The 125,604-nt window shown below is 32.4% G+C and overlaps 1 protein-coding gene across 4 annotated transcripts; it reads left to right on the forward strand.

The window, feature by feature from the left end:
• Nucleotides 1-6,350: 6,350 nt before the first annotated feature.
• Nucleotides 6,351-89,406, forward strand: LOC129218574 (fragile X messenger ribonucleoprotein 1 homolog). Of its 4 annotated transcripts, none has more exons than XM_054853206.1 (13): nt 6,351-6,604; nt 21,089-21,141; nt 28,236-28,338; nt 31,189-31,343; nt 36,458-36,523; nt 36,739-36,832; nt 43,883-44,017; nt 45,671-45,844; nt 47,641-47,719; nt 55,160-55,263; nt 71,255-71,398; nt 79,386-79,466; nt 87,574-89,406. In XM_054853206.1, exons 1-13 carry the CDS (start codon nt 6,554-6,556, stop codon nt 87,952-87,954), a joined length of 1,620 nt encoding a protein of 539 aa, XP_054709181.1. In that variant the 5' UTR covers nt 6,351-6,553; the 3' UTR covers nt 87,955-89,406. The 4 variants fall into 4 exon arrangements, with proteins under 4 accessions (XP_054709181.1, XP_054709845.1, XP_054710520.1 ...); XM_054853870.1 differs by having other exon boundaries at nt 43,901-44,017; XM_054854545.1 differs by lacking the exon at nt 71,255-71,398.
• Nucleotides 89,407-125,604: the final 36,198 nt, after the last annotated feature.

Consider the following 125,604-nt stretch of genomic DNA (forward strand, 5'->3'; position numbering starts at 1 on the left):
CACACCCCTACTAGCAAAATTTCTTGCATCAACCTTGACAGGTCTTGATATTATACTGACGGCGTCAATATTGACGTGTTCCATACTGCATAAATCTTGCATAAAGATTAAAAAGCAATATTACAATAACAACACGTATGCAACATTGCATTCATCTTAAAATATCAATATTGATATTACCTTACAATAACAACATTGCATACATGTTTTCGCCGTCAAGATGATATTGATTTCATGCTGTCGCCGTCAAGGTAATTAGTACACAATAGAACAGGTGGACTCTCGTTGATACTTGCGCATGCTCACAGTTCTTTCTACCCAGCGTCCCTCGCATTGCTGTCACATTCTTCCTGCTTCGACTTCAGTCGGTTCAGAGGTGCTGCACGTGGCGTTGCATTCTTTTAAGCTTCGTTAAGTTGGTTGCTTAGTTATTAGTGTGGAATAGTATTGTTTTAGAAAAAACTTATGAATGACTGATAACTGCATTTGTTTATTAATATAGTACTCAACAAGTCATATCACAGACGATGTGCGATCATGTTAGAAATGGCCGAAAATAACTTTTTTCGTCCCTAGACTTTGAAACAAAGGACATGAAGCCCAGAATTTCGTATTATCACTTCAATCTCACGTAAGATTAATTTTATTCAATAGTATTTATGTTATTCTTTAAGATAAATTCATATGTTTTGTTCATGGGATATTTTCACTGCTGACATCCATTTGAAAATGTACTTTATTGTATTTATTTATTTATTTATTATTTTGCTACCTTTACTCTTAAATGTGCTATAAAAACTTCCGCAATTATTCCTAACTAGGCATTTTATGTCTTTATAATGCAATTAGAAGCATGAATTTAAAAAAGAAGTCAAGTATTACGCAAAACGAAGAAACTTTAATTTTTTAAATTAAATTGCGAGTACTATTTATATCTTTATATGAATTTCCGATCAGATGTCAGCTTTAAGAAAATATTCTCAGGCTAGAAAACTATCTTGAAGAATAACAGAAATAATTAAAGAATGAAATTTAATTCTAGAGTTTGAAGTGAAAATAATACAAATAAATAAATGGATAAAACACCTTTCAAACGTGCTGATTTCATACTGTCATGTCAATGTATCCTGACATTTTCCTGTCATATCAATACGTATGCAATATTACAAAAGCATGATCATCTTGCCTAGACCTTGATTTCATGCTGTCATGACAACATCTTGATATTATCTTCATATCAATACGTATTCAATGTTACAAAAGCAGCCTACCTTGATATTTTCCTGATATTATGCTGCATGCACCTTGTCAGTCAATATTGTGGCAGCCTGCTGACAGCATAAAAGGAGTAACATAACAATATTGAGGCAGTATTAATGCAAGATGAATTTTCTTGCATGTCAACCTTTATGCAACACTGAGGCAAGATATTTTGCTTACTGGGACAGTGCTTGCATCTGCCAACATGTTCTCCAAGGCACACAGATGCATCCCTGGTCACCATACTCTCCTGACCTGTCACCAATCGAACATGCGTGGGATGTGATTGGACGCCGTTTGCAGACTCTGTCCCTCTGCCTCGTTCGGAAGACGAACTGTGGCAAATGGTTGAAACGGAATGGACAATGGAGAGCCATCCTCTGGACACCATCTGCACCCATATTGACTCTATGCCTAGACGTGTTTCTTTGTGTATCGCTGTCCGCGGTGGTCCTACATTCTACTAAGCCGACGCCGTTCTCACTCTGTATTCCGAAATGGGAAGATTGGGCGCCGGGAACTTTGGGCGCCGAGCATTTTGGGCGCCGGGAACTTTGGGCGCCGAGCATATTGTGCCCAGTATTCCCGGGGCCTAAAATGCTCGGCGCCCAATGTTTCCGGCGTCCAAAATGCTCGGCGCCCAATGTTCCCGGCGGCGAATTTTGAAACGCTCTCAATGGACCTTATTCACGGTTTGGCAACGGTCCCATCAGCTGACCGTCTGCGGGTATTTTGACCAGCTATGCAGTGTTAGTAGTGCTAAAAATCCTCGTTTTATTTAATGATTACTGGACTTCTTACGCATCATGAACATTCTTAGGGCTTAAACAGACTTATGAATGCATGAAAAATGCCGAGAAAAGTGAAAAGTTAAACGAGAATTCGAGTTTACACCATGTTTCTGATGAGGAACCAAAGAGGCTAAAATCCATGAAAGCACGATAATAAAAAGAATATTTCGTATTAAATGAATGATTAATCATTCTTTTACAACGTTTCTTAGTTAAAAGCTTAAAAAACTTCTCATTTTTTAAATAGAAAGAAGAATTTATAGGCCGCATAAATGCTGGTGTTATTATACGCTGTTGCACCGGATTGTCGTCTGCTACAGCTCCCACAATGCACTGCAGTGCCGGTTTTTACCCGCAGTGACGTCACATGAATACTGTCCATACTTACGTTACGGTAGCTACCGGTTAGTTAACCACCTGACAGCTAATGATCACGTGCTCCAATTAACTGCTTAGAACGGTAACCGTTTGATCATAGAACGCTGCGGTTAGTAACCGGTCGACCGGTGAGGTTCGTCGAACGCAAGGAATGCTTGCGTTCGCCGAGCTCAACTGGTAGCTACCGGTTAATCGATCACGTGACATCTAATGATCACGCAGCGGTTAGCAACTGGTTACTCAGTTGTCGACCGGTTAGGATCGCCGAGCAAAACCAATTACAGTACATTTGCGAAATGAGAAATAAAAACGAGCGCGTTCTATTAAACAGCATGGTGACCTGGATACATTAAAGCAACCCCGAGTAAAATGTAAACAGAGCCCCTTTAAATTGTGAGGTAGAAATTGCAATGCGAAATATTGCTGTTTAAAGTTTTAGTTCGTTTTAATTTCACGATTTACTGTTTTTTGTGTTGTGAAATATTTCCGTTTTCGTAGGGTTTCTTCAAAATCTTAATTTACGTCTGTATTGTTGTTATGTTTGGAACCCTTTCCCCCAACTAACAATCACTTCTGAAGTGCTCCAAATTCAGAGTTAATTACAATACAATATGAATAGCACACCCCTTCTGCAAGTTTTCCGAATTTTTCGCATGCAATGAATGTAAGGGAAAAAAACGGAAACAAACAAGTTCAAAGGGTGCAAGAATGCACTAGCACTACTAAGGCCACTTTTGCTCCCCTCCCCCCTCTAACTTAACTATCACAGGTGCTATGAATTCAAAGTCAATTATATAATATTTGCTGCAAACTTCTTTGATAGGGAACATTTTAATATAATTAAGATTTTGGTGCAATCTGCAAATTGTTATCAATTATCAGTTCATTCAGGCAAAATTAACAAGGCCAAAAAAAAAAAAAAAATTTTTTTAGAGCTCTGAATATATTATTATCATTAGCATACAAATGAACTCACACCTATTAGACTATAATGATTTAGTACAGTTAAGGAGTGACATAAGCTCGGAGCATAAAACAATCGAAATGGAAAAGCTTACAGTTCCTGGGGCCAATGACTACTGATTGCGAGAGTAGTTGGTGGTAGCCAAACGTGTCATTTTAATTTTTTCTAGGAAATGGGGGGGGGGGGAGTGTGCAAAGGCTGACACTGGTCGCTCAAATTCTCACGAGCCCCGCAGAGCATAGGAGCAGTGACTCAACATCTTCCCACCCATCCTTTCCTCTTTTTATTTTTTTTATAAAACTAAAAACTGAGACAGATGAAGGTGAAATTAAATTAAATGAAAAGGATTATGTTCTTTCCTGAGACAAAATGTATTTCTTAGATCATTAAATGGTAGTATTTTTTACAGATTTTCTCATGACATTTTTATTGTTAAAAAACTTTATGAAATAACCAAAACATTCAACATATTGTTCAGAGAAAACCAATAAATTAAAACATCAACAACATAAGAGAAGCGCACTCAGATTGTATTTCAGTTACTATTCTCAAGAATATAAAAAAAAATCAACAGTCAAAGAAACTCATTTTGAAACAGCATGTATTATCTACCATGTTAAAATCTGTTCTGCGTCTCTTTCAATGTGAGTTTATTGCGAATGTTTACCGCAAGCAGAATTTTCCAAACATAACAACAATACAGACGTAAATTAAGATTCAGAAGAAACCCTACGAAAACGGAAATATTTCACAACACAAAAAACAGTAAATCGTGAAATTAAAACGAGCTAAAACTTTAAACAGCAATATTTCGCATTGCAATTTCTACCTCACATTTTAAAGGGGCGGCTCTGTTTACATTTTACTCGGGGTTGCTTTAATGTATCCAGGTCACCATGCTGTTTAATAGAACGCGCTCGGTTTTATTTCTCATTTCGCCAATGTACTGTAATTGGTTTTGCTCGGCGATCCTAACCGGTCGACCACTGAGTAACCGGTTGCTAACCGCTGCGTGATCATTAGATGTCACGTGATCGATTAACCGGTAGCTACCAGTTGAGCTCGGCGAACGCAAGCATTCCTTGCGTTCGACGAACCTCACCGGTCGACCGGTTACTAACCCCAGCGTTCTATGATCAACCGGTTACCATTCTAAGCAGTTGATTGGAGCACGTGATCATTAGCTGTCACGTGGTTAACTAACCGGTAACTACCGTAACGTAAGCATTGAGAGCGTTTCAAAATTCGCCGCCGGGAACATTGGGCGCCGAGCATTTTAGGACCCGGGAATACTGGGCACAATTCTTGGTGCTCAAAGTGCTCGGCGTCCAAAGTTCCCAGCGCCCAAAGTGCTCGGCGCCCAAAGTTCCCGGCGCCCAAAATGCTCGGCGCCCAAAGTTCCCGGCGCCCAAAATGCTCGGCGCCTAAAGTTCCCGGCACCCAATCTTCCTAGACCGCTGTATTCTGCCTATCATTTTGAAATTATTATTCCTTGCTGTCTTTTTCCAAATTTCATCACTTTCTGACCATTCCTTGGTGTTGCATATTTTCAATGTGTTAGATATAGAAGAAAGTAAAAAATGAAGATTCACAGGTTTAAAGGGGCACATGCTCGAGGGCGCAGAGGAGGGAGGTCGATCAGGCCAAATAGCGGCGGGCCAGTCCATGCACCGGCCTGCGGGCCAATATGGCGAGCAGGGCCAGTCCGCCACTGATCGTGGTGGTTGGTTCGTACGTGATTGCAATTTGTTCTTTGCTTAACATGAATTGATTTTTTTTTTATTTTCTTAAAACATTATTTTAAATTTATTTTAAATGTATTGAAAAGTTTCAAACAAAAAATTATTAAAGTAAAATCCCTCGCCCTTCCCAAAACCAGGGGGAGCAAAAAGCCACACCCTTAAACCTCGAAATGTGAAGATTGGGCGACGGAAATTGGGCACCGGGAACATTTGGCGCCGAGCATTTTTTGTCGACGTGCACTTTGGGCGCCGAGCATTATGGGCGCCGGGAACTTTGGGCGCAGGGAATATTGGGCACAATGTGCTCGGCGCCTAATGTTCCCGGCGCCCAATCTGCGACGCCCAGTCTTCCTAGACCCGGGTGCCCTATAGTAGTGTGCGAAGTTGAAGTTGAAGGTAAATAAGAAATCGGTGGTAACTCCGGGTTGAGGACCGGTTTCGCGCTTAACCGCGAGTTTAGGTGGCCCCAGGTTAATGTTGAATCAGGCGGTTAGAAGGGGCTGGGGGAGGAGGCGGGGGAGCTATGGGGAAGAGAGGTCGAAAGCACCTTGCTTTTACAGCTGTTTGCGCACGGCTTGGAGAAGGGTCGCCAAGAGCCAATGGGAGTCCCTTGTCAGTTAGGGGTTTGGCACCCCTCTTCCCACATAAAGTGCCAAATAGTGGCTTGATTGGCTTGGGGCTCGTGAAGTATACACCATTTCAAAAGTCTCGCCTTCCCTGTAATTTTCTTCTCTTTATGATAAGGGTTTTTCCTGTATTGCTTTCAGTCTTTTGACATTTGTGAAGCTTTTTAGCATCTTTCATAAAAATGGAATAAATATCGAACGCAATTTTTTCATCAAAATTGCTAATTATTTTATTTCCCTACTAGGGAGGGGGGGGAGATGAAGAAAATCCAGCACTCTCTTTCGTTCCTGCAATGATCGTGAACGAATCCTTTAAATATCAAAGTTATTTAAAAAATCAAGTTCTTTGTCCTTCTCCGGTTTAGAAAAGCCGCAATTAACATTTGTAAATACTGAATTAAAACTTCTGGAAGTGAAATTTTTGACGTTGTAAATGATATTTTTCAGAGAATAGGTCCTAAAAAAACATAAACACCACCTTAACTTTTCCTCAATAAAATTAAAAATTATAAAATAAAATATTTATGATGAGAATATTTCTCGCGGTTATGAAAGTAACTTGCAGTTTAACCATCACATCAGTTTTTAAACGCATAGTTCTTTTGCATTGTAAAGTACAGATAATTTTACTCATTATTTCTTTAGTTTTGTGCTAATTAGATCTCAAAATAAAATGTCTCGTATTATTATTTTTTAAATATAGTCTTATGATTCATTTTGTAATGCCGGCAAAAGACCGGAAACTTTAAGGTTTCTCATAGACAGCCCCCCTTAATTGTGTTCTGCTGCAAAATGGAGGACCTCGCTGTGGAAGTGTGCGGCGAGAATGGCGCTTACTATAAGGTTTGTAATTTAAGTGTCTTGTTACCAATTAAGTTTAAAATATTCAAATCTGTTGTTGATGATCATGAATGAAGAGTGTCTTTTTCTATTTATTAGATTTTGTCACATGACTTCTTTTGTTTTTATGTGAAAATACTGCCGTTATCCATGTATCATTCAACAGTGACAGTTATATATTTTCTTGGTCATACTTAATTAATAATGTTTTAATGCATGTTTTATTTGACTTCAATTAATATTTGAATATTTGCACGATATTTAGTCCTTTTTGTATCGATTCATTGTTGCCTTTTCTAATATCGGCGTTTTAAAATCACGAGCACGATTTTCTGTTAAGCAAAGAAAGTTAGTTTTCGTTTTAATTCGGCTCTCATATTTGTGTCTAATGTTGTAAAAAGCGTTGCACAATTTTGTTTCGGAAAATGCTGCCTAGTTATTCTTAGTTCAAAATTAAAGGAATAAGTATTGCGATTTTTATTCGAGATGGATTTCCTGATTTGCTCTACACTCTGCGTTAAATAAAAGTTACTGCAACTGCTCTACAATGGTATAAACTGTAATTCCGTCTTCTTTTTAGTTATTATATTCTGTTCTTATTTCAAACAAAATCATTAAAATACTAGGATTTAAATCAAGTTTCACCGAGGGCAAAATGACTCTTCTGGAATCTCACCCTAATTTAAAAAATTAGTATTTTGAATATTAAACGTGATTTTTTAAAAATATGTTTGTAAATGTCACCAGTTAAATATACGAAAATAATCAAATGTAGTGATTTTAAAAGGAGGCTTTTGTATTTTTTTTAAATGTGAAAAAACCAAAGTTTTCAGCTACTTTTTTTGCTGTCTTCCACAATTAGAAGATTCAAACTTTGCTATTATTGTAATGGCTCTCTTTGTAGTAGTATATACAGTGTTATTCTTTTGTTTTAACTTAAATAAGTTCAAAAGTTCATATGCTGATCCAGATACAAATTTGTTTGCTTTGTTTTTGACTCCCATCAGAAAATTCTTTATTGTTCGATGAAGAATTTCAAAGTGATCCCTCCATGAAATTCTATGTCATGAATGATATTTTTCACAAAATTTTGTTTTTTGTAGAGATGCACTGAATATTTGTTTGGTATTGGGTAGGATACTGCATAGCAGACAAACTGAATATATTCTGTTCCTCCAAATAATTGAACATTCGGTGCTGGCTGAATACTTTATTGCTCTGCGACCAAATATTAAACAACTTTCAATACTAGAGACGTAAAGAGTACTTGGTAACTACTCAGTACTCTGCTTACTAGGCCAGTTTACCGAGAACTTGGCCCTCGGCCAGATTTTGATTAGATACTCGGCCAAATAGATGTGAAAAATTGAATATCGTTCAAGACAGATTTTACAATTGATAAAATGTGCAAGCATATAATACTTTACTGTCATTTGCAATTACTATATTCATAAAATAAGACTATTCTATGTATAAGTTGAAAAAAAAAAAACACTTATAAAATCTAATCAGAGTAAAATTTAATTATGGATGTGTATTTGAGTGCAACTACTTTTTCTCTATCGCATATTAGTGTAGGACAACTACCTTTGATCAGAAACATTGTAAGGGATCCTTTCCTATTCATGGACTCTTAACAAAAAAACCCTTTCAATCGTATTGCAATGTATTCCTAATCACTTGGAAACCTGACTGAATTTTTAAAACCTTGCTTTTGCAGATTCAAATTTTAGCATAATTATAACACTGAAGAGAAGTAAAATTAAGTTGTTTTTAAGAGTAAGAAAAAGGTTGTGGCTTTGGGTAAAGAAATACTTAGAGGAAAAAATTCTATTAAAATATTTTAACAATTGAAAGTGTTGCACAAAATGTGAGATTAAGGATTTAAAGACATTCGACAAAAGTCAGATTTTTTTGTCCGATGTCTTTACATTCATGAGCTCACATTTTATGCACTAAAAAAGACGTTCCTTGTAACGCAGAAACATGCAACTGCAGTGTTCCTGCATATTTAGGCTTTTAACGTTTTTTTATTTGCTTTAAAGATTATTTACGTTTATCGAACTAGAACTATAATAGATTGATACAGTTTGTTTTAATTCCAACTTGATTAATCATACCTTTTATTTAATTGTTTATTAAAGTTTTTGACACAAACTAACTTTCTTAAATAGTGTGTAGTTAAATTTCACCTGAAATTTTGTTTTAAAATCTGTATGACTATGGAGGTCTATATTACTACTCCAATAAGTTCAAAATTCATCATGTGTGTGTCCTTAGTTCTTAAAACATAATTGGTACTCGACCGAAAAGTGAAAGGCCAAGTACTCAGTCTTGGCTACTCAGCCAAAGTGCTACTTGGTACGTCTCTATTCAATACAGTGGACTCGCTTTATTCTAAACACTCAAGGGACTGAACAAAACTGTTCAGATTATGAAGGTGTTTATTATAGAGGGAGACTGGATAATGCATATATGGGCAGTTATCAAAAGGTGGGAGCAAACACAGACCTCAACTTTGAAGCTTCAACACCAAATAACTTTCATTTTAATTGACTAAAAAATTTTTGAGTTAAATAATAATACCATATAGAGACAAGAATTGACATAAATTATGGAAAAAATGCTCTTCAAATACCCTTAAAAAATATTTTTTTTTGCTAAAAGGCACAATTTTGGACATACCAAAACGTTAACTGAGCAAATGTACCATTAAAAAAAAATTCCTTTTTAATTATTTCCATACGTTTCAGAAAAAAAAAAAAAAAAAAAATTAAAGGTATGAATCGAACACTGAATAATTTTTTGTTAATATTTTACACAAATAACAAAAGTTAAAGACAGATTATTTACTTTGTAAACAATTTTAGAAAAAAGTAAGTTTGAAATTTGATGCATGTCCAAAAGTTACGATCTTTACAATGCTATTATTTGAGAATTAAGTATATGATGTTTTCGTTTTAAAGGTATTTATCGATCCTTAGAATCAATTTTTAATTGTTTTAAAGTGTTTTCATAAGCTTTTATGCAGTATCTTAGAAGAAAAATAAGTTTTCTTAAACATACATGTGAGATGTCCAAATGGCGTTACGATCTTGACGCCGATAATTCTGTCCGTTTATTCATAATTTTTGATGATCCACTGTCTTCTAACCTCAATAAAAAGGTTATTATAATGTTATCTTCTTTAATCTATTGGTATTTTGCAAAATTAATACGTTGCACATTGAGCAGTACATAAATTGCAGTAGAAGCATGGCTGGTTATGATCGCAATAAAAGCCATTTTGCGCTAAAATCGCCAAGCAAACCTCTGGCGACAACACAGTATACGATAAGCTAAAGGTTACCAGAGGGGAATTCCAGTTTGACAAATGTAGTTTATCGTCAGCTGCATTAGTTTTGGCGAATTTATCGCCTCCGCTAGCAATTTTTTTTCCCCGCTTTTGTTATTGTAGAATTTTTTTTTCTGGGCAGTTCTCAAAAGGTGGGAACAAAAAAGTTAACTTTGAGCAATTTCAAAAATTTTCGAATTTGACATCAATTTTGATTTTATTCTATAGTATGCATACCTAGAACACAATATATGAACATGAAAAGACAGCAGGTATTTGTAAAAATTGTTAATTAGCAAATTAAATCAGCAATCTGTAGGTAACAGATTTTGGACATTGCTTTCCTGTAGGTAACGGATTTTGGACATCATCATAACGTAAGTTTCATCATTTTTGACAATTGTTAATCTGATTTTTAACTTTTCCAATGAAAATTTTATTTATTACTTTTTAAATTTTGCAATTTAATAATAAAGAGGATATTAATGAAATACTTGAATGGCTATACATGCTGCTCCTTACATTTAATAAAGTTTTGGAATGATTTTGAAGAAATTGATGCAAAGTTAAAAAAAAGCTTCAAATTAAAAATAATACAATTGTAAAAAGTGACATCAGTTTTAATAATGAATATTTTTTCTAATGTCATAAGAATTAAAATGATGTCTAAAAAAATTATTGAAGAAAGAAATTCGTATTTCTATTTGGAGATCGTTAAATTATGTTTCCAAAAGAAAGAAGAGAAAAAGAATTCTAAAATAATAAAAGCGGAAAAAAAAAATTGCTAGCGCAGGTGATAAAGTTGCCAAAAGTGGTACAGCTGACGATAAACTACATTTGTCAGACTGGAATTCCCCTCTGGTAACCTTTAGCGTATCGTATACTGTGTTGTCGCCAATGTCGCCAGCGGAAGTTTGCTTTGCGATGTTAGCGCAAAATGGCTTTTGTTCGATCATAGAAAGCCATGTTACTACTGTAATTTATGCATTGTTCAATGTGTAACGTATTAATTATGCAAAATACCAATGGATTAAAAAAGATAACATTATAATAACCTTTTTTATTGAGGTTAGAAGACAGTGGATCATCAAAAATTATGAATAAACGGACAGAATTATCGACATCAAGATCGTAACGCCATTTGGACATCTCACATGTATGTTTAAGAAAAATCATTTTTCTTCTAAGATACTGCATAAAAGCTTATGAAAACACTTTTAAACAATTAAAAATTGATTCTGAGGATCGATAAATACCTTTAAAACAAAAACATCATATACTTAGTTCTCAAATAATAGCATTTTAAAGATCGCAACTTTTGGACATACATCAAATTTCAAAGTTACGTTTTTTTTAAATCGTTTACAAAGTAAATAATCTATCTTTATTTTTGTTATCTGTGTAAAATATTAACAAAAAGTTATTCAGTGTAAGAGTCATACCTTTAATTTTTTTTTGAAACGTATGGAAATAATTAAAAAAAAATTTTTTTTAATGGTACATTTGCTCAGTTAACGTTTTGGTATGTCCAAAATTGTGCCTTTTAGCAAAGAAAATATTTTTTTAAGGGCATTTGAAGAGCATTTTTTCCATAATTTATGTCAATTCTTGTCTCTATACAGTATTATAGTTTAACTCAAAAATTTTTGAGTTAATTAAAATGAAAGTTATTCGGTGTTGAAGCTTCAAAGTTGAGGTCTGTGTTTGTTCCCACCTTTTGAGAACTGCCCTTCTCTTCATTTGGAAACATAATTTTTCAATCTCCAAACAGAAATACGAATTTCTTTTTTCAATAATTTTTTTTAAGACATCGTTTTAATTCTTATGACATTAGAAAAATTATTCATTATTAAAACTGATGTCACTTTTTACGTTTTGTATTTTTAATTTGAAACTTTTTTATAACCTTTTATCAACTTCTTCAAAATCATTCCAAAACTTTATTATATGTAAAGAGCAGTATGTATAGCCATTCAAGTACTTCATTAATATCCTCTTTATTATTAAATTGCAAAATTCAAAAAGTAGTAAATAAACTTTTCATTGGAAAAGTTAAAAATCAGATTAACAATTGTCAAAAATGCTGAAACTTACATTATGATGATGTCCAAAATCTGTTTCCTACAGGACAACAATGTCCAACGTCTGTTACCTACAGACTGCTGATTTAATTTGCTAATTAACAATTTTTACGAATACCTGCTGTCTTTTCATGTTCATATATTATGTTGTAGGTATGCATACTATAGAATAAAAGCAAAATTGTTGTCAAATTTGAAAATTTTTGAAATTGCTCAAAGTTAACTTTTTTGTTCCCACCTTTTGAGAACTGCCCATATGTATTTGCCGTGACCATCAAAATGTGTTTAGAACATTGGGATGTTCACATTAGAGAGTGTTCAGATAGAGGGAGTTCACTGTATTTAATAATTGGTGAATAGTTTATTTTTTTATACATCAAGTAAAAGTTATAATATACTACCACAAAAATAATTCAAATTGTTACTTCTTAATTTTATAACATTCAAAGTAATTTTGATGTGAGAAAACACTCAGAGCCGAATACCAAAATATGAACACAGTTGACTCCCGCTACAACCCAATTCGACTTTTACGCGAAATGGCTATAATGGGAGCTTTTCATGAGTAACCAATTTTAAAGCTAAAGGGAATTTCTTCCTCACAAAATATTTGTAAAGAAATTGTGGTGCTAAATGTCTATTTTGTATTGACTTCATGACTACACTTTCATCCTTTTAGCATCACTGACTGCACAAGTTCCCAAACACCGCACTAGTCGAAGCATCGCTTTGTTACTGTATAAATAATCATTTGACATTTTTCATTTATTTACTCTAAGTACACTGTTGGCAAGTTTCTGCCGAGGCGATTAAAACCACCGGTTAAAACCGGCATGGCAAAAACCACTTTCTTCCACATTTGTGGCAGAAACTGGCAAAAACTCACAAAGTGCCAAAAAATTAATTTTTGACATACAATAGAAAATGCATGTAAAATATAATTGTTAACCAAAGCACAATTTAATTACAATATTATGTGTAATTCAAAACCCCGCTGTTGCCTCTTAGAAAAGGTGGTTTTAAAAATCTAAAGTTTCTCAATTTATTACGCACAAATGAGAAACTTTAGAATATTCTCGCAACAGAAAAGCTAGCAGGCAATGCGTCAAGGAACAAGCAATGTTTGTGAAACTTTCATCTGTTGCATATTTTTTTAAACTGGTCCATCATGTAGTAACTGGTGTAGTGGTAAAAATTTGATTAAGAAATGTAAGTTTCAAGAAATGGGGCCAATTTGTTTTGCAAAGCTGTGACATTAGGTACAAAACTAGGTTAATATTGGCAAGTAAAGTTCTTCCACTTTCTTCTTGAAGCACAGAAATTACAATCAGTATTGCCTGTTTAATTCTGTGTGTCACTTCTCTTTCCAATATATGGTTTTCCGTCTTTTGTTAGATTAATCCAAATATTACGAGCGTCTGCAATTGAAAAGTTCCCTTTCTGTACTAAATCAAAGTTACTAGCATAAGATTTTATTTTTTACAATGATGAAATGAAATTTAACTTTTTTAGTTTACTTAAACAAATATATTTAGTAACTTAGTTTTCATTTAGCAACTAGTTACTTGAGTTATTAAAGATGCTTTTAAGTTTTTGTCACTTTCTGCCAGTTTTTACCGGTTATAACCAGTTTCTGCCACTGGCATGGCAAAAATTAGTTTTTGCCGGCAGAAAGCCAGCCCTGTCTAAATATGAAAGGTGGTGAAATATTGTAGCACCTAGGCAAGCTGTTTCATCTAAAGTTTGTGAAGATGGAAACAAAAAGCGAAAGTTTGCTACAAATTAAGAAAAAGTAAAGATTTTTGATACGCTTGAACAACCAAAAAGTTGATCAAAAGTAGCAAGACAATTAGATATGAGTGAATCTTTGATATGTGCACTTTAAAGTCAAGAAAAAGGCCATCCATAAAAGTTCAGAAATTTAGTTTTACTATAAAGCTCGCAGAGTAGTGTCTGAGCGAAGTGTAAACAGTATGAAATTGGAAGCTGCACATTCGACGAGGAGCCTTGGAACGCATTCCTTGCGTAAGTCCGGGTCTGACTGTATTCGTTTTATTCGTAGTTATTATTAATGGTCTTATGCTTTAATTTAAAGTAATCTTTAATACAAGATAATGTTGAGCTAAAAGCTTGGCTTAACAGTTTGCTATACAGTAGACCATCGTTTTACGTGTGGGTTACGTTCCACGGAAATGCCACGTAGGAGCAGTTCTCAAAAGGTGGAAACAAAAAAGTTAATTCTATTCTGAGCAATTTTTAAAACTTTGAAATTTGACATCAATTTTGTTTTTATTGCATAGTATATACACCTAGAACATCATATACAAATATAAAAAGACAGCAGGTATTTTTTAAAATTAATAAATTGCAAATTTAATGATTGTTCTATAGGTAACAGATTTTGGACATCAAAATCTGACGTAATGTAAGTTTCAGTTTTTGAACTTTTCCAATGAAAATTTTTTCTATTTTTAAATTCTGCAATGAAAAATTGAGGATTTAAAGTACTTGAATGACTCTATATGCTGTTCTTTAAACAATAAAATTTTGTTACGGTTTCATAGAATCCGAAAAATCCCCCCATCCATTTTGCCAGTGCAGGTGATGAAGTTGCTAACACTGATGCTGTTGGCGAAGACCGGAATTCTCCGCTGGTAAACCTTTGCTTATCGTACGCTGTGAGTTGTCGACAATCAGGGTTTGTTTAGTGATTTTTGTGCAAAGAGAGAAATATCTTAATATTAGAACATTGAAGAATTATTTATTAAATAATTGCTGTTTAGATATCCATTTGATGTCGTAATTTGAAGACATTTTATCCAAAATATCGGCAAAGTAACAAATAATCATCTTTGAAATGTTGCAGAGTTATGAGCTGCCGCTGTTTTGTTTACTTAAATGCGTTTGTTGCGATCAAAACTTGTATTTCTACTGTTTATGTAAAACTGTAAACTTGGGATACTGTAAAACTGAGGTAAGATAAGACTTTGCATGATCATCTTGCAGATTTACACTATGCAGATGACATTGTACAATTGTCATCAAACCTTGATACTATGCAGTCAAAAACAAGTAAGCTGGAAAAAAATGCAAGAAAAGTCGGATTGAAAATAAATGAAGCCAAGACAAAGATGATGAAAATCAAAAGTAACAAAAATGAAAAAATTTGCATTAATGGAAAGGAAATAGATGAAGTTGACAATTTTATTTATCTTGGGGCATATGTTTCATCTGAGGGAGATATAAATAATGATATATTAATATGAATTAAAAAAGCTCAATGCACCTTTAAATCTTTATATAAAATATGGAGATCTAACAACATACACGTAAAACTCAAAATACAAATTTTCAATTCAAAAGTTACAGCAGTCCATTACTCTGTGGCAGCAATACATAAAAGCTAACTAGATAGCAAGAAAAAGAGCTTGATGCCTTTCAAACTGAAAGCCTGAGAACAATATTAAACATATACTAATAAAATATCGAATTCAGACCTGTACAAACGTACAAATTGCAAGCCGATAACCACACTGATAAAAAGGCACAGATGGTCATGGATAGGACATATTCTCAGAATGCAGGCAATAGACCTTACAAGAACTGCTCTCACATGGACCCCTGATGGCAAGAGGAAGCGCGAGCGTCCAAAACTAACCTGGCATCAGATGGTCATACAAAAAAGAAATGCCTTTGTTTGGCCAAGCTGGAAGAGGACCAGGGAGGCAGCATTAAACCGGTTGGGATGGAATGCCACACTAGCGGCCTGATGCGCCACTAGGCGTTAAGAGAATCAAGTCAAGTCAATTTATGTAATGTAATGTTCAATGCATAACGTATTAGTTGTGCAAAATATCAATGGATTATAGAAATTAACATTATATTAGCATTTTTTATTAAGCTTACAAGACAGAAAATTATTTAAAACTAGCTTTTGCCCGCGGCTTCGCTAACGTTGATGTAGTTTTTTTTTTCAATTGATTCAAGTTAATGGTCATTACAGGCAGAGGTCAAATAGTTACCAAAACATTGTTTGTCTCTAGTTTCGCGACATTTCAAATTGCCTGCCCCCTTAAATGTATCAAAAGGTATGATTAAAACTGAAAATTAGGGGGAAAGGGAGTAAATGAAATGTTGGCAAAACTGAGAAGAAACCCAAAAATCACAAAAAATAAATCACAAAAACATTCAGGAGTTGTAAAGAAGTCAGTTTGGGTAGTTCCCAAAAAATCCAATTCGAGTGAGGTCAACTATTCTTAAATAAAGTGAAACAGTTCCCTTATAATCCCGATCTCCGTCAAATACATAATATCCAGCGCTACACAGGCAATCTAAATTATTGTATAATGTGTAACTTCTTACCGTAGAAATCGTCTCAAAATAGGGTCAACAATGATGCTACCCGAAATATTTCCAATAAACAGTAAAAATTTGGCAATCGTTTGAAATTGTGTGCAATGACAAAGTAATGGAAGTTTTTGTGCTGTTTATGAATTTACGAATTAGTTGGCGAATTAGTTTACGTGTTAACAAATTTAAAGAAAGAAATATTAAAGAAATGGCAATATTTGGTTACATGGTGAAAACCGAGAAACAGTATTGCGTAGTCTTTAGCTTCAAAAACAGCGACAGTTGAAAAAAATGTTAAATGCCTTAGCTATTGAAATGATTCCACAAAAAAAGTTTGGCTGGATTCCAGCTGATCGATTAAATACCCAGTCAATACAAATAAATAAAAAAACCATGAATTGCCTCAAAGTTGCATTAAAATGGAAAAAAAATCAGCCAAATCCATGTATTATTGCCAATCTTGTGCAAAAATCTTGCTTTGTGCAAGATTTGACTTGAGAAAAGCCTTGAACGGTCACGAAAAGCAAATATAGTCAACAATACAACAATAGTCGTTATCGACAGGGAGTTGAGATGATACACTAAATATTGTATTGAGTTAAGGAAAGTCTTTGAACATGGAACTAAAAAGCTCATAACTCGTTTTTTATTCTACTTAGAAATTTCGAACAGATGCCATCTTCAGCAGAAAAATCAGAGCTTTCAATGGACATATAATGTTAATATGTGCAAGTATTTTTTCATCCTCATATTAGAGAATTTATACGAAAATTGTGTTTTATTGCCTCCCTAAGGGGGTTTTGCCCCCCATAATGGGACGAAAACTACCCTATGTGTTATTCTGATGCATAAGCTATATTATTGCAAAGTTTCATCAAAATCCATTCAGTAGTTTTTGCGTGAAAGAGTAACAAACATCCATACAGACAATCTTTCGCATATATAATAGTAGTAAGATAATGAGTAAATGGACAGAATTATTGGCAGTAGATCGTAACGTAATTTGGACACCTCACATATATGTTTAAGAAAAATAATTTTGTTTTAAAGATACTGCATAAAAACATTTGAAAACACTTTAAAATAATTAACAATTAATTTTAGGATCAAAAACTACCTTTAAAACATATAAATCATCTATTTAGTTCTCAAATAATAACATTGTCTAGATCGTAACTTTTGGACATACATCAAACTTCTAACTTCCTTTTTTTCTAAATTCGTTTACAAAATAAATATTATATCTTTATTTTTTTAATTTGTGGAAAGTATTATGAAAAAAATATTTAGTTTGAGATTAATGTACCCTTAATCTTTTTTGAGGCTTATGGAAATAATAAAATTTTTTTTTTTTTCGATGGTGCATTTGCTCAGTTAGCATTTTGAATGTCCAAAAAATTGTGCCTTTTAACAAAGAAAATATTTTTTAAAGGTGTTTGAAGAGCATTTTTTCCACAATTAATGTCAATTCTTGTCTCTATACAGTATTATAATTTATCTCAAAAAATTTTGGAGTTAATTAAAATGAAAGTTGTTTGATGTTGAAGCTTCAAAGTTGAGATCTGTTTGCTCCCACCTTTTGAGAACTGCCCACAAAACAAAACCACGTAAATAGAGACCTAATACGTTAAAGTAGCAGTTTGGTTCCGTAGATAACAAAATACTTCATTCTAGTGATGACTAATTGCTAGAGACGTACCGAGTAGCACTTTGGCCGAGTACCGAGTACTCGGCCTTTCACTACTCGGCCGAGTACCGAGTTACCGAGTACTCGGCATTTCACTACTCGGCCGAGTTAACAAGTACCAATTATGTTTTAAGAAGAACCACTGACACACACGTGATCAATTTTGAACTTATTGGAATAGTAGTATAGACCTCTTTGTCCATATAAAAGTTTTTAAAACTAAATTCCTGCTGAAATTTAATTTTGCATTATTTAAAAAATTTTGTTTACGTCAAAAATTTTACAAAAAATTATTTTTAAAATTAAAAATAAATAAATAAAAGGTATGATTGATCAAGTTGGAATTAAGACAAACTATACCAATCTATTTTAGTTCTAGTCCGCCAAACATAAATAATTTTTAAAAGCAAATGTGCAGGAACACTGCACACATGTGTTTCTGCGTTAGAAGGAACGTCTTTATTGGTGCATAAAATGTGAGGTAACAAATGTTAAGACATTCGACAAAAAAATCCGACTTTTGTAGGATGCCTTTAAATCTACAAGCTCACATTTTGTGCATTGAAAAAAGGAATTCCATGTAACGCCAAAACATGTATCTGCAATGTTCCTGCACTATGCTTTTAATGTTGTTTTATTTCCCTTTTTTTTAAGCAAAGGAATTTTTATATTTCTTATAACTAATTTTTGTTTGTAGCAAAAATCTATTTTTTATGTAAAAATTTCATATTTTCTATACTTACCTTTTTTGCACAATTTTTAATAAATAAGTTTTATTAACTTTGGGGACATTAAAATAAAGATTTATTTCATTAAAGCATTAAAAACTTCATTATTCTCAAAATTTAAAATTGACTTGTAAAATGATTGCAGAATATTTAATATGCTTGCGCTTTTTTATAAATTTTAATGTCTGTCTTGGACAATATTCAATTTTTTGCAACTACTCGGTATTGGCCGAGTATCTGATCAAAATTTGGCCGAGTATGCCGAGTACCGAGTAGTTACCGAGTACTCGGTACGTCTCTACTAATTGCATTAAGATGTTTAATATGTTCTTATCTCGACTTTTATACACAACATGCATAAAGGAAACAAATTAATTTCGTGTTCTGTTTATAAAGAGGAGCTGACAATGATAGTCTTTTGGCAGTCACTAAGAATTTTTCTCTGTAATTCTTTGTAGAGCATTAACGCATCCATGATCACTTGCATCATTTCCATAATAGAATCTTCCTTCACTAACAAATCAGAAAAATCATTTCTATTATCTAGGATTGGCTCAAAATTTTCAATGTTAACGTTTTTCGTTGTGCGTCACCGACGTCAGTATCCTCGCTGGTTTTGACCTCCTTTGTCACTCCTAAAAGCTCTTCCAGTGAGTTCTGAACTGTGAGTTTAATAACTTTACTTCTGGGAAGAGTTCTGGAATCGCATAAAATGTCTCCAGTGGCCCAAGCTCAATAATTAGCATGCCAAAATGCAGTTGATTAAGCTTAATCTGCCATCTTTAGGAGTTTGGATTTTGAAAGAGGGGAAAATTTTATGTGTTTGCATTGCCGCATCTGTGTAAAACCGAAACTCATCCGCGTAAAATAAAGGTGTCAAATCTGAAACCGTGTACAGTCAAAACCACGTAAAATAAGCCCGTGCAAAACGAGGGTCTATTGTATGTCTGTTAATAAGAATTTTTCAAGTATCAAAAAGTCAACTAGGGATTGTTCTAGTTTTTTTTTTTTTTTTGCTTGTGGTCATTTTTGTGACTTTTATAGAAAACTAATTAAATTTTTGAAAGAAGTTACAATATTTTTTACAATAAGAATGAGATTTTTTTAATAACTGTAATTATTTACAATAAAAGAGATAATTTTAGTTCAGTGGTGTTGTGATCGGTAAATTTTGGGTAACCATTTCCAAAAATTTTGGAAAAACAAAACACATTGTAAAACTGAAAAATTATTTCGCTCAGTCTTCAAAAAATTTTCGTTAAATCCACTATCGCCCCTGTTCAGGGCTTCCACTCCCGTCGCATTTTTCGCAAAATGCAAAAGCACTCTAATTTAGAAAATGAAGCAAGGTACTTTCGCTTTTATGCTCGAAAAAGAAAAGATTCACAATCCGAAAGTGCAAACAAGCATGGCGATATTGAACTTAATCTTTTTATAAATCTTAGCTGGCCTGTTTCAACTGCCACTAGGCACAACAATATTTTGTCCTAACAGGCATAAAGTTTCTCCCCAATAATTGCATTATTAGCACTTTAAAAATCAAACTTGTGTTGAGAACGCAAGTGCTAAGTACGATTCGAAATTTTTTATTTCGAATTGTAAAGAAATGTTAGCTATTTTGTTTTTAACTAGAAATGAAACACATAGAGCAGTGAAAAAAATATGTAAACATATTCATTAACTTTTGTCATTTTTGTATTTTGCTAAAAAGTTATTCTTCCAACTTTAGCTTTATTGCTAAAGAATGTTTGAATTCCTTTAAATCCCTGCCCCTGTTATGAAACAGTTAATGCGTTTGGTGGATAGAAAGTTGAAATGTGTTACATGGAATATTTTTAATGGTGAACATCGCTAGATGATGTTTTTCTCCTTTCATAAATGGAGGACATACTTTATTGTTTTGTAATTTTCAAATCATGAAAAGTAATAAGTTTACTATTTATAATTCAATGTTTTTTGAGTACTTACATATTAACACCACCGTAGCTACTGTTTTGGCAGTTTTTATAATATTTGACAGTTTTGGCTGCTTTCCTTTGTATCCAAAATGGGGAATCCAAAAGGTAACTTTGTTCCCCTGCAAACAACCAATGCCTTTATTCGTCATTAACGCACTTTCTACTGTGGTAGCGTTAATACATTCATACTGTTTTTTGAACTTGTAGTTTTCATGGTTTGTTTGAAATTCAGGTTCACCTGAAATGATAATTTAGTAAGATTTTTAGCAGAGGACACATTTTATGTATGTTTACTTAGTTGTTAGGCTAAAATAGTTAAGAATAATATGAATTTTGAACTTACTTTTAGGCTTTTATTACTGATGTTCATGAAGATGAAGTTACTGTAGCATTTGAAAATGAGTAAGTAGTTTTATACCTTTATTATTTCGACTTATATTCATGTTGTGCAAAATGACTCATATTCTGTTCTTGAAATTGTGGTCAATATCAGTTGTTTGGTCAGTCATACCTTCATATAGACCGAAAAAATCTTGTAATACAAATAGGATCATTATATAGTTTGGGAAAGAAATCATCTCTTCAATTTACAAGAATTAACTGTATTATAGCAATTGAAATATTTCATAATTAAATCATATGCTACAATTCAGTTAGGTGTCAAATTTCTTAGATCTTTTCCTTAAAAATGTCTTGGGTACCAGGCTTTCGTCCAATCAAAATAAGTGATTTAAAAGAATTCAGATAAAATTTTGGAGCAGAAAAAGACATCAAACACTACCTTTTAAAATGTGGGATTACCACAAAATGCTGCAAATTATCAAATAGCATTCCTAATTTCTCCTTTCCCAAAAAGTTTCAATACCCCTCCATGATACTTCTTTTCATGATTTAAATGCATAAATCATGGAAAGAAGTCTTCCTCCTCTCAAAATTTTAAATTTAGTTCCTGCAAACCATCTTTTAATTAACTAACGCTGAAAATATATTTCAGATATATAACTATGGAGGTAAAAAAATGACTGTACTATTTTTTATTGAAAATAAACATGTAAAAAAACAATATTCGTAATGCATAAATATAGATATTAATGAGTATTTGATGATATTTTTCACAAATGTTTATTTAAAGAATATTTTCGAAAAATTGTCCACTAAACAAAAACTCCATTACATAAAAACTTCCTTATGTAGTAGTTCGTAGAATTATGAAAGGAAATTTACAACACTAACAAGACAACTAATTTCAGTTCCATTTATAACTCAAATAAATGTCATTAAATGTGCAATGCTTAGGTGCAAAAAAAAAAAAGCTTAATTTTTTTTTAATGGTTTGTGCAAATAAGTTTTATGTGATGTTTTAACGAAAATTATTTATTTTAAATTATAGATTAAAGAACAAGAAATTGATGATTAAACATTTACATTAAAAAAAACTTGTGCTATCCTTTTTTTTAGTTCAAATTTATAATATAATACGTTCTATAATTACAAAACTTTGTAATTGATTGCATTTAAGTCAATTATTGCACTATATTTTGAACACTTTCTTTTGCACACATGCACAAGTGTCGAAAAATGCGGTTTATTGAAATTTTTAATGAAGAATTTAATTTCTACGTAAAAGATTAAAACAGGGGTGAGAGTGTTTCGGTATTTTACAAAATTTCCGGTATTTTGGGACGTATTTCCGGTATTTTTATGTCCGAAAATACCGGAATTATGTTTTTTTTAAAATTGTTATGCTTTTATCTCCCTACCTCCGCAATTTTTTAAAATTATATAATACTCATCAACTATACCTGCAAGAGCCTTAAGATGGACACCTATCCCTTAAGATGGATAAATGTCAAGGTAATTTGTATAATAATTTGTATAACACCAGCTCAAAAGTAACTTTGTAACCAATTAAAAATTTAATCAAATGTACACACAATATTTTGACTCAGAACTATTTAACCCATTAAGCGCCGCTATATGAACCACATTGAAATTACTTAAGTTTTCATGTGTTTTGATATTCAATACACATCTCTAATCATATGTAGCTGAAATTTCGCAAAAATATTTATTAGGTTAGGAGATATGGTATGGTCCCAAAATGGGAGACTTGGCGTTTAATGGGGACAACATACATATCCCTGCCAATATGTTGATACTTGAATAATTTCTGGCTAAATCCAATTAGAAAGCCCTAAAATCGTTTTTATGTAATTAATATAGCTAGGTATTGGTACTTTATGTACATATTTTACATATTCAAGCTTTAAAATGTAAAACTTTTAAGTTTTCATGACATCCAAAGCTATACATTTTGGGCCCCCTTGCAACAAAAGCCGTGGAGGCCAGCAGTAGAGGCTAGCAGTGTATATTTGCGACATTAATAAGTATTAGTATGCTAGTTATTTTCAATTTCTTGAGCCGTTGGGGCCCTTAAGAACGTCTCTTCCCCCCCCTTCCTATGCCCTTACATCACTCCGCGTCTGGTTTTCATTCGTGTTGAATTCCTTTTTCTTATACATTTTTGTACAAAATGGAACTTTTCCCACACATTTTACTACCTTTTAGCAAAAAGCCTTAAGATTTTCATACACTAAAAGGGAAGAGGTAGCTTTTTTCTATTAATCATGTAGGGGGATCTAGCAATGGTAAATGACAAGGACATGGAGCACTATATAAAATGTATCTTATAAAATGAAACTAAGATATTTTTTGGGCTCCCTGATGGTGTAATTGTGTTATTATAGGCAAGGGTTTTTTTTGCAGTTAACATTTCGGTTGCTTCACAACATGTTTGATGACATGATTTATTCATTATCATAATGTTTTTAGAGATAAATGTCTAGCATGCTTCGCATTGAGGAATTATCAAAGGTCATAGTTTCTCCGATTTCATCCAACAAATTACGATAAATGGTAAAAATATAAAGTGAGACAGTTATCGCATTACATCTGATCTAAACGATTTCGATTAAAGTTTTTTTTCTCAACTATCTGAAAAGAATTTGCCGATTCACAAACAAGTGATCCTGCACTCATCTTCTTGTTTTAAGCTAAAAAATATTATTTTAATAGTGTTTGAAGCTCGTAGCAAATAAAAAAATTCTTACTACATTTTTTATTTCAAAAAAAAAAAAAAAATGAAGAAATTTCTCTATTGAAATTCAACCTCCCTAATTGAAGGGGGAGCGCCCTCAAGGGGGAGGGGAGCATGGAGCTGACTGAGCTATAAAATTATTTTATGGTGGGGGGAGGAATAGTTTTAAAGGGAATTTGAACTTCTTTTACGGAAATTTCTTTCGTGATCTGTAGAAATTCAGAGAGATGCGTCATCCTCCTTAGGGAGTATTGGCACCCCTGTTTCTCCAGAACTTTCTTCTAAACGAATGAAATGTTACTTCTTTTGATAAAAGCACCTGCTCTTGACCTTGAACAATAAAAGAGTGTTTACAATGAGAAACTACAAAGGGGGCTGTGGCTTCAACAGGAAAAAAAGGGAGAGTTCATTCATGCAAAATGGGTGAAGACGATTTCTACTGGGCATGACTTGCTCTGCTAATCAGAACACGCCAAGTCTCCCATTTTGGGACTTCAGTAAATAAAGTCCTCTAAAACTACTTTAAATTATTTTTCTTGGGCCCTGTTTGTTGTGATTTGAAAAAAGGTCTATTGAACTTCATATTCCATGTTCCTAATTTCCTGCATTTGCATTTATTACTTTTAGGGAATTTTTTCCCCGTGTAATGCAAAAACAAGAATTTTTTGCAAAATTTAAAAAATTTTCAAAAAGGAATTTACATTCCAAACCTTTTTGAAAAAATTACCAGTGAAGTTTGGTTCTCTATCATTCATTTTAAAAAATTTCAAAATGATATCTTAATTACTTGATGAAGAAAAAAATCTTAATTGAAGGTTCCCAAAATGGGAGACTTGGCGCTTAATGGGTTAATACTATGGCAAAGGTGCGCTTAAGTAATAGGAGCCAAAGATTACCCCCCCCCCCCCGTTCTCGCTTTGAAACTTTCAGGTATTTTTTGATGAACTCACAATCACCCCTGTTAAAATCAGCTGTATAAATAAGCTACAGATATATTTATACCTGAATGTTCTATTGAATAAATATATTAAGTAGTCAAAAAATGTATAATTTTGACACATTTTGTTCTGAAGAATTCCACTTCTATGTAACTAGATTAAAATCAGCTGCATATTTAAGCCGAATGTTCACACTGAATCACGTGTTCAATGTAAAACATTACTTCGATACATTTTATTCTGTTTTTGATGTTTTTCTCACAAAATACAATTTTTCTAAAAATATAGTTTTGGACACTTTCGAACAGTTTGGACAGGATGGTAAAAACCAGGGATTTTTACCGCAGTGTTCAAAACCTTGCCAACCCTGCTTTTTATATCTGAAATTTGACTATTAACATTGTTTAGGCATATCCAACACATTTAATGTGAATATCATATTAGATTCCTAAGTTTCACACAATACTTCTTTAAACAGGGTTCGTACACTCCTTCAAAACTCCTCCAATACTCCTTCATTTAGGAAATTTTTTTGAAGGGCCCTTCAAACTCCTTCATTTGGGTTTTAACTCCTTCAAAACTCCTTCTTTTTTTGTTCAACACTACATAATCTTTCTCCATGACAGTAACTTAAAATACTTCGATCGACAACTTAACTTCGTCACAAAGGCGAAGGTATAAGAGCGATTTTAATGTAGTAATATCGTACATTTATTTTTTTTCATCAAGATGTGATTAACAAATTGGTCATAGAAGTCCTAAAAGTTGAAGGTGAGAATATTATTAGATGGCTAAGACATTTCATAAGTGAAGTAAAACCTGCTTAAATGGTCCTTGGTTATTTTTTCAAGTTTTATGATTATTGCTTTTCTCTCCACCACACTCTCAGCAACAAAAGTCAGTTTGTCTAATTATTATTTAAATATTTAAAAATACATAAGCAGAGTACTATATTAAGTGATTCTATTAAAAAAACAATTGTTTAGCAAATCGCTGTTATGATATTGTAAAATGTGTCGTCCACAAGTGATGTCATGCCTTGAGGGGTAGACGGGTTCATGAAATTGTGACAAGGTGAAGAGACAAAAAGTGACATCAGACAGTTACTATAACAAAATGTTTATAAAAAATATTACATGTGACAAGAGGAAGAAAAAGATGAAGTGTGGCGCTTTGTGACGAAGGCAGAAGGGGGTCAAAGTCAAACATGCTGAAAAAAAAGTGCAACATCATTTAAGGACAGCCTATTAGTACTCCTTCAAAATCTCCTTTTGCTCCTTCAAAACTCCTTCATTTTATTTCTGAAATTAAGTACAAACCCTGTTAAATATGTGATCAAAATATACAATTTTTGGGCAAAAACTTATTGTTTTGTATATATATGGTTGGTTATACAAGGTGTATTCCGAAAGTAATGCAATGGTTTTTTCCAGGCCGCTTTTATTAGTCGGAGTATAATTGAACTATTTGGTTTAGGTGAGGAGGACCCTCAGGTAGTAAAAACCAGTTTCCGATTCTCCGAGCTGTGGAAGTGGCCGGATGTAAGTTAATGTTAACTGCACATTGACCGTGTCACAGAAAAAATGGTACTCGATTAAGTTTTGTTGCTTAACCAACAAAAGTCCTGGCCTCGCGCCCGGGAGGCTTCTTTTGTTCCCTCGGATTAAGGCAGGCCTGAAAATGAGCCCATTTTTTATCCGTAGAAGAGATCCAGTCAGCCGTGACGAAGACCTTAGGGAAGATCCCCAAAAACGCCTTTCATAGCACTTGCCAGTCATGGCAGAGACGATGGAAGAAATGTGCTGAAGCCCAAGAACATTACTTTGAAGAATTTTAAGTGTTTGTGCAAATCTGTTCAATAAATTACTTTTGAAATAGGCCCTGTATATATACATAGTGGAATACACACAGAAAAGTATTTTAGATGAGTATAAATTTTTGAAATAAATACCCAGGTAAGTACCCATTTTGGATATTTACCCGGTAAATACTCTTTTTGGGTATGTACCCCTAAAATAAATATCCGCATATTTTACATCACTAACCCAAAACTAAGTTTTTAATAAAATTGTATTTTGTCCGATATCAAATACAGAACAAAATTTTTTATATTAAGATTTCATTGAATGTGAACATTCAAATATATATATTTAAAAACATAAAAATATTTTTTATATAGCTGGTTCTAATCTAGTCGCATAGAAGTTTCAATTAAAGATTAAAAATTTCAAAATAGTAAGCAAATTTTCCTACATATTTATATATGTATGCAAATGGGGGTATTCAAAACACTATTAATAGTGCATTAATATTACATTTTGCCAATCTTCCTTCATTGTTGGTGACAGTGTTAATGTTTTACTGTATTAATGTATTTACTTCTCCAAAAACATTTTCAGCATTTGTGTAAGATTCCCTCACCTTGTTAAGGATACCTTCATTAATCAAAATTATATATCTCGGAGATTTTTTGTTGAACTGATTGAAAGAAAGGTTGACATAATTGGAAGAATTTACACTTTTTGAAAATTCTTGGCTTCATGATTTGTATCATTGCATTTTAAACCATCCTGTGATGAAAAAAAAATGAAGAAATGAGCTCCAAAAAGTTGATTATTAATGTTCAACTTCTCTTATAAATATTTTTCATTTTCCTATATTTTGAAGGTTAGGACAGTTTTCATGAATATTTTAAACTCTCTGGAATGAGTTTTGATATTTTTAAACTTAAAAGTACCCCCCCCCCCTTTTTTTTAAACATACCAGTATTGGGCACATGCACAGCAGAGTCCAAAATTCTGTGCCATGCCTGAGATTTCAATTCTTTTGCATCCTGCTAATATTTCACTTATTCTTAAAGTTACAAGCTATTTTATCTTATTGTACCTGAAAACTGCTTTGCTTATTTTCTGTTTTCTTTTTTTCTTTTTCTCCTCTGTTTTAGTTATTAAACTAATGGTAGTTTTTAATTTATCTTATTTTAAAATGTTTTTAAATGCATTTAATTAAGTTTGGATCCCAAGTTTCATGATATTCCACTATTTATACTTACAATTTGTACAGCAATGGCAGTTTCTCTTGTTTTGGTAAGAGCTTTTTTTTGTTTTCTAAGAACAGATTAGGAAAAACAATGAGTTATATATTTGTGTGGCAGCAATGTTATTTTACCTGTGAAATTTTTAGGATTAATAGTAAGAATCTTAACTCTGATCACCTTTCTTTTGCCTCTGAATAAATTTGAAAAAATAGAAAAAATTCAGTTTGTAAATTGGAAGAGTTTTGTAAGTTGTATTATTAGCACTCACATCATAGTTTATCTCCAAAAATATACTCTTGCATGATTGCTTTTCATTCAAATAAATTTTATTGGCTTGAAAGCAAGTTTTATAAAATTACAATCGCGATGATTCCCATCCAATACCAGCTTTTTATGATGTGAATTTATGAAATGGATTTTGCAGTTGGCAGCCTGAAAGCAAGTTTCCTTTTCAAAGGGTTAGGTTACCTCCTGCACCACCTAAAGATGACAAGCCTATTAGTATGACGGAAGGTCAAGAAGTTGAGGTTTGTATCTTTTAAAAATATTTTTTGCATTGTGCATTCAGTTCTTTAGAGCAGTTAAAACATTAAATTTGATTTGAGATCCTAAAAATGTCTTATAAGAAGAAATTATATTAAGAAATAATATTTTACTTTTTGTCAATGAACTGATTTTATCTATTGCATTATAATTTTCGGGGCTTAGGGTCACAAAAATGTAACTACTTTTTCTTTTTCTGTTACTTTTGGGTGTAGGCATATCAAACTTGGAGGTGGACACGTATGCCCACCTGCCTCAAGTTCTGATTTGTGCATGCGTATTTGCGTATAATGTTTATCTTGTGTATTGAAACATAATCGTAACAGCTGATACGTCTTTGTGTCATTGAAAATTTATGGTGACCTGTTTGTGTGACTCCAAGCCCCTGAATTACAAGTATAGCTACAGTTTAAAATAAAATGTTAGCCTTTCTTAATATTTTTGAAATTTACGTGTGTTTGATTCTTCAGACTTTTTTTTATTTATTGAAAATGTGTTACTTCAAATCATTTGATATTTTTATCTTCTTTATAAATGTAAAATGCATCATCTTTGTGAACATTGTACTCTAGAACTCTCCAATGTTTAAAAAAAATTCATTTAAAAAAGAATCCTTAGTGAAAATGCCTTCTTTAACGGGGGTGGAGACAAAAATAAAGAGATCAGGGAAATGTTGTGGAATTTTGTAAAAATAATTAAAAGGTTCATGGGTAATTTATTAAACGAGAAAAAAAATCGCATTAAAAATTGAGTAATTCCCTCTTAAAGGACATCGTTTTGGCTAATATTATATATATATATATATATATATATATATATATATATATATATATATATATATATATATATATATATATATATATATAAATGCAGTGCCCTTATGTTTGCAATCGTAATACTCGAAGTAGTCTATGGATTTTCTTGGAATTTTTGCATACTGTTTCTTTTGTGTAGAAGAATTACTGTGAAAGCTTTTTATCCCAAAATTCTGTACGTTTTGCAAAGATTAATTAAACTTGTTGGCATTAGGCCGAAAGAACTTAATCACTCATCTAATATCTAAAAGTGCAGCTTCCGATTATATTTCCTTGAGGCTTAAATGGAAATAGCTATGTTTGACTAGTGAATTTTGCATTTTAGTTAGTGACTTTAGTAGATTAATGAATTTTGCAGTATTGTTAAGTGAGAACTAAAATGAATATTAAGCTTGTTGACCAAGGACAATAACAAATTCGATTCTTTTAATCATTTATTTTAAAATACGTCAAATATTTATCATTTTAACAGCAAGAATAATTACAAAAGTGTTAAAATTTTTGATAATAAAAGAAAAATAGTCCAACCAGCAGCTCTTTTCAATATTTTGCTTTCTGTTTTCAAAACGTTTTTCAAATTTTTCTTACTATGATGTAACACACATATCATATAAGCATATTTATAGAAATAACAGCAACAAATGCATTTACAATGTAATGTGTATTTTTCCATCGTTTCAGTTTCATTTACCATATTATTTGGCAATATGATGATTTAAAATTTTTAATGCAATGTTTTCATTATATTTCAAATGCAGCTTACTTAGTTTTGATTTTTTTTTTCACATCGCCTTCCTTAGTATGAGTCACTCACTAATAATCATCTGTAATGCCTCCCTTGATTCCAAATAAATGAAGGCGTGAAACTTTGGACAACGTTTTACTTCCCACTTCTCGCTTTGACTTTCACGGTATCACTTTATGGCAATTTGTTTTTTCAAGTACATGTTTTTAGTCTTTTCTAATGGGTCCTCATATTGTTCTTTCAAGTTTGGCATCCCTGCATATTTTGCTATTTCTTTGTATGTCAGTATTGAGTTCATTCAAAAGTCACATTTGCTAGAATTCAAACTTTTATAAAAAGTTTTATTTTTTAAATTTGCCAAAATAAAATAATTATCCAACTTTTTCTAGATTTTTCAATCAAATTCATTCTTTTACAGTCGGACCTCCATATATCAAAGTAGCATCTTGCAGAGAAAAACTTCGATATATAAAAATTTTGATGCATAGAAGTGATCTTAATTTTATCATAATTACTTGGAAAACATTAAAGTTACATTTAATTGTTTAAACTCCATTTCTAATATGTATTATAATTAATAAGAAACATTTATTGGTCATAGCTTTTGGATTAACAGTAATCCAGACATAGGTTGCAATCATCACATAAAAATATTTTTAAAAAGAAAAAAAAAACTATGAAAGCCTTGATGACTAGCCAGTTTTACGAAAAGTTCACTAGAAAATGACTGCATTTATTGAACCTACCAAAAATTTCCTTAGAAAATTTTTTTGCCAAATCCAGGATGTAATATTTGAATCACCTCTAGCATTTCATTTTTTGATGGCATGGGATCATTTAGTTTTTCACTGAAGCTGAGCAGATTTAGGAATGAACAACAGAAAAAAAAAAGGAGTAGCTGCAAATTAGTTTTACAAAATGAGTTGCAACATAAAATTAAAAGAAACTTGTTTTTTTTTTCCTCTAAAATTCACAAGTTCCTACATAGGTTGATTTTTTTTTAGTTATTTGTTTTTTAAACCACTTGCATGTTTTAATTTAATTTTTTCTTTGGAGGAAGAGAGGGGGAGGGTTAGAGAAACAATACTTTATTTTTATTTTTTGAACTCTAATGTCTTTAATTAAATTATTTTCTCATTGGTTCTTGTTTTCCTTCGAAAATTGAATAGTTGTTCATCTGTATTTATCTGGTCTTAAGATGTACTAGAAACTGAAAAATTACTAAGATTATTTTGCTGAAAACTTTAATATGACATCTCTAAATATCTTTAAAGGTTTTTTCTCGAGCAAATGAACAGGAAGCGTGTGGATGGTGGCGTGCTGTGGTAAAAATGACCAAAGGAGATTTCCATGTGGTGGAATATTTAGGCTGGGAAACAACATATACAGAAATTGTGCCTAGTGACAGGTTACGTCTAAAAAATACTAAGTAAGTTGTTGTACTGTTATTATCTTTTTTGTATTTTAACAACTTGTTTCATGTACTTTGTTATTTTGAAAAAAGGAGACTTTTCACACTGAAAGTTCTTATCTTTCAATTTGATTTCACCAGAGCTGCGTTCTTCTGTTTCATCCCTATGAATTTCAAAGCAGATATGAAGTTATTTTCAATTTATAACTGCAATAGGTATTTTTTCGTGCAGACAGTCTGTGCTGTAATTGGAAAGAAAAAGATGATTTGAAACCAATTTACATCACTGTTGCTTTATTTTTTGAAAACTTTATATTTCAGGCGACTGCATCCCTCCCTCCCAACTGCAGCAGTGCAGATAGTGAAGCTTATCTCAAATTTTTTTTACTACAGTCGTATTCATTTGTAATAAGCCCTGATTTAACAAGAACTAGATTTAATGAACAAGATTTAACAAGTTATTCAGAACTTAATCAAGAATAAATGATTAACAGGGCTGGGTGATGTAAAAATTTCAGTATCATGAAATATCATTCTCCAGATATATAGATTTCCATCGATCTATGCCCATGAAGGTGATATTTTCTGGGGATTTACAGCAAAAGGTTCTGTGTAAAGTCATCTGTGTAAAGTCAAAACTCATCTGTGTAAAATAAAGGTGTCAAATCTTAAACTGCGTGTAATCAAATCTGTGTCAAATGAGAGTCTACTGTATATTAATTCCTTTCAGCAAGATTATTAATAACTGGTTTCCTTCAAAAAATTTGGTGCTTTGTGATAGTTCAACTCGCTTACAGATTTGTTTGATCTCTCAAGTTTTGCATGATAATATGTATCAAGTAAATTCATTTTTTCAGTTAATGATCATAATTTAGGAAGTCTTTAAATTTCATGATATTTTTGGGCATAATCTGAGGTATTTTGCATCATTATTTTTTCATTCACTTCTTGAGCAGTTTTACCAATTGTCTTCAATTCAAGTGTGTCACTTGATTGTCAAAAAGAGTCATGCAATTTTACTAACTTCTTCATCAATACTTTTATATTGCATTTATGAAATTTAGATTTCATTAAATTGAAATCATTACATAGCGCATTCTAAAGTATAGAAACTGTTATCAAAGGTTTTCAATAAACACATTCCAAATATACCGTATCTGTTACAATCCGATATCTTCTACTGAAGTAATGGTGAATTTGTAGTTAAACATTTAGATTTTAAAACGGCACAAGATTTTTAAGGTTCATTGAGTACGGTGCATAGCTCTGGGTGCAATAAATCTAATTCCAGGATAAAGGGTTTTACGTTGGACTATTTAAAATAAGTTCAAGAAATTCTTGATAATGATCTCTTGAGTAGGAGTCGGATGGCAATTTCTTAACAGCTTGCTTTCTATAGTCCTTTACATCTGGCACTTTTCCTTATTATTGAGTCTTGTAATGCATTTATTCTTATCAATGAACTTCCAGCAGGCATCTGTTACAAAGAAGTACTTTTGCTGCAGAAGAGTACCCTATGCATTTGTTAAGAAGTTCTGTCAGAAACTAAACAAACCTACTTTCCCGTATACCAATATCGACTTTCTAGTATCTGATCAATATTCTCAAAATTAGCTAAAATCGCATATTATTTCAAACGTAACTTGTTAACATTTTAATCTGATTTCTAGAAAAAAAATATGCCTTCCTTATCTGAAGAAATAAATGAGTAAAGAATATTTAAGGTAGTAGCACCTTTTAAACAAAGCAGCTAATATAATTTTTCCATTAAAAAAATCTTCAATCACTTTCAAAAAGAAATAAAAAAGAATGAAAAAAAAATAAGCTCATTAAAAAAAATACATAATGTCAAAAATAAAAATTTGTTTTTTCACTGTTGCCAAATTTTGTTTTGAAAAATAAGTAAATGTACCTTTAAGATAATCTTTAAAAAAAAAGAACAAAATGACAGCTTAAAGAAATAATTTTCATTATATAAAAAAAAACGTGTGCGCATATCTTTTTGTAGAAACTTAATGAACTCCAAATTTCTCTGCCAAACACTTTAAAATTTAAGCATGAAAATAAAAACAAATCTTATCAACAATAATTATTTCAAAGTAGAAACCATGGCTGCGGAGTCAGAACCAATTTCATTTTGGGGTGAAAGAGTCAGATTCCGCAGTCGAAGGTTTTTAATTCAAAGAGTCGGAATTGGTCATTTTCCCTTAAAATCTGCAACTCTGCCATTGTTAGTAGAGATGGTGTCGGACTTATTTTTTGATAAAAGAGTTGGAGTCGGTCATTTCCCCTCCATGTCTACATTTTCCCCAAAGCTACGTAGTCAGAGCTGGAGTCATGGAGTCTGAGTCCGGCTATTTTCCAGGTGTAGGAGTCGGATTCGGAGTGGACTGCCCTAAACTTCTAGGAGTCAGAGTTAGGAGTTGTTTATCAAGCTGTTTCCAACAAAATTTGTTTGAAGTAAATCCGCCTTTAAGTTCAGGATCTATATTGACTTAGTTTCACCGTAGGTGCCAGAGCTAAAGGTTTTAAACTGTTTAAATCAAAATCATTTTCTACACATGCTCTTCTTCAAAAACTTTCTTACAAAGTTTGTTTGAAGCAAATTCTCCTCTAAGTGTTCGGAGTTTGTATTTGCCTTGAGTTTCTCCGTAGGTGCAAATGTTAAGTTTTTTTGAACTGCTCAAAATGGAAAGAAAAATTGTTCAAATCAAATATGGGGAGCGGGCATACAGACCTTCAAACCGATAGACATTTCCCCCCTCTCAATACCCTACTTTCCAATTTTTAAATTTTCAATATTTATTTGATTATCTTATTTTTAATTTTTGACTTTTTTTGTTTTTAGCTATACAGTTGACGTTCGTTATAACGACCCCAATCCTTCAAACGAAATCGGTCGCTATAACAAGAGGTCGTAATAACGTAATGCAAGTTGTTAAGTCGTTTTTGGAAATGCAGGAATAATTTCTCATAGTTATGCTTCATTTTAGAAGATAATCAAGAAACTAACAAAATAATTTTTTAAAAATTGCGTGAGTTTTTTTTTTCTTTTTTAAAGTTTTATGCTACAATTGTAGAAGCTTTCCTCTTTTTTAGACTTTTTCCTTTTGTGATGTCTATCATTTGTGCGCTATTTTCATTATTTCTTTTACCTTATACTAAAAAATAATTCATTTAAATGAACATATTTTACCTTTAGAAACGTATAGTGTTAAAACATTAGTTTTCGGATAGTTAGTCCTGAGATTAGAACAAAAATTTAAACTTAGTTTTGGACGTTATATTGGAATGAACGGTTCAGTTCGGACGCTCTAATGGACAGTAAAATAACATTGCATCTATGGAATTGGAAATGGGACTTCATGCATCGGTCGCTATAATGGAAAGGTCGCAGTAATAGAAGGTTGTTATATAGAGCGTTGACTGTATTTTTAAGATGCATTAAACCTTCTTTCTTGCTTTTTCCTTCTTTTTCAAACTTTTTCTGGGAAAGTAGGCTAAAAATGGCACCAATAATCAATTCCATAAGGTTATGTTGACATTCCAGAATAAATCATTTCTTAATTTTTTTGTACCAGTTTTGATGCCTTCCCGGTCGAAGCGCAACACTTCAATTTACAAAGAATTATGCAGAATTGCATTCATTGCAACATTTCAAAAAAAAAAAAAAAAAAAAATGTATATTTACATAATATATTTCATAGCAAATGTAATTTTGAAACTTTACATAAAAATAGCAATTTTACAATGTAATTAATTTCTGTTAATGGAAAAGCAATCATATTTGTGATAGTTGGGTCCTGTGTCAGTACACCGTACTTGTCAACTCCACTGCGTTTAACGGGAGACTTACATGTTTCCATCTCCTGAGTTCCGTTACTTACCATTTTCTCCTGTTTTTGCAGTCATTTAAATCAATCATGAAAATGTTTTACTTTCTTCTCAATAGATGGTGTTCATTTCTAGTCGTCCACCAATGTTAGGGAAAAGTAGAATTCCACATTGTGATTAAAAATGTGAATTGAAACCAGTTTTCTCCCCAGGGAAGGGAATTGTATGACAATTATGCTGGAGAGTGGCAAAAAAAGTTTTGTGCCTCAGCTTGCAGCAAAACAAAATTAAAGGGCGATTCTGCATCCAAGCATAGTATGTAGGTATGCCAGAAAAGAGTAGCTGCTAAGCATTCTATATTCCCCGTATCTATTTGTATGCTGCAAAAATTCGTTTTTTCTTTTGGAAAATCTATTTCCAATTTTTCAAAAAAAAAAAAAAAAAATGTACTGAAGGAATTAACTTGTTCAAGAGTCTTACTTAAAATAATTTTTCCAATTATTTACTCATTTAGCAAGGGTAGGAGCTGTCCTAAAAATCCTAAAATTTCATATTTTGTCCTACAATTACGAGTTTTGTCCTAAAATTGCTAAAATTTTAATTTTTTTGGTCCTTGTTTCCATTGTTTTAGTCTTTACGTTGTCAAAATAATGAGTTTTTAAACTGCAAAACTTGCACTCTTTTCCCCCTATCACATCAATAATTACGGGCACCTGCGTGAAAAAAGCTGGAGAGTAAATCTTGTGCGTTTTCCTCTTCAAGTAACGATTTAAAAAAATTGCATGCATAAATTTCTGCTTCTTTTAATAATTTTTTTTAGGATTTAATTTTTCTTTCCTTTTTTTTTTTAAATTTTTTCATTTTGTATGTGACATTACATTTATTTTTTGAGACTTGATTTATGGCTCACACCCATATGCCACAGTTGTTTCCTTTTACCTTATAGAAATTAAAAAGGGTAATATAAAATAATAAAACATTCCAGAAGATGTGAACATACTGAAGTCCCAAGACCTTAAAATTTTGGACTTCATACTGTGCTTCCTGTGCTATTTTGTTCTGGAAGTTTCTGTATTTTTGTAAAAATTCTTATATTTCTCTCAAAAAATTCCTATATTGTTACAAAATTTCTTATTTTCCTTAAATTCCTAAATTTTTTTTAAAATGGTTTCTGTAATTTCCTATGTTTCTTTTTGGAAAATGTCAGTTCTGGGCCTGCATATATTCGTTTTCAATTGTATGGCACTGCAAATGATGTACTACTTGATAATTATCTAACATGAAGAAATCTTTTTCAGTCAACCCATCACAAAAGGAACATTTCATCAGTTTGAGATTCCCGTACCTGAAGATGTGCAAGAATAGTAAGTATAAATTTGTCTGATTTGCTCCGAGTTTAAAGGGTTCTAGTTAAATTTTGTACCAAGGAAGTATTTTAAACATCCTGCATATTTTAAGAGAAAAGCTTAAACTCATAATGTATGACTTGACATTGTCATCAGTTTATTATTGTTATTGTTATTCTTTTAATTTTTCTTGTTCAGTAATTTTTTTTTGTATAATATTTTTCCTCATTTAGTGCCAAGGTTGATTCAGCACATAAAGAGTTTAAGAAAGCAATTGGTGCTGCAGTATGTAGGTACAACCCAGAGAAGAAAACTCTCTTATTCATAGTAAGTTATGAACATTGTTCATTATTATGTGCATTATTAGTATTTTCTGAGAATGCATAACAAGGACGGATCCAGAAGTATTTGGGGGGGGGGGGGGATTCTTTTAATTGACCTCTTACAACACGTCTGATTTATACAGGCTTGGGGGGGGGGGGGATGCCACTGCATTTTTATCTAATACAACTAAAACAGATTTCCAAGAAGTCCCCAAAATTATTCCTTTCCTTTTCCTTGGAAGAGGTGTTCAAAACTTTCGTAAAAGTTCTGGGAGAATTTTTCGAAACCATCTTCTAACATCATCGAAGATAGTCTTTAATTGAGCTTTTTGAAATTTCAGTTTCAATAAATTACCAGAGGATAGTCACTGAACCCATTCTTTCTATTAACACTACCTGAGAAGTCTGCAATCGCCTCTTTAAGAATTAAATTTTGCAAAAGTCCCGGGGGAAGGCTTCCAAACTTTTCTCTTAACATCGCCAAAGATCTACTAATTGATAGGTAACTTCTTTTTTTTTTGTGCACATGCAAGCTTTGAACACTTTCATGGCAGCAGGTGTTGATTTAAATCAACTTGATTAAATCAAGTGATTTCTTCAATGACAGCATGTTTAAATTAATCCGCATCTTGATTGTATACATAGTTCAGCAAAACCTTTGTCTTTCAACTTGTTTTATGTTTGGCTCGTAGATTATTCATACAGCCCCGCCCTCTCTCCCCCCAAAAAGGTGCATTTTTCTGTTATACTTTTCATACATGCAGGCTGAACATTCAATGTATTTTTCACTTAAGTTCCACTCACGTATTTCGTGTGTTGTTAGTTGCTATATATGTATATAACTGGTAACTTCAATCCATTTTAAGTAAATATTCTAATTTAAAAGCATTAAATAGGATTTAAATTTCGTGTTTTATATATCTTTCAAAATTGTGGTTGCTGGTGATAGATAACTTAGTTGTTCTTGTCCCATAAGAGTTTGTTTTGTTGCTACCATATATATTAATTAACAAAGTTTCAGGTATATTTCTTACATACCAAATATATCATACTATTCAGTTTTATTCATATTTTATTCTGAGAGAGAAAAAAAACTTTTGATTCATATGTGATTTTTGCTTTTGTATTACCTGCATAAATTCTTTATTTTTTTCTTGTATTAGAATTAGTTTCATAAGATAATATAAGTACAGTCAGACCCCTATTTAACGAATTTTGCGATTTAGAGAAATTTTTTTCCCTGACTAAAACCCCTATTTACCGAATAATAAACCCTGAATTAACAAATTATTTTAACAGCCAAAAAAAATTTTTTTTTGGTTAATTTGAGTTCGGAAATATTGGATTATTTTCCATACGTTAAATCCATATTGTTCGAAGCAGAAAAAGACTTTTCCTTTAATCGGCCTTTTTTGACGGGCGAGGAGACAATTCTGATGCAGAAAGCTCATGAAACTCCCATTAAAACTTACTTTTTCAAATGCTTTACATGGCCTGGAACCTGTAAAAACATATCTCATGCAGCAAGCTGCAAATGACACAGTATTTTCTTCTCTCCATCAAGTCGAAAGATAACTATTTTGAGTCGAGTATCAAGGAAATTGTCAAACATCTATTACTCAGTAGTTTAAAATTTCAAATTAAATAGTGTGCAATAAGACGTGAAATGCTGAATAAAAAGTGTACTCTTACTAATTATGGATATTTTTACGCAGTTGCTAATTAGGGGTTTAAGATGAGGTAAGTGCAGTTTGAAAAAAAAAAAAAAAAACACACACACACACACCGATATAAAACTAATGTATAAAACTTTCGGTCCTGATGAATTTGTTCAATCCTTGTCCGACTGTACCAATCTTCCTAATATGCCAGAAAAAGTATCCCGTTTTGATTCTTTATCTAAAAATTTTGCTTTGATTCTTTATCTAAAAGTGTTTGATTCTTTATCTTTAAATTATGCTTAGATGTATTTTATGTATTAATTAGATGACAACAATGTTATAATGTTTAAAATTATTTTTCTAATAGCATTCAAATGCTTTCTTTTAACATTCTTTCAGTTTTTAGTTTGCACATAAGCTGTAACTTTTGTGAAATGAAACTAACTTTTTGTGAAATGAATTAAAAAGCAACCTTTTAAGCTTTGGGTTAAAAAGTTGAGATTTTTGGTTTACATTTTGAAATTTCACAAAAAAATTTAATTTTTCACAAAAGTGTTTTAAAAATTTTCAAAAAACCGATCCTGCAAAAAATTCTGAATAGATATTTGTTAGTCTTTATTTTTTGAATACAGTGAAGCACCGTTTGTACGTTTTTCCAGAGACTGTATGAAAAAAGCATATAAATGAAAAAAAAAGAAGGAAAATAAGTATATGTTAATGTGTATTAGACTCTGCAGGGGTCAATTTAAGAAATGTATCCTTGATTAAAACATAAAAGAGAAACATAAACGATCACTCACTGTATTAAACTTTTATTGTTGTTTTAGATCAATGGTAGTTAATCTGATCCTTACCGCCCACTATTGAAAATTGATATTGAAACTTTTATAAACTGGAACTTAATTGGCACTTTTTAAAAACATTTTGTAAAAACCACGCCTCCATTCCTAAATAGTCCTTAAAAGAGCTCATGTTTTCCTTGAATAGTCCTTAAAAAATAATTTCAAATTTTGTGTAAGAACCATCATAATTATTATAGTCTGAATGAATTTTCACCATTCAGCCAAGCCAAAGCTTCGACGAAGTAAAGGAAGCTTTGTCCCATCTCTAATTTAAACCCAAAGTTGAGTCAATGCACAAAAAAGAAAAAAATCATTCATTAACAAATCTTCATTTAACAGATGTTTTGTTGCAATGGTAGCAACCTCTAAAATCTTCAAATTTTTAATTTTGCCACTTGCATCCCCTTGCTTCTCACTACCTCAAGTACTGTTCAATTATAATTTCCAACCCTAATTAACTGTTCGTAAATAATCTAACCTACATAAATGCGTATTTTTGTAAAAATCTGAATTTAAAATTGATGAATGCAGTTACGACATATTTTCTCTTCAAAATCTTTTCATATACTAGGTTAAATTCACCGTAAGTGACTATTACTAGGCATTTTTAGGGGTATCTGCACAGATATGACAAAAATAGCTTAATAAATCGCACTTAATGTATCATTAAATAATACTCTGCTTTATTTGGACTTAGCTGCTGCTTTATTTTGTTAATACAAATCTAACAGAATCTACCTTCTGAAAAATATCATTTTCAAAATTTGAGACATTTAAAACTGTAAACCACAATTATTTTCTGTTCTTTATATTCAAAGAATGTGTTGATGCTATCATTTATAATGTTTTATTTTCCACATTCATTTTAACCCAGTATGAAGATAATTTTGACGCAGACAATACTTAAATAAAAATATAATTGGCCGTAGAATAAAATGCGTTTTTTTTTTTTTGCGTGAAAGAATTAGACATGAATTTTTTATATGAGTTTAATTTTTAAGAATTTGCATTTTACATAAAAATTGAAATAGAAAAAGCTGCATATATACTTGAACATTTATGCAAAGTTGAATTAGTTTTATTATCGAGCTATATCAACTATTCAAAGATCAACTAATTTTAGTACTCTGTTACAATTAATTGCTACATTATTAAATATGCTGCTTTACTAAGGTATAAAAGTCATATCGACAAATTATTAATGAAAAAAGTGGAAACTGAGCAGATATCACTTTAAAGGCTTAGTATTTGTCACTAAGGTTCAAATTGCCTTAGCAAAGTACGCAAGATGTGCAGTTATGACATTTTTCTTAAAGCTTTTTTAAATATTTTGCTTTCACAAATCGGCAAAAAACTTGAGATTTTGATAAATTAAATTACTAACGACCGCCTGATGACAGTAACTCAATTTTAATAAAATGTGGATACCACATCAGTGCTAAGCACAAATGTTATATCTGTGCTTTTTGTTAAAGTTGAGGTTTTTTTCATCAGATGGTTGGTTCTCTTTGTCATATATTTTATCCAAATATTTTTATGGCTATTTATCAATGGAAATATTTAAAAAAAAATTCTGAAGAAGTTTCATCCTTAGTTCATTTATATACACGCATGAATTATTCTTGCTTGTTAAACTGAGAGTTCATTTTTTAAAGGTGTTATCGCTATAATTCAAGAACTTTTCTTTTTATAGAAATATACAGGTTTAAGATTTATTGGTTTCTGATTTTCGGGACTTAAAACATGTATGTGTTTTAATAATCACAACCTTGTGTTTTAATATGTTTAAAAATCATAACCAAACCTGAATTTTTATAATTCAAGTTTGGTTATGATTTTTTGTTGCATAGGGAGAAAGTTATGATTTTTGAAAAAATTCAATTTGTTATCTAATTCAGTAGTGCGATAAGCTATGTCAGTATATTCAGTGTTTTTAGATAAATAAGGTCATTTCCATTAATGAGCTCAATTTAATATTTATAGCCAATACAACAAACTATAGATTAAATACAGAGTTTTTGATTTTGTAACAACCAAAAAGAATTTCTTTCTCTTTTTCTTTTTATAATGCATTAATAATGCTTTCATACCTTTTGTAAATTCAACTAAATGCTTGTGAACTTGCTATTGACATCAGAGTGACGGTGATTATATGTTGCAAATGATGTCACAGCAGTCAACAAAACACTATTTTCTGCACAAAAGTAAATTTTCTGCATCAGGGCTTGTTATTTACGTTATTGTGATCACCACGTGTGGTGGTACTTACATCTTTTCCTGTCAATCATTTCCATCAAAAACAATTGCAGTGATGTGCCAGCTGTGCCAAACAACTCCAAAAGTCCGACAAATAGACTTTTCTGCGCCAAATTTGGGCAAACTTGTGCCTAAAGTGGGATTTTGCATTTAATGTAGCAGTTCCTTCAGCATATTTGGCAGATTATCATCAAGTTTTTTTCCTTTGGAGCTTGTTTTTAGGTTTTTTCTGCTCATTTCAAAATCCGATTGCATCCGCTTTTGAAAAACTCGATCGTTTTAATTTATTATGTGATTCTGTCTGTTCCTTTGACTTCAAAAATTTTGTATTGACCATTATTTTCAATCATTTTTATCTTTTGTTTTCAGAAGAAGGGGACTTGTAAGTTTGTCTTCTTTCCATGTCCACTCAAAAATGTCAATCTAATTGCATCCAAATTGGTTTAAGCAAATACCACCTATAAAAATTAATATTTTTCTCCAGTTTTTAATGTTGGATTTCTTAAGATTTTAGAACAGAAAATTGATCCTTAATTCTGGTTGGAGACACTGAAGATGACAAAAATTGGGGAGTTCTAATGCTCCGATAATGAATATGCAGGCATTTCAAGTTTCTCAGATTCGGGCATTTTTTCCATGTTCTTACCCTGTCTTATTATTTTTTTTCACATGCATTTTAAAATACCTTTTTTCATGACATCATTTCTCAAAATTATTTTTTATTTTCATGTAATTTCATTATTAATTTTGTGATTAAATATCAAACAGTTAAAAGTGAAAGGTTTTAATGTTGCCTTCGCTTGATCATCAGATTTGTTAATCAAGTAATTCAGTACATAACATATATGAATATATATTAAGGTCAAATTTAAGTTATATAACTTACACATACCAAAGATTAATTAATAGCTCTTTAAAGACTCACTTGTAACTTGTTGAGGTAAAGTTTTTAAATTTGATCACTTTTTGCTTTTTTTTATAGCCTTTTTGAATATGTTTATGATTTTTATGAAAAAGTAATTATGTATCTTATGTTTTTTACATGTATATATGAACTAGATGAAAGCAAACAAATTTTAAAGATAAGTATCAAAGCAGTATAAGGGGCATTCCACGATATTTTTGACATTTATGTAGAGTCCGTAACGTGACCTTTTTAACCATAACTTTTTAATTTACTGTTTGATTAGCATATTATTTTATTTTGATCTTTTCCTACCAACACACCAGCTCGTATTAAAATAATTTGCAAATCAAACGGTAAATTAAAAAGTTATGGCAAAAAAAGATCATGTTATGGACTCTACATATTGTCAAAAATATCATGGAATGCCCCATAACTTAAAGGTGCACTAAAACAATGATTTATTAAGCAAAGTAAATGTGAATTAAATTTGAACCCGAAGAAGTGTAAGAAAAAAAGTAGAGCAGGGACAAGGCTTGCCTCTTTTTTTTTGGGGGGGGGGGACCTTAAAAAATAATAATAAATGTAATTAAGAGTAGTTAAGAGCTTCAATTAGTAATTGGAATTACGTTGCTTTTGCATCCTTTTTCTCCTTTTCTGTTATTTCATTACGTCACATGTTTCTGTTTGAAGTATATGTAGTTGCTCCAAATTGATGCAAAGTTAAAATTTTTGCTGCTGCAAGCTGCTCCAAATTTACAATTTTACTGCTCCAGGCTGCTCCAAATTCACCCCTTTGCTGCTCCAAGCTGCTCCAAATTCGCCATTTTCCAGCTCCCAAGATTGCTCCAAAAGCAAGTTTCGGTCGCACATCCCTGCAATTGCCACCAAATTCAAAATACTTTTGGGGACCGTAATAGTCTGCAAAAAATCTTCATTTAAATGTTGTTTGAAAACAAATTTTATTTAAAGGCTTCAAAGTACCTTTTTAAAGTTGGGCAAAATCATGGTCGATGGGATTGTAAGTTGGTATTGTGATATACACACTCAGTTTATATAATTAAGACTCACCATCTCTGTGGGTGTGATACATCTAAAAGAGTTGATGAAAGAATTGTGATTGAGTATTTATATGTATTTTATAGTAGGACGTTTCTTAAGTGCCCATGATAATGATTTATTCCTAACTGGATTAATATGTTTTTGAAGATAACTTTGTTCAAATAAAAAAAGTTTAGCAAATGTGTTTTTTCAATCTTGACCTTTTAATGATATTTGATATAATTATTGAATAATTTTTGCTATTTATTTATGTTTTATTGTGGCAATGTAAAATCATTGCAATTGAAAGTTTTTCAAGTTATCCTGCTTTATTGCTAAGTGTATTTCAGGTTTCTCTTTCCTCCCAGGGCAAGCAAGATGGCTTGAAGAAAAGAGCAACTATGCTCAGTGAAATGCATTTTCGAAATCTACGTCAAAAAGTAGTTCTATTAAACAGGACAGAAGAAGCAGCCCGTCAGTTAGAGGTTGTTATTATTATAATTTTTCATAATACAGGGCCCGCACTAAGCATTCCCCACTGCGTCAAATGTGATAAATTCATAAGTTTGGTGAAAGAAACAGATTTGGCTGAAACTGAAAGTTCTTGGAAATTTGAAGAAAAAAAAAGAGGAACTCATTTTTTTAAATTTTTTTTATGAACTGTTTTTTTTAGTGTTTATTAAACTTAAGTGTATGCTGCATGTTTAAGGTACAAGCAGTTGAATTGTATATTTTATAAAATCATTATTTTGTTTTCTAATTGAAGTTTTGTTTAAAAAAAATTAAATTCACAATATCAGTTTATTAAAACTAAGTCTTTTGCGGACTTTTGGAATTTGGCTAAAGACTTTTAAAATTTGGCTAACTTGTTGCCTAGTAATTTGAAATCCCTAGCGCGGACTCTGTGTATGTATTAAAAGTTTTTCAATGAAAAGTATTTTTATCGCTAGACAATATTAAGCATACTTTTACAGTATTCAGTAGTTTTTAAGGACTTGTAGTAAGCTTACAGTTTTTGCCTTAGTGTTTAAACTGCTTTAAAATTACTACTTTGTTTTATTTAAAAACAATGTATTGTTTCTTGAAATAAGCTAATAAATCTGTATTATTTTGTTACGAAAATCCTATTGCTTTGAGTTTTACAAACAAATTTTAAGTCTGGTATTTGAATCAAAATGTTTTAATGTGTCGTATTTAAAAATTTATCTTAATTGTTTTGAGTTCAGTCATATGTGGAGACAGTGTCAGATACAATTATTGCAGCAAAATAAGTTAAGGGCTCGCGATAATTATGATCAAAGTTTTCAGTCTGTTGTAATTCATCTGAATGAAATTGTTTTAAATTTGAAGCCATTTCTGAAGGTGATTTATATTTCTAATAAGATACATTGTTTGCTTTATAGCCATAACTTTTTTCTAACAAACAAATATTGTCAAGCAAAATAATGGGATCTAAGTTGAATCATCTCCTATCCATTAAAAAAAGAATCGCCAAAATTGGTTCACCAGGTGAGACCAGGTGGACGAACAAACAAAAGAAAAAAACAAACAAAATATACGTATAGTATGAACTGATAACCGCCCCTTTTTTTAAGTCTGTTAAAAAGTAAGAAGATGCGTCAGTTATCGGATTGGTATAAGACAATACAGTATTCAAGTGGTGTTCAGTGAAATGAAGCACATCCATCTCCCATGACCCACAAAGTGCTTGAAACTAAGTAGCTGTAAAGTAGTTAAATCTTGCAAAGTAAGATTAAGAATTAGCGGTCACATAAATTATGAATTAGTTTGAAAAAAAAACAGTTCTTAGCACGCCTTTTTCCACTGCTTTTAAGGAATAACTCTTATTTTTTGTATCTTGGCACAAAATGAAAAGGTTTTCAATAAACTTAAAAAAATTGATGCTTTTACAAAGTTAACACTGTCAAGTGGATGCAATTGCCAGGTTCTCAACTGTGCATAAATCATTACGCATTTCATATTTAAGTGTTAAGTATTAATTTTATGCAAGAATTAAAGTCTATTTGAAAAGGAAGTAAGTAAAATCTTTCTAAATAAAACCTCCCTTGTTTTTGATATTTATATTGTACATTATTTCCAAGTATTTTTTTACAAATTGAATCTTTAATATTTTCCAGAGCACACGCCTTCATTCTAATTCTGGTTATGGTGAAGAATTCACGGTACGGGAAGATCTAATGGGTTTAGCAATTGGTGCCCATGGCGCCAATATCCAGAATGCAAGGAAACTTGATGGTATCACAGGAATCGATTTAGAGGAATGCAGCTGTACTTTTAAGATATTTGGAGAGGTATTTCATTTTGAATATTGATACTTATTTTTACCTGGGATGTGTGGATATCATACATAATGTTTTGTTATAAAAGCAATTAAGGGAAAACCATATTAGAAGCTGTAGCAAACATGGGCTCAACATGTCCCATAAAATACTAAAAAGCGCCCTTTAAGACCCACCCTAAATGTCCCTTTTTTAACATTTCCTTTTTTTTTTGTTTTGGTACAATGAATTTCATTCTTAGTTTTTTAACAAGTCATGTTAAAATGTCATTAATGAATACAATGAAATTGAACATCCATGTGTACAGAATTGCAGAGAAGCATAATCCTAATTCGCCATTTACTATATTAATTTGTTTTTACTTTTAAAATGATTAATTTTAAAGTAATAATTTAATGTAGATAAATTTAAGATGTTAAATGAAAATGGGTCCCAACTTGAAATTTTGCATAAACAGATAAAATGCACAAAAATTTTTGAGAATTAAAAAAAAATCATATGTTTTCTGAGATATTTTAATTTTAAATTTAAAGTTAATTTTAAAAAATTAAAATTTTTATAAAATTATTCTTGTTGCATATCATATTAAACAACAACTAATGTGCTTTAAAACGCTTTTTACCAAATCTTTCTATCTATATTTGGTGCTGAGTTATCGTCCATTTTATGTTAAAGCAACCATGAAAAAAGTTTTCTAAAAATCAAAGCCTCACAAATAAAAACAAAAGAGAGAAAAACTTAAAAATTTGGACTTATGATTTCCTTGAAGAGTACAATCGATGAGTCAAATTTCAAAGAAATACAAAAATGTGAGGGAAAAAACCTTGGATCACTTGACATGGAAATGACACAAATGCATTTATGTTTCCCAAAATATGTTTTCTATTTTAAGTTGGCTTACTATTCAAATATTAGTTAAATTTTTTTAGTCCAATATTCGGCATCATCATCATCATCTTCAAGTATTAGGCATATAGTCTGTTCCGGCTTCTTGGTCGCCCCACTGCTTCCTGGGCCTACCACAGTCTCGTTTGCCCCTTGGTCTGTAATAAAAGGCAGCTCTTGGAAGTCTCCCTTTTGCCATACATCGAACATGGTTTTTCCAATCCTTACGATATTCTGTGATTTTTTCATTGAGGCTGTATATCTGTAATATCCATTCAAGCCGGTCCTGTGAGTTTTTCCTTTGAAGCTTACGAGTGTTTAATTTTTTTCACAGGAGTAGGTTACCGGCCTTTTGCATAACCCCCAACCTGGAGGACCAGGGTGTTCCTTTTAGTCTGGCACCTACCCTTTGACCTGTCCGGCTTGGGTGACCCTGCCAGTAGCAAAGCTACCGCCGACATAGCTCGCGGGGTCATTGTTGCACGCAAGCCCAACCGCCCGGCAAGGCAGAAACACCATAGGAGGGAATATTCAGCATTTGGCCAAACATTCAATTTGAATTAAAAACCAAATGTTTGTTGTTCAGTATTCAGCAAAATATGGTATTCAGTGCATCTCTAGTTATTGCATATGAAGGTACTATAAAAGTGCTTATATCCCTTAGACGAAGAATCTAATTTTAATATTGCTCTATATTGGTAAAAAGCAGTATGGTAAATTCGGAACTGAATTTTAAAAGAGAAGAAAATTTATTTTTAGTAGCATTCTTTGAAGCAAAATCTGAAAATTTAGTTATGTCTCATAAATTGAAATTTAATGATGTGTAATGTAGTGAATTGTAGTAGAAATGTAATGTAGTGAAGTTTTAAAGTTGAAATATATTCAAAAATTTTCTTAATTGGTTTTCTGTTTCATACCTTTAGTCTCAAGAGGCAGTCAAAAAAGCTAGGAGTATGTTAGAGTATGCAGAAGAATCTGTTCAAGTGCCTCGAATGTTAGTTGGTATGTATTTTCTTCTTTATAGCAATTTAAGCTGAATTAATGAATTGGGTAAACATGTCTAGTTAAAAAATATAGTAGCACATTTAACTAATGGCCTTAGAGCATCGGTTCCCAACCGGTGATTTGCGAACCCCTGGGGGTTCATGAGAGGTACAAAGGGGGTTCACATAAATAATATTGTAATGGTGGAGTTTTAACATGTTTGTGTGTGTGTTTGAGATGAAGTCTCAAATTCAAGTGTTTTTCGTTCTTCATTTATTCATTTGTCTCTTGCCCATTGGATACTCTTTGGATACAAATGTTAGCACTCATGCTAACATTCTATTTTGTAAATTAAAAGATCTAAGTCTGTCTTTACAAGGCAATGGTGTTTTCCGTTTTCATTCAGCATGATAGAATTAAACCCGTGCCGAAAAAGTTCAACTTTTGAACGCAATGTATTTAGAGGAAAACATATGAATGTTTCAGTTTTCTCAGTTTGATCAGAAAATTAGATAGCCCTTTTTAAGGAGAAGTAATTTTAGGGAAGTTTCTAATTTTATTGGAAGATCAAAGACCATTTTGTTAATCTGAAAAGTTTTCTCTAAAAGGTATTTTAAAGGTCTTTTTTTAATTGCCTGATTTTGCGTTATAAATAAATGTACTGTTGTGTCCGAAAGGAAAAAAAAACATTGTTAATTTTACTACCCTTTTTGGACAAAGTTTCTATGGGAGAAATAATTTTGAGTACAAAGCAAAAACAAATCGGAAGGAAATTAAATGCTGAACCGAATGTAAGACTGAAACTGTCAGACAAAGCATTTGAGCCGAACTTTGAACTTCTTTGTTCCTCAACCATCCCATTAAGAATTTTTTTTTTCAAAGTCGGCTGAAACTTAAAGAATTATCACTGGGTTTGTTCTGTTTAATTTGTTTTGTAGCCATTCTTTTGGCTATCATTTTAGCTTGTAGTAATAGCAAAGGTTGTGCTTCTATTTTTTGAAATTATTATTTTTGTTTCTCAATCTAAAAAAAATATCCTAAATTTTATTGTGTGGTTTGTGTGTGTGTGGGGGGGGGGGGGCTTGTCACTTATTACTTAGTACACAAGGGGTTCGCCAAACTCGTACAGATTTTGGAAGGGGTTCGCAAAACCAAAAAGGTTGGGAACTGCTGCCTTAGAGCAATAATAAGAGTGTAAACTGGCCATTAGGGTGTATGTATTGTACCCAAAAAGGGGGAGAGATTAGGCTTAGGCTCTTTGTTTTATATATAGCCATGATGATTAGGGTTGCAATTTTTTTACAGAAGAGAGATCGAAATTCGTGGGAAATGTCACAAATTTATCGCGAAGGATAATGGAAGTCATAGTTTAAATAAAAAAATCATGTAATAGAACTGGAATGTCATTGTTACTGGTTTTGAAAAAAAGTTGAGTTTTTTTTTTTTTTTTCTGGCCTCAGTTTTAGAGGTTTGTTACTTTAACTGCCATTTGAAGGTATACTGCAGTATCTATAAAAATGATGTTTTGAGATAAAAATGTTGGAATTTGACTTGCTTTTCATGCTTTATTTTCTGTGTAAACTTCACACACAAGTTTGTACAATAAAACTAAAGTACGTAACAAATAAATAAATAAATAAAAAGAATTAAAAAAATAAAATAAAATAAAGATGAAAAATTAGCAGATACCGCCAATTACCTTCCCAAGTCAGTTGGTATTCTACAGCTTTTTTTAAATCACAGATTTTATTTTGCTTTCTAAGAATTTGCTAAGTATTGTAATTTGCGTAATGTACTTGATCCCCCTTTTTTAGTGGTTTTACTGCTGTAGGGTCTTTTGGTATTCTTTCTTTGTTGCATTTCAAGGAAAGGGTGGTTTCGCTAAAAATATGAACACAACGTTGTACATCTTTTCGTGAAAATTTGTGCTACTTATAATACCGAGAATCTATCATAGGTACAATTGAAACTGTCCGCTCAACAGGCAGTTTTTGTAAGGCTTCTGTTAAGATCTAAATGTGTTAATTGCTGTGCAAAAAAAAAACAAAAAAACCTTTGATATTTGCATAGAAAAATTCTTTCCAGGATGGCTAGTTGCTAAAAGAAGCATTTCTTGCTCACATCAATAGCTTATTTAGGGTATTTTTCATACAAATGTATAATCTTTTAACGTGGTTACCTTTTCTCTCAATCATTTAACTTGACAACTAAATGCAACAGAGCAAGCTACAAAAATTTCCAAGATTGTTCCCATAAGAAAAGAATGGAAGACTTTTCAGAACACTTTTTTGATTCAGCACAATTTTTAACACATTTGGGAACATATTTCAAAATGTTTTTTGAGCACCGATACTAATTCCTTGAACACTTTGTTGCATACATTTTGCAGCACTAATTTAGTGCTCCTTTGATGATTCCAGTAGCTTTTGCTTTTAACTTTACAGCAATCTCACGGATCAGTTGTCAACCTCTGCAAGGGGAATGGACTGTGTTTGACAGCGGGGTTGATAGAAATCAGGATTAAAAAAAAAAATTGTTTTTTTTTTTTTGATTAAAATTGGATTTTTTTTAATTGAAATTTTTTTTTGAAATTTAAATATATTTAAGTAATGCTTGAAACTAGCAAATGAAACTGTTCAAGTTAAATGTATAAATCAGTTAATTTATTTTTTATATATACAGTTGACTCCCGCTACAACGTGATTCGACTTTCGTGAAATGGCTATAACACGATATTTTCACCAGTAAATAATTTTAGACTTAACATAAATTGTTTGCCCTCTAGACGAAAATTTTCAGAAGGGAATTACACTGTGAAAGTATCAGCTTTGTTTTTGGCTACTAAAAATATTTTTTTCGTGAATGGACCTTCATCCCGTTAACATCACTGGCAGCGGAAGTTTCCACACCGTACTAGTCTGAACATCACTTTGTTAGTGTTTGCAAATAACTACTCCGTATTTACTATAGTTTTTTAATTCTAAATGCAAAAGCTGATGAAATATAATGACACCTAAAAGCACTGTTCCATCTAAAGTTCTTGAAAACAAAAAAGATAAAAGTTTCAATTAATTAAAGAAAAGCTAAACATTCTCGATGTGCTTGAATAACTAAAACATGCATTGAAGGTAAGATGACAATTTGTGAGAGTGAATCTTCCATATGTACAATTAAAAGTCCAAAAAAGAAAATCCGTAAATATTCGCCAAGTAGAGTCGAAGCAAAATGAAAAAATTTAGAAAAGGGAGGATGTTCTTGTTTTGAGAATTAAAGAAACTAGGAAGAAGGGTGTTGCTATAGATAGAAACGTTGTAAGAGAACTAGCAAAGCAACTGTATTTTAAAATATATTAGAATAACGATTTGATCACGCTGCATAAATCAACATCTTATTTTTTTAAAGTTACAAATATCATTACTGAATCTACTGTACAGTGTTATTATAGTCTATTCTTTTATTATTACTACATACTGTACGTACCATACTAGTTTATTTTATGTCTCTCTTTCCTGTTGATCCCTGATTTTGTGCATGGTAACAGGATTTTATGTTGATTAAAACAGCTTTTTTAGAAATACAAATAAAAATTCAGTTCTTAATGTAAGAAACGGTAATGTATAATTAAGGAATGGTTTAAAACAATTTGATGTGGTGTTAACTAGTGTCTAAAATAACTATGTATGTTTATAAAAAAATTTTACTCACTCCTTTCCACAATGCAAAAATTCGACTTACGCTAGGGGTCTTGGAACGCATCCCTCGCATAGGTCGGGGTTTGACTGTAATGAGATTAAAATTGGCCTGATTATAATTTTAGCCACATCTAACATCCATGAACTGCAGATGCATCTGAGTTTAACAAAAATGAACTACAATATAAAATCCCATATCCACATGAGTCTATTTCCCAGACATTTTTTAGCAATCAAAATAAACATCTTTCCACTTTTCTGTATAAAAAGAAAAAAGAAATCAACTGTGGAAATAAAGAATAAAAGTAACATAGAGCAGTGTTATTTTCCTCAAATAGTGATTTTTTTTTTTTTGAAATAAGAGCGCTAAAATACAATATTTTGTTTCACTGTTATTATTTAATATAAGTTGAAGGGGCTGTGTATCCTAGAATATTTCTTGAAATCAACTAAAAAGAGATTTTTCTGGATTTTTTTTAAGCTTGTGTTTCAAACACTGTTTTGTACTATCATTTATTACAGCGTAACCGCAATTTAACGGTTGTCAAGGGACAGGGAAAAGTAATCGTTAAATTGAGGAACATGGACATTAAATGCAGTCAAATTCGTACCAGTGAAATGTATCATTAAATTGAGGAAATTGTTGAATCGAAGTCATGCTGTATTTCAAATGGATAACTTTGTTTAGCTCAGTGATTCCCAACCTGGCTTCAATCGCCCCCAAAGGAACGATCGAACTCTTCTAGGGGGCGACCGGTATTCGGATACCTGGGAATGGGAAATTCTTGACCTTTCAAAAACTATATTTATTAAAACAAATCGATACACAATTCAGAAATATCTTTCAGAATACCTGTGTTGTGTAACACCGAACCAAGCATATGGCACGTCAAATCAAAGAAAATCGTTCCCAGAAAATAAGGCATGTATAATTTACAGCTCAATCAAATCTGTTCGGATAAAAAAAATCCCAAAAGTGAAAAATAAAAATCTTTTATTTTATTGGCATTTTCACGAGGGAGAAAAAAAAATCTTGTAAGCACTGTCTGACCGTTGGTGCCAGCATATATTTAACGCCTGAAAAGGGGATGGATTTGTGTAGAAATGGATTTTTGCATTTACTTATCAGTTGTCATTCAGAATCTTGCAATCAGTGCATAAACCTCCTTACGTAGTTTCTATTGTTTGATTTAATTTAGTGAATTTCTGTTTAATGGTGCATATTTCGTAGTGTGGAAGTTCAATATGAATTCGAAAAAGGAGTGCCATCAGTATTCAGCAGAGTATTTAAAATTTGGTTTTCTCACGTCACCACAAAACGTGCAGTTTCCGCATTGTCTTTTGTGCGATAAAATATTTTCTAGCGATGAAGCCCTCGCAAATGAAAGAGCATTTGTCAGGAGTACATGGTGACAAAGTAAATAAACCTCTTAGTTATTTTCAAGACCTCAAAACAAAAGCGGATAAACGGCTAAAGGTGGGTGAATTACTTAAAAAGACAAGCAACAGTTCTTGACCAAGGGCTTCTTGCTTAGTGTCTCTTTTGATAGCAAAATTTGGCAAGCCTCATACGATTGGCGAATCTCTTATTCTACCGGCTGCCAAAAAAAAGTTGAAATTTTGCTTGGTGAGGGCTCCAGTAAAAAGATAAGTCAATCTCTCCCCCTGAGTAACAACACAGTTTCCTGGAGAATAGATGAAATGGCTGCTGATGTTGAGTGCAAACTCATAAATATTTTGAAATAAAGAAATTTGCACTACAGATTGATGAATCAACTGTGACAGATAACAGAGCTATTTTATTAGCTTACATGAGGTTTATTAATGAGCTGGAAGAGATAATTGAGGCCAGAACTTTGATTACTGATACAAAGGGATAGTCAATTTTTAAAGTGGTGAAGGATTGTTTTGAAGAGAAAGAAATTCCATTGACAAATGTAAGTTCTTGCGCAGCAGATGATGCCCCTGCCATGGCGGGTCGTCATATTGGGTTTCTTGCACCCCTTAAAAAAGAAGTGCCAGAAGTGATTACCATCCATTGTGTTCCATCGTCAACATTTGGCTGCAAAAAAATTGAGCGGTGTTTTACATGAAACCTTACAAGTAGTCATTACTGGTATTAACAAGATCAAAGCTAATTCTCTCAATGATTGCCAGTTTCGAGAACTTCGCCATGAAAATGATGAAAAATTTGAATGCTTGCTTTTACATGCGTCTGTGAGATGGCTTTCCAAAGGAAACTGTACGCACCCTTTCTTTAAATTATTCCACTCGGTAGCTGAGTTTCTCGACTTGCATGATCTTGCTTTAAGTGAGAATTTGAAACAGCGCAAATTGGAACTTGCGTATCTCACAGATATTTTGAAAAAATGAACGAAGTCAACATTAAGCTCCAAGGAAACAAGATGAACCTCATCAAGGCCAAAAGCATAATTTCAGCAACCAACTAAAAAAAGTTCCAACTAAAAAAAAGTTAAATCGTGGATGATGAACTTCCTGAAGAAAAAATGTTAATTTTTATTGATCACCTTGATCAGTTAAAAAAGAACATGGAATCAAGGTTTGCAGATTTGATCAACTTACAAATTTCTGACTGGATTTTAGACCCATTTAGTTTTGAAGATGTGGATGAACTGGAAAACTCTTTGCAGACTTATGGATTTGAGTTTATGGATTTGAAATTTGATTGTGAATCAAAAATTACTTTCAAAAAACAGTTACGAACTTGCCATAAGGAAAAAAGGTGAACAGCTCCTCATCTCATTCCCCTCAACATATCTAGTTGAAAGAGGATTTAGCGCTGTAATGCAGCTTTTCACGAAGCAAAGAAATAGATTGGACATCTGCCTCTAAGGGGACCTCAGATTAAATCTCACTAATATAAACCCAGACATCAAAGCTTTAATGGAGTTCCATCAAGCACAAGGCAGCCATTAAAAAGTTAAAAAAGAACAAATCTTAACAGTTAAAGTTTTCAATTTTTTCCGGTTTCAATTTAAAAACAAAGCGTGTTACTGAAAAATGTAGTATTCTTGTTTTTGCTAAGTATGTAAATGACGTTGGTTGATTAAAGCACTTCAAATTATGTTTTTTCTTTTTTGGGGGGGGGGGGGGGGAGAAAAGGTTAAGGGGAATAAAAAATTCAGTTTTAAAGCTAATTATTGCTTTATCATGCACTTTTTGAAGCTTTAAACTAAAATTAGGCGTTCAGTAACATTAATCTTCATTAAAATCAGCGCCATCTAATTTGTGTTTTTAAGGGAAGAATGTTGGGAGCAATAGGTGTAATTTAACTACCAAAAGGGGCGATGGGCCAAAAAAGGTTGGGAACCACTGGTTTAGCTCTTTGATAAGTTATAGTCTGCAAATTTCTACCTCCATCTGTGGTTTTTAAACAAAACAAAATGTATTTTGTTTAGTAAGTTTTGTTTTGTAATGTAAAAAATGCATAATTATGAATAGAGAAATGTTTCTGCTGTTCTGCCGGAAGTAGGGGCAGCCATCTTGAATTTTAGGGGCTTTTTTTTTGTTCAGTTTTCGATGTGTGAGTTTTGATCTAGAGTTCGAGCTAAAGAGAAAAGTGCCTTGTATTCCTTTGACAGTCGAAAAATAAAGCAATGGGCAGAGAATAATCAGTTTTTCAAAAATTACTGCTGAAATATGTTATATTAAAATGTTTTAACACTTTTTATAAAATTCTGTTGCTTACATAAATTTTGTGTCTTGTTGCTGAAATTTTTTATTAAAGAAATACTATTGTCTTTAGGTAAAGTAATTGGAAAAAATGGAAGAATAATCCAAGAAATTGTTGATAAGTCTGGTGTAGTTAGAGTTAAAATTGAAGGAGATAACGATACTCCTAGGGAAGAGGTAAGTGATTTACTTTTCTGAAATTTGAAAAAATATGCTTGTGTATTTGGAAATGAATTCTACAGATTTGAGTTCTTGATAATGTGATAACTACTCATTGAGAGTAAGTTTCAAAAGTAGAAAAACATTTTTGGATGCTTGAAATTCCTGAGTTTTGGAGATATACTTAATATTTGTCACTTTAAAAAGAATGACAACAAATGCAGATTTTTTCTGATGGTGAATATTGTTATTTATTATATATATATATATATATATATATATATATATATATATATATATATATATATATATATATATATATATATATATATATATATATATATATATATATATATATATATATATATATTTGCAAGTAGAGTGTTCTGAAACAAAGTTAACTTGTCTCCAAATGAATTGTTATTAATATTTTTAATAGCTCAAACATGTGTGAAAAAATGCAGATATTTTCTGCAGAGAGAATGCTAAATCAATACATTTATCAAATAAATTTTATTGACTTTCAGCAATTGAACTGACAAAACTCACTATAGTTTTTTAATTAAAATATACAGGCATGAGGTTCTTTTTCAAATCCACGATTCTCTGCTTTTTTGCCATTTTCCTTTTTTTTCTTGATTTTTGCTTGCTCTTTAATCATTTTCCGCAATTCATTTCATTTCTATGTAGTGTATAAATTGTTAATTTTGTTCCACAACAAGGCTGATGTTGAAAAGATGTTTTGCACATATAAATTTGAGACATAAATCTTGGGGGGGGGGGGGGGGGGAAAGAGCAACATATCTGTTCCTCAACCCAAACAGAAATTAGTCACACCTAAAAACCAGGGCTGCAAAGTCAATGGGAAAACAGACCAACTCCAACAAATCCACGAATATTTTTTTTTTTTGAGGTGTCTTGGCACACTATTAAAGACAGAAATTCAGACTTGGGATAGTGGATGGTGAAGACACTTTAGTTCTAATATTCATCTTCCACATAAATACATATTGTTTAGCATTATTAACTGTCTGTTATTTTTTCTTTAGAATGTGATAAACAAGTGATAATAAAAAAAGAAATGCAAAATGCTTTGCTGATGTTGCCATGAACCTGGGACATGAAATAGCACCTTTATAGAGAACTAGCTTTTACCCGCGGCTTCGCTCATGTTGATATAATTTTTTTTTTCAATCAATTCAAGTTAATGGTCAACACAGGGAAAGGTCAGATAGTTACAAAAAACTGGTTTCTCCCCAGTTTCACCGACATTTAAAATAGCCTCCGCCCTTTAATATATCAAAAGATGATGAAAGTCCTGATTAAAATACCAAAAACTTTCAGAGTGAAAATAGCATTAAAATCAGAGTAAGCACAACAGTTTTTTTTCTTTTTTAAGTTCCCATTTAAATGAGGAAAATAGTACAGAAAACTTCTCATTTCAGAAAGAAAAACATTCCCTAAAGTCTCTACTGGAATGGTGATATCAGCGTTTTCAAATAACTTCTCGCGTAGTTTTTAGCTTCAAAGACAGCGACAATTGAAAAAATTGCCACATGCCTTAGCCATTGAAATGATTCTGCAAAAAAAGTTTGGCGAGATTCCTGCTGGTCGATCAAGCACCCAGTCAACACAAGTAAATTAAATTTAAGAAAAACATTAATTGCCTCAGAGTTGCATAAAACTGGAAAATAATCAGCCAAATCCATGTATTATTTGCCTATCTTGTGCAAAAAATCTTACTTTAAAATTTAACTTGAGAAAAGCCTTGAACAATCAGATGAAAAGCAAAAATAGTCAACAATCCAACAATTGTCGCTATCGACAGGGAGTTGAGATGATATCCTAAATACTATATTGTGTTGAGGAAGGCCTTCGAACATGGAACTAAAAAGCTCATAACTCATTTTTTATTATACTTAGAAATTTGGAACAGGTGCCATCTTCAGCAGAAAAATCAGAGCTTTCGATGCACATATAATGTTAATATGTGCAAGTATTTTTTCATCCTCATATTAGAGAATTTATACAAAAATTGGGTTTTATTGCCTCCCTAAGGGGGTTTTGCCCCCCATAATGGGACGAAAACTACACTATGTGTTATTCTGATGCATAAGCTATATTATTGCAAAGTTTCATCAGGGTGGCGACAGGTCAGGGAAATCAGGGAGATCAGGGAAAAATCGGAACTTTATTAATCAGGGAAAAGTCGGGGAAATATCAGGGAATTTTGAAAAAATAACAAAAAATCAGGGAAAATTGATTTTATCAAGAAAAAAATTTTTTTTTGCTTTACAAAATTAAGTTCTCTAATTCCCTATGCATTTTCCGCCAATTATCTGTTCAAAAAAAAAAGTAAAATTAATGAGGTGCAATTATACACTGCCGCATATTTGCGCATCTTTTTTCCTCAACGTCAAAATATTGAATCTGACTTATTAACCACAGGATGAACTTCCAAAGATTGCTTCTGTGTCTGTTAGGTTGTTTATTTTACCTAGCTTGAAATTTCCTTTCACGCTTTCAATGCTACGTAAAATAAACAACCCTACAGGCAAAGAGGAAGCCTTCATTAATGCCTTAGCTCCTTTGCCTTTATTCCATTGTCTCGAAGTAATTAGCATACTGTAATCGCAATTTCAAGAAGAAATCTTTGGTTTTTGAATTAATACTACAAAAGCTTAAAAATTATTGCATTGTGTTTTTAATTTAATTGCTAAAATTGAACTTTCAATCAAAAAAACTTTTTTTTTTGCCGTTATACTATTTGCAGTCACCACAGATCATAAAGGTTTTCTTTTCTTCAGTCTTAAATGATACTTTTATTTTATAACCAAGTTGTATTCTTCTTTTATATATTTTGAAATTACTTAATTGCTTTTTTTCTTTTTCCTTTTATTTCAAAGTTGTTTGTTACAAAAGCAATCTAAGATTTTTTTCGTTACATACTGAAATCATTTGAAATAGAGTTAACTTGTGTACTTAAGTAAATATCTTTATTTTTTTTATTGTTCAAATGCTGTATTCATTCATTAAAACTTGTGTTCTTGATTAGAGAAAAGCTCCCTATGAATGGATGTCAAATGGTTTCATCTTTTTTGCATAAATATGTCAATTAGTTATATAAGAATAACTACATTACTTCTATTCTTCTTAAAATTCTTATGCTAAGTGGTTTCTGGAAGTAAAGTTTTTTTTTATTTTAATTTTCTATATTATTTCCGTATAGAAAAATTTAATATACTATTTTGTAGGTTTTTTCCCCAAAAAATTTTGACTTGATGTGTTTTTTTTAACTATTTTATTAAAAAAGTAGCATCTTTTAAAAATATATCTTTAATTCAACAACTTAAAACTTTTAAAATACTACATTTGATACAAACATACAATGGATTTCAAGTAGCCCAAAGAAAGAAAACCATTATCATTGGTAACGTAAATCAGGGAAATTTGGTGAACTTAATCAGGGAAATCAGGGAAAAGTCAGGGAACTTTTTTTCACAGTTCCTGTCGCCACCCTGTTCATCGAAATCCATTCAGTAGTTTTTGCGTGAAAGAGTAACAAACATCCACACATACAGACAAACTTCCTCATTTATAATAGTAGTAAGATTACCGTTATGTCTCCTTTAAATTGATAGCTTTTTGTCTTTTATTTGTAGTTGTTTCGTGTAATCTCTACTTTTTAATTTCATAGCTTTTTTTTAAATTCTATTTTAATATAATCTAAATTTTAAAAATTTTCATGAGTGTGGTAGCCAAATACTAGTATTGTCTTTTACAGAAATGGAATCAATTCAGAAGTACAGGCTGATTTTACTGCCATTTTCCTGTATTTTTACAGAAATTCTATAGTAAAATTGGTACTTCCGCAAAAATAATGTAATAAAATCTACAAATTCTCGAAAAAAAAAATAGTTTGCACTTCCATAAAATTCTGCATTTTAAAATTGAAAATTTATTGCTCTGCACAAAAGGAAGTTTGTTGACAAAATAAGATATTGAACTGATTTATACAAGGGTCAAAGTAGTCCTATATATCCTATATTTTTTGAAAATGTCCTATATTTCCTACATTCCTGTTTTTTACCCTATATATCTTTCAAAAAGAACGGTAAATAAACTTTCTGACATCTGATTTTTCACTGAAAGCACGTGCCCAAATGAATTTCAAATTAAAAAATGCAACTGACTAAATCCTGCAACAGGCATCTTCTCACATTGGCTACAGTGGTATCCGGACTTAATACTGACAAGCCAAAATCCTTACAGCAAAATCTCGACAAGCCAGAATCCCGACATGGTCGAAATCCCGACAAACCAAAATCCCGACAAGTCGAAATCCCGACAGACTAAAATCCCGGCTGTCCAATATCTAGGGTTGTAAAAATCGGAGTCGGGCTGATTTTGGGGTTGAGTTGGAGTCGGGAGTCGAAGGTTTAAAATTTCAAGAGTCAGAGTCTCATTTTCCCTCAAAGTCTGCAACTCTACCAGTGCTGGCGGAGTCAGACTGGTTTTGGGGTAAAAGAGTTGGAATTGAAGGCTCTAAAATTACTATAGTCAGTCATTTTTCCTCTGACTCCGCAACCCTGCAAAAATCCCAATGAGACATAGCAGCCCCTCAACTAGTAAGTTTTCACTACAAAAAATTGCAAAAGAATGCTAATGCAGTGTTTATTTAATGTCCCTGGTATTTACAGTTCTACAAAGAAATAAAGGAAAAATACTTTGCAAGTTTAGATTTTTTTTAAAGCTTGCTCAAATTCTCTTTATTTTTCTCGCTAGGCAGAACTTGAGGCAAACTAAGCAAAATTCTAAATTTAATTAATTTTCCATTGTTTATTTAATTATGCTAATTATGACTCCCAAAATGTTAAAAAAAAAAACTTAAAACAGAAATAGTGCCTGTTTAAATAAATTTGCACTTGTACGCTAAATTTTGTCTGAAGCCTTGCCTTACTTCTTGAGATGTCATAGTAGATATCATAGTACTTCTTGAGCAGTCATAGTAAACGAGAAAGAATACCTGCCCCATCTCTTTCAGAGGATTAACAAAAAAAAAAAAAAAAAAAAAATCAGCACCTTGTGTTTCACAAGATCTGCAGACCAAATTTTGTCTGAATCCTTGCATTACTTCTTGAGACATCACAGTCATAAGTAATGAGAAAAACATTCGACTGCTCTGCCCTCCTGAAGCTATTTTCACCAAAATGGAATTATCATCTGAGCTCTGCCCTTTTTCTAAATCCGTCGATCACTTCTTGAGATATAGCAGTCCCGCATGACATATGTAGAAAATGTCGCGCTCCACCGGGACCGCCGCAAATCTTAGAGAGAAGGGGGAAAAACCCTTTCTCTATGATTCGTGGCGGTCCCGGCTCCACCCTCTTGGAGAAACTGGAACTAAATACCATTCAGCACCAAATCACATGTGGTTCCTTGTTTGTACCAAATGTCATTTGAACTCATATTGAATTTGGTTTTGAAATAGAGTGGTCAAAAAAATAGTAATATGTAATATGTAAACTATACATGCAATATGTGTATGTGTATATATGTGTAATATGTATAATAGAAGTGAACATAATAATAAGTAAACTTGTACTAAAAACAGCATATATGTCTGTCTTGAGGACGAGGCAACCAGTCGAAGGTGGCTAGTATTTAGTCTTATTAAGCAAAATTGAGTATTTAGATTTTGTCTGGATATTGGCCCTATCAGGATTCTTAGTCGGGGGGGGGGGGGGGGCTACGGGGGAAGAAACTGCAAATTGTGATAAAATTATGAAACTCGGCATGCTTGTAGACATTGTATAAATAAAAATTTTAGGAAGGGGAGGCATACCGAATTCCCCCCCCCCTGGCAGCCATTTTTGGTCCAAAACCAATAACGGCGATTCTTTTTAAATTTTCGTTATTATAATTTTTTAAATCATTGGTTGTGTCATTCCATGGATGTTTATTACATTTTTTACTATTTTAAAACTCCAAAAAAGTCTAATTTCAAAAATAACTTCACAAAAAGTGTTTTTTTTTTTAAATCGATATTTTTAAATTGTGAGTTCCCTGAAGTGATCCCCCCCCCATAACAGAATTACAGGTTTCTGAATTTGAAGATACATTACATTAGTGTTATATCAAAGTAGGTTCCAGTTATCTGAACTCTAATTGCCCGAACTGTCCAATTATCCGGTCATGATACCCCTCGTGTTAAATGATAGAGCACGCATAATTGAAACTATTTGCGAAGGGTATGATAGAATAAGAACTTGAAGAAAAAAGGGAGAAATCCATTTCATTACTATTCTAATAACATAATTCTAATAGAAAGAAATTTAAAGTTGAATTTTAAATTTATTATTATTACTATTGTTGCTGTTGTTAATTCTTCGTCACCCAATTAATCATCAGTAAGCTTTTTCTCATTTTATAAAAAAAAAAAAAAAACACTATATATAAAAACAAATTCAAGTTTTGGAGCACCGTATTAAAGCTGGTGCTTTTAAAATTCAAGTTTATTATATCATAGAGTTCAACCAATTTTAGTATCTTTACTGATACCTTGAATAAGTTGATTTTGTTTGTGTGTGTGTTTTTTTTTCCTTTTATTGCTATAAGCTATACATATACTTTGGTAACTATACTGGATGGTTACCAGGTTTTGTTCAAGATCTTTTTCTTTAACCCACAAACCTTCCAGACGTACACAAAGCCTTTGAAAAAGGAGCGTTTGTTGTAAAAAAGACAATGAACGTGTTTTCTGTAATTGGATCGGACCATGCTTAGCAAAACAATGCAATAGTGAAAGGAGAAGGTGGGGCTATTGGTCTTTCACAGATCCAACTGCGTTAAGAAGATGGGAGTTGGCTGGTCTTCAAATTATCGATTTAATTACACAGTTTGAAAAAGTTACCTTTACTGATTTAAAGAAACGTTGTATATGCGCAATGAAGAAATATTAAGTTTCCAAAGCATGTTTACAAGAAAGGTCTTGAAGAGAAATAGCTAAACATGAGAATCCATTTTTAGAGTCATCGAGAGAATTGTTCTCATTGGAGACGAATGTAGCAGTAGACGAAGAATATGTGGAGCAACTGATAAAGATTGGGCAAGTTGAGGAAAAAAAACAGTGCAACAAATTTATGAAGAAAAGAGTTGTGACTCGAAAGTCACTTTATGTTCACGGGTAGAAAAACAATAACTTTTTAGCTTTTCATTTTTCCAGAAAAATCAGTAAGTCTGCTCTTTTACTGAAAAGATTAAAATCTGATACAGATTCGTTTTCAAAGCTTTTCATTATTTGCAATACCATAAATTTCAACCAAGTTGAATTTCTCCTCTATGAAAATCAACCTCACCCTCCATCGATTTCAATAACTGGAGCTCTTTGAACGGGAAATAAGTCTGGTCAATAATATTCCTCTCAATGAGTTAAATTATAGTATTCCTACTGATGAAAACAACTCAAAGAAGAAGAGAACGAGTTAAGATGGGATGATGAAGATGCAAATGATGAATGCTAATTTTAAAATAAGTGCAATGGAGATACATTGTGACGCCATTGTCTATGATGGATCTTTCATCGTTCATATAAAACGACCTAGGACAGAAAATTTTTCGGTGGAGTATCTGCATTCTTTTTAGGATACAATAAGTAAGACATAAGAGGAATAAGAGAAAGATATCATTTTAGAGAACATGGTTTGCTTTCTAAGAACTGGTTCAGTTTCTACGAAACGTAGATAAGACAGAATTGTTTTCCATGATTGCACTAGCTATATGATCTTATATTTGCTCTCAATGATGTGACGGTGATTTTCATCGAATAAGACATCTCTAGTGCCATAAAATCACGAGGAAACTAATTTCTGGATCTTCGTTCATGTTTTGCATGCTGCAATAAGAGGACACATGAGCATAATCGTTGGAACTGTTGACAACGATGCTTCCATCAGCTGTATAAAAAGGGGATAAAGAAGATTTTGGAGCTGGAAAACACTTTCGACTTATACTAGTCCAAGACTTAGCGTACAAATTCGGTCAGCAAAAATCAGTTGTTCTAAGAGAATTCCACTCATTCTCAGAGGAACTCTCATGGTTACCACTTTTCTTGCAGGTCGGAAGAAAGTGACGATGTGGAAATGATGAAAAGACTATCCTGATGTTATTAGTGTATTTTCATATATATATCTTAACCCAAAAAAATGCACACCTAATTAAAATTTTCAAATATCTTAGCGATTCCTTAATCTTTGCTACTACTCATCTGCATGTAACTTGCCGTCCGTAAATGAAGCTGGAAACTTTTTCCACCAGATAACAATGCTCAATGAATAACTTACCATCACCCACAGCTGAAGCCCTAAGGCAAGTTATTTAGTGCTTATCAAGGTGGACATCAGTGGGGCAGTATGTCTAAAAATTTAGCCTTAACTTTAATTTATGATTGGGTTTTTACAGTAACTGTTGAAAAGCGCGTTCTTATTTGTTTGAGTTTGCCCGAAGTTTCAAGTTCTTGCTGAAAGCGAATTTACGTTATGTTAGTGTAAAAAAAACTGCTCTGAAATAACTTGTGGGTGCTTCAAAAATGGACTTATCTAAACACCTATGTGTAAATGCTGCAATGGAAAATGTTATGTACTTGTGTAAATTACTTGTAAATTCAAACATTTTAAATTGCCTTTTATATAATCGTTGTATGCATCACTTAATCCGATTTGTAGTGCAATTTAGTTGTAATTTTTGTAACAGTGAATTATATTTCAATAAATAACAATTTTATTAATAGTAAAAATATTGCTGCCTTTATTAACATAGCACTAAACTTCTTATTGTAGTAATTAAATATTTCTTCCTCTTACATCGTTTAAAACATAGAACAAACGCCTCAAATCGTCTAATGAGAAAACACTTGAAACTTGTTTTAAAGCGTTTAATAATAGTAAAGATTGGAGTTCTGTAAAAACAACGTCCGTGCCCCCTCCCCCTTATTTCAAGTGCACATATGACTGATAAAACTGCAGAATGTGAGTGAAACTTCCAAAAAATTGCGTACTTCTTTTCCAAGTGTTTGAAGTTTTTTTTTTTTTTCACTGATAATGAAAATTGATTTCTTTTTAACTAATCAAAGTGCTGTATTTATTCTTAAACAACAATTCAAATGCTTGTTTCCAGTTTTGAAAAATTACTAGCTTAGTTTATAATTTTTAATTTCTAGTTTTATTCTTAATTTTGTAATCAATTTTTAATAGTAAACTTTAAAACATAGGTTTGGATTTTCTGATGTTTCGGATTTCTAGGGTTCGGATTATTGGGTTCTACTGTAAATGAATTGATTTTCCTTAACACAGTGCTTTAAAATGCATATAAAAACATTTCTCAAACGACCCCCCCAAGAAATGTTAAAGACTTTGATTAGCTAAAGTTTTGTTCAAAAAAAATCAACTTTTTAAAATTAACTTTAAAATTAGGAGGTTTAGAGATATTTTGATGACTTTTTACACTTTAGTAAGCATAATAGAACTCCCAAAAGAAGATACAGTGGATATTTTTCAAAAAATAAAAAAGAAAAGTAGTTTTTGATTTTTGACCAAAAATGACTGCCAGGGAGTTTTGGGGGGGGGGGGGGATTTTGAATTGCCTCCCCTTCCAAAAATGTTTGTTAGTACATTGTCTACATGCATGCCAAGTTTCATGATTTTATCACAAAATGCAGTTTCCGGCTATTTTTTCTACCATAGCCCCTCTACTATCTAGCTTGTCGAAATTTTGACGACGTCAGGATTCTGGCTTGTTGAGATATCGAGCAGTCGAGATTCTAGCTTGTCGGGGTTTGGGCTGTTATGATTTCAACTCAAAACACGGCTACAGCAATGTGACGTCACTCTATAGTGGTGGAGTTTCGAGAACTAAGTCTAAAGTTGGTTTTAAAGTTTTGCGTTTGTTTTGTTTTCCTTCAGGGTTTTCATTTTGGTTTGTATATTTTTGTGTTCAGTGCATTTTCTGATCGGAATGTTCTTAATCTTCTTTTTGTAATCTTTTCTTATTGTGGAATTTTGGGATCGTGGAATGTTAGTTCCTTATGATGTTAAAATGTAGTTTGTTGTAATAAGTGGAATTATAATGGTGAATTTGCATCGCTTAACAAAATTTCGTGTGGATTGTTTGCACCAGGAGGACATTAATTGTACAAGTTTTGGTACATGGTGCACTAAAGGAAAAGGTGATTTTATTGCTTTTTGCCATTTTTGCAACTGTTCTGTGCCCATAAGCAATAGTGGATTTTTGCAATTGAGGCAGCATGCTAAAACTTTCAAGCATAACGAAAACTCTGAAAAACATCAGAAGGATCTTACTCAAGCTCTGTTTGCTCTTAATATAAGTGGTAAAGGGTTCAGTTTATATATAAACTCAAATAACTGTAGAATTAGTACTTAGGTCATGAGTGAGGAAGAAAAAATAAAACTATCTTTAATTTTGTTTAGTTATTTACTCTATAAAGTACAGTTTTTTCAAAAATTATTCTTCCAACTGCAGGAAAGTCATTTCAGATGTAAGTTATAATTTTGTTTGAGTTTTTTTTTAAAAACAAAATCATTAATAAGAATAACTAAATAATATACGATATGTATTATTCCTTTTTTCGTAGCAAAATTCTTCACAAAATGTGTCCTATATTTTTCGTGGAAAATGTCCTATATGTGACAAGTTGATCACTTCTACCCGTTTATATGACTTTTCTGTAGTAGTTTTTTGTTTGTTTTTCGTCCTAATGTGCTTATGGAATTTTATCACAACTTTTTAAGCATCTGTTACTGAGTTTCATTTTTTCTGATAATTTTATAAATCGTACACACAAAAAGGTAGTAAGATAACAATTTAATATCTTTCAACTGAAAGTAAAATTTAGATCTGGTTATGATTAAAAAAAATATATATATTCTCAGGTGGAAAGTCTGCGCCGCAAGTTGCCAAATTCAAACTCTTGAATTCTGGCACCAAAATGAAAAAAAAAAAAAAAACATTTTTCCTGCTTAAATGCCAACAAAACTATGCTTTTAGCAATGAAGTTTTCTCTTTCCTTAAACATCCACATTTCTACTTGCTATAACCTCCCATATGAAATTAAGTAAATATTTTTGGAAGAGTTAGGTATAAAAATAAGAAAAGCAGGGCCCAATACAGGCTGATTTTGCTACCGTTTTTGGGTACCTTCACAAAAATCTTTTTTTGAAATCGGTACTTTCACAAAAATCAAGTAAGAAAATCAGTGGCTTCACAAAAACATCGAAAATTTCACAAAAATTTGCATTTTAAAATATAAAATTTTTTTCTCTGTTTAAAACAAAATTTACTTATAACATAAAATTCTAAGTAGGTTTATATGAACAATCGCTTAAATAACAACCTTTTTGTGGTATTTTAACTCATTTTTAGCTGTTTCTCGCCAAAGTGTATTTATGCAATATCATCGCAATCTTTCAACATCTGTTTTGAGAAACCGTTTTTCTCATAATTTCCTATATTGTACACAGTACATAGCCCATTAAGCTGAAATTACAGTGATATTTTTCGTACTTCTTAGGTTTTTAGCACCCCCCCTCCCCAAAAAACGAAACCTGTTAAAAATAATACTAGATGACATTTACACTTTTCGAACTAAAATTTCACTTGTTCTACTTCTCTTTTACAAAAATTAGGATGCCTCTAAAATTTCAAAAACAAAAACAAAAAACAATGCTGATAAAAAAAAACTTTCACAAAAATAGAATGATGCAATACTTTCACAAAAATAGGTAGCGAGAAAAAAAATCCTGGATTGGCCCCTGAAGATAGATAATTACAAAAAACAATTTATTATTTATTTTTCACCCTCCACAGAAACCTCTAAGCATATATTTGGTTCTAAAATACATGGAATTCTATTGCAAATTTGATCTCCTATAAAAATATCGAACAGATTTGAACTTGAGACCTGAGCTATTTTTATGCACTTTTTAAAATTTCCCTATTTTCTGTTTTGCTTGAATTCAGGGTTCGTAAACTCCTTCAAAACTCCTCCAATACTCCTTCATTCAGGAAATTTTTCTGAAGGGCCCTTCAAACTCCTTCATTTTGGTTTTAACTCCTTCAAAACTCCTTCTTTTTTATTTCAAGAGTACATAATTTTCCTCTGACAGTGATTTAAAATACTTCAATCGACAACTTAACATCGTCACAAGGGCAAAGGTATAATTACAATTTTGCCGTAGTAATTTCGTTTATTTATTTTTTTCATAAAGATGTGATTTACAAATTGAGCATAGAAGTCGTAAAAGTTGAAGGTGAAAATTTTATTAGAAGACTAAGACATTTCATAAGTGAAGTAAAACGTGCTTAAATGGTGCTTGGTTGTTTTTTCAAGTTTTATGATTATTGCTTTGCTCTCACTTTCAGCAGCAAAAATCTGTTTAATTATTATTTAAATATTTAAAAATACATAAGTAGATTTACTATATTAAGTGATTGTGTTAAAAAAACAATTGTGTAGTAAATCGCAGTTATGATATTGTAAAAAGGGTCATCCACATCCACAAGTGATGTAATGCCTTGAGGCGGAGACAGGTTCATTAAATTGTGACCAGGGGAAGAGGTAGAGACCAAAAAGTGACCTTACACAGTTTTTGTAACAATATTTTATGACATGTGACAAGAGGAGTGTTAAGGTGAAGTGTGACACTTTGTGACAAAGGGGAAGGGGGTCAAATATTTTTTTTAATAATAAAGCTGAAAGTGTGGATCTCTGTCTGTTGCACGCATAGAGCCTAGACCGTTTGGCCGATTTTCCTGAAATTTGGCACAAAATGTGTTCATAACATACTGGTGAGCATCTCGAAGCGATTTTTCGAAAATTCGATTTTTTTTCCTATTCCCATTTTAAGAGCATTTTATCGAGCTAATTATCATAACATGGGCAAGCAAATTACTATAATATGGATGAGCAAATTACCATAACGGGCGATCAAATTACCATAATGAGCAAGCAAATTAACACAGAAAATTGGTGAGAAATTCATCATCCATTATTTGTTACTATACAGGCGAACCAAATGACCTTTTAATTTTCTACTACTATATGCAAAGCCGTGATGAATAAAAGAGCAACATCATTCAGGAACAGCGCATTAGTACTCCTTCAAAATCTCATTTTACTCCTTCAAAACTCCTCCAAGACTCCTTCATTTTATTTCTGAAATTGAGTATGAACCCTGGAATTTCCTCTTTTTTTCCTTTTCGGCAATCTCATGCCTGAATGTGTACGTGAAGTATGTTGTATTAATCAACATTTTAGCATCTCCATTGTTTAATTATTGTCTAGCTCTAATAAGTTGACTTCGGATTGACTAAAACTTAAGTGATATCATTTATTAAAATAGGACTGAGGAAAGCCCCTACTTTTTTCAAACTGCGACTTTGTATTGCTGAGAGTTATTTGCATTGTGCCAGTCTAAGAATTTTGCCTATTTAAACCCAAACATATATGAAGACGTCCAAGGCCAAGAATCAAACCTATCGTGTGGTTCTGATAAAACCTATAGTGTGGTTTTATCAGAACCACACTATAGGTTTGATCTGATGTGTGGTCTCAAAATAGAAGCAGCTGAAGAAACATTCAAGAAAAATCAATATTGCCCAATGAACAAATTACATTCTTAAGTATTATTAAAAAAAAAAAAGCACTGCTTGCTTAAGTTTCATTTTTATTTCATGAACTTGGTTTTTGTTTGTGGTCAGTCATGAAACCAAATTATTGATGGGGAATTTATAAAGAAAAAAAAAAACTTTGGAAAAGAGGTATTATTTAACTAGGTCTAAGATTTATTTTTTTAACCAGGGGTAGAAATTTAGAAAAAGTCATTGGTCCATTGTATCAATAACTATAAAATTTCACTGGTTCATACACTCATTTAGTGGTCCAGTATAACTTGGTTTAAAATAATGGGAAATTTAAGAAAATAGATAAAAGTTTAAAAAAAAAGACAAATGGAGTCTATCTATTAACAGTTTTCAATAGACATGTCTGAGGGACTGGGGGAAAAAGGGAAACAAGCCTCTTTCTATCCACCAATATTGGTAAAAGACAATGAAATTTTTTATTTTTGCTCTGAAAAAAAGGCAATGTAATAGAAAAAACTGTTATGATGCTTTAAAAATTTCTTAATCTATTTTTTAATGCAAAGAAAACCTAAACATGGTAAATAAAGGTGCAAAACTTTAATCTCAACAGTTTAAAAAAAAAAAAGTATAGCAGCAGACCGCTGTTAATTTTGAGCCCTATTTCAGTATGAAGAAATATTATATAGTTATGTACAAGCTGTCAATAATTCATGCTTAATGCCAAATTTCCAGTGCTGGCTATTGCATCTAGTCGGGAGTTTCCGGATAGGAGGTCACTGTGACAGGATGGCGACAGATCAGGGAAATCAGGGAGTTCAGGGAAAAGTCAGGGAAATTTATTAATCCGGGAAAAGTCAGGGAAATATCAAGGAATTTTGAAAAAATAACAAAAAATCAGGGAAAATTGATTTTATGAAGAAAAAAAAAATTTTTTTGCTTTACAAAATTAAGTACATTAATTTCCTACGCATTTTCCGCCAATTATCTGTTCAAAAAAAAAAGTAAAATAAATAATTCCTGTCGCCATCCTGTGTGACCTCCCAAAATGTCGTTTTTTGGTAAATTTTGTCTGATGGGATTAGGCAATTTTTGGAGTTCCTTTCCGCAAATTGATAATTTCCGCCCTCCCAAACATTTAAGTTTGAGGCACCACTGCATCCAGTGATTGCAAGCAATGTGAATATTGTTCGGGTTTAAATTAGTGAGATGCTTGGCTGGTGAATAAGCAAAAAATTCTATACATTAAAAAGTTAATATTTAATGTTATACTGTACTTTTTTTTCTTAAAAACATCTGGAAAGTCTTAGTTGCTCCAATGCAAGGATTATTTTCAGCATTTCTAAAAATTTGGACAATTATGTCACATAGTGTGACTGAAATCTGATCACGTTGTTAACAATATCAGCAAATGTTTTGTCTTGTAATTATTTTTGGCTTTTTTTTTTATTTGTAATTAAAAAGTAACATGGAAAAAGAATAAAAGCTTTTGGAAAACTGAACATGATTATATGTTACATGCAATAAATTGAATTTATAAGCTTTGATATACATATTTATTCTCAAAATGCTATACTTTTTTTTACACATTGAGTTTCCCAAGCGCGTGACTGTAGCATTATACCATAATAGTTAGTCCATATATCCTATGGAGTAGTAGTTTACTTTTGACATATTAGTTCTTCAATAGTTATAATTTTTTTCTTGAAGTAATTTTTACTAGTTCTACAATGTGTGTTTGATAATTTCACGGTATGATTTTAATAATACTCTTTGATAAAAGCCTGACCGAGGTTCTAAATATTTTGAAATTCTTTTGTATAATTTTTATTTCTAAAACACATTAAAAATTTTAATTTGAGTTTTAGAAGACAATTTAATGATTTGATTGAACAAATATTTAAATTAAATCTTGAGAATTGTGTGAAAGTCATTTATTTGATCATTAAAAAAATGGTATTGTGATCGTCAAGAAGTAAATATGTTCCCCAAAGCCAACTTTCACTTCAGTTCAGCTTAACATTCCTTTAAAAGAAAATTCATGAAATTAGGTGATCTTTAGTTGTATGATAAAATGCTTTTTGCTATGTTTAGATTGTTTTCATTTTATTGAATTCTTTGAATGTTTTCTTCACTATAACGTAACTTTGATATTTAGCCAAATGACTGAACAGGTGTTTGTCTAGATTTTGCTATATAATTTTCCAATTTTCAGGAACTTTAAAATGCATTTTGTAAAATATATGAATATTGTTTCTGTGGGAAAGTTTGAGTTCATTGAATTGGCAGTCTTATTTCTATTGTTCTTGAAGAGTGCAGGGTTAATAAATGTTCTGTTTCCTCCTGTCTTGTGCAGGAGGGCCGAGGTCCACCGCAGCATAGAACAGGTAAAGGAACTTTGGATATGCAAGTTCATAGGAAATCTACATCTCATTCCAGCATGACTGACAGAACGTCTAGCCATTTGGTGGAAGGCACTGTTACAGAAAGAACGTTCAGCGTAAGTGATGGTCGAATATCAGTGTCCTCCAGTGCCTTTTAGGATATTTTGTGATCTTTAAGGAAAATGTAGGAGATGTGGATTCATTATTATTTTGCCTGGTTTTATTAACTTTATTTTTTTGGCATCTCTTACATTTGTTGAGTATTTCCATTTTATTTAGCCTGAGCTTGCTACTTGATGACAGTTGAATTTCATTTCTTTTATGTTCTGTTCTGAATTTCTTTCTCATTGTGTATAATTAATGCTTGGGCCATTATGTTAAAAATATTTTTTGATTGATTCTTTTAACTATTCCCTCCTTCTAAAGTGCAACAAAGTTTTTGTTGATCTTATTTTTTGGCTGCATTCTTGTTGTTCCCTTTGCTTTCTTTATCGCTTGAATCTCATATTTTTCTTCTAAGTACTATTTTTATGATGCAATAACTCCAGTTCTAGTAATAATTGTATTATTTCTCTACTTTGTTATTTTACAGCATTTGTGGTACATTCTGTGTAAATGGTAACTGAATAATTTTGGCTACTGCTGACCCACGGTATCTAGTCTTTACCACTAAAGTTGAAAAGTAGGATGTAAAAAAATGAAATTCTGTAAAATTAATACCTAAAATGATTCCCTAAAACCCCTTTTATCCCATTCTAATTGTCCTGTCTGGCCACCTTGTTCTCAAACAACTTATTTCCTTAAAGTACGCCTTATGAAATTAGATTTTGAAAGTGGCAAAATAATGAAAGGAAAGTGTTTTAACTGTCTTTGTACTATCAAGTGTACTAAACATGGCTTATCAATCTACAAGTTCATGCCATCTCATTTCAAGCTTAGTCATGTTTACTTGCCTCTTACCTTACCATCACCAAGAAGAAAACCCATTTTTAAATAAATAGAATCTGAAAAATATCATTTTTTGCTAAGTCACATTTTATTCAAAAATTCTTAAAAATATGATCCCCGAACTTTGTAATTTTTCGAGAAGGGGTCCGCGGAAGTCTGAAATTTGGGAACCTCTGCTGTAAACAATTATAAACATGTGAACAATATATTTTTTTGCAAAAATTACAAACAAGTGAAATTAAAAAAAAAATGGTTTGCATTTGAATAACAAAATGTATGCCGTTTGTTTACATAAGGGCTATTAAAAGACTTAGTTAACCTTTAAGTTCACGTTATTCCTAAAGTTTACTATAGCAGTACACACACTAAGACTAATCATGCTAAGTAAGTTTTTGTTAATACATTTACATGTAAGTAAATTGATTATCTGCGAGTGGCTTATCCGAGGGACGGAATATTGGCACCCACTTTCTTTCTTTGTTTTTTTTATCAATGACAAACTGAAGGTAGACAAATGCACCCATTTTAATTCAACAAGTGTAAAATTTATTGTTTGTCATTTCCATTTCTTTCTTTTCCTCCTTTTTCCAATGATATCAAACCTTTCAAGGTCACAGAAACCTGACTAGTAGAAACCTGATTTTGAAATCTGCATTACTCATTGCTTTAAATCTCTACCACTTTTTCTTTTTACTTTTCACTCCAGGGTCCCTCGTACCTAAGTGATTTAACCAGTTGGATGGGACACAGGAGATAGCTCTGATTTTTTGATCCAGTTCAGAAACTGGGCTGTCTCTGGTCCAGCACCCCCAACAGTATCATTTCACTTGGAGGGTTTAGTGACCACGAACATATTTAATGTCCCCCAGTCACCATTAAGTAAGACAATGAGTAAACTTTCAACCGGCTAGGAGCGATCCCGGGACCCTCCAGTCAATCTCTACTTCCTGATTTTCAGATCAGCCTTACTGATTTTTAGATCGATACTAAGCAGGGTTTGTTGATTTAAATCAGCTTGATTTAAATTGTGATTAAAATCATGATTTAAATCAAGTGACTTTTTTTTTAAATCATTGATTTAAATCAATTGATTTGAATTAAGTGATTTTTTTTAACAAAAACATTAATTAAAATTAGTTGATTTTGTTTTTATAAATTAATTCTGCATTTTTAGGATGTACTGCTCTAAATTTAACTACACGGCATTATACTATCTCAACTTCTATAGGCAAAACTACATAGATCCCTCTTTCTGTGTGTGTAACAGATTTTCACTCTATTGCTTTTACTCCAAAATTAGTTTAGAACAAAATAAAAATTTTGAGTTTTTCTTCATGACTAATATAGTTCAGAAAAGTAAGTGTTCAACATATTATTTTACACTAAAAACCTATATGATAATGGAAACCTTATCTTTAAGCAAAGCATAAAACAAAATCGCATCTTATCTAAGCATTATAACGTATTTATTAATTTTAAAAATATTATTGAATAGTTAGAGAACTTAATTTTAAAAGTAAGTTGAATGTATTTATCTATTGTATGATATATATTATGTTTATAAATGTAAAGTAATTAATATCTACCAATCTTTGAACAAAAAAAAAAAAAAGAATCTGATCTTTTTTGATTTAAAAAAAAAAAAATCCAAAAAATCACGAACTTTGATACTAAGGTGCGTGAACTACCGACTAGATCAGTCTTAAAAATGCCTCTACCCTATGCATTTTTCGTGTAACCTAATCTGTTGCAGTTAATCTGCTTGCACAATTCGCTCGCATATTGTGTAATCCGTTTGCAATAATGAACAATTCATTTCTAGCTTTTATGTGCATTTTTATGTATCCTGTTATCGTTTTATCTGTAGTTTACATGCATGAGAGTGTTTTTGATATTTTCAAGCTATTGCATATACTTGCATCACTTTTACCTGATTTGCAGATTATCTGAAAATTCCCTTATCCGCGGTTAGCCTGCCACCCTCAGGGGTCTGGCCAGCGGATATTTGGGTCCGTTAACGGACCCTTCACAAAAATCCGATCAACCAAAACGGACCTTTCACAAAATCCCGGTCAAACAAAACGGACCTTTCACAAAATCCTGAACAAACAAAACGGACCCTTCACAAAATTCTGATAAACAAGATCGGATCTTTCACAAATTGTTTATTGAAAGAGCAAATCTGAAAGCAAAATAACGCCGATAATTTTTGGAACCTTTTTTAAGTCAAATTAGAGTCATCAGCTTTTACAAATTCGGCTAATTTTGAAAGAAAAAAAAAATCTCTCTTGCTATGCTCCTGCAAGCGATAAATAATTGCTACTGCCAAATAAATATAATGGTTGTTTGTTTTATCACAGCTAATTTGCAGCGGTGTTGTTGTAAACTTTTCTGAAAAGGCATTGGTAAGCACTTTTCTCCCCACTCATGCTTTAATAAACAATAATAATATATATCTGCGAAATGAACTTAGAATTGCAAAGGGATAGTAAGGGTGGGGAAAAAATATGATCACTTCAGATATAGTTACCAACTTCAAAGTTATCACCACTTAGCGTCTGGCATTGAACCTTTATAATGACTTTTGACTCGAAAATATTCTCATCATTTTACCAGCTTGTCAATATTTGCGTTTTTACGGGTGCGGTGCGATGTTTAATTGTTATTTTGGGAGAAAATTATATGGGTTTTGATTTTTCGATGCTAACAAGGATGATTAACTTTAAATAAACTCTTTTAATTACCGTTTTTTTTTTCTTTAGATGTCTACATTTTGAAAAATGCAATCTTTTAATTCCCGATATGTGAATCATATTTTGTTCTTTTTTCAACCTAACTTTGCTTTATTAGGATGCAAATAAATGAAAAGTCTCTTTATTTCTGTTAGAACTCTCATTTCAAGTTTTTTAAAGCAAAATTCCATTTTCTGTTATGAGTCAAAAATTAAAATGCTGAAGTTTATTTTATTTTATTTATTTATTTTTATTTATTTATTTATTTATTTATTTATTTTTTTTTGCGTCAACTGTGTCCACAGATATTAATGAAATGTTTATCATAGGACTCTAAAATGCAATTTTAAAATAATTTTATCAAAAATGTTTTTTTTTACAAGCCGTTTTTATACTTTTAATGCCTTCACTTTGAGAATTGCGATCTCTTTGCATCCGCTATGGGAATTCAATTTTTCGAATTTTTGATGATTATTACGCTTTGTTAAGAGGTAGACAATTAAAATATCCTTTTATTTTTGTTAAAATCACGGAATTTATAAGTTTTAAACGAAATTCTGTGCTTTTTAAGAGTGTTGGGTCAAAAAGTTAAATGCTGAACCCCCTATTCTGGATTTTATGTTATTTATTTATTTTTTTGTTACAATTATTTTAAATGCTGTACAGAAATATTTCTAGTTTAATTTAACATAATGTAGAAGGGTAGATAAATATTGATACTTGAAAGAGCGATGCCCCCCCCCCCCCCCCCCCCGCCAAATATCAGAAAAAAAATCCGGAATGATTTTCTCGACGTAGAAGAGGAAAACACTTAACTGTAAGTTTAATTGATGCAGTCTGTGCCATCTCTAAATTCTAAAATTTCGTTTTAACAATTTTTTTTTTGCGAAATTTTTTGGTTTTTCACAAAATTAATTCATTTTTCACAAAATTATTTGATTTTTCACAAAAAACGGACCCTGTGAAAAATCCTGGACAGACCCCTGACCCTATTCCTCCGATAATTGGGGAGCCTACTGTGCTTTTCTTTCTTTGTTGAAGTTTTTTATTCTTAGATTAAATCATGACATTTAAAGAACGAAAGTTTGTTTACGGCTTCAGCAGTATTTATAATTTACACTTGAAATTTTTTCCTTAAGAAATATAGTAATTTAAAAAATAACTTAAAAAGAATAATAAATCCCCCCCCCCCCCCCCGAGATTCAAATTATTCTGAAGTTGTTCAAAACTGTTCAGGAGGAGGGAATGCTGTAATTATTTTGATTTTTCATCCATTAATTTTTTGTAACTAATTATTTAATGATACAGTCAGTACATGTCTTGTAAAATTGTATCAATTTCTTTCAAAACTAAAATTTCAGCCTTTGCAATTTCTTCTTCAAAAAGCAATAAATAAATGCTAATTTCAAACTCTTAATCTATTAGTGTCATCACTGCAATTCCTTCTTTCTTCTTCATCCATCATGAATAAATTCTCTAACTTAGAGCCAGGATAATGTAAGTCACATAATCGCTACTTTACAGGAGAGAGGAAAAATGGTTGCTTGGTGCAGACAAAAGATTAGACTTATGCTTTTTTTCACTGGAAAATTATTATTACAAAGGATTTTTTTTTTCAAGCTTCCTCATAGTTTCCGAAAATTTCACACTGTTATCAGAAAATTTTACTTGAGTCCTCTATCACCCTTTGTTTAGATCAGGGCTCTCCAACCTGCGAGCCGGATCCGGCCCGCGAACAGATATTGTCCGCCCCGCGGGAAGCTTTCAAACTTTTTTCTATTTTTCGGAACAGAGACAATTTCGTTGGAAATATAATTGAGACTTTATTTTTAATTACAAATAATTATTTAAAATCTTTTAATTGGTTTTTTAATCATTTTTTTACCGTTAACTAGGAGTGCAGCAACCCTATCTCTCTCTTTTACGCTTTTGCTCTTTCCGAGAACAAATCTCTTTTCTCCGCGCTACATTCTCTCATTAGTCCCCTGGCATTGGGCATTTCCTGGCGGCTAAGCTGACACCAAATTTAAATGTTTACTGCCAAACTCTAATGCTAGACTCTGAATTTAAAAAAAAACTTGATATCAGAAACCGAAAGTCTCCCACAAATAGCGTTTAAATCAGAACATCAACCATTGTAGATTTATCTCTTCGTTTTTCATTTCCATAATTTTGTTCCTTCATGCACTCGCGATTTTTTATTTAGCTTAGAAATATGGGAAAGTGGATTCCCAACCCCTTAAAAAATATATCTAGAAGAGAGGGTGGTTTTCGCTCAAGTTGACTTTTTTTTTTGCTAATATCACGAAGCCGTTTGGTTCTTTTTTCTAACTTTTATTTGTCAACACTGGTGTAGATATGTAGATTGCAGTTTCACACGCCTCACGAAGTGCGCAGCGATAGTGAACAGTATCTTTTATTTTTATAGTGTTATTCAGCATTACTATGACTTCTTTAAAAAAATGGAAAGTTGATTTTGAGTGCTTTTAATAAACAGTGGACACACGATTATTTCATGATCGACAACAATAATAAAGCAGTGTCCTATTTGCAAAGAGTTGTCGTTGTTCTGAAAGAATTTAATGTCCTTAGACATTTTGATACAAAATACAAGAGCAAATTTTAATTTTTACTGGTAAAGTACGAGAGGATTACATTGTTTCTTTGAAAAATTCTCTTTCAATTCAGAAACAAATATTTGCAAAGCCTGTAAAAACCAGTTTCAAAGTCAGCCATATTCTGGCTAAAGCTGGTTACGGACGGTCAATTGGTAAAAGATTGCATCTTGGTGACGGTGGTTGTGAACAGACGTTTTGAAATTGAAATATGTTAAATCTAAGTACAGACCTTTATCAGACGAACATTTGAAATCTCTCTTAATGATCGGAATTTCGAAGTTTGTCCCTGGATGAACTGAAATATTAAGAGGTAAACAAATGCAATCTTCTCATTAATACTTTAAATCTTTAAAATACTTTAAAAGCTTTACACACGTGTTGTGTTCTCATTTTTTTCCCAAGTTTTTAATCATCATTAACTCAATAAAATAAATTTTTAGTGCATTGCAATAATTTTGTCTTGTATCACTTCTCATTAGCTCTTTTTTTTTTTTTTTAAACTTTAGTTTTTTTTTTTTTTGACAAAGAATATTTTTCTTTCAGTTTTCTGTACTATTCTAAATTTTACAAGACTCCCTATCGTTTTATCATTAGAAATTTAAGGGCACTATTATTTCATTTAGTTAATAGCAAATATGTAAAAGGAAATATAGCAACTTAGAAGCAAGCTCAGAAATTTTCAAAAACCACCACTTAACCAGTGCTTAATGAATATATATATATATATATATATATATATATATATATATATATATATATATATATATATATATATTTGCGATAAATGGGTGGTGGGGGGTCAAGCGCTAAATGAACCATTTGGGCTAAAATATTGTTGGACCGGCCCGCCTTGCCTCAAAAAATGTACAATGTGGCCCGCGAGTTAAAAAAGGTTGTAGATCCCTGTTTTAGATTGATCTATTTCAGACTGAAAATTGTTCCCATTAATAGTTTGTCAAATTCAAAGTGAATTATTAAATTAATAATTCACTTTGAATTTTGACATTTCAAAAGTGGGAGAGTCGACTATACTTATTTAGATGAGCAGAAAAAAAAAGCAGAAGCTCATTTGTAGTGGGAAAAGAAAAATATTGGAAGATCAAATCAATGATCTGAGAAAAAAAAGGAAGTGTCTGGAAATTTACATTTGTGAACTGAATAAGTCTTCATATGAATACTCAGCAGACAATAAGAATAAAAGCAGAAAAGGACAGTGACCTTTCCTGTATCTGTAAAAGTATTGCTTTAAGGCGCAAAGTCAATGAAAAATTGGATGAACTGAAAAAGGTTGAAATGGACCTTGATAAATCAAGTGCCAAAATAAAAAAATTCTGTAAGAAGAGTTAATAATTAATCTATTGGGACTTCGTTAATATTTTGTGTATTCCTGTTATTTTCAAATATTTTGAGTCCAATTTTTAATATTTTTTTTTACTAAATAGTGTGTGAAAGAAAATACTAATGGATTAAAAACATAATACATTTTTATTTATTTATTTATTTTTTAAATTTTAACAGTAAAGTAGATTAAATGTTACTGAAACTAATTTTCTTGTAAAAACCGCTCGTGTTATTACTCCTGAAAATTTTGCTTTTGACTCCTGAAAACCCCTGAAATTCATTTTGTCTGGAAGAGTATGAACCTTGTTAATGAACGTGAAAAATAATTTTTTCTCTTATCTTGAGTGTAGTACCCCCCCCCCCCTCAATTCTTATGTAGATTTGAATGTTTCAATTATAACTCTTTTGAAAAGTAAGCAAGTTTGCTTACAGGTGTTTACAAAAGCTTTATTTTTCTTTTTTAGGTTCCTTTTGTGTTTGTTGGAACGATAGAAAGTATAACAAATGCCAAAATCTTACTGGAATATCATCTGGCACATTTGAAGGTACATGGTTAAAACTTTACTTTCTTGATTAATCATGATTATTATATATTACTAACTAAAATAAGAGTAATGTGGTAACAAAATCAGGGAAATTTGAATTTCTGTAAAAAAAAAATAATAAATTCTAGAGATTTTCTCCTCAAATATTAGAGACAATCATCATTTCATCACCAAACTGTCGAGCATCAGTAATTTTTCTCTGAAATTTCCTTTATTTTCCCTATCAAAACCTATATTTTTGAATACTTTGTATTGACTACTGTTCAAGGAATAATAAATTGTGTAAAAATCCAAAGCAGATGTTAAAAGATTGCTGCTCAATTACTGTTGTGCTTTCAAACTATGCAAGCCTACTTTCCAAGTTCAAACCATGGAACATATTCATTTTTTTCCGCTTTGCAACATTCCTGCATCCTTAGCAAGAATTTAACGAGAAACTCTATCGACTTAACATAGGCTGACCTCTCTGAACATACTCTGATATGAACACTAGAGTATAGTGAAAAAAAAATCAAAATCTGATAAACGCTAAGTAATAGTGCGGAAAAGTTGCCTTTTGTAGCAATATTTAGTCATGCAAAATTATTTTAGTGGAAAAAAAATATCTTGAGTTGTCGCTTGCATCTTGAAGTTGACTATTATTGCATAAAAACTGGAAAACATTACAATAATTTCATCAAAAATCAAAAATTGATAAATTTGATGTAATATCACTAAAAAGTAGGCGCTTTGTGTACAACTGTTGTGTGTAAATTTTATGTTTTGCACCAAAGTTATACGCTTAAGTTTTTATTGCATGCAAATTTTACATTTATTATGTGCTAAGGTGGAAAATCAACTTTTTCTTTATGTAAGAAATGCTTTTATTACCTTTTTTTTGGTATCTATATAAGGATTAATTAATATGAGAGCACATCCTTACAAATAATAACTTCTGATACTTTTTCTCAAAGTACAAAGCCTTACAATGTTGGTCAATTTTAGTGCAATATTGGTCAAATTCAAAGCATGTGCGGAACTTTAAAATATAGTTAATTATTAAAATGATCATATGTGGTGTGTATTCTACACAAAAAACCTACTCTTAATTGATATTACATCAAATTTTGATTTTTGATGAAATTCTTATCACGTTTTCCAGTTTTTATGCAATAATGGTCAATTTCAAGGCCCGAGCGACCCCTCAAGATATTTTTTTTTCTGTCGAAACCCTTTTGCATCAGGGTTGGCCAGATTGGACCCAATTGGGTTGGACCCAATGGGTTTTTTTGAAAAAACCCATTTAAAAAAACCCATTATTTAGCCCACTTTTGGGTTTTTTAAAATTTTCTGAGAACTTTTTTAAAAAAAATAATGAATTTAAATACTTTTACAATTTAAACTTCTTTTTTATTTCTTCTTCACAATAGGCAATGGACATAAAAAATGAATTTTGAACTTTAATAGTATTTCTTAACTCTTAAGGGCATTAAAAAATGCTTCAAAGATTTTAAATAAATATATTTAACTTTTTCCTTCAACTGGTCAATAAGGAACTCAAATTATCTTGACTAAGTCCTGTCACGTCAGATTTTCTCGGTATTTGCAGATTGTACAAAGGATACTACTTTAGCTAAAAGGCTCTCATGTGAATTATTTTCTGGAAACCAACACGTCACAAAACTTGAATAAACAAGGTATATTTTTTAGAAATTAACAGGTTTTACAAATGGTCGGCAGAAAACGGAATAGGATGTACAGTATTTTCATTATCCTACGAAAAAGTTTAATATTTCTTACTCTGTACACAGAAATAGAAAAACAGGCAACATAAAATTCAAAGAAATGTCTTAATTAAGCTGGAATTCAGTAAAAAGGGATTTAAACTACTTGAGGTTCTACAGTAGTTTTGCATATAACAAAATGAAATACAATAAAGTAAAATACAAAAAAAAAAAAAAAAATGTCGCAATAAAAAACGAACAAATAAACAATAGATTTTATCACTCAAGAAGTAACTTTGCCTTAACTGTTGGTAATCATGGAAGCTAAAAAAATCTGAAACTTCACCATTCTTGAATTTTGTCGTCTTTTATACCCTTCTTCAGAAAATGCTGAATTTTCCAGCTTTTTTTTATCAAGACAATTTTTGTGCTTTGACCATATACTTATGCTACAATATGCTACGAGTACCCCTCCTTTCCCCTAAAAAAAGACAAAAAAAACCCCACATTTCTTTTAAAAAACCCAGCTTTAGTTGGGTTTTTTTTGGGTTTTATTTAAAAAAACCCAAAAAAACCCTGGGTCCATGGGCTTTTTTAAAAAAACCCGGGTTTTTGCCAACCCTGTTTTGCATGACTAAATATCTCTTCAAAAGGTAACTTTTACTCACTATTACTTGACGTTTATCAGGTTTTGATTTTTTCATTTCACCCTAATGAACACCCCGGTATTATGAACGTTATTTTTGACTGCATTTAATTATTGCCTCTCTATATACTGAACATGTTCACAATCAGTACTTATATGAATCAAATAGTAAAACCAGAAACACCTTCTCAATTTTATCACAATGATTGAAAAACCAGGGTTCATACGGGTCATGGAAATCCTGGAAAGTCATGGAAAAAAAATAAGCAAATTTCAGACCTGGAAAAGTCATGGAAAATTGAAATTTTCAGTCTAAGTCATGGAAATTTATTTTCAGTCATGGAAAAATGTTCTGGGAAAAAGTAATAGTAGCTAAAAAGAGCATTAGAAATCCTGAGTCATTCGTATTGCACCATGAAAAGCTATTTAAACTGGAAAATTGAACAATCTCAAAAAACATTGCATCCAAGTTGGTTTCCATCACTCCTAAATCTTTATTTTAAAATGTGTCAGAGTTTTCAATTTGTTGAAGTTTTGGAGAATGTTTAGTCAGGCGATAGAATATAGAAATAGAGGAATTCTAATACTCAAAAACAGTAGTGCCCAATATACGGTCGCAAAACTAATACATGCGACCCACTGGTACATTCAGTGTCATTATTCAAACATGTTCTGGAATTTCTGAACCTATTAATTTATATTCATTTGAAAATGTACAAATAAGTAAACAAGTACATTTAAATCAAAAGATTTATTTACTATGAAATGTTTTCATTTTTATTTTTTTTAAATAAATATCTGGTTTAGAAACATGATTTTACTAAAGAATGTGGCTTTATTTTAAAGAACCAAAAAATTGTCAAGTTGACACTAAAAGGCAACTTTTGAAGCAAATTTATTGAAACTTAGTAATGATTCATTCAACCTTTTCCCCAATCATTATCATTCTGCCTGTTTATAAAAAAAAAAAAAATCGACATTTAAGCATCATTCACTGTAGTTTTACTTAACTTAAACTTATATGATGAAAACAGGTTAGAATTATTCAGTTTTTTAGGTGTACACTGATATTTTTTCAATCAGGCAGTGGCATTCACATAGAAGTTTTGCTAATGCTCATTTCCAAAAAAAAAAAGAAATTGGCAAGTTTGATATTATATAGTACTATTCTCTTCATGTAACAAGGTCATGAAAATTTTCACGAAGTCATGAAAAAGTCCTGGAAAAGTCATGGAATTTTTTTATCCAAATAGAGTATGAACCCTGAAAAACGTTAAGAGGAAGAGAAGGATTATTTTCATGGATAATTGCTGCATTTCAAAAAATCATTCAGCTGATCAATATGAACTTGAAATCTCTGTCTTTTAGCTGTGTATTTCAAGAATCCAACCATTCAAAACCTTTAAAGGTACGATTGCCTACAAGCAATATGCGGTTGAGGGTTTATCACGCAGAAACCAGAAACCTTTTCCCTTAAACAATTGGATGATAATATGTACCCTGCATGAGAATACCAGGGTTGGTATGGGTCATGAAAATCCTGGAAAGTCATGGGGGGAAAAAAATAAGCAAATTTCAGATCTGGAGAATAGGGTGGTCCAAAATTTCAAAGGTGAAATTTTTTTGAGTCCTACCCTCCCATTTGGTGTCATTAGAAAATGAATAGGACAAAATTTTATAGCATTTGAATAATATTTAAAGGTAGCTCAAAGCCGATGAAGTTTGCATCATTGCTGAATATAAGTAAATTGACAAAGGACTACACTAATCACAAATATGATTGCTTTTTCAACTAAAAGAAATTAATTACATTGTAAAATTGCTATTAAATATGTACACAGTTTTAACATTTAACTGGTCATGAAATATATTCTGTAAATACTATTTTTTTTTTTTTTTTTTGTAAGATGTAGCAGTTAATGTTATTTTGCCCAATTCTTTGTAAGTTGACAAAGTGTTGTGCTTTGACTGAAGAAGCATCAATACTGGCAAAAACAGTAGCACCTGTTTTACTAGTACAAAATAATTAAGAAATAATTAATTCTGGAATGTCAACACCACATTATACAATTGATTATTAGTGCGATTTTCAATAAATGCATAGTTTCCATACTTCTGCACCAAAATTACTTCTCTGTAACATATTCTAGGCCTGCTGGGAGTTTATTCATAAGGATAAATGCATTACAAGGCTCAATAATAAGGAAAAGAAACGTATCTATAGAGCTATAGAATACAGTCTGTTAAAAAATTGCTGTATGACTCAAGAGATGTAATCCAGAATTTCTTGAACTGATTTTAATAGTTCAGCATCAAACTCCTTTCCTAGAATCTGAATTATTGCACTTAGAGCTAAACACTATATATAATGGATGTTAAAAATCCTGTACTGTTTTGAAATACAAGTGTTTAACCACTAGCTCACCATCGATTATGTAGAAGATATTGGATTTCAAAAGATTTGGTATATTTGCAGAATGTGTTTATTTAAAACCTAGTGTGAGTTTCTATACTTCAGAATGCACTATGTAATGATATTAATTTAATGAAATATAAATTTCATAATTGATATAGATGAAGAAGCAAATAAAATTGATGGCTCATTTTGACAATCAAGTAATACACTCAAATATAAGACAATTGGTAAAGTTGTTCAAGAAGTCAGTGAAAAAATATTGCTGCAAAGTACCTGAGATTAATGCCCAAAAATGTCATGAAATTTGAGTACTTCCTAGCTTAAGGTCAGCTTCATTAACTGAAAAAAAAAAATTACCTGATACATTTTATCCTGCAAAACTTGGGAGATCAAACAAATCTGCGACTTTTGGGAGAATTATCTTCACTAAGCACTAATATTTATTAGAGTGAGCCAGTAAATAATAATCTTGCAGAAAAGAATAAATATATGTTATAAAAGATTTTAATGAAAAAATAATAACCATTGAAGAACAATTTCAATTCTTGTTGCAGGTTGTTGAAAAACATTGCCGCGCTTTTACCAATAGCAAAAAAATAGTTTGGTAGGTACTAGCACAACCACATCCACAGTCATTTAAATATAATTGCATAATTTTCAACATACAAAATGCTAAAGATTTAAATAAAATATAGTTGTATTGCTTTTTTTTAGCCTTTTCCTTCTCTTTTGCATTTATTGCATAAAATCAATTATTAGTCTAACTTTGAGGATGTTGAGCTACCTCTAAAGGTTAAAATTATGAGCAGAAACTTTACAATAATTAATTTTTACATAAGTGGAACCATATGGGAGGGTAGGACCAGTAAAAATCAGAAATTTTTAAAAAAGGGCCTTTTTTGGACCACCCTACTGGAGAAGTCATGGAAAATTGAAATTTTCATTCTTAGTCATTAGCAAACTTGTATATTCTTGATTTTGCCACGCCCATTAAAAAACGCAATTCATTTGTATCAGAGTTTGTTTCCATCACTTGTAAAAACTTTATTAATAAACTTATCAGAGTATATCTGAATTTGTTGAAGGTTTTAGAAAATAAAAATCTGTAGTCAGGTGGTAGAATACAGAAATAAGGGAATTCTAATACTCCAAAGTAATGCTCCCCAACATACGGCCTGCAAAACGAATTCACGTGACCCACTGGCCACTGCTATGTTCAATATCGGGAATCCAACATTATGTTCTGGAATTTCTGAATCTATTTACATGAATTTGAAAATGTGCAAATAAGTAAACTATTGCAATTGAATGAAAAGATCACAACTATTTTTTTTAAAAATAAATATCCGATTTATAAACATAAATTTACTAAAGAATGGCTTTACTTTAAAGAACCCAATTATTATCAAGTTATGAGGATGATTGAATCTACTGTTGATGACACTAAGAGGCAACCTTTGAAGTAAATTTATTGAAACTTACAAAGGACTTACTCATCCTTTTTCCAATAGATTATCATTCTGCTTGTTTATAAGAAAAAAATTAGACGTTTAAGCATCATGATATTCCACTCACTGTATTTTTACTTCACTTGAATTTATATGATAAAGACAAACAGGAATAGTTAGTGCTTACTGAAGTGCTTCGATGAGGTAGTGGTATTCACGTAGAAGTAATGCTCATTTCCAAAAATTGGTAAATTTGAAATTAAATAGTACTATTAGAACTATTCTTTTCATGTAACAAAGTCATTAAAAATTTTATGAAGTCATGAAAAGGTCTTGGAAAAGTCATGGAATTTTTTTATTCGAACAGAGTATGAACCCTGGAATACACAATGCAAAAACATATTAAAATTTTCAACGTAGTCGCCGCCATTATTTAGGCACTTGTATCATTTTACCAATTTATCAATTCTATTTGTATAAAAAGCGGCCGCCTGTGATTTAAGCCAATGTGTCACTGAGCTTTTAAGTTCCTCGTCCTCAGCGAAATGCTGTCCCCCAAGCCACTTCTTCATTGCAGTGAACAGATGGTAATCAGAAGGAGCCAAGTCTGAGCTGTAGGGAGGATGGGGAAACATATCCCATTTGAACTTGCTCAAAAGCTCTTGCATTCTTACAGCAGTGTGAGTCTCATAATGTTTGGGCCGTATACGGAACACAATTCACAATGGATATCCGCTGCTGACATTTTTTTGGCCAAAAAAAATCTTATCACTCCTCGCACCTCACATTTCATGGGACTTTCTATAGTGGCACTCATTTTGTCGCGCTATAACTAGCAAATGCTTGGTCCTGCAACACTCTCACTCTCCCACTGGAAGCTTACTGAATCACAGATTGCTCGTGCATTCGATTGAGGGCACTCTGAGCCGTACTTCCAGCACCACGCCCAAACGGCGGTTACTTTCCGAATTGCCCTCGTATTTCTAGGTCCCTTATATAATGAACACCATCATAATCTGAACACTTTTATTCGTTCCCATGAGTGTTCAGAATAGAGAGTCCATTGTATATAAATTAAGTTTAAATCAATACTGCAGGGGAAAAATATTAGTTGGTTCCCACGAAATCTTTTAAAAAACAAAATAATTTTTAGTTACAATGCCGAAGCTCGGTTACCTCATCTAGAGGTTGCAGTAATTTGGTTCTTGTTGTGGAATAGGGAATAACCATGCTGGACGCAGATGTCATTTCATTGAAGCTGAGAGCGCCAACTATTATCATTAGTTTGTTGGCACTCACTGCTTCAATGAGATGGCGTCGTTCTCTACAGCTGGGTTGTTCCCTATTCCTGACTGATGAGTGCAATCTCTGGGTGGGATGAACGGTTTGTCAGTATATCACAGATAGCTCTGCCTTAGCCTTGACTTAGGGGTGGCGACTTACTACTTAATGCAAAATAATGTTTACTATGAAACAATTAAAAAGGTAAACTGAAATTAGTGTAACATCATAACTTTTAGAAAGATGAGAGTGAACATGTAGCTTCACAATTCTTGATTACGAACTCTTATAAGTTTTGTGAAAACTGAATTGTTTATTTCAAAAACCAGTTAGCGACAAAATTACTAATTTCAGGGAAACATCTGTATCACCATATTAAATTATTCAATGATTACAACATTGTTTATTAAAAGAAATATACCTAAATATGTATCCCTTTTGGCTTAAAACATCGAATCCTCATAGAAAATTTTTAATACGAAGGTAAAAATGCTTGTTCAAAATTTTAGAGTTAGTTGCTTGACTGGTTTTTTGAAATAAATGGTTCAATTGATTTTTGTATGTATTTTGTGTGTTTATTGATGTCTCATTCTTGATCTTTCATTGCTTTCAGGAAGTGGAGAAGCTAAGGCAAGAGAAGCTGGAGATCGACCAGCAGCTAAGGAGCCAGGTCGGATCAGTGCAGAACTTCCCCCTGCCCCGGCGTCCAGGCCCAGAAAGGAACTACAACTCGGAGGGGGACTCTGGGAGGGGCCGAGGAGGTGGCCCCCTGAGGGGGAGGGGCAGGGGCGGCGGCCCGGGCCCCGTGCGGCGGTGGGCGGGGGACTCCCGCTACAACAACAACACCAGCAACCACCCCGCCACGCTGAGCGACTACATCGGCAGTGCGGACAAGAGGGGAGGACACAACTCGTACCCCAGGGGCGGGGTCAGTCGAGGAAGGGAGAGGGGAGGCGGAGAGAACAGCTCCCGGGGCCTCCCCAACCGGAAATGACCGCCTCGCTAGCACCAACAGAAGTTATTACGACTCTGATGTATACCTTACCTTTGAAAACGCGACAGCATCTCCAAATAGTGCTGTTGTCATTTTGACTCGGACTAACCTAAGTTTCACTGTTGTTGACCAGATGTTCTTAAAATACATAATGCCGATGATTGATTTGTCATGAGAAATCCCACTCACTTATGTCCATACCTCCTGATATGTCTCTTCAAGATCTGCGATATGAGAAGTGTATGATCACTTTTCAATTAGAGCTCGAGCTCCCTTTACAGCAGCGGGCAGTAGTTTACGAAAGGGTGCACTCCGCGCCCTTGGCCGAGAGACGATTCCGTTACTGATGCATTAGACTATTGCCTTGTTTCGATCTTTTTTTTAAAAATCAAGTCCCCTCGATTTTGAGCATCGAAAAACAGCCACGTTCGTAGCCGAAAGACATTCAAAATAATAACAATAATTAAGCATTTTGACTCATTCACTTCTGTTTGGTGATAGCAATAATCAGCCATTTTCTGTTTTTACTCTTTTTGTATAGTTGTAAACATTGAATTTTTCATCATTATAAATTTAGTCTAGTATGAGTTTTAGCAATATTCGAAATTCCAACTCTGAAAAAAAAAATTCTGCAGTTTTTTCTAATTGATGATGAGTATATTTTGGCTATCTTAGATGATGAAGCCTTATTGCAGTGCACTGTTGATGAGTGTGGGAAGTTTGCATTCAAACTAATTTTGTTTTTTATGCTTTTGTGTAGTTGTCATGAAAGCATCTCTTCAATACTAAATCATTGAGGTTCGATTTTCGTTTGTGCCGGAAACAAAGCCTGTAAATATCGGCTTTTGGCTTTGTAGAGGGAAACCTTTCGTGTAGGAAATGTTCGGTTCTTTATGTTGTATGTTTTTCCTAAACTAAGTTGGCAGAGATAGTCCTTGAACATGACATCTTTCCAGTTTACAGTGCGAAGCATGTTAACTTGCATCAGTAATGCACCACCAGTATTCATTCATTCTAAAAAGGCCTCGGATCATTCAAAGATCCACTATGCAAGACAGAGGCCTTTGCGAGTGTATCGAACGATACTCCAAAGATTGCGACCCAAACCGAATCAGAGCATAAATGGTATGGAAGATCCAGTGAGAGTACCACTTATTCTGCAACACTGCGTCCTGGACTTAGTCGACCACTCAACATAAAGCAAGTTTTCCCTGTCCCGAAAGTGTCATGTTATACAGGAACTGTGATATCCTCGATGGTGGGATAATTAAGACACCCTCTTTGCAAAGGGAGTCTAGCATAGCATTAAGAAACGAAGTTCTGTGTACAAAAAAGAAGATAGTCAGGAACACAGGACTCCAACTTGTGAGTTAGGGTGACTGATGTCTTCTCATTTCTACATTGTTTGCTTTTATATTGAAAAAAAAGTAATGTTCCTCAGGTTGTAATAAAGCTGCCATGTTGGAAATATAGTGTGGTTTGATTATTGGTGTCGATTTCTCAAGAAATATTCTTTTTTTTTAGTTTAAATTGTGGATACCTGACAACTCTACTGGTTTTTGTGGTAGTTTCCTACATTTTGAGCATTTCTCCCAATTTTTGTTAAAAACCTACTAGATTGTAAAATTTTGGGGGAGAAATCTCTTTATTTAGGAAATTTTCTGAAATTAAACCCCTGTAAAATTGTTTTTAAAGATTTTCAAGACTTATGTACTCCATGGTTTGAAAGCTTCCTGCTAAAATTCAAACTTTGGTACATCAAAATCTAGCAACATCATCAATGCTTAGTAATGTTGATCAATAATAAGTTTCAACTATATTAAGCGATAGTTTCTTTTATCCCCCCCCCCCTTTTTTTCCCGAAAAATTCTTCTAGATAAAAAATGTACAGTATTTGGTCGACCTAAGAAAGAGCACTTTTTGCTTTCTCTTTTACAAAACAAAGCTCCCAAATGGTCTGCTTTATAACATTTTGGTCAGTTTAGTCCGCTTTTATGTTTTTTTAACTTAAAAATCAGATTTTAAGTTCATTACGTTAAAAGATAGTGTGTGCATGTTTGTTACGTCCAAACATGCAGTCGTGGTGCCTTGTTTTTATTCAACCTGACTTTCGCTTGTGATTGATTTCATGTCTCCTCCTTCAACCGCTGCAGCATGGAAATCTAGCAAAAGAAGAGGTTTGGAGGAGGAGTTATGACGTCTTCGTACGCCCTTGAAAAGTACTTGGGGGAAAAAAAAGATTCATTTTCAAGTGCTTGAAAACCTTGAAAAAAGTGTGAAAGTTTTTTTAGTGCTTGAAATTGGTAGAAAATCATTGAATTGTGCTTAAATATTTTCAAAAACATTTCATCAGTGCAATTTTCTGAACTTGTGTTTGATATGCAGCATCGCGAAAAATAGTTTCCTGTGTTTGCAAGTTCAATCTTTTTGCATCTTGTTAATATTTTGATATTTTTGACCTATCAGAAGTTATATTAACATACATTACCTTACATTAGGTTATTTTATGTGTAATTTCAATAGATAATAAAGTACTTTTTTTTTTCGGAAAAATGGTAACATCAAACTTACTCGGACTTCGCCGAAAATTGCTTGTCGAAGTTTGTCACTTCAATCTTTTTGCATCTTGTAAATATTTTGCTATTTTTGGCAATCGAAAGTTTCTTTGGCTTATGCCACCTTAGATTAACTTATTTTATGTTTAATTTTAATAGATAATAAACTTTCTTATTTTTGGAACCGTGGCAACATTGCACTTACTCGAACTTCGAGGAAAATTGTTTGCCGTGTTTAGAGTTCAGTCTTTTTGCATCTTGTAAATATACTAACATTTTGGGCAATCTAATGTTATTTTCACATATGAAGCTTAGACTAGCAGGTTTCATGTTTAATTTTAGCAAATAATAAATAAATTTATTTTTGGAAAATATGCCAACAATGAACGTTTTTTGCGAAAATTTGATTCTCGTGTACGAGATTTCAATCCTTCAGACACCCAAGAGTTCCTATTTTTCTACTTTTTCCTATTTTTTAGAGCTCTCTCCTTATTTTCCTACTTTTTCCTTTTTTCCCCTACTTTTTCTTTAGTGTAGCACTTCTAAATTGTGCATTGATTCTTATTTTTACAATGCCGCACTGATAATTTTTGGCATGTTTTAGTTTTGAAAAGCAAAAGAAACAAGCGGATCCTGAACTTTTCATTGACTGACTACAGTAATTTCTGGAAGGATCGCCGCGGCGTCTGCGTGTTTAAAAGTTAAATTTGCTTAAGTGACTTTTTTACCGTTGCTGCATTTATGATCAACTTTTCTTTTTATCGCCCCGACTTCAGTCCTACTGTTTTAACGAAACAATAAAGAATTGTATACTGACACATTCTGATGCAATTATATATTACTTACCCGTCAATTAGTAGCTTTTATTAAAGTAAACGGCCGACTGTTCAAAAAGTGGGAAAAGCCGAATTTCCTATTCACCATTTTTTCGTATTGATGATTACAAGGGAAATGGAGCTCTATTTAAACAGAAAGGCAATGTAAAACCTTAAAAGGAACGTAAGAAAGCAAAAAATTAAAAACCTGTACACTGTAGATATTTTCTTGATGTTAGTACAAAATAAAAGCGACATATAACAGAAATTCACAAAAATGAAACGCTTCAAAAATATTCGCAGTAGGTAACTAACTTTTTTCATACATAAATATGATTATTGTTCATTCTAAATAGGAAACATGATTATAAAATTTCAGTTTCTTTCCTTGCAAAGAGAGTATTTGCAAAAAAAAAAAAACCTAAATAAAAACAGTTAAAATTGAAAAAATGCTGTAATATTTTTTAAAACTTCACTGGAAATGAGGTCAGAATCCTATTTTAAATAGTTGAAATATTTTAATAACCTACACATGGGGCTATACTCTGTTTTCTTTTTGGCAAGATGTCCTAATTTTATATCCGAGGAAATGAAAGGAGTTAAAGCAATAAGTTGAGTCAAAAGCTTATACATTCATAAAAAGAGGAAATTTTCGTCTAAGTAATTTATTAATAAAAAAATAGGAATTTAAAAACCAAATTTTATTAGTTTTAACATCCTTCCAATGTGTAAAGAGAAATTCATGCCATGCTGTACTTGATTTTATCATTTTTAATAAGTTACTGGCATAGTTCAGCGTTTTTTTTTTTAAATATTTTATAACTGAAAAATTTATTCATTTTCAACTATTTATACTATTTTTATAACCCCCTTCGTGTGTCGAGGTTTAAGTTTGAGGTGTCTGTTTATCTCTGTTTCTGTGTATGGCACTCTAGCGTCTAAAAGGTTGTACCGATTTTGAAATTTTTTTTTTGGTTCGAAAGGTGAGTTGATAGAGTGTGTTCTTAGCTAGGTTATGTCTTCGGATGACATTAATTAACGAACATATTAATTTAAATTCTCTAAAAGTTTTTCGCGATTTTTTCAGTTTAAAAATTTAGTACCAAAATAAAATTTTTTTTTTTTCTGCGTATGATAGAATATGTTTGGAACTTCCATGCTATATAGAATTGGAATTATAACGTTTTTTAAGCCTATTTTTAATACGGTTAAGCTTTTAACCATGTGATTGGTAACCGAATTCATTGTTGGCCGGCAAAAAAAGAAAATGCAATGATTTAAAATGTTTACTTGTTGTCAGTTTATATTTGTTAACAAATAAAATATTCGCAATTAATTTTTAATAGAAAAGTATTTGAAAAGGATCTTCATATTTACCTCTTGATTCTACATTTGTGACTCAATTGATTTTTGTTTTAAATTTCAATTTTAGCTATTATATTCAACAATATTAAAACGCTTATAGGTTTCTAATGAAGTAATCTTATTAAACTTCAGTCACAATCCTCAAGAACATCAGAATTGCGTTGCATTTTGAAACTACAACATGACATTCTTAAATCGTAAAAAACCAAAACTATCTAAAAACCAAATTCTTATATCACAAAAAACTCGATGTAATATCAATATTTGTCGTTGAATATGATTCATTCACAAAAATGTCTTCTATTCTACATTTTTCCCCCCACTTAAGAAGAGAAAGCCTAAATTTTGCCTCAGAGTATAAAAGCCCAAGCTAAATGCTTTTAAAATAAGCACTCTTTCGTAACTATAAAAATCCCTATGAAAGGGGGAAAAAACAATACAGTCGACTCCCACTAGAACGCGATCCGACTTACGCGAAATGTCTATAACGCGAGTTTTTCACGAGCAACGAATTTTCGAGCTAAAGCGAATTTCTCGCTCTCAACACGAAAATATCAAGGAAAGGAATCGTGATGATAAGTTTTGGCTTTGTTATTGACTACTGAGCATTAATTCGTGAATATACTTCCATCTTTTCAGCATCACTGACTGCGCAAGTTCCCACATACTGCACTATAAACATAGCATTGTTAGTGTGTATCACCACTCCTCTCCATTTATTCTAAACTAGCCGCCTTCGGCGATCAGCTGGTCCGCCTTTTACGACATTCACCTTTTTGCGCCAGGGTTGCCGCCTTTGGCGGCTGCTTAGACATTTTAGCGACGGTATTAATGTTTTTCTTTATGTATCGATATTATCATTCGCCTTTTTACGCCAATGTTGCCGCCTTCGGCAGCTGCTTAAATAAATTTCGTGGCGCTGTCAATCAATCTATATCTGTCTATATCATTGGTAGTTTGAATAAAATATTTTCTAGACCTATCTCCAGTTCCGTCGTTTGGAATACTTTTGAAAGAGGGGAAGGGAGACACAAACGGCGTACTCTTCATGCAAATTTTGTCGAAAAATAACAAAAAGCACTCCCACTTTTATGGGAAAGCATTGTTTTTTCAAAGTCATGGTGTGTGAGGGGGGGGCATTGACACCCCGTTGAAGTTTTTTCAATGACAGGCATGTCTCTTTCTTGCTGTCCATTTCTATATCGACCTCTATATTTGTCTATCTATCTATCGATACGATTTATGCATATCTACCTCTGACAGTAATTAACAATCTTTTTTTTTATTTATATAAGTATTAATTCGAAAAAAAAAACATTTTTTGTCCACTCAATCAGGGCCGCGCCAAGCCTGATCGGCGCTGTCGTGCAAATGTCTTTTGGCGCCCTTATGCTCTGGCGTTCGAGAAAAATGTAGTTAACACTAGGAGGGAGGTTTTGTAGAGAAATATAAAATGGGAAAAAAACCTTTGGCATTCAGTTTATAAAAACATAATGAGTGAATATTTAATTTCGCAATATAATGTACGTTTTTACTTCATATCTCGAAATTATTCCGAATTCAGCAGCTACTCTGATATGCTAATAATGTGTTTCGGAAGAAGAAAATATTTTAATATCTAAGTTAAAGCCACTTTGAATCTATATATATAATTCTCTTACGTGCCGGCAAATGAAGGGGTGAATTTCTAAACCTCTGTTGGCAACACTTCGCCGATAAATCATGTAAACAAACTTCTACGTTGTTTTGAAATCTTGAATCACAGAATACTCAACGAACTTTTTTTTTTTTTGAGATGAGTTTGAGTCGGGCTGTGGCCCATTTCAACCTTAATCAGCAAAGAAAAGCTCAAAGAAGGCAGGAAACCGTTCTTGAATCCAATTTAAGACGAGCCATTTCCAGAGTTGTATTCTCTGATTCGCTGCCGATAATTTTTAGCGGCTGGGGAATTTTCAGTCAGCAGTTCCTTCAACAGATCAGGTGCGTCACACAATGCCGGTAACCGCACCTTTCCGTCATGGCAACATTTAGTATATTTATTTGCAGTATTACGCTCTTTCTGCCAATAAAGAGCACCACAAAATTCGCATTCTTCACACATTGCTCCACAATCATGTTCATCGGCAATGTTGTTTTGAACGCGTAGGCGCTTTGAGCGTCGTCTATTCTCTGCTTCAGTACGACAGTTCAGTTCAAAATGAATAACCGAGAAAGAATTTACTTTATTCCTTTTATTCTCAGCTGAAAGGTTTCGCCAAATTTGTTTAGGGTTATAGTAGTTTTAGTATTGTGCAAGCAAAGTAGCCTTGGCGAGTTTTCGCGTTTTTAGTTAAACCATTTTTTGTTCGTGACGTGGCAAGGATTCAGAATAACAACAAGAAGGACAAACGTTTGAGAAAATATGTTTGGTGCTCTCTGAGCCTGTTTTTAGTCATGGCCAGTTCTATGTGGCATTATCAAGAACAAGATCTTTTGAAGCAGTGTCAGTTGTGGCTCCCAAACGGGACATTTTTAATTGTGTATATGAGGAAGTTTTCTCAGATTAGAATATATAAGAGTGTAAATATGTAAATATATATAAGAGTGTAAATAATGTAAATACATCCCTCGGGGGAGCCTGTAACCCCTAGAGGGCGCGTCCCCAAGTGGCGGATAGGGGAATGCCTTCATTGGTTTTCCAATGGGTGGTAGAAGGGAAATAAAATACCTTCCGCGGACCAACAGGTAGAAGTGCAATCTCTCCAAAGCAATGACAGACACTTTTGTATCTATAATGGTAAAGTTGTGCACATTGCCAAGGCAGTCATCTTACATACAGCAAAGTTAAACTGTCGAAAATCTGGCTAAAGCAGACAAATTAACATTATGAACGTAATTTTCATATTGGTTAAATGGATGGTGACCTAAATGCAATTACCAACTTTAATTTTTACGGAAAATTTTAGCTAGGCTAATGTATTGGCATACAGCGAGCGAGCGAAGCGAGCATGGATCGCGAAGCGATCCACAGGGAACTGCGTAAGCAGTTCCGGGGGTTGGCGAGCGATAGCGAGCAGGGGGCGATAGCCCCCTAGTATCTATCTAAATCTCTAAGTGATAAACAATTAACAAAACTTTTATGCCTGTCGAAAGATGACAACAGGAGCAGTAGTGCAGCTAGAAAATAGTTTTTTTTCGGGGGGGGGGAGGGGGGACAATATGAAAAAAATCCCAATTTTAATAAGAGGGGTCCGGGGTTTCTCCACGGGAAAATTTTGAAACTTGTAGTTTGAAAAACGCAATTTTAGACCGTCTTTGGTGGTGTTATGGAGGAAAAAGGTTCTAGGGGCTCCACGGAAATTTATAGAAGTTGAACCCTTTAAACGTAATTATAGGCCATATTTATTGACGTTAGATTAAGGGATGGAACTCTGAAATTCTACCCGATCGGTTTTTTTTTGCAGACAGAAATCAATTCCTTTTCTTTTCTCCAATTTTTCGAAATTGAACTTCTAAAAACGCAACAGTAGCCAACTTTGAAGATTTTTACAAGGAAGGAATTCTGAAGCTTCCCCCCCTGGAAAATTTTTCAAAATTAAAGCCCTAAAAACCTAAGCAGTATTCTATGATATTCAGAGAAGTGGTTCATAGGCTATTCTAACTTAAAGTTTTCGTAAGTCATGTTTGAAAAACCTAATTTTTGATTACATTAAACGAAGGAGGTTCGAAGGGCCTTGCTCGAATATTTTCTTAAATTGAAGTCTTAAAAACGTGAATGTAAGACCATATTTGGTAACATTTGGACTGGCAATCATTCGAAATTGAAGCCCTAAGAACGCAATTTTAACTGATTTTCGAACGCAGTTTTAAGCAATGTTGTTTCAAATTCGTGAGCTTTCGCAAAATTTTTCGAAATTGAAGATTTGGAAACGAAATTTGAGATGGTTAGTTATGCTGGGGGGGGGGGGGGGAAGGATTCAGAGGAGTAGCATTTTGAAAACTTTCTTATTTTCAAGCCAACCAGAAAAAAAAATAACAACAAGGAAAAAAGAAAAGAAATAGGATGGAGTGGGAGTAGTTGATCACTTAGCTGAAACTATTGAGAATTTTTAACTCCAAGATTTCTTTTTAAAAGTATTAAGTTTTAAAAGAAATTAAAGCTTTACCTCAACATCCTTATTCTTTCCGTATTGAAATCACTTTGCTTTCCAAAAATGCATCCCCCCCCCTTTCAATAGTAAATATTTTTGAAAAACATTCAACTAAGCATTCTGTAGGAGAGGGGGCACGGGGCGGTGCAACCAGAAGGGTGCCTCTTTCTTTAATTTAATACATAAATAGTTGAAGAAAAATGCTCAACCTTGTGACATTACAGACATAGCGTAATAACATTCATGGCTGCACACATGAAGCAAAATGCTAATGTATGCATTTATTAGCATCATGTGCTTTCAGTGTAAAAGATTGCGCTTTTGAATAGCATGTTTAGACACAACAAGGCAATAATTTTTCCTTTAGATAGGCAGCAAGGAGGATTGCTTGTTTTAATGAGCAGTATAATTTCACTGCTACTTTTATTCCGAAAAGTTCAATTTTATTTTTTTACTTGGCAATTTTTTCCTCCATTTGGAGCATTTTTGATTGGTAGAGCTCGGCGCCTTTTTGACTCTGGCGCCGTCGTGCTCCGCACGACCTTGCACATAGGGACGGCGCGGCCCTGCACTCAATCTCTATCTCTGTATCTACCTAACATAACCGCCAATCCGTAGAAAAAACACAGATCATGCACAAAATCGCGGGCTTTATTTATTTAATCAAAAAAGCCCGCAAAAAAAAAAAAAAAAAAAAAAAAAAAGGCTCTATGTTTCCCGTAGTGTGGCAAAAAGTAACGCTTGCAAAAAAATAAAAAAAAAAGGTGAAGAAAATGCAAACGATTTCAGTTGGATCACGTGATGAGGTAAATTCGGAACTCAGCCGGTAAGCGAACAGCTCACGTTGCGTTCTGCATTAAAAACATTGTAAAAAAAAACTTGCGTATTTTTAAAAACTTTTCTCTTCTGAAGGGGGCAGAATGTTTTTATTATTACCAACTAAAATTTTAGAATTGAGGGTTCAATACTTTTCGCCGGATGAGTTTCGAAAAAAAACTAAACCCAGAAAACTGCAAATTAAATTTTTTTTCAAAAATCTATAAAAAATACAAAAATTGCTTTATCTTCAAAATTTTTTCATTTATCGTATTTAAAATTAAATTTCCTACACTATAGTACAAAAAATAGTCGTCTGGCGTGGTTGGTTCGGGGTCTGTGAGGTAAAATGTGCTAAAAATCACATAAAACATTATATAACTTTTTTTCTAATTAAAATATCAAAAATCGAAGCCCGAGGTGCACATCTTCAGCAAAAACTGCACCTGTATACCAAATTTCATCTTTCTAGGCCTTACCGTTTTCCCGGGATGCGCGCCATACACACACACACAAACATCTTATTTTATTATATGTATAGAAGATATGAAAGGTGATGAAATATTGTGGCACCTAAGCACGCTGTTTCATTTAAAATTTGTAGATGGAAACAAAAAGCGAAAGTTTGCTACAATTTAAGAAAAGGTAAATATTCTTGATACGCTTGAACTACTAGAAAGTGGGTCGAAGGTAGCACGACAATTAGGTATGAGTGAATCTTTCATACATTTAATTAAAAGTCAAGAGAAAGAAATCCGTATAAGTCCAGTGGGTCCCAGAGGGGTGTTACCATATATGTAGATGTTATAAAAGTAAATGCAAAACTATTGTACATAAAAATATATTAGAATGACGATCAGATTGCGCAGGATAATCATCTGCAATTTTTAAGTTATAAATCTAACTTATTGTATCTTCTGTCTTACAGTGCAGTGCTTTATTATTACTACATACTGTACGTACCGTACTGTTTTATTTTTATGTCTTTCTCTTCCATTGATCATTGATTTTGTGCATCGTAACAATTTTTTTAAAAAATACGATACAAATTCAGCTCTTTATGTAAGAAACGGTAATATATAGTTAAAAATTGGTCAAAAACAGTTAAAAAGGTGTTTAAATGTCTAAAATGATTGGGTATGTTAATGAAAAAATCATATACACAGCACTTTTCCACAACGCGAAATTTCGACTTACGCGAGGAGTCTTGGAGCGCATCCCTCGTGCAAGTCGGGATCCGACTGTACATAAAAAAGTCTAATGACTTGTGAAGCCCTTATAACCATTGAATGCGTTCAACCTATGCCTTAAAACTTGTGTTTGGAATGCGTTGATTCCATGTTCTCGGACTCCGCCATTGCAATGTAAAGCGCGAGCAGAATGTACGCATGGGGAAAAGTGTTTATTGATGTCACAAGCTCTTTTCGCCCGATAGTTTCTTTTTGCGGGGGGGCGTGTCGTAATCGCTTTTAAAACCCGTTTTAATTGCGTTTAAATTAGTTCAATTGAGGTGTTATTGGTAAATTTCGGCATAGTTTTTTTTGATCTTTCGTTTACAAGTGAGTTTGAAAATCATGCATGTTCTCTATTTCTTCACGCTAACTAAGTGCGTGAAAAATCAAATAAAAATGAATTTTCACCAACTTATTATTGCTTCTAGTTCTTTTTCTAGTCATCGTAGCGAATTTCAGTTTTTCAGCCGTGAACGGGGGGTAGACGTTTTCAGAAGTATTTTTTACTATCTTTCCAACCATACCAAACTCGAAGCACTAAAATGCATTTTTCGTGTAGAAAAAGCGGTTTAAAAAATGAATTAAAACTCAATGTTTCACGCTTCCAACAATGAATTTCAACAATGGAAAAGAGATAAAATTTTTGAGTTTCGCTAACTAAAAAAGGCTTATAACTTTTTCTCTAGTGGATTTAGGTTATTGGACCTTGGGCGCCCTGACAATTTCTTCGTTAGGAGTATTTTTTAAAGATCTTTCAAACCATATCAAATCCGAAAAAATTGGACCATCCGTTCGCGTAGAAAGAGCCATTTAGGACAAAAATGCGTTTTTTACTAATATTTCCGTTAATTTAGCGTTCGATTTCAAAATTTTTTATTGATGACACTAAAACTCGGCAATAGCTACTAAAGAAAAAAAGAATGAAGGAAATCGGTTCACAAACAGAGGAGGAATCGGTACCGAAAGAAAATGTGGCTTGCCTATTAATATATAAAGATTTATTGAAGTTGCGATCACACATATAATTAAGATTTCGAATAAAATTAAGCATGCCTATATTTTAGAATTAGTATCTTCTTTATATAAATAAAACACAAACTATAAAATTTTTATATTTTCGGGGTAAACTCGGAAAATACCGGAGAGATTAAAATTTTTAGTTTGCCTTGGTCAGTGCTTCGAAGATTTATAGACCTTTTCAAAAAAAAGTCGATGAATAATTCTTTTTTAATTCAAAATTGACTTTTTGGAACCAAAAACGGATCTTTCTACCAGGGGCGGACTGGGCCCCCTAAGAGGGAGCCAACCTTGACTCCCAATCCTGAAGGGCGCAAAAAGAAACAGCCGCACTGGTTCGAGGGACAAAGAAAAAAAAAAAGGAGGGATCAACGGTTGCGATAGTTGAAAATAAATGAAAAATACAACCTAGCTTTCTTTTACGCATTTTCTGTTTTTTCGTGAGAAATTTGGTTAGTAGAACTATTAGTAAATACTTATTTGTGTGATCGATGCTTCCTTCCGGAAATAGTGTTGAAATGTATGTTTGTATTATTGAATAAAAAAACATTTTTTTATATTATAATATATTTGTTTTTTTTTTTTTTAAACGAAAGGTTTCAGAGAGAATCTCCATTTTCAACGGTACAAACATCTGTAACGTCAAAAAATTTTTACAATCAAATTTGGTCCTTTGTAACACCAATCACTGTATATTCATTATATTTTAAAGTTGTGAAATTGAGATAAATTATCTGTGGTAAAATTATATAAACAAATCAAAGTTTCAATTTACATTACTTTGGTAGAATCCCACTTTTAAAATTTTTGGACCCATAACAATATCGTCATTTTTCTTCAGAAATTCACTAACACCCAAAACTCGACCTGTAGCGAGGTACAGTCAGACATTTATTTATTTGTATTGAGCTTTTGAATTGAATTTCTCAATGAATCCAAGTGTGAATCCAAATGGATTCGTATTCACAAATGTTAATCAAAAATGATTTGGATTCATAGGTCTGAATCTGAATAGATTCTTATTCGGATTCATAGGTATGAATCCGAAATTCGTATTCGGATTCACACTTGCAAATATGAATCTATTCGAATTCACACTTGTGAATACGAATTTATTCGTATTCGGATTGACACGTTAAGGTACTGTGAATCAAATTCGGATTCGGATTTACGAATTCGAATCTGCCCATCTCTGGTGTGTGTGTGTAACCAAGTTTTGAAACATTGTGTTTTTATTTCCTTTGAAACGTTTTTTTTTCAGCTCCTGAATTCTATGGTTTATCTTGAATTACTATGTGCTTTAAAAATGATTTTTTTTTCAGAACTTTTATTTACACCCAATAAAGAACAGGAACACTAAATTGTAATATTTTAAAAGCAATACAATAGTGCTTGAAGCAACCACATAAAAAAAGTTATCTATGCAGCAAAAAATATACGTAATTGTGATAATACATGAAAGATTCTGATACAAAATAAGTTGGTTAAAAAATGTTTATTTTAAAGTAGGCAAAATAAAAATGTAAAATGTGTTATAGTGAGTTCACTTTAATATCTTTGGTATGAGACCTTTTGATTGCAACGATGTAAAGATTAATCAATCATGATTCCAAATCTAGTGCTTCAAGTTAAAATAACGTACGTCAAGTTTTTACAAAGAATATTTAATTCAAGTCCTCCTCTCAAAAAAAAAAAAAAAAAAAAAAAAAAAAAAAAAAAAACTATTTTTACATGCGAAAAAAGTTGAAGATAGTATTCATTACCAGAAACGTAATTTTCTTACCTCGGTAATTTAGCTTTCCTGAATTTTATTTGTCACGCAATAACAATGGACCATGTGACTCACTATCTCCCAATCACATTTTGAATAAAAGAAGCTAACGCCAAGCTACGACATAGTGAAATTAATAATAATGCAATGTTAAGAGTTTGAAAAAGTAGTTACAAATAATAGAAATAGCACACACTTTTGTTCATTAAACTCCCACAATAGTTATGTGTTTTATTTCATAAATTGGCATTCTAATGAATATTCCAAAACAAAGCTTATCAATCAACAAGGGATTAATATGATAGTTACAGATAAAACGTTTTGAAAAAAGTCTATGCATTCACCAGTGGCGTTAATTTGTGGTGTCAACTCCTCCCCCGACCCCACAAACACACACACGCACACACACACACACACACACACACACACACACACACACACACACCAAAAAAAAAAAAAAAAACGTTTAAACATTCTATGTTAACATGAAATGCATACAATTTTCCGAATCAACTAAATTTGTGTTGAAACGAAATTTTAAGCGGGGTAATGTACAAACGGCAAATAAAATATCAACGCTTTTTATATAACTTGCCCCAGATGCATATGCGCAGGCCATTGAGAGGTTGAAAAAGTAAGGGGGTGTATGAAATTGATGGCCCCTGAATAAATTCAAACGCATCTTAAAACACAGGAGATTCAGTTTTTTGGTTTAAGAAAAAGTCCCTACTTGGTGTAAGTATTGACAATATGATCCTAATAACGAGTACAGTATTCACTCCATAATGTGGAGTGGGAGAGAGGAAAGTACGGGGTCCCCCCGCCCCCGGAAAATTTTGAATTTTGAAACCTTAAAAATGCATTTTAGGTTCCCATTTTTCAAAATTTTGTAATTTTGCTTTGGGTGACACGCGGGGCGGACCGCCTCCCCCCCCTAGCGACGCCACTGCATTTTACGTTCATCGTAAATTTTTAGTATAGAAGTATTCATCAAAGTTTGTAGAAATGAAGAAATTGAAGAAAAATCTTTTTGAGAAACCGAAGAAATGCTTGTTAGGAATATTTTTGTACTTTTTATTTTATGCATATACTTTGTGCACTGAAAAAACTTTTTTCAAAATAAATAAAGAAGTACTAAATAAAATGTTTCAATGATAGCACTTTATGTATTTTTAAACTGAAGATTAGATGAAATATTGGCTGCAGGACAACATAATCGTTTCTTCGCCAAGTATTTACTTTTCCAAAAGGTATCATCTAAATCTAAACCTAAGGAAAAAACAAGAAAAAAAAAAAAAAAAAAAAAAAGCAAAAATGCCCTCGATAAGTGAAAAACAGGGACAATTCCGAATCTTTTATCAGATAAGAGATACGAGACTTCGTAGAGTTTCGAGGACTTGATTTTTTCTTTAATAAAATACCTGAACTTGCCGTAGGTCACGTGTTCATTACGTTTCATTTTTGTAAGCCACTGACACTAGAAATCAGTTTCCAACGTTTGTTGGAGTTGCTGAGTTCTTTTTCAGATATCATCTAAAATTGATAAAAGTCTCAAAAATATTTTTTGCCTTATCAAAATGGATGTTAAAGATTAGAGAAATATTTTATACCTTAAAGATATTCTCGAATTTTAGAAGAAGGAACTTGATTAAGAGATTGGAATTTTTTAAACAAAAGTCTTTGTTAAATGAATATTTTCTGAATGATGAAAATTTGCTGACGAATAAAAATTTTTACGCTTTAATCTTTCATCAATTTTACGGTTGAAGATTCGATAATTTCCTGTTCTTGAAAGGTTTTAATGTAATGAAAGAGAAACACGGAAATTTAGTTTTTAATGAAAATGTAGCGCAAATCTAATTCATTGTAAAAAAAGAAAAATTAATTCATTTATGTTTGAAGGAAAAGGGGCCATTCTTTTCTTTTAAATTCGTCATAATAAATGATTATGCATCAATTAATCGAAAAATCTCATTTTGTAAATGTCGCTTTTTAAAAACTATCTTTATTAACCCCCAAGATATTTTTAACAATGTGTTTTCAGAAAAGCAATAAATAACTAAACTAAATATAGAGAAGCAATTAACAAATACGGTCAAAGTAAAATTTTATGGAAATGATCTCATTTTCTAGAAACTTTGTTTTTCGTTTTTTTTTTTTTTTTTCAAATCTTAAACTTATTACACTAAACTTAACCGATTCGTGGAAGCCCGACTTACTACACGCAATAGTATTTTCTTTTCCTTTTTTTTTCAAATAAAAACATCTCCCCTCGTTTTTTCATAATAAGAATACTTTCATCTTCTTTTCTTCTGGATAAACATTTTAAAACAGTTTTCGACATTAAGTGAAATTGATTAAACTCATGTCAAACATCCGCATGCAGTTCACTAGTTTTCCGGTAACCACTATACAGTATTCCAGGATGCAGTTTATCAATTGTACAGTGTACACGGAGTGCATTTTACTAATTCTGCCGTGGGCAAATAAAGGGGAATAACAGAAAATTTTCCATTTTTCTTTCTTTTTTTTCCCCTCATTTTTGACATCTATTGTATGTAAGCTTTACTGTACAAGCTTGTTAATTCGGTTTCAGAGGAAGATAAAGCATGAAAAATACGTCAAATTTCAACATTTCACTATTGTTGGTATTGAATCCGAAACATCTTCATATCTGGAAAACCCATTTCCGTAGATACTGCCGTTTACCTGCCTACGGCAGTATTAACTGCTCGACATTGCTCAATCGTAAACGTACAATGTACAAGTGTCACAATGCACGAAAGTGTATTTCCTCATTAGTCTTAATTCCCATGATTACAATGTAATTGTAGTACGTTTTCGGGATGCGGTTGTACGATGTTCTAGAGTGCAGGTACAAACAGTGAACCGATCTAGGGTAAAGCGTACTAAAGTATAATTGTACACTGCAAAAAAAAATTGTTTTTATAGTAATGTACTATTTTTTCCTACAGTTTAATACTGTTCTGCCAAATAACAGAAAAACTAAAACTGTTTTAGATTGCGCAAAAGGTGTTTCTTTTCATACGGGAACTTTCAAAGAGAAGCTAATGAATTCAAGACATCGACAGCCATGTTTGTTGATATTTCTGGTGTGCTGAGGCAGGACTGCTTAACTATAATCCAAGTTAAAGGTAAGTTTTAGTGATATTATTCATTCCCGTTTCCTTAAAATGTAGTTTTCTGTATCATCAAGAATGTATGTAAAATAACCATGTTTATTTTGAAATCATAATTCGTATTCCAATATTCGTTGATGTTGACTTTTGCAATTTCTTTTAGTTGCTAAGATGTAGCGATTGCTTTATAGCAAAAATCCGTGTAGTTGTTGTGATTTGAACATTTTACTGTGCGTATGATAGTTTTTAAACATTTTCTAAAACACAAATTAGATTTAAAAGGAAATCAATTCCTCTCTTGATCGTATTTAAAGTTATTAGTACACTCGATTTTGTTTACGATTATATTTTGTGTTACGTACTAAACATTTCAATCCTTATGTTTTCTAGTAAATTTTTAGCGTATCGCGATTGACTTCTTTTCCTGCTTTTTTTTTTTTTTTTCCCAATGTTCAGTTTTAAATTCTGTTACGATTTGCATTTGATCATTTTAATGATAAACTTTACGTTATAGCGTCAGTAACTTTTATATACTGTACATAATTCGGTGAGTAAAATGTAAATGAATAAATAAATAGATAAAATAACAACGTGACCGAAAGACATGTAAACAATATCAAATTTACTGATATTTTTTGCTGAATTTATTGCCACTCTGGAAATATAATACTCTGATGTCTGAACGACTCAAAATACTCTGAACTCTGGAGTCAGCCTTCATACTTATCGATCAAAAGTAAAATATCAATAATAAAAGAATCATCAATGCAGCACTGCAAAAAATGTAATAAAAAATAAGTATCTTAAGATACAAACACGAAACGCTTGTCTTTAAAAAGCTTTACATATTTGCGTCAGCAGGAAATTAAAGTTTTACTTCAGGAAAATTTCACTAGTAAAAATGAAACTTGTGAACACATAAAAATAATTTTAGAAGCTATACTCAAAGAGGGTCCTGGGCCGGATTAACATCTATATACGCCCCTAGGCCAAACTTAGAGATTACGCCCCACCTCACACATTATGAGCTCTATTGAAATCGTACCCCCCCCTCTCCCCCAGCCATTCTCAGAAGCTTAGCAGTGGCGTGACCGTCGCTAGGGAAGGCTTGCTTGCTCAGATAGTGAGTCACCTCAAGTGGGGGAGAGCTGCTTTTTCACCACTCCCTTTTCTTCGATTTAGCGAATTCTCTTGTATTATGTGATTTTTCGCATATTAAAAGTTATTTAAACAGAGCCCCCCGCCTTCCTCCAAATCGGAACGTTAATAATGGAGAACGGATATGATCTTGGAAACAAACGTTAGCTTTGAATTATTGACCCCTTTTTGTTCTGAAACTAATTTAAAATACATGTAATTAATGGCATTCTGTAGTAAGTCACGTTCAGTAATAAATAGCTAAAAAGTTATATGCATGTAAATGAGGCAAAAATACAGTACAATACTATTGGTAGTGAAAATATATTTATTTCCTTTTTCCTTCATACATAAAAAAATTGTTAAAAAACCAAAGACTAAAGCATTTCATTCAATAATCTCACCATATATTTAACACAAACACTTATTTCTCCTAAAAAATATCTGACCAACTGCAGTGAGCAAGCATTCGAGCAGTTCTGCAAATTTTAGAATGATTTAATTATCATTATTTTATAACAGCCTTTGCCAACAATTAAAGGATTTTTAAAAAATTGTGCTTTGCAATTTTAAATACCATGAAATAAAATAAACTGAAATTAAAAAAAATAATAATCCAAACCTGCCTTAAAGACATTTAAAATAAAATTTAGAAATTTTAATTTATCTTGATAAACTCCATTTTTAAAAGCATTTAAACCCCTGATAATATTTATGACTCAATATATTTGTCAAAGCCACGGCAGTGGCCAGTACCAAGTGAAGATTTCGCGCTCCCCTGTGTGTTGACAAAATGAGGGATGGATTTCTTTCTTTGTTTTCGTTCGATGATGTTCAAAAAGGGGGGGGGGGGGGAGTTCCCTTGGGAATCTTTAGAAATTGAAGCGTTTGAACCATCTAGTTTTAAACCATCTAAGGCGATTTAACGGGAAGTAATGGCATTTGAAACTTGCCCCGGAAAGTTTTCAAAACTGAAATACGTAACATACGAAATTGTATCTTATCTTTGATGTTACAGAAAGGGATGAGTTCGGGGACTCTCTCCTCTCCCCCCTCCTCCGCGTCGCAATTAGTCGTAAAAACGAACCTTAGAAGATTTTCAAAAAGGTGGGAGAAAGGCTGAAATCAGGGTCGCGCCCCAGGAAAATTTTCAAACTTAAGATCCTAAAAACGAAATTTTTGACGATCTGTTATGATGTGAAAGTGGGGGTTAGAGATCTTTCCCCTGGAAAAAATTCGAAATAAAAACTGTAAATGTGCAATTGAACTAACTATAATGCGTCTGATAGTGCTGGGAATTTTTTTGTAATTTTAGATGATCTTCAAAGTGTTGGGAAGAGGCGGGGATCGGTAAGCGGGTTCATGGAATTTCCTCTGAAGTTTTTATGAAATTAAAGTTTTGAAAACGCAATTTTAGTTTACCTTTGGGGAAGTAAAAAGATGAGGTTTTGCTCAGAAAACGCCTCCCTCCCTTTATTTTGCTTTGTTTGCAATCTTTTTTTATTTTTAAAAATATGTTGTAAAACATCTTGCTCCCATTTTTTCTTTTCCAAAAATATTTAACTGTTTTAGTTTTTCCATAATGTAATTTTCAAATTTCTCCCTCAAATTCTTGTCTGTTTGAAAAACAAACGTTTTTGGCCGCATGAAAAAAAACTTTTGACGCTTTGGACTGAGGTGATCTTTAGCAGTAATATCTTATGTAATTTTTTCCGTTTTATTTAAATTTAAATATCATGGATCTTGAACTTCTTGATACACTTATGTGTTTCATTCATTTTTACCTTAGAAAGATTTAGAACTGCTTGTGTCTCTTTCCCTACTCTAATTTTTCTTCTATTTAAAACGTATTTCGGGGTATCCCATGCATTTTTATCCATTTTTTTGTGATCTTCGTAATGATATTTTGAATAAAAATATTACCAAAAATAATATGTTGGAAGCAAACCTCGATAACCGAGATCATTATGAATAAAAATATATAAAATTATGCATAAAATATTTATTAGGAACTTGCATGCAATGCATGAGCGTGTAGAGAATTAGGGCACTCTATGGTGAAAATTTTGTGCAAAATAGGTGATATGATTGCCAGAGGCGCCCCGATGGGGAGTCACAGTAGGTCAATGTTACATCCAAACTTTACTCATTTGACCAAAAATATCCGACAGTTCGGAAAATTCGGAGACAACATAACAATATTTTTGTAAGGATGTTTAATTTCTGCTTTCGTTGGATGTTGGTACGTGATGTGCATGCTCATTTTTTGTCATTCGGTAAGATTTGAAGTTTCATTCGGTAAATTGACCCCCCCCCCCCCAAAAAAAAACTTCCGATGCTCCTGGTGATTAGCAGTCATAAATAAATACGAATTAATAAATTCTTAATTGCAAAACACGCATACTTACTGACGTAATTTAAAGAATCAAGAGAAAAACAGTTTCAGTAACAAGTTTTATAGCTGAACACTCTCCAGGTCGTGATGTTTGCTAATTTTCCTGTGTGTGACTTACCTCTAATAAGTTTTTTAACCGACGAAAAAACGGAGGAGGTTCTCAATTCGACACGTATATATTTTTTTTAATGTATGACCACGCATAACTTTTTACAGAACAGTCTGATTTTGATAATTCTTTTTTTATTGGAAAGGGTATACCCCGAAGGTGGTCCCATAAAAATTTTGAAAAAAAAAAATTCCTACCCTAAGGGTGGGAAAAGGGGGTTGATTTGTTGTTCACTCACAGATTTTTAATGTATGACCACACATAACTTTTTACAAAATAGTCCGATTTTGATAATTCTTTTTTTATTGGAAAGGTTATACCCTGAAGTTGGTCTCATATAAATTTGGAGAAAAAATTCCTACCCTAAGGGTGGGAAAAGGGGGAGATTTGTTGTTCACTCACAGATTTTTTTTATATATGACCACACATAACTTTTTACAGAATAGTCCGATTTAGAATAGTCTTTTTTTTTATTGGAAAGGGTATAGCCTGAAGTTGTTCCTATATAAATTTGAGGGAAAAAATCCTACCCTAAGGGTGGGGAAAGGGGGCGATTAGTAGTTCACTCTAAGATTTTTTGATGCTGAATTGGGTATAACAAAAAAAAAAAAAAAAAAAAAAAAAAAAAAAAAAAAAAACCTCACGATGAATGAGATGCAGACTTGTATGTCTCTCGTGTGTACTGTCTTGAGCAGGTAAACGACAGTATCTGCAGAAATGAGTTTTCGAGATATTTGAAGAATTGTGCGCTGGATTCAGTACTATCAACTGGGAAATGTTGGAATTATATTTTTTTTAGCGGAAACCAAATAAGTTAGTTTGTACAACAAAGCTAACGTACAAACAATGATGACAAAATGCAAAAAAAAAAAAAAAAAAAAAAGATAAAATTGCAGTTATAGCCCTTTACCTGCACACGGCAGTGTAGACCTCTCAATCTCTGGTACTTGTGATTAGGGTTAGTTTTCAGTGCCAGTCGTCAAACATTTTTTATATTCAGGATTTGTATGAAAAAATAGGGCGAAGTTTAGTGATGGTGACATACTATTTTTAACCGACGAAAAAACGGAGGAGGTTCTCAAGTCGACACGTATATATATATATTTTTTAATGTATGACCACACATAGCTTTTTACAGAATAGTCCGATTTTGAATACTTTTTTTTATTAGAAAGGGTATAGCCTGAAGTAATTCCCCTATAAATTTGAGGGAAAAATTCCTACCCTAAGGGGGGGGTGATTAGTTGTTCACTCCAAGATTTTTTGATTCTGAGTTGGGTATTACAAAAAAAAAAAAAAAAAAAAAAGCGCACAATGAATGAGCTTCAGACCTGTATGTCTCTTGTGTGTACTGCCGTGGGCAGGTAAGCGGCAGTATCTGCAGAAATGAGTTTTCGAGATATTTGAAGAAATGTGTGTTGGATTCAGTAGTACTAACAATAAGAAAATGTTGGAGTTATATATTTTTTTCAGCGGAAACCAAATAAGTTAGTTTGTACAACAAAGCTAACGTACAATAGATGACAAAATGCAAATTCGTCAGCAATTTGTGTTATCGTAGAAATATCGATCACAGTAGGAAAATGCACACGAACAGCTTTATACACTGTAAAAAAAATTCGGAAACGTTTCTGAGTATATCGTGCAGCTGTGGTTCATAAAAGTTTCAAAAACGTTTCTGAGTATTTCGGAATCCTCTTTCTGTAATGTCCAGAAACGTGTCTGAGTATTTCGGAATCCTCTTTCTGTAATGTCCAGAAACGTGTCTGAGTATTTCGGAATCCTCTTTCTGTAATTTTCAGAAACGTTTCTGAGTATTTCGGAATCCTCTTTCCGTAATTTCCAGAAATGTTTCTGAGTATTCTGTGCAGCTGTGGTTCATGAAAGTTTCGAAAACGTTTCCGAGTATTTCGGAATTCTCCAAACAATTTTCAAAAACGTTTCCGAGAATTTCGGAATCCTTTTTCCGTGATTTTTTCTAAAACATAATTCTTTATTATAGTATTGCATACCATATCAGTTTCAATTCTTTCATATCTAAGAGCAATAATACAAGCAATTTTAGAATTATTCGTGGATTTTTTTTTTTTTTTTTGGAATTTCTAATGACAAATAGCATGGTTAACAGCATAACATATGCACAGTTATAAATTTTTGAAAAATTATGAAATAATCTAGTAGTTTCATTCCTAATCACAAAATCGTCGGGGAATTGGAGTGGGGGTACCTTCTGAAAAGTGGGGATTGTTTGTTAAACAATCTTAAACTTCAGTTTTTCTCTCAATATTTTCAAGACAAAACTATCAACATATTGTATTTTTAATGCAGAACTTAAAAACATATCTTGTATCAAACTTGATAGCTTTTATCTTCGGATAAAATTTGACAGGACTTACCTACCCTTCGCGTTCCGGAATTCGTTCACCTCAAGTCAATTTCTCTGACGAACAAAGTGTACCGAAAAGTACCAACAGAGAAATTGATGAATTTAAATATGACACCAAGTCCCCCTGCTGGAACCATTCGGGTTGATTCTTCTGTTCTTGCCCTTTTCCAGTTCATCACAAATATAAATACTTATTCAAAATAGGTTACTGATTTTATTTTTACAGTGTGCGCAAAATGCATTATATATTTTATTTATTAAAACATTGAACTCTATTACATGATTATTCCATTTCATATATACGAGAATAACCCCTCCCCCACCATAAAAGTGATGGTGCACCCATAAAATGCTATGAAGCGCCCACCCCCCCTTGAAAAAGCAACATCATATACATTATAAATCAAAGTATCACATACATTATAAATCAAAGTATCATATAAATTATAAGTCAAATACTTTAATATGGTGTAAAAATACAAAATTATTTTATTAAGTCTTTTTTTTTCTTTTTTTTTTTAGCTTTTGGTAAAATTGAGGCTCGTAAAACGAAAAAAATGAAGACACTTTTAAATACATATATGTATCTATTTGTTAAATAAATTAATACACATTTAACTAATTTAAAGCGTTTCGCTAATGCAAATATTTAAAGAGATATCGTCATTTAGATAATACTGAAGCACTATGTTCCTAATTACAAGAGATAGTTTTTTTTTTTTTTACTTCATACAATCTAGCTACACTGTTTACAAGAGAATGAAAACATGCAACCTTAAAGACGAACTATCAAACCTGACAATTTGCATATTATAACATTTAATTCATAATGCTTGATACATAGCCAAATATTAACTGAGATTGACACATAAAAACAAAGTACACAATAACACATATTTAAATTTTTTTATAATCTTCAATTCATAAATTTTACAGAATAAAACTAGACACACTTGCACTTTAAATATGTGTTCTATGTAATGTAAAATATTTTCAAATTGCAATAGTTCACAACGAAAAAATAATACTGAAGAAAATAGTTTTTTTTTTAACGAGATTTATATGAACTAAATCTCTTTAAAGTAATAGAGTTGCAAAGCGACTTACCTATTCGTCGGTGGTGGTCTTTTGCAGGCTTTGGTCACCAAAAAGATGATTTTTATGACAGAATAAAATTCTGCCAACAAAAATTACCCATTTGGTAGAAAGAAGAAAAGTATCCAAGAAAAAAGTAAATTACCTACACAAGTTATGCGACGCAATGAATTTACATGGCGTCCTCTCGGTAGTTATTTGGTTTTCAATTTCAGTTTGTATTCCTTCCGCGAGCATGCGTCGAGAATTTGCACTTCGTACTTAAAAATAAGTGACATAGCTTCAAATTCAATCTTATGACGATATATATGCAAGAAAATATAAGACTTTAGAATTATCTTCAGTGAATTCATGCGAGGAACAAAACTTCTACTAATCCCCTTGATGAGTGTTACTTCGCATACATGAGTCACAGCACTTGTTTTCATTGCGTGCTTTCGAAAGTTTTAGTTTAGATTTGCTGCTGGACTATAAAATTGTGAGCTGCGCATGCGTCGACTCTTACTTTCTTGCTATACGGGAAACGTTTTTGATTATAGCAGAAAACTGCGGAGGGCGTACGAATCTGTGTATTACGGAAAACTTTTTTATATATTCAGAGAGTTTTCCGAGATTTTTTACAGTGTACAGTGCATTATTCTTTAGGAGCCACTGCAATGCCACTTGAAGTTTACCTATATCAATTTGAAACTCCTTAGAATGTTCTAAATTTTCACGACTTTCTACTACGAGCACTAATCCAGTTTGATTAGGTTCAAGTGGAAGTTGTTCCGCCAGCTCGACCACATCCTGAGCAAAAAGGATTGCCTGCCCTTTGCACCAGTCTTGGCTCAAACGATTTTGAACTTTTATTATTTTAAGAGAAATGGCACTACTCTGCAAATAAAACGTTTCTCAATTTCCGATAACTCATCAATTTCTATAGGTATTGCAGCTACCGACATTTTGTTCCAATAGGCCTGGGGTGGAGTTTTATGTTTTTAATATTGTTTGAGCATCGTGAACAAGTAATTATATTACCTAAAGCTACCAGTTCGTTAGGCAAAATAGAGAATAAATTTTTAGCTTGCAATTTCCTACGTTGCTGAGGATACAATTTTTTTTTTTGCATATTGAATACGACAAGTCAGCATAAACATTAATTGATTTCTTAAAGTTTTCTGCGTTACACTGGTTTCTTCGCTCGCGAGCTGCTTGTCGCATGGCGCTCAGACGATTAGTTCTCTCCTCGGAAGATTCGTGAAGTACCACCATTGCTGAACGGTTACGAGCAGCATCCAAACGCAGCATACGTTCGTCCTCAATTTCATTTGAAACTCGCTCTCTTATCAGATCTAAACGATGAGCGCGTTGCTCTTCACTCTCATTTGAAAGTCGCTCTCTTATCAGATCTAAACGATGAGCGCGTTGCTCTTCACTCTCATTTGAAAGTCGCTCTCTTATCATATCTAAACGACGAGCGCGCTGCTTATCACCTTCTTGCAATAACCTATCGTTATTGTAGCTTCTCATTCTCGACAATCTTTCCTCGCGCTGACCTAAACTCTCCTGTGAACGTGTTAATGTAATTCTCTTTCTGTTTGCTTCCAACCTTTTTTCTTTCTCATTAATAGATTCTTCTAAACATCTTTTCCTCATCCGAGCAGCATTTTTTGTAGGCCTACCCATGTTAGTATATAAAGCCTGCTTTTTTAAAATTATTTATGTAACACAACAGATAATTGTTAAAATACGAATATATATATATATATATATATATATATATATATATATATATATATATATATATATATATATATATATATATATATATATATATATATATACAGTGGCTCCCAAAAGTGTTCGTACACCTTGAAATTTTGTAGTAAAACCAAAATAACGCAAAACTGAATTTGAATATGAAGTCCAATTTTTTTTCACACCATTCTTATGCCATTCTGAATAAAACTCAGTAGTTTTTTTCAAAATATTGCCAGATTTTATTTTTGAAATTTGTCAAAAAATGAAGAGACGGAGAAATAATGCGCCACAAAAGTCGTCGTACACTCAAATTTTTTCGAATAAATTCATGATTAAAACTATCATATGTCATTTTTTTATTATTTTTGCATTGTGTCGACCCTTAAAAGTCATTTGGCTTTAATTTTTTGTTTATTTATTTCTTAATATTGTGCTTATTACTTTAAAATGACTGATATTTGAAAAACACCACAAACACCATTCGAAATTTGAATTGTTTACTCACAGTAGCGGTAAATTGGTTTGAAATGTATCTAAATAAGGTAATTTATACCATTCTATAGTGAAGTGCTTGATAAAATGCTTTAAAGACAAGAATAGGATCGAAAACACGGTAAGAAAAGGTCAACTGGCATAGTTAACAATGCGTGATCGGAGGTTTACAGTTAAAAAAATTATGAAAAATACACATTTGAGTGCTGAAAAAATTTCTGCAGAATTGAATGAAACATTTTACGTTTAATTTTCACCTAAAATTGTTCGCCAAGTTCTCTGATTAACTGGATTAAATGGGACCTCTTCCTGCAGAAATTTTCTTGTTCGTGCGAATAACAGTAAGCTTACGCTTTCCGTCGCAAAATCAATGATAAATAAGCTTAAAACGTTTTGGAACAACGTCTTACTTATATATGAAAATAAATTTAACATTTTGGGTTAAATTGTTGTATAATTGTAAATAAAAGAAAAAATGAGGAATTTAATCTGAAGAACTTAGTTGGATCAGTTAATCAGGACGGTGAAAGTGTTTTAGTGTGAGGGTGCATTACAGCATCAGGACTTGGAAATTTGGAATTTTTTGATGAAATAATGAATCATGCTGTTCATTTAAATATTTTAAAAAACAATTTTAAACTATTAGCCCAAAATTTGGTAATCGGAAACAACTTTGTTTTTTATCGAGATAACGATAAGAAGCACACGTTTGCGTTTGGTGCCTCAAAAATTGTCCTAAAGCTTAGAAATACCCAACTCAATCTCCAGATTTGAACTTAATGTAACATATTTAGAGATATCTGGGGGCTAGATTACGAAAATACAGCTTTGAAACGAAAAAAAGCTAGAAACAATAAGACTCAAACTGGGGTTGAACACTTACTCAGAAATTACGCAAAAAAAGAAAGAAAAAACAATGAAATCTATTCCCAGACGTTTAAAAGCTCTTGTTGATACTGCATGATGTTCTACTAAATAATAACTTTGTAAAAAGTTAGATTATTTACTAATTTTTTGACATTTTTTCAAAGTGTACGAAGACTTTTGTGAGATAAAATTTCCGGCAATTTTTGGTTTTTGATTTTTTTTTAAATTATGTTTTAATGTTTTATTAAAAATTTTCATCTAGTTTTGTTAAATATAGATCATACATCTTATAATAAAATACCTATTCCGAAATATTAATTTTAACCAATAGATAATGGCCTATTTCATTGAAAATCGTAGGTGTACGAACACTTTTGGGAGCCACTGTATATATATATATATATATATATATATGTTAATAGCTAAAGTAAGGTAGGTAGCTATTTTAAAAGTAATCAAAAATATAAGCATACAGATTATAGCCACATTAGTAGCTTATAGCCACAAAAAATTATAAAATAAAAACTTTTTAACAAAAAAATTGAACCGCCGAAAAAACTGAAAAGCAAAAAATAATAAACCATTTTAATTAAACCTTAATAACTAAGTTCTTAAACTGATGTAAGTATACCTAAGTATATATTTTTGTAATAATTTAGAGTTTTTAATTAACCTTAATAACTCAGTTCTTAAATTAATGTAAGTAGTTTGAGTATACCTAAGTAGTTTTGAGTCGGTGCCAAACAATAAATAAACAAAGATCCCTAAATTACCTAAATTTAAAGAAATAACCAAATAAAATTAGCAATGTAATGTGAAATGTCCGGCGATAAACATAAATGTTTCAAAAAATGCTCCCTCCACACGCCATCATTAAATCATGAATACTAGTAGATCGTATACAACAAAAAGTACCTCTCGTTAGAGCTTTGAAACCTTTGGGACCTCGCACGAGAGAGGCAAACAACCAGTGAGAAAAATCTTCAGGATCATGTATGCAATTAACGGCTACAGTTGTTATGCCATACTTACGCTGAATAATACTATGACCCACAAAACCATTTATTTGAGCTTTTAACAAGATGAGAAATCCTTCTTCAGTATGATGAACAATGATATAAACATTTTGACTGTTGTATATGAGGCAAAAGCTCAGTAGCAGCCAAATACTCGACACGTGCTTCTTCGAGACCACTCGACGACGTTCGGGTTTAACTTCGTGAACGCTCGGCATTTTCCGGCGAAGGGGCGTGTCGCCATACGCCACCGCTGCGCCTCACGCTTTACAAAAATAATTAATTTGCTTGTTTGGCACCGACTCAAAACTACTTAGGTATACTTACATTAATTTAAGAACTGAGTTATTAAGGTTAATTAAAAACTCTAAATTATTACAAAAATATATACTTAGTTATACTTACATCAGTTTAAGAACTTAGTTATTAAGGTTTAATTAAAATGGTTTATTATTTTTTGCTTTTCAATGTTTTCGGCGGTCCAATTTTTTTGTTAAAAAGTTTTTATTACTTTGGCAAAGCCAGGGACGAACTAGCCTGCCCCCGGCGCATCGGCCCGAGGGCCGGTGCGCCCTCGAATCTGTGCGCCTTCAGTTTGTTTATTTATTTATTGCCCTCAAACCTGTGCGACTTAAGAGTTTTTTTCTTGTTTTTTTTTCTTTCTTTTGGCGCCCTCGAACCTATTCTACTTCGTTTTTTTTCTTTTTATTTTGGTTTTTATGCGCTGGTTGTCATCTAATTTTGCTTTTCCATATACTAACGCGTCGATCCCCCCCCCCCCCCCAGCAAGCTGTTTATTTTTTTCACCTTTGCGACGAGCGCCCTTTTCGGCTTGCGCCCCTTGGCCAGGTCCTTGGTTGGCCTATTGTGTAATCCGGGCCTGGGGACGTCTGTATGACCTCCCAAAAATTGCCATATTGGGCAAATTTTGTCTGACGATCTAGAAAATTTGGGGACATAATTGTAATGTTGCAATTTTTGAATGCTCGAATGTCCAAATTTCATTAGATATTGTACTTAATTGTGCATATTTAATGTGTGCATGTTCCAGTATTTTATTAATCGGCAAATATGTGAGTTCCATTCAACAAATTGAGATTATACGCCTTCCCAAAATATTTAAGTTCGGCCCGTGCCTGCCTATATTTTAAAGTTTTCAGCTTTTCATTTCTAATCTGGCAGTGTTGCGTTCTCGTGAAAATTACCGCTTTTAAATTTAAAGTAGAATAATTACATTATTAATGCATTGTTTGTCATATTTTATTCGCCTTGAAGGACATGCTCATTTAGAAAAGTAGATGCTCGAGAACTACAGTAGAACTTTAATTATTAGAAACTCTTGTAAAGTTGAACACGTCAATTTCCTTACATTTTAACTTTTAAACAACTGGCGCAAAAAGAGGATTAGCTAGTTTAATGTGCGTCGGTATGTACTATTTCCCAACCAAAATCATTCCGCCTATCCCACATCAGCCTAACGAGCCCTTTGAGTCTTGAAGTTTGGCATCAACGTTTTTATGATGATGACAAAAACTATTATAAATACTGAAAAGTGTTATTCTGTACTTCACTGCCTTTCACTGCAGATAAAAAGTAAAAATGTGTCAGATTGTTATCCGGTAAAGTAGCGAAAAATCGGAGAATTTCGTTTAAACCTGTAACGGAGATTCAAGCCAAAGCCGGGTAAGGTTTTTTGCATTTAAATGCAATGGTTTCCTTAGCAGTTGAGTCCTTAGGGGGGGAGAGATTACTTTCACAAAAATAGACGCTTTTTCAAGAAAGTCTTCGGTCTATTTCTTAAGAACGAAAAGTGAGGTTTTCGAATACTTAGTCAAGTTTCAAAAGAGAACAGAGAGATTTGTGGGAAAGAAAATAAAAACAATACGATCCGCTAACAGAAAGGAATTGCTGAACTCCCGGTTTGAAATTTACCTAAACGACCAGGGTATAAGAATCGAAACAACCAAATCCTTCAGTTAAAAAAGTAGCGTCATAGAACACTTTAACTCAACATTAATGAATGGATTGAGGACACTTTTAAATGAATCGGGTTTTCCTCAGCAATTTTGAGCCGAAGCAGTAATGTACTTCCACTACTTACGGAATAGAGCGGTTCTAAAAGGAAAAACTAAAACCTCTTTTGAGCTATTTGGGGAAAGAAAGCCATCTATTAAACACTTTCGTGTTTTTGGCTGTATTTCATATATTGGACTTCCAAAACAGAAAATAAACAAATTGATATGAGAGTTAATCAAAGAGTCATGCTCATGGTAGGATATGCGTTTCATACAAAAGGTTATAGAATTTGGGATAACGAAAATTGCGAAGTGACAGAAACGCTGAATGTTAAATCTGACGAAAATGAAAATTCTGTTGTGAGAGAAAATTGCGGTTGTGCTCCTCGTGGAATTTCAAAGAAGCCTCTAGTCTGAACGATATTGCAATGATTCACTTAGACTTAGTGGGACATGAGTCCCGGCAATAGAAGTTTTTAAGTATCTCTTTTCACTTATATTTTTGTGTTTAAGCATGTAATTTGGAATCGCAAATGCTTATGAGTTTTAGAGCGTTCTTAGCCATTGGAGCCTAGCCTACGTTCTGCGTACCATATTGGGCCTCTGAAGCTGATTTTTGTGGCCCGTTGTCCATTTCTATGTTACAATCAAGAACTATGTATTGGAACATGATAAACTAAATTTTATTTTTGTTTGAAACATAATCGGTCATACGATTCATTTAGATCTGAGTGTTTTAAATTTTTAATTCAATATTAGTTTTTAAGGACAGTTGAATATTACCACTACAAGAATCACCGGTACGCAAAAATTTCTGTTGCTAGAGCTAAATTAGAAGTACATTTTTTTTCATTTACTTTTTAAAAAAAATTTCCAGTAAATTTTGGAACACTGATTCTTTGTTTTTACATGTTATGAAAATCGAAGGAGTCAAAACAGAATGCTACGTACTTTATTATTTACTGCACGTATTTTTGTTAAAATCGAAAGAACAAAATTTAAAGCCAACTTCATAATGAGAGCAACAGTAAAGATTAAAGTTTACAGTACGATGTACTACAGCGTATGAATTTTTCTTCGCATAGTCAGACTTATGTGACACTTAAAGTCAGACCAAACAACGTAAGTGGAAGCACAAATTTGTAAATTACAGCAGACACGTGTTTTGGCGTTACAGGGAACGCCTTTTTCAATGCAAAAAATAATGAGCTTATGGATGAAAAGACATCCGACAAAAGCCTAAAGCTTTTGTCGGATGTCTTTTATGATTAGAACTGGCACTACCAGATTTCATCTATTTGTTGACATGTTTAACGTTTTATTTTTTTGTAAAAACTTCCAACTTTTCTGTTCAATTTTCGTTTTTTTACTGAATTGACTCTTACTAAGTGTAGATCTGTGCAATGTGAATGCTGAATACTGCACCATATGGTGTGAAATACAAGGTTAGTTTGTCAGTAATATTTCTCAAAAGAGGCAGGTCCAAATGCAACTCATAACATCAAAGAAAAAAAATGATGAAAAAGAAAACCGTGAAAATAATCTGTTTCACCAAATTAAAAAGGTAAAAAATGCACAGAATTGCATGTATAAAGTTATAATAAACTTAAAGGTATAATGGATTGCATACTGCAAAACATTTCCCACATTATGCTGCGTATTTTAGCAGCAAAATAATGCTGGAAGTGAAAAAAATACCTTTAGTGAGATACGATGTAGTATTTTCAGTTATATGTAAAAAACCTATTCATTCTTACTACCTTCATGATTCAAAAAGTTTAGTTGATCTTAAAATAAAGCTTCAGACCATACTTTGCAATTTCCTTCTGTTTGTAAATTTTTAAGTTTGCAATAGAGCTACTTTTTCTCCTTCAACAGGTGTTTATAAAATATAGAGATGGCATTTATTTATTTTGTGTACGATGAAATTAATATCACTAAAATTATATTTAGCAGCAGTTAATTATTTTTGTGTAAAAGGCTTTCATGTTTCCTTCCTTGTCGCTTTTCATAGCCTAAAACATAATTTTTTTGTTGAAAAACTTTAGAAAAGGAACTCAGAGATTTCGTATGTAGGTTGATTTCTACAACGTACATACAGAATCAATTGCTTTACTTTTCTATATTGTTCTTCAGCTGTAAAAGCACTGACTTCGGCTATGACAATGATAGGGGGGAAAACCTTTTGCATAAAAACTGATAAGTGTTTAATTTATGGTTTACTGCTGTTAATTTTACTGTTCAAATCATTTATAAAACAGTATACTACTGCTACTTTTATGGCGCAGTACAGCTGATTTCACAGTATATTATTGCTAACTTTACACTTTGACACTGATAATTTTACAGAGCAATTCCATTACAAAACAGTATATTACTTCTAATTTTACAGTTTGATATTGTTTTATTTTTTTGTAATTTGAAATATTTCGCCAAATAGAGAAAAAATACAATAAATTACATTAACAGTAGCTTTAAAATGTAAACAAATGATCACGCAACTCTATTGTTTATATCCAAAGTTGCCAAGCCACCACGTTACTGTAATCCAGCCGATCAGTGGGCGAAGCCGATTAGCGGTTCAATCTTTTGAACGAAAACTTTTTAAACTTCAATTAGTGCCTAATTTGTTCTTTCCACCAAAGATAAAGATCTTCCACTGCACTGATCTTTTGTGTACAGAACTACCCTGTTGAAATTTGTCTGGACGAAAATAAAATTTGTTTCGTCTTTAAATACCATCATCTTTTCCTTTAATAATGTACTAATTAGTTAGATAATCCTTAAAGTATTCTTGACATTGGTGCCAAAACTAAGATGGATTTGAGCCAAGAAAGAAATGTTGCTATGTACGGTACTTTCTGATCATTTAGTTAGGAAAACCTAAAGCACCGATCCGGTCACATGGTTCAACTTCGACGACAGAATACACGTTTTGCGTGAACCTTACAGTACTTTACTTTAAAATATATCACGGGACCTAAAATCATTCCTTTCTAGAGAAATGAAGGCTTCACTCTCTCTTTCTACGTTTTATCTATTCTCAATTGACATATCACAGTAGGAAATCTTAATATATAAAAATCAATGTCCTGAGATAATATATATACATATATATATACATATATATATATATCAACGCACAGCCGAAACCGCTGAAGCTTCAGACTTGAAATTTGGCAGGCATGTCCGCATGATTACGAAAGTAACCACTAAGAAAGGATTTTTCGAAATCTCAATTAGTTCGGGAGAAATTAATTAAAACCTCTTAATTTCTGAGAAATTAAAACCTGTCATTGAATTCAAATCCCTTATTTTCGAAGGCTTTCCTCCATTCAAATCATTATTCAGTACTTCATCTCAACTTTTGGTCGATAGCGAACTATAAATTTGATATTGTTTTTGTTTCTCACGTGGTTCTTTGAGGTTTTTCTCAAGTCAAATCATAATGTTTCTGTCTATTTCTTTCATTTCTTCAAAACTAGAAACGAAGTTTTTAAGAACATCATCACAGGCGAACTATCCTTTTGAATTTAGAAGAGTACAGTTTCCTGTTAAAGTTTGCTTTGCAATAACCATTAATAAATCACAAGGACAGACATTAAAAGTAGCAGGGACCAATTTAAGAGAAGACTTTTTTTCACATGGCCAATGTTATGTAGCTTTCTCCAAAGTCAGTTCATCAAGCAGCTTAATAATTTTAGCACCAGAAAAAAAAACTAAAAATGTTGTATACAAAGAAGTTCTTGCTTAAACATAGGTATATCAATAAAATGTGGATGGCCTGTGTTTGCAAAGATAATCAATACTTTAAAAGGATCGTTAATAACAGTTAAAGATCGGTTAAGGACAAAGGCATATATGTAAGGAGTTCAGGGGCCACGGGATCCTCCCCAAATTAGAAAAAGTTATAGGTAATAAGTAATTATTATAGGGGATTTTCGAAACTAGGTGCACCAAGCACTGTCAACCCCTGCTAATTCCATTACCCGAGCAATGCCGGGTACGGGAATGCTAGTTTCTTTATAAAAAGCAGAGCTCGCTTTCTTATTGTCCTTTGGCAACGGGTTAAATATTTATTTCAGTTCACACTCAACAATGGGTTAGAATAAATATTATCATTTGGGAGATATAACCATCCAATGTTTAAATTAATTAATTAATTACCAAAAACTTTTCCGATTCGATCCATCGCGCTTCGAAACTATGCTTGCCACAACTTAATTACACACAAAAATTTTATCAAAATCGGTCCAACCGTTTAAAAGCCTTATGGTGACAAACCGACGCACAGAAGATATATATATATATATATATACAGGGTGTCCTGAAAAAGACTGACTGTTTTCAAAAGTTCATAACAGGAGAATGGTTAATGATAAAAAATTTTTTGCAGAAAATTCATGTGGTGGACCGCAAGTTTCGTTGCTCAAAGTTGCAAATTTTCGTTCAAAATTTATCCAATTGATGGCGCTTCAGATTGTATAAGACCGTAAATCAAAGAAAGACAGAAAAATACATCATAGGTTTTCGAAAATATTTCTAATAAACAAAATTACACAACAATATTCTGAAAATGCCTGCCGCCGGCTGCAACCACATGTAACAATCGGAGGAAAAATTGGTGAATTCCAATAATTATTTTTTGACTTAGAGGCTTACTGTCTGCAGCGCCATCTGTGGGAAACATTTTGAACTAAAACTTGGAATTCTGGGAGACGAAACTTACGGCCCATCACATGAATTTTCTGCAAAAATTATTTTTTATCATTAACCATTTCCCCGTTAGAAATTTTTGAAAACAGTCAGTCTTTTTCAGGACACACTATATATATATATATATACACACACACAAGGGCACCTCATAGTGATAACGATCAGAGCGAATATATATTAGATATTGGATTCACAAGCATCTACATATCACGTATAAAAAGAATTAAGCTCAGAACGGTGGAAACTCAAACGTAAAATTAAATCAGCAACAGAGAGATTTCAGTTCCTTTCAAATATTTCTCCTTCCTTGAATCTGTAGCAGGATGTTTGATTATTCAAATGAGCATACGAATTTCAGTAGTAAAATATCAGAATGATATGTGAAAATGTTTTTGCATGGTTCTGTTGAATTGGGAATGAAATTCTTTCACCGGAATACAGCATTTTTTATGTTTGACAAGAAGTTTCGGTTTTCCACATATCTGCGGTGTGTATGTTAAATCTGTGTGACCTATTTTCGTTAAATTTAGAATCCCTTCCGTGAAAAAAAAAAAGGTTTAACAGCTCACATCTTTTTAAAAGTTTATATTCTAACATCGGTTTACATAGTTCAGCAGAGTAACTTTTATGAAATGAGCTTATGTTTTTATAATAGCGATTTCATTATACATTGGGAAAATTCAAATCGCACTACAAGACAAAATATAAACTCAAAGTTTTTTTAAACTTTGTTTTAATCATTAACTTTATAGTTTTTAAATTGAACAATGCTAGCTAATTATTGTGACCATTTGGATGAAGCAAAAGCTTCGTAGCACAGAAAGCGATGCCACCAAACGATACGTTACATCATTTTTCTTCATGAAAATGCAAAGCCGCATACTGCTGTTTTAACGTGGGAAAAAGTGGAGGAAATTCCTTGGATACCTGTAGAAAAGTCCGTACAGTCCAGATTTATCGTCCATCGACTACAAGTTTGTTTGGTTGACTCTAATAACACCTAGGAGGACAGCGCTTTGATGATGATTCAAGAAGAGGCTTTTGTCGGATGTCTTTTCATCCATAAGCTCATTATTTTTTGCATTGAAAAAGGCGTTCCCTGTAACGCCGAAACACGTGTCTGCTGTAATTTACAAATTTGTGCTTCCACTTACGTTGTTTGGTCTGACTTTACTATTCAGCACAAAGGTATTTATTTATCTTATGTGACACTTGTCTAACAAAATTATAGATTATTGTTATTGTAATGTTAATAAAAAGCAGTTATTTTGAAAATGTGAGCATGTTTAAATCTATAGTTAAAAGTGGTGCGGTCCTCTGGCAGCCATTTTCAAGAAGGGTAGAATTGTTTACAACGAAGACGGTGGGTCAAATGTGGACATACAGTTTCTTAATGATTAGAACTGGCACTACCAGATTTCATCTATTTGTTGACATGTTTAACGTTTTATTTTTTTGTAAAAACTTCCAACTTTTCTGTTCAATTTTCGTTTTTTTACTGAATTGACTCTTACTAAGTGTAGATCTGTGCAATGTGAATGCTGAATACTGCACCATATGGTGTGAAATACAAGGTTAGTTTGTCAGTAATATTTCTCAAAAGAGGCAGGTCCAAATGCAACTCATAACATCAAAGAAAAAAAATGATGAAAAAGAAAACCGTGAAAATAATCTGTTTCACCAAATTAAAAAGGTAAAAAATGCACAGAATTGCATGTATAAAGTTATAATAAACTTAAAGGTATAATGGATTGCATACTGCAAAACATTTCCCACATTATGCTGCGCATTTTAGCAGCAAAATAATGCTGGAAGTGAAAAAAATACCTTTAGTGAGATACGATGTAGTATTTTCAGTTATATGTAAAAAACCTATTCATTCTTACTACCTTCATGATTCAAAAAGTTTAGTTTTACGAAACGACTATAATTGATCTTAAAATAAAGCTTCAGACCATACTTTGCAATTTCCTTCTGTTTGTAAATTTTTAAGTTTGCAATAGAGCTACTTTTTCTCCTTCAACAGGTGTTTATAAAATATAGAGATGGCATTTATTTATTTTGTGTACGATGAAATTAATATCACTAAAATTATATTTAGCAGCAGTTAATTATTTTTGTGTAAAAGGCTTTCATGTTTCCTTCCTTGTCGCTTTTCATAGCCTAAAACATAATTTTTTTGTTGAAAAACTTTAGAAAAGGAACTCAGAGATTTCGTATGTAGGTTGATTTCTACAACGTACATACAGAATCAATTGCTTTACTTTTCTATATTGTTCTTCAGCTGTAAAAGCACTGACTTCGGCTATGACAATGATAGGGGGGAAAACCTTTTGCATAAAAACTGATAAGTGTTTAATTTATGGTTTACTGCTGTTAATTTTACTATTCAAATCATTTATAAAACAGTATACTACTGCTACTTTTATGGCGCAGTACAGCTGATTTCGCAGTATATTATTGCTAACTTTACACTTTGACACTGATAATTTTACAGAGCAATTCCATTACAAAACAGTATATTACTTCTAATTTTACAGTTTGATATTGAACATTTTACAGGGCAGTGTTCCATTAAAAAAACAGTATATTACTGCTAATTTTACAATTTATCATTGTTAGTTTCACAGGGCAATTCCATTAAAAGACAGTATATTACTGCTATTTTTACAGTTTATCGCTGTAAATTTCACAGTAAAATTCTGTTATAACAGTATACTGCAAATTTTACAATTTAGAACAGTAAATATTAGTTTTTCTTTGGAACCTCAGCTGCCAGTATTGTACTGTAAAAACAAGTTTTTTTCCCAGTGTATATCAATGACGCAATAACCAGTA

This window comes from Uloborus diversus, chromosome 1 (assembly GCF_026930045.1).
Source record: "Uloborus diversus isolate 005 chromosome 1, Udiv.v.3.1, whole genome shotgun sequence".
Lineage (NCBI taxonomy): Eukaryota > Metazoa > Arthropoda > Arachnida > Araneae > Uloboridae > Uloborus > Uloborus diversus.

What these genes read in the sequence shown, in the direction of transcription:
- LOC129218574 (XM_054853206.1), top strand. Translation starts at nt 6,554, where the DNA reads ATGGAGGACCTCGCTGTGGAAGTGTGCGGCGAGAATGGCGCTTACTAT. An exon ending in AGAAAACTCTCTTATTCATA is followed by an intron (nt 36,833 to 43,882) that starts GTAAGTTATGAA and finishes AGTGTATTTCAG; the next exon opens with GTTTCTCTTTCCTCCCAGGG. An exon ending in AGTGCCTCGAATGTTAGTTG is followed by an intron (nt 47,720 to 55,159) that starts GTATGTATTTTC and finishes TATTGTCTTTAG; the next exon opens with GTAAAGTAATTGGAAAAAAT.